This window comes from Amblyomma maculatum, chromosome 10 (genome assembly GCF_055883805.1).
Source record: "Amblyomma maculatum isolate TAMU_Amacu chromosome 10, ASM5588380v1, whole genome shotgun sequence".
In the NCBI taxonomy this organism is placed as follows: Eukaryota; Metazoa; Arthropoda; class Arachnida; order Ixodida; family Ixodidae; genus Amblyomma; species Amblyomma maculatum.
The window spans coordinates 82,721,050-82,864,596 of record NC_139353.1 but is presented as its reverse complement, the minus strand read 5'-3'; the positions used below and the strand labels follow the sequence as shown (position 1 = coordinate 82,864,596).

At 45.9% G+C, this 143,547-nt stretch overlaps 5 protein-coding genes across 7 annotated transcripts in view; 3 read left to right on the top strand and 2 right to left on the bottom strand.

Annotated features, from left to right (window-relative positions):
* The window catches only part of LOC146176885 (maleylacetoacetate isomerase-like), a 13,880-nt gene extending 9,961 nt beyond the window's left edge, over positions 1–3,919 (top strand). Inside the window, exon 7 of the mRNA XM_084581053.1 lies at positions 3,543–3,919. Within this exon, the coding sequence (XP_084437179.1) occupies positions 3,543–3,778 (236 nt within the window). The 3' untranslated portion in view covers positions 3,779–3,919. The remainder of the gene's footprint in view (positions 1–3,542) is intronic.
* Positions 3,920–25,299: 21,380 nt separating this feature from the next.
* LOC146176884 (endothelin-converting enzyme 1-like) lies at positions 25,300–32,710 on the top strand. Its single transcript, XM_084581416.1, has 2 exons — positions 25,300–25,675; positions 30,837–32,710. Exons 1-2 carry the CDS (start codon positions 25,300–25,302, stop codon positions 32,708–32,710), a joined length of 2,250 nt encoding a protein of 749 aa, XP_084437542.1.
* A 9,572-nt stretch (positions 32,711–42,282) lies between these two features.
* On the bottom strand, positions 42,283–56,750 carry LOC146176883 (maleylacetoacetate isomerase-like). Of its 2 annotated transcripts, none has more exons than XM_084583000.1 (7): positions 56,606–56,750; positions 55,957–56,008; positions 55,754–55,821; positions 48,625–48,705; positions 44,983–45,060; positions 43,834–43,960; positions 42,283–42,674 (listed from the first exon to the last, which is right to left on the bottom strand). In XM_084583000.1, exons 1-7 carry the CDS (start codon positions 56,618–56,620, stop codon positions 42,439–42,441), a joined length of 657 nt encoding a protein of 218 aa, XP_084439126.1. In that variant the 5' UTR covers positions 56,621–56,750; the 3' UTR covers positions 42,283–42,438. The 2 variants fall into 2 exon arrangements, with proteins under 2 accessions (XP_084439126.1, XP_084439127.1); XM_084583001.1 differs by lacking the exon at positions 56,606–56,750 and adding an exon at positions 56,149–56,536.
* Positions 56,751–56,986: 236 nt separating this feature from the next.
* tw (Protein O-mannosyl-transferase 2) lies at positions 56,987–103,106 on the top strand. 2 transcript variants are annotated; one of them, XM_084582998.1, is made up of 20 exons: positions 56,989–57,407; positions 58,019–58,103; positions 59,897–60,001; positions 62,027–62,135; positions 64,566–64,674; positions 65,653–65,718; positions 67,485–67,578; positions 69,452–69,558; positions 72,655–72,737; positions 79,437–79,546; positions 79,688–79,818; positions 83,239–83,317; positions 83,847–83,998; positions 89,527–89,615; positions 89,691–89,767; positions 92,060–92,131; positions 95,818–95,974; positions 99,145–99,285; positions 101,378–101,489; positions 102,904–103,106. In XM_084582998.1, the coding sequence occupies exons 1-20, from the start codon at positions 57,217–57,219 to the stop codon at positions 103,007–103,009; spliced, it is 2,175 nt and encodes a 724-aa protein (XP_084439124.1). In that variant the 5' UTR covers positions 56,989–57,216; the 3' UTR covers positions 103,010–103,106. The 2 variants fall into 2 exon arrangements, with proteins under 2 accessions (XP_084439125.1, XP_084439124.1); XM_084582999.1 differs by lacking the exon at positions 99,145–99,285 and having other exon boundaries at positions 56,987–57,407.
* Positions 103,107–106,881: 3,775 nt separating this feature from the next.
* LOC146176881 (neprilysin-like) lies at positions 106,882–124,414 on the bottom strand. The gene is made up of 4 exons (XM_084581415.1): positions 124,307–124,414; positions 122,108–122,236; positions 108,766–108,954; positions 106,882–108,297 (listed from the first exon to the last, which is right to left on the bottom strand). Exons 1-4 carry the CDS (start codon positions 124,412–124,414, stop codon positions 106,882–106,884), a joined length of 1,842 nt encoding a protein of 613 aa, XP_084437541.1.
* Positions 124,415–143,547: the final 19,133 nt, after the last annotated feature.

Sequence of the window (143,547 nt, the reverse complement as noted above, 5' to 3'; positions counted from 1 at the left end):
TAACCGCAGATCCGGACCACGAAAAGGAAATAACAAGAAGAATACGATTGGGATGGAGCGCATTACAGTTGCATCTTGCCTGTACTCACCTATGGGGTTGAAACGTGGAGGCTAACCAAGAGAGTTCTACTTAAGTTTAGGACAACCCAGAGGGCTATGGAACGAAAAATGGTAGGGGTTACATTAAGAGATAGAAAGCGTGCAGAGTGGGTCAGAGAAATAACTCAAGTTACCGACATTCTAGCGGAAATTAAGAAGAAGAAATGGACATGGGCAGGAAATGTAGTGCGAAGAGAGGATAACCGATGGTCGCTTAGGGTAACAAACTGGATTCCAAGGGAAGGAAAGCGTAGCAGGGGGCGGCAGAAAGTTAGGTGGGCGCGGATGCGGTTAAAAGGTTCTCAGGGGTCAAGTGGATGCAGCTAGCACAGAATCGGGTTAAGTGGAGAAATATGGGAGATGCCTTCGCCCTGCAGTGGGTATAGTCAGGCTGATGATGATGATTATGATGATGATGATTATGATGATGATGAGCTCAGCTAGAGATGCATAGAAGTACTTGTCCTAACAGTTCAGACATGTCATATTTCATGGCATTAGGTCTTTTTAACCTTCAAAGTTCCACTCTATGTTCTCGTAATTCGTGATTACACAACCTTTCCAAACTTACTTAGTGTTATGGAGTTGCTGCATCAAGGTCACTGTTATCAACTTGGACATACACTAGCAAAATGTAGGTACACTAAATGTGTTCCTTTTATTATTTTAGGACACACTGAAAGCTCATCATTTTCAATAATAAAATTTCGGCTTTTTGATTAATTCGAACAGTACAGCTTGACCTAGCCAAGTGCAATATCAGTGTATGTATAAAAAGCCCGCTAATTCGATCGGGAGTCGGATCCACAATTGGTAACTTGAACTGCGCGCCACCGCCCCTGGGAGGTTTGGTGTCCGGCAGACGTCCAGAGAAACACCCCGCAAATGGCGGCATATTCCACGGGGATCTCTAGCCTCAAAAACAGGGAGAGGTGGTATAAAAATGAAAATATGGATAAAGGAGAAAACTAAACTGGCACAGCGGCCGGGGCAATGGTGACGGCCGCGGAGGCAGCCGCCTGCTCTCTCCCTTGTGATGCCCAGACATAGAACTAAAATCTTAGCAATTCGACCCCTGCTAATTAGAAAATAAGGGTAATTCCCGCCATCGGTGCATTCTCCACCTAGGCCCATGCAAGGCTACGGTGTTGGATGAACGGTACGGATCTTGAACCAAAGGCCGCTTTTCTGTATGCTTGGCACGATAAACAATCATCAAAACAATTCCTCAAACCTGAATGGCATGCCATGCGGTCAGTTGCGCCGCACCTCAGATGTGTGCGCAACCACAAGCGTGACGAAAATCGGATGGCATTGTCTCAAACCGGCCGACTACATAGTTTCGATTTCGCTTTTGTGAGCCAGCGCGGGCCAGCCCGCCGCCTCATATGATGGCTGTCGTCCGCGCATCAGTCATGCAGCCAAGCGATCACCGTGTTTCGGCCGCTTGTTTGAGGCACTGTGCCATGGAGTGACGAAAAATCAGAGGAGGGGTACTTTGTCGCAATTTGTGAAGCAGGAAAGAAGCCCGGCGCCATCTTGTTCTAGTGAGCTCCTTGCTTACTTTTCTCTCAAATAAATCCATCAAGAAATCCCATGTAGAAATACAAAGCCATAAGCGATGTTTCATTTAAGGCCGGTATTCGTGCACAGAAAGCTATAATAACCTAGAAATATTCGTGCGAGACAAAGGCCTTATTTCAGTTGATACACTGAACTGCGTCGCCATCGCTCTCATATATTCAAAAGGTGCAGTCGAGTCTTGGTCATAATTTAGCATCCGCCCATAAGGCACTTGTCGCAACAGCAATTAATTAGGCGCTGGATGGAACCTTCACTTGCGTCTCCTGTGGCAGCTGGCTGTGATGTACGGTGTCCGTCGTTTTGTTGGTATCTGCTTCTAGGAGGCTTTATTTTGCGAAAATTATTGGGGTGCTTGCATCTTGTGTACCGTAGTATTGCGTTCATAGCCAAAGAAATGCTTTTAAAGGTCTGTACAGTATGCAGTGTACAAAACACGAAGACTAAAAAACAAAATACAGAAATTGTTTGGATAATTGAAGCCGAAAAACGTGCTGACTCAATCACAAAAAAACAAAAGGTGCTAGCTGTAACTATCACATGCTAGGATCTCTGGAGCACTGGGAGTACATACAAAGTAGCAGCGAAATGAAACAAAACAAAAACGAAAAGAAAACGCAAGCTGGTACGTGCACACGCACATTTACACATAATAGACGCGCAAACACTAAACATACGCACTAAAAGCTGACCATCGCTCTGCAGCATATGTCGCATTCAGTCATCGTGAATGAAGACCTCAAAGACCTCTGAGTGAACAGCAGCCGTTTCCAGAGCTAGTGGCGCCAAACGATCGTCGTAATAATCATGATCGAAGTCACTGAATGCGTCAAATTTTTGCACAATACACTAAGCTTATAACTGTGACGAATGAAGCAGCTTTGCACTGAACTCTGCCTTGGGAAGGGCCTGAACGTCGGGCATTGAACACAACCAAAGGCCGAGCAGTTTTTGAACCTAAGCATCAGCTACGCTTCTGTTCGCCGCGACCCGATATTACCGCCTGGTCCCTAAACAGTACCTATGATGTCGTTCGAAGCTGGCCCCCGAGCAAGATGGCTTTCCAACAACAACAAAAAAAAAACATATGATTTTAAGAACACTTTCTTGTGCATAGTGCTACATGGAGAAAACCTCTCCTCAGCTCCCCTTCCTCCATCCACTGCGCGTTTCCTTCACGCGCGACGTAGGCTGCTTGGCGGCGTCATCAGTGCTACCGCATTGCACCGAGGAAGTCTTGTCAACTTTAGGCAGTTATGCTTTGATGCTGCCGGCAGCGCCCCCATGTAAATCCGAAGAATAAGAACTGTCGCACTGCTGTCAAAAAGGCAGGCAACCATTGACTAATCTTTTAGGAAATAACTTTACATAATGCAAGAAGTTCTTTACAAATTTTGAACAGCCATTCAACATTTTGATATTTGGATTTTTTTATTCACTCAGAGCTATTATTTCCTCGAATTTAATTTCTAATGCCGTAAAGTTTCAATTAATTTGTTTTACTATATGTGTAATGTGTGCAGTTTTGTTGTTGATGGCGCCTTATATGCAAAAAACTAGCAATCCTTAGCAGAAACTAGGGGAACTTGTGATTGTTTCACTATTGAGGCCTGTGCACACACACGTTTTCTGACAAAGAGTTGTGTGTTTTGGGTAGAGCACAATTTTTGAGCATGCATTTTAAAGAAAGGATTGACTGATCCAGCGTGTGATCTTCATTGTGAAGTGATGCCTGCTTCTTAGCTTAGCTACCTTAGCCTAGCACTTAGTTACCTGCTACCATAAACGACATCATAAAATTCTCCACGGATTGCATAAATTAACTGTTCTAAGCCTCTGCTCCCCATCACATTACTGTGCAGCTCTGGAAGCCACCCTTGCCAAGACAGCTGGAAAGTACTGCATTGGCGACCAAGTAACCATCGCGGACACTTGCCTGGTGCCCCAAGTGTATAAAGCCAACCATTACAAAGTGGACGTGACCCAGTTCCCGACACTGTTGCGTATCAGCACTGCATTGGAAAGCTTGCCTGAATTCAAAGCTGCCCACCCCTCTCGTCAGCCAGACACGCCACCGGAAATAAGGGAGACCAACTGAACACCTTTGCAAAATACCTTTGCGAAATCTTTGTTATTGCTTTTATCTGCCAGCATTTATTGTGCTGTATTTGGGCAGGGTGGCTGTTATTAGGTATTTTGGGTAGCAAGCAGTCTTTATTAAAATAAACGTATATTTTCATATTTGCTCATATATGTCATATTGGCCTGCAAGAGACACCTTGGCTTGTTTGTGCAGTCAATTGTCACCGCAAGTAATTATATTTCTAAACTTAGGAGAACGCTATTTTTTTACAAAAAATTGGCAGAAATGTGAGGGGATGGTTCATAACGCGGGAAAGAGTCGACAAATTTTCTTTTGGGACTGAAAATTTTATACACGTCCGTCCTCCGTCCACCCATCGACCAAGCATCAACGAAAGCAAGCGAAAGGCTTTTCGATTTTCGTAACGCCGTTTTTTTTTTTTTTCATTTGCTGCTATTTCGCGGTCCCACGAGTTTGTGGCAGTGGACGGCAAGTAAAAATAATAATTACCAGGGTTGCACTATTGATTGTACAGTTCTGGCAGCGTACCGAGCTTTATGCTGAGCAAGCCACCACGACACTCCTGTCACTCCTGTCTTGGCAATCTGCCAAGTTCGCCCTGCAATTCATCTGGAGGCGCTCATCCCCCTCACCCTTAACTGGGGGAGCTCACATCAAGGAAGGAAAAGCTTTATTTTTAAATGTATTATTTTGGCGGTTTCGGGGTGTCTTCAGAGGTGTCTCCTTTCTGCCCACAGGAGTCTTCTCCGTCGGCCTCGTCTACTTCTACAAAATAGTCGGTTGCCCTCAGTCCATGGCTCCGCTGGCCACTGCCTCCCGTTGAGCTCGCTGTACCAGACATTGCTGGTCTTCGCAGCGGTCGCTGGATAGCAGCCTTCCACTGCTCCTAACTCGGGTTTAGACTTTTGGGGATCACGTCTATGTTTTGACAGGCCCATGTGATGTGATATAGTGTGGGTTTCTCGTCGCACCACGGACATCTGTCCGCGTATATGGTAGGGTGCATTCTGTTTAGTATGTGTAGATATGGGTAACCTGTCTGTAATTGTCACCAAATTACAGCTTCCTCTGTGTTGAAAAAACTGTGTGGGGGGGGGGGGATATCTCATTCTTCTGCCTCTATAGTTTTCTACAAGGCTGACGACTGGGTGAGTTGGTAACGAATCATTTTTAAACCAGCCAAAAGACGAGACAGAGAAAAGAAGCGAACAAGACAAGGCTGGCACCAAGGCGCCGAGTGTAACTTGGGTGCTGGCAAAAGTTCCGTGGACTCGTCGGATGCTCGCAGTGTAGTGCATACTCGAGCTATCCTGTCGGCCTCTAGGTTCCCTGCCACACCCATGTGCCCACATAACTTTGTACGTGGTTTTTAATTTTGGTCACTCGCTCCATGGAGTATACGGAGGGCGTGACGACCTATCCTACCATTCATGTAATTTCGACAGGCTGTTTCAATGTCCGTATCGTTAGCGACCGCCCGGTTCTATAGCCCTCCGCCACCATATAGCTACTTCCTCGGCCTCTGCTACCGTGCAGTGGCATAGCGGCGCTGGTCACTTCGCGTGGAGACGGATCGACCACCGTGGCTCACGTCAAAAATATTTAGGCGCACTTTGCACAACTAAAGTGCGATGAGGCGAAAGCGTCTGTGGTGAAGTAGTCCGAAGCCTTCCACTACGGCACCTCTTTCTCTCTGTTTTACTGCCGCCTCCCTCTTTTTCCTTACAACTCGGCTAAGGTGTTCGCGGAGAATTGTGACAGATACTGCGCACTCACCTTTTCTTTGCTGTCAACCAATATGAAACGGCGCTGATGCCTGGTGTGTGCTGTGCGATGTCAGCGCACGTTAAAGATCCCCAGGTGGTCGAAATTACTCCGTAGCCCTCCAATACGGCTCCTCTTTCTCTCTTCCCACTTTCACTCCCACCTTCCCTTACGGTGCGGTTGAGGTGTCCACAGAAAAGTGAGACAATTACCACGCTTTTCCCTTCCTGTAAATCAATCAATCAGCTACTACATCTATTTCTATATGCTCTGTGGTGCGGCGTTCGAGAAAGCGCCAAATGAAAGGCGCCGCATGGATGCCTGAATCAAATGCCCGGCGAGGTTGGCTTCGTATATGCGTGACTGATTGATTGATTAAAACTTTTAATTTCCACCAATTTAGGAGGCCCCCTTTCTCCCCGCTCCTGGCACGCAGGCCTGAGGAACGGGGGCTGGAACATCCGCGACTAAGGACTGGCGAATATACATTGGTTATTCGCGGCCTCAGGCGGACGGCTTCTGCTGGTCAGCGGGGACGTCGCTTCGCAGCAGGGTTACCCAGGCTTCTCTACTTTTAATGTTGTCCCTAGCGCCCGGAGACAAGGCATTCCCAAAGTATATGGTCGAGGGTCCCCCTCGCTTCGCAGGCTTTACATTTATCGTTTTTTTTTCTCATCTATCTGGGTGTGAAACAACCAGACAGGGTTCGGGAAATTTCCGGCTTGTAATCGCCGCCAGGCTATGGCCTTTTTTATTATTTAAGCTAGGATCCGGCGGCGGCATTAGACGTCTTCCTAATCTATAATTTTCGATTATTTCTTTATAGGTTTGCAAACGTTCGTCCATCGCCTGGCAGTCGGGCGGCTCCGCGTTTGCCCGGAAGTAGAGATCTCGGGCTAAATCATGGGCCGCCTCGTTGCCGGGGACGGATGTGTGTGCTGGGACCCAAATTAGAGTGATTTTGCGATCAATTTTAGTTGCAGCTTTTAGAATTCGGGCGGCTTCTTGTGAGACCCTGCCTTTTCCGATATTCCATAGAGCAGTTTTACTGTCGCTAAAGATCAATCTAGCCTTCGTTCCGACGCAAGCGAGCGCTATTGCGACCTCTTCAGCCGTGTCTATGTTTCTACTTCGGATGGTGGCGGAGACGACTGGTGCGCCGCTACCATCGACTACCGCGGCGACTGCCGCTCCTGATAGGCCGCTTGCAGCGTCTACGTAGGCAACTTCTTTTACTCTGAATTCTTTTGCACTTTTAACCAGTGCTTCTGCTCTCTTCTCCCGTCTCTCCTTGTGGTATTCTGGGTGCATGTTGCGGGGGAGAGGACGGACAATGATGTTCTCGCGACATTGTGGTGGTAGGAAAACCTTGTCGGATGTGCCCCTATCTATTTTTCGACCCACCCATTCTAAGATGGTTCGACCCGTGCTCGACCTACTTAATCTTTCATGTTGGGCGATTCTCACTGCTTTAGCAAGTTCCGTCCAGCTATTATGCACTCCCATTTCTATCAGGCGTTCCGTAGAAGAGGAGATGGGTAGACCCAGCGCCCTCTTGACGCAACGCCTGATGAGTGCGTCTATCTTTTCTTTTTCATTGGTCCTGATGTTGAGGAACGGTGTGGCATAGCATATTCGACTTATTATGTACGCCTGCATCAGTCTCAAGAGGCTTCTCTCTTTGAGGCCTCTGCCTTTGAATGTAATCCTCCTAAATATTCCTGTTACCTGCGTCGCGTAGGTAGTGAGTTTTTTTATCGTTCCGTCATTATACCCGTCCTCTTGAATAAAAAGTCCGAGGATTCTGATTTGCTGGACTATTGGTACGGTTTTGCCGTCGACCTTTATTTCTACGTTAAAGTCGCCCTTGCACCTCATTGATTTTGGATTATATATGAAAAGTTCGGATTTTTGCGGAGAGCACGAAAGACCCCTTTCGTCTGCGTAGGACACAATGGTGTCTGCCGCCGCCTGTAGGCGTTCCTCTATGCTGCCATCGCTGCCGTTGTTCATCCAGAGATTAACGTCGTCCGCGTAAATGCTGAACTTCAGGTCTTTAATGACTTTAAGGGCGGCAGGAAGGCCTCTCATCACCACGTTAAAAAGGAAGGGGGAGAGCACCGAGCCTTGCGGAGTTCCTTTACTTCCCAGGTGGACAGTGGGGGATTCTAGGTCCTGAAACTTTAGTTTCAATGTCCTGTTTGTCAGGAAATCCATTACGTGAATATATGTCCTCTCGCCGACTCCTAATTCCCGTAGTCCCGCGAGAATTGCCTGGTGTTTTACGTTGTCAAATGCTTTTGTTAGATCTAGTGCTAGAATTACCTTCGAGTCAATTATGTCATGTTGTAATCGGAGCATTACATCCTGTGTGCACAGGCCCGGTCGGAACCCGACCATCTCATGCGGCCACAGGTCGTTTTTCTCCATGAAATTAGTTAGCCTTGTTTGGATTACGCGTTCCATAGGCTTTCCAATGCATGAGGTTAGAGAAATAGGTCTGAGGTTTTCCAATTTCGGGGGCTTGCCAGGTTTTGGAGTTAGCACAACGTTTGCAGTTTTCCACTGCTGGGGAAGACGACCGCTACTCCATACTTCTTGCATGTAGTTGGTCAGTGCCGTTATAGAAACGTCGTCTAGGTTTCGTAGCATTTTATTTGTTATTCCATCGGGGCCGGGAGCTGATCGCGTCTTTAAGCTAAGGATTTCGGCTCTAACTTCCGCTTCTGAGATGGGCGCGTTGAGAGCCTCGTTCGGTGGGCCCGCGTATTGCCTAAAAGGGAGGGATGTTGTATCGCCGACATATGTGTCTACGAGTTTAGTTATTAGTTCCGCGTCAGTCCCCTCGAACGCGTGTCTTGCCTTTGCTATTGTTGTGTTTGACTGTGTTTTCGAACTGTCGGGATTAAGAAGGTATCGTAGCAGGCTCCACGTCTTTGAAAGGCTCATGTTGCCCTCCATTTCATCGCACCTGTTACACCAGTTTTGCTCGCAGAGTTTAATTGCATAATCCTCAATTTCCTTATTGTGCCTGGCTATTTTTCGCCTTAGGTTTCGGTTCCATCTCTGACACCGGAGGCGTCTTTCCATACCTTTTTTTGCTTCCCACATGTGTAGGAGTTTCCTGTCGACTGTTTTCGGTGCATCGTCCACCTCTAGGGTAATGGTAGCGGATTTAACGTGGTGCATGAGGGTTTCTGCTCAATCGTCGATATTTTCAATATTTTGGTCCATGTTGGCAGATTCCCTAATTTGTCTGAATTTCTCCCATTCGATTGCGCTGATGATCTTTTCTCGTCTTACTTTGACTCCCCGTTTAAGCGTTATTTCGAGGACGTAATGATCGCTTCCAAAGTTGAGCTCTGTGTTCTTCCACCTAAGCTCCTCTATGTTTTTGGTAAATGTTAAGTCTGGGGTTGTGTCTCTGCTCACACTGTTTCCCACCCTCGTCGGGCAGCCAGTCTGTCTGCAGGGTGAGGTTTAATTCGTGAAAATCTTCCCATAACTGCCTGCCCTTCGGATCTTGCCTATTATATCCCCACTCTTGGTGGCAGGCGTTGAAGTCTCGTACAATTAGCAGGGGGTTAGCTCCGGCTGCCTTCATTGCTTTGCAAAATAATGTCTTGAACCTAACTTTGCGCTGCTGAGGAGAGCTATATATGTTTAGGACGAAAATACTGGGTTCCTTATTCCTGCCCGTGATGATTTCAACGAAAACCGCCTCAATGTCGCGAGAACTAATTTCATGTTCGATCACCGCTACGTTCCTTTTGACGAATGTAGTAACCCGGGATTTTTCTCCCCGGCCACTAGCAAACGCTTGATATCCTGATAATTTAATTACTCCTTTGCCAGTTTCCTGTAGGGCTACGGCTAGAGGTTTTTCAACTATTTGCTCGAGATGTTGTTGCACTAACGCTCGCTTGCGCGGGAATCCTCGGCAGTTCCACTGCCATACCGTCGAATTAATCTTTGGTTGCGTTTTGCCCATGTTGGAATTGGTCAAGTATCTCTTCTCTGACTGTTTGCCTTTCTGCCATAGCAGCAAGAGCCGCGTTTGTTTGTTTAGATTGTTCCTGAATTCGGTTTAGGGCGCCTATGATATTGGTCATGCCTGTCTCAAGCCGCTCGAGTCTCGCCCCGTATTTGGCGTCTAGTCTACGCTCTATTGCCGCCAGCGGATCCGTTTCCCCGCCTCTTCGTTTCTGCGGGGGAGGTGGCCTGCACTGTTCAGTGATCATAGCGTCCTCCTCCGTGTCTGACGCCGCGGGTGGTGGTAGCACCTTTGGCGTCGCAGGTGGAGGTGTCGGTTTGGCTACTTGTTTTGCGGGGAGAGCCTGTGGAGGAGGGGGAGCCCCGGAATTTGGCTGTGATTTAGATTGGTATTGGTCCTGGGTGAGTTTTATCTCCCTCAGTTCCGCAACTTCCTTTCTTTACTTTCCTATTTCTTTATCTTTTTCTTTGTTTTCCTCACCTTTAGCCTGGGGAACCCCACTGCTGAAACTCACGGTTTTACTGTCCCCGCTCGGGCTTCGCTTTTGGGTGGCCGACGGGTTCCTTGGGTCCCTGGAGTTAGCCGTGACTCTGGATTTGGACACCGACCTGGACTTGGATCCGGACCGCTCCCTGCTGCTGCGGGAGCTTGAACGGTGACGTCGGTTGGCGTCCTCCAACTGCGGGAAGTCCCAGCTCTGCGCCCGGAAGCCTCCGTCCCTGTCTTGAGAATATCCGCGTTGGTGACGGTGGTCTCTTTTGAATTTCGAGCGTCCTCCGCAGCCGCTCTCAGGTGTGGTGTTGGGATATTGGTGCTGCTCGCTGTGCTGCTGCTGCTGCTGCTGTTGCTGCTGCTGTTCGGCAATTTTCTGCTCCCATTGACGTTTTTTGGTCTGGTAGGGAGTCCTGTAGAGTTCTCTGCATTTCTTGTCGCCAAGCGGATGGTCTTTACCGCACAGCTGACATTTTATTTCGCAGGTGTGTCCCTGATCTGGGTGCTCTTCTCTGCATCCTCTGCACTTAGCGTTATTCGGATCTGGGCAGACATCTTCGCGGTGCCCTAGGCGCCCGCATGCGTTGCAAACCTCGTATTTCTTTCTATATAATACACATCTTTGCCATGTAAGTGAGAGTTTCACCCACCTCGGAACCTCTGGTTTTTCAAACAGTATGAGCACGGTGGTTGAGCTCCTGCCCAGGCGCCTGGCTCCTAGCACGGGGGGGTTGCCTTTGATCGTGCGTAGCCGTTGCACTATTTCTTCCTCGGTGATGCGAAGGGGAATGTCGTGTACCGCCCCCTTACCACAGTCTTCGGACATAGCGACGTACGCCGTGATTTCAATTTTCTGGCCCTCGAATTCGAGGACGCGTAGTGCGACGTATTTTCTTTTCCGGTCTTCGCTGTCTGTTGCGATGAGGATATACTGCTGTTTTGTGTTGACCGAGAAGGTGTCTTCCGCGGCCTCCTTGATGTTTATATTTGCGGTGCGAGCGATCAACTCCGCAAGTTCAATGTTGCCCTACTTAAGTAGGCGGCTGACTCCTCCCCGTGGGCGGAGAATTATTTTGTCAGTTCCGTCGGGTATCTTAATCGATTGCCTTTCAACCGACTTTGCTGCCAATCTCTTTCCGGCGAGCTTGGACGCGGCTCGCTCTCTCCCTTGATCATCGGTGACGCTGCGTCCCTCGTTCTCAAGTAGCACCGCCTTTCCTCTTTTCTTGGCAATAAACCACTGGCCAGGTTCTTTCAGCTCCGCAGGGTCTATGCTCGTTCCCTCCACGGTTTCCATCATTTTCGCCGAAATTCTGAACGGCCGGGGGTGCCTTTGTTTGCCTAGGCCTAACTAGGCCTAGTGTCCCCCGTGGCTTGCGAAGTTCTTCAAAGCCTCAAAAATGTGCGAAACAATCGGCCCACCTTGGAGTCTTGATAATCCGCGGTGAGCGCTTCCTGAATAGAGTCGAATCCCAGAAAATTTCCGAAATCCAGTGGCCGAAATAGAGCGCACGCGTTCGTGGTCGATGAAGCCCATCGATTGCACGTCCGCTCTCCAGCTTGGTCGGCGTGGAACTCCCGTATATGCGTGAATCGCCTGGTGACGTCATGACCAGATGCGACGTCGTGATGATGTCACACCTGGTCATGACGTCACCAGGCGATGACGTTCCCATGTGATGGCGTTACTAATTAGAACTAGTTATCAAGCATGCACACAGCTGGCGAAGCGAGCTAAGGCGAGCACAACGATGAGGCAATCGGTGTGACGTCATACCTAACGACGGCGGCGGCTCCGCGGCGAGCGCCGGCGTCCACCAGCTACGCTGGTTGCTAGGCAATGGCTCAGGGTCATTCTGTGCCAAGGGGCTTTATTCTGTGCCTCCTCAAGGCGCCGCCACAGCAAAATCGCAAGTTTATGGCCAGTGTAGCTTTCGTTGCAATATGAATATACATTGCACAGCATTACAACCTGATGTTATCATTGCTCAGAACCTGGCGCGCTGCTAAGATGTGCGCAGTAGACTGCGCTGGCGACGACGCTGAATAGAGGGAAACGCCAACGGCTAGCACTTTTGAACCGACAGCTTCACTACACCATGTGTCAGCCAAGGTCAACCTGTCTGGTCGCTTGATCTTCAAAAAGGCGGTGTGACGTTTACGTAATTAAGGGCAGGTGCCAGACATGCCATGGATTCCACCCAAAAGCACGCAGCTGCTTCATTTCTACAAAAGGTAACTTTAAAGAATGGGGGAAAAAAAAAGAAGGGCTATCACGCTACTCGCATGGCGAAGCCTGAGCTTACACATAATTCAAGCCGTCAGACCACGAATAACCATGGTACGTAAAGGCAGCTTTCGCTTGTGTCTCTAGGTTGAAGTCATCCGTAAATCTCATCTTTTTTTTTTTTAGTTCCCAGCAACCAAAGTAGGAGTAGGGTTCATTACGCGAGTTGAAAAGGGCAAAGTGCACGAGATTATATACACATTTGCAAAGCCCTGTTCTCTGCTATGAACGTAGCCGCTAACCATTAGAAGCTTCACATGATCGTACGGAACAATCTTGGTCACGCTCGTTGTCGCGAGACGTGGCTTTGTCACATCCTTTGTAACGCGAGATGCACTGAGATTTTAACCCGAGAGCGTTGAGGGCCCCGCATTGCCGAAATGTCGGTGTCGTCGTCGGCTGCCGCTGTCCCGCGTCGTCCGGCGTTGGCCGTGAGCGAAAAATCCCAGAAGCATTATTAAATAAAAACGAGTGGGAAAACTCGCCGACCTGAGGAATCGAACGTGGGCCTCCGGGGTGCCGGGGTGCGAGACGAGCATGCTAACCACTCCACCACGCCAGCTTTTTTTTTTTTCTTTATTGCCTGACTTCGGCACAATACACAAAACCACTTACAGGGCACAATGAGCATTCATTAATAGAACAATCAGCCAGGTGGATTGTGGCGTCGTCATGCTAAAATTCTCTTAGGGTCACTAATGGCTCCAATCTTCCGAACCACTCGGGAGCTTCAGGAGCAAGTTTCTGAATTTCAATATATCTATTCATGCCTTCCCGAAAATAGATCCGTGCTGTGTGTGTGTCTCCACCACGCCAGCTACATGGTTTGAAATAGACAGAGGCGCGTCTGTTGGTAGCGGTGTTGTCTCAGCAATGTCCCTTAGAGAAGTGTATTGTGGCGTATAATAATAATTATGAGCATGTAAATTACAGAATTACAGACCACGCAGTTAAGCGAGTGGCAAATTACTGTTCCGCTGTACTTCCTCTTCGCTTGGCGTACACGTAGCGCCATCATGCATGTGGCGCACGGAATAAGACGGGGCATGGCCTCCGAGATCTTCATTGCGCCGGCTCAGATCGGCAACGATGTTGCCGACGAACTACGACTGCAATTTGAGGCCCGCGCGTTTCGGCAAGGTGGCTGGCAGCGCTTCTGCGTCCCGGAAGGATTAATGAATAAAAATGAGCATAGCAAGTTGCTCGATAACGCTAACGCGTTCCATTCTTAAATGCGAAGCTTAAGCGTCCTCCAAATTTTTCTTGGGTGGTCGCTGTGAAGCACAACATAAAGAGAATTTATTGGGTACATACATACGTACAAAAACGCACATTACTCGCAAAACAAAGCACTATACCAAACACTATAGGTTACATATGCATAATAAACTAAAAATAACATAACTCCCCAGAGAGGGCAAAACAGTATAAACGAGGATATTGTTCTAATAAAGGACGACAGGCATTTCAAGTCTGCTGCCTCGTACAACATAGAAGCGCGTGTGCCAGCGCCGCAGAAACCGCGTCTAGCCGTCAGTTTCTAACTGTCCAGACAGATACTTCCAGATGACGAGGCGCAGCCTCTGCAAGGCTGGGTACATTGCTCGGGCGGGAGTTCGGCGCGCCTCAGCGAGGCACCTGCGACGCCACAACACAAACAGAACCACAGTGAACACAAGGTGCTCAAAAGGGTTGTGCCGGCGCCTGACGCATAATTCCATACGTTTACATGTTCCATCGGCCAGTAATCTAGTTGGCTCTGCAACCACATTAAATTGAGCGCTGACAAATGCAACGGGTGTTCGCAGTTCGACATTCCGAAAACAATCTTATTATTGCTGCCGCCGCCAAATCGCTTAGCTCTTTAACGGCAGCACGTCAGCCCACCAAAGAGTTTATTCCACTAAAATCCAAGTCTCTTTGATTGTGCCTAGGGCTTTGTCAATACCATGTCACAATTTGTTGGGAGCCCTGTACTCGTAAAAACGTACCTCCCCGCCGGGGTGGTGCAGTGGTAAGACGTCCGACTACTGTGCCGGAGTTCCCGGGTTCGAACCCGACCGCGGCGGCTGCGTTTCGATGGAGGCGAAACGAAGTGGCGTCCGTGTGCTGTGCAATGTCAGCGCACGTTAAAGATCCCCAGGTGGTCGAAATTACTCAGTAGCCCTCCACTACGGCTCCTCTTTCTCTCTTTCCACTTTCATTCCCACCTTCCTCCCTTCCCTTACGGCGCGGTTCGGGTGTCCACAGTGCAAGTGTGACAGATACTGCGCCTTTCCCTTCCTGTGAACCAATTTAACTTAACAGCACACACATGTACGTTTCTTACAATATAAAAACTTTAGACCTGCCGCGATGAAACAGTGGTTAGCGAGCTCGACTACTGCGTCCAAGGATTAGAGATCGTAACCTGGCAACAGCGGCTGCTTGCCGATGAAGGCAAAAAGCAAGGCGCTCGTTTTCTGTGCGATTTCAGCGCATGTTAAAGGACCCCAGGAGGTCGAAATTTCTAGACCCTTGCACTACAGCACCACTCATAGCTTGAGTCGCTTAAGGACGTTAAAGCCCATAGACCAAAACCTGATAGCTTTCAAAGCCTGCTTCTCATGTATATAGAAATTGTGAGAGCTGTAATGCTATCCTCGACATAATAGGCTTCCTGACCAAATAGAATCCACTGCCAATCATTAAGGTATGACCAAATAATATGAGTGACAGCCAATGCAAAAAAAGGGAAAGCTGATAAAGTCAACCTCCGAGGTTATTCCCTCGTTTATCGTCTTGTATGTTTTTCCTTGTGGTCAAAAGAGTACATCTGCGCAACAAGCAAATGTGATCTGTATTCTCCTCGTGACAATACTTAGTGGCACTATGTAGGACGTCCGCTGTGCTATCGGATGAAATATTCACTCACAATTTTTGGCAGCGACAGTTAACATTTAGAGCTTTCTAAATTTTTACTTTATGTCTGTGCAATTTTCTATCATGTTAAAGACGGTAACTATATGACCACAAGAAACATCGAAAAATGTTTACAGAATTGGCCACTTCTACTTGTCATGTACCTCATAGCTGTCTACGGAGGGGATCCTGATATTCGCTTTACATTTCAACGGACGAATCCTCGGATCACTTTTACTAAATTAAAAATGCTTCTGTACTACATTGAATAGAAGCATAAAAATTAGAGGGTCTCTTAGATGTCTCTTAAGAGAAGAATGGCGAAAGCCTACCCTTCCTGTCCTATAATCTGCCTGCCATCGTTAGCCTCTTGTCGGCATTCGTTGCAGTACTACATATAATTATAATTGGTTTACAGGAAAGGAAAAGCAATATTTATCACACACTCTCCAGCAAGTGGGAGTTTAGACGGTACACCATCGCTCCTGTCGCGTGGCATTCCTGGGCGCGCGTTCAAGTGTGGCATTACAGATGGCAGGGACGCATACCGCCTCGGCCAATCAGAACGCCACAAAGGCGGTACACACTGTCCACGACGGCATGAGCCATTAAATGTTTTCGCCTGAATAAATTGGATCTTAAATTAATGTATTGGAATATTGATTGTAGGCCCAGTATTACTTGGGAGACAAGCTGTTTTTTTTTTTTTTTTTTTTTTTGCCCTTGAGATTCCTCGAAAGCACGGGGATAAACTGTTTTTCACCTGGTAGATTATTGCGCATTTGGCTCAGTAGAAACCACGGCGGTAAACCAGGCATTGCGAAATCAAGGTTTAGAGGAGCCGTACGTAAAAGTACTGGAAGATGTTATAGGCGTTTCACAGCAACCATAGTTCTGCATAAAGAAAGTAGCAAAACTCCCGTAAAGAGAGGTGTTAGACAAGGAGACACAATCTACCAAGCACTATAGGAAGTATTCAGAGACTTGCAATGGGAGGAGTCATAGGAATAAGGGTAGATAGAATGCCTCAGTAATCTGTAATTTTCTGATGACATTTCCTTTTAAGTAACTCTGGGGATGAGCTGCAAAGAATTACTGATGACCTAGACAGGAAAAGTAGAAAAGTAGGCTTGAAAATCAATATGCAGAAGTCTAAAGTAATGTTCAACAGCCTCGGTAAGAAACAGCGGTTTACGTTAGGTAGCGAGTCGCTGGAAGTAGTAGGTGAATATATCTACTTAGGACAGGTAGTAACCGCAGATCCGGACCATAAAAGGGAAGTAACAAGGAGAATAAGATTGGGATGTAGCGCATTTTGCAAGCACTCGCAGATTATAACATAGCAGCTTACCGATAGCGCTCGAAAGGAAAGTATAGAACAGTTGCATCTTACCTGTACTCACCTATGAGGCTGAAACGTGGAGGCTAACGAAAAGGTTGTGGTTTCTGGTTTGTGGGGTTTAACGTCCCAAAGCGACTCAGGCTATGAGAGACGCCGTAGTGGAGGACTCCGGAAATTTCGACCACCTGGGGTTCTTTAACGTGCACTGACATCGCACAGCACACGGGCACCTTGCTTTTCGCCTCCATCGAAAAGCGTCCGCCGAGGCCGGGATGGTTCTACTTAAGTTGAGGACACTCCAGAGGGCTATGGAATGAAACCTTTTTATGGGTAATGTTAGGAGATGGCAAGCGTGCAGAGTGGGTTAGAGAAATAACTCATATATTGACATTCTAGTGGAAATCTAGAAGAAATGAGCATGGGCAGGACATGTAGTGCGGAAAGGATAACCGCTGGTCGCTTAGGGTAGCTAGATTCCATAGGATAGAAAGCGTAGCAGGTGGCCGTTCTACAGTGGGTATTGTCAGGCTGATGACGATTATTATTATTATTATTATTATTATTATTATTATTATTATTATTATTATTATTATTATTATTATTATTATTATTATTATTATTATTATTATTATTATTATATCCCTAATTTGGATATCTATTATCAAAACGCCCGAAGTCTTCGGACTAAGGGATCTGAATTTTTTTCTAGCGTCTTGTCCTCTTGTTATACCGCTGTTGTGGTTACCGAAACCTGGCTGTCAAGTGATATTCCTTCCAATGATTTCTTTCCAAATAATTACTCTGTTTTTCGTAGCGACCGCCCTGAAACAGGTCCCAAATCAAGAGGAGGTGGAGTGCTCATTGCTATTGACAGTTTTGTGAAGTGTGTTCGACGTTCCGATCTGGAAACTGTTGAATAATGTGTGTGGCTCGAGCTCACTTTGAATCGACATGAAAACCTTTTACTTGCAGCTTTCTACATTCCTCCGAATCTTCCTCCTCCTCCAGCCTATGATGATGTTCTGCTCTCAATCGAACATGTTATAACCCGTCATAGCAAACACAAACTTCTTATTTTAGGCGATTTTAATACTCCTGGTATCAACTGGAACTCATTTATTTCTTCGCATAACAATCATTACATATTAAGTAAGTGTAACGCTCTACTTGATTTTATAGCCTTTAACTCTTTGTAGCAACACAATTTCTTTGAAAACTGCTGTGGTAATATTCTTGACATCTGTCTATCGAATTTTGAAAGTGTTCGAGTCTCGAGTTCAGACATACCGCTGACTCGCTGTGACAAATTTCACCCTCCGCTTCTAGTTACTACTGCTGTCTCTGCCTCACCTTCTAATTCAGATCGGGTGAGGAATTCGCCCCGTTTCGCGTATGCACGTGGTGATTATGTCGGTCTTTTCAATTTCTTCTCTTCCGTCGACTGGTCCCTTTTAAATGACATTAATGATTCAGATGGACAAGTCAGTCGCTTTACAGAAATAGTTCTTGATGGTACGCGTCGGTACGTACCTTTGCATACTCCTACGCGTAGGAAGTTCCCTTCCTGGTTTTCAAGGGAACTAATAACGGCGTTAAAACTCAAGGAACGGGCCCATCGTAAAGCGAAACGCCCTGAGTTTCACAATTGGGCAGATGAGTTTCGCCGTGTGCGTTCTCTTTGCAAACGCTTATACAAGCGGGACTACGACTCCTATCTTGAGTCTTTAGAGAGGAGTGCCTTAAATCGTCCTAGTCAGTTCTGGCGTTACGTTCGCAAGCGTTCCATTAAATCAGATTTGAGTATCAGCTTAGTTGACTCTCAGGGTTCGGAAATTCGGGATGTTGCCGACAGTTTTTCCCAACATTTTTCCTCCGTTTACAAAGATCCACATTGTGATTCCGTTTGCCTCCCATCTGGTGCACTATCTAATTCCATTCTCTGTGACAAGGAGTTGATAAATGAGAGTCTTAAGCGTCTGAGACCATCTTTGTCTCCTGGACCTGATGGCATTCCAGCCGCCATAATAAAAGCCTTCAGTTATATCTTTGTACCAGTACTGACTGCCATATTTAATAACTGTTTAAAAAATGCTGCCTTTCCTCGCGTGTGGAAAATGGCACGCGTGTTTCCTGTCTTCAAGTCTGGAAACAAATCTGATGTTTCCAATTATCGCCCGATTTCTCTTCTATGTGCAACCTCTAAGCTTTTCGAATTAGCTTTGCACAACGTACTTTCCTTCCATCTCAAACATATCATAGTACCGAATCAACATGGCTTCATGTCGGGTCGCTCTACTTCTATCAACCTAGTCACGTTTATGACGTATGCCTCTGCAGCAGTCCTTCAGAGGGGTCAGGTTGACACTGTGTACTATGATATGAGCAAAGCTTTCGACGTTGTTACTCACTCACTACTTCTTGAAAAGCTTCTACTCTCTGGCGTCGAAGTCTCACTCGTAGCCCTCCTACGCAACTATCTCCTTGATCGCTTCTGCTTTGTCAGTGTCAATGGACAGACTTCTTTCGTTTACCCTGCAACGAGTGGAGTTCCTCAAGGTTCAGTACTAGGCCCGCTTCTCTTCTCCGTTTTTATTAATGATGTTTCCTCGGCGATAAAGAACTCCTCGTTTCTTCTTTATGCTGATGATATAAAAATATTCAAGGTAATACATTCTTTTCAAGATTGCTTGTTGTTGCACTCGGACATATCTGCTTTTTGTGATTGGTGTGCGAAGAATCGACTAACCCTTAATTCTTCCAAAACTAGGGTTGTGTCCTTTACTCGTAAAACACATAGCTTTCTCTACCACTATTCTGTGAGCTCTGGGCTGTTGGACAGGGTTGATGAAATTAATGACCTTGGTGTACTTTTTGACCGCACCCTCAGCTTCTCCTCTCACACTAAACGCATTGCTCAGCGGGCTGTGCGCACACTCGGATTCGTTTGCAGACTTTCGAGAGAGTTCCATACTCCACTTCCGTTCCTAAAACTGTACCTGTCCATGTGCTTGCCGCTCTTGGAGTATGCGTCGGTTGTTTGGAATGGCACTTGCAAATCGAACTTGGACAAGGTTGACAGAGTACAAAATAAATTTTTACGGATATTTCATTATCGCTTTCCTTGCGCAACTTCCCCCTCTCGCTCCACCAGGAGCGCCCAACTGAATCTTCCTTCTCTTCACTGCCGTCGTATCAGACTTGATATCATGTTTCTGTACAAACTCCTTCATGGCCACATTATGTGCCCTCAGCTCTTAGAGTACATCCTACTGCGCGTTCCGCGAAAGAGCATGAGGAAATTCAGACCATTTCAGGTTTCTCCTCTTCATTCCCACTCCCCTCTGGACAGGATGCAGTGGTTATTGGCCGCAAGCATAGATTTTGCCGTGCCAGCTCCTCGCCACTTCCGCGACATATCATCAACCTTAATTCTACACAACGTATATTTAGACCATTAGGAACAAATGCAAGAATTAAAAAGGCAAAGAGGATCATCCGAGCAGATTTATTGCATCATATTGCATTTCAGCAGATGTGAACATGCAGGTTGTTAGTGATTTTGGGCCCTTTGGTAGCGGCACGTTCCCTTAAATGATGTCATTCTGTACACTCTGTTCTCTTGTGAACCGGCAGGTTGATTGAGAAGCTGTCATGCTGCATGTCACATTGCTTTTCGCGTAGTGTGCTACTGTATCCTAGCTTTACTGCATTGTCCTTAAATAGTAGCAAGATAATGGGGCTCCATCCCATATGTTGTAGTTAAAGGGTACTTTTTCAGTAAACAGAAGCAGACCTGCTGTGTAATACTTCACAGGGTACGTCTAGACGAAAAAAAAAGCAGTCAATCCTATGGGATTGCAAATGGCCGGCGTTGCTATTCAACCTATATGCAGTATCCATTCCATACGGAGCAAAAAAATGAGAAAAAGATGTTTTTTTATTTCATGTACAGAATGATCATTAAAAGATATTCGCATTTTACGTTTCATTATGATAAGAAGTTTTCGGTTCCGGTACTCCCCAAATTTAAAATCGAGTAATAAAATTTGCCGTACTACACACTGCTGGTACGGCAAACTACAAATTGCATGTCCTCTGTTGTAGAGTACTGAGTAAAGTATACCTGTAGTGCACCCAAAATTAGGTTTTACCCATTTTATATGCATAGACTGTGTTATTCTTTCTGTGATGAAGGCATTTAGGAATTAGAAGAATACACTTTACGACCAACAGACGTGGGACAGCAGTTTTGCAGATATATTTAAGACTGCTTAGATGTGGTAATACGAAATTATGAACACAGCCGCACGGACCACAGGGGTGTTTTCGCATTGTACCCTGCAGCACCCACACTGCCGACACTAGCGAGCTTATGCAAGCACTTACACATTAAAATCCACTCAAAAGCTCCTTCGTCGCCTTGTAAAACGCGTTACGTACTGAGACGTACGCTTCAAATCTGACTTCAGCGGTTGCTGTCGCCTTGACGACTAAATCGAGAAGCCTGCCGTGGTGGACAAGCGGTTAGGTCGCTGGACGGCTATGCCCAAGGATGCGGGATCGAATCCCGTTCACCGCGGTTACTTTTCGATGGAGGCGAAAAGCTGGGCGTCCGTGTGCTGTGCGACGCCAGAGCACGTTAAAGAACTGCGGACGCTCGAAATATTCGAAGCACTCCACTACGGGATCTCTCAAAGCCTGAGCCACTTAGAGTCGTTAAATCCCATAAAGCAACCAAACCGACCAAGTTACTCTAAGAATGCACACGTTTCTTCAAAACATCGCACATGCCGATGCGGCATTGCGGCTGTAGGGGCCGCTCCGCCACGTGCGGCAGCGCAAGGGCTGTAGAGAATGTGGGAAAGAGGCCCGCCCATAGGCGAAGTCGATGTGGATGGTCCACCCGATGTGGATGGTCCACCCGATGTGGATGGTCCGCTCTCCACGTGTGTGCGAGTAACGCACAAACACGAGTATAGAAGGTGTCCTTGGCTCCAAGGTCGGACGACGACCTTACAGTCTTGCCTCTACTCCCATTTTTAAACTGGTTTACAGGAAAGGAATTAGGGCGCAGTATGTTTCACAATTCTCAGCTGTCACTTGAAGTGGGCCTTAAGGAGAAAAGTGGGATTGAACAAAAAAATAGGAGCCGTATTGGAGCGCTTCGGAGTTTTAACTGAAAAATTTTATTTTCCACCAGAGAAAACCGATTACTCCCGCCCCCGGCACGCAGGCTTAGGAGACGAGGGCCGCCGCGTTAAAGGCTGGCTGGCAGGCCTTGGCCTACAGCAGCCTCCTCCGCAAGATGGACGGCGTTCCGCAAGAGCTCAGGGTCTGTCCTCCTGCAACAGGGTCTCCCAGTTCTTTCTACTAAGATATTTTGATCCACCCAGGAAGGGTTTGAGCATCATGTATTCGAGGGTCCATCTCGACCCACAGTGAGTACAGCTATCATGCTCTCTCACCCCGCCAGGGTGGCGCAGTGGTTACAGCGCTCGGCTACATGTTCCCAAGGACGCGGGATCGAATCCCAGCCTCGGTGGCCGCTTTTCAATGCAGGCGAAAAGCAAGGTGCCCGTGTGCTGTGCGATGTCAGTGCACGTTAAAGAACCCCAGGTGGTCGAAACTTCCGGAGTCCTCCACTACGGCGTCTCTCATAGCCTGAGTCGCTTGAGTCGCTTTGGGATCTTAAACCCCACAAACCAACCAACCAAGCCCCGCCGGGGTGGCGCAGTGGTAAGACGCCCGACTACTGTGCCGGAGTTCCCGGGTTCGAACCCGACCTCGGCGGCTGCGTTTCGATGGAGGCGAAACGTAGTGGCGTCCGTGTGCTGTGCGATGTCAGCGCACGTTAAAGATCCCCAGGTGGTCGAAATTACTCCGTAGCCCTCCACTACGGCTCCCCTTTCTCTCTTTCCACTTTCACTCCCACCTTCCTCCCTTCCCTTACGGCGCGGTTCAGGTGTCCACAGTGCAAGTGTGACAGATACTGCGCCTTTCCCTTCCTGTGAACCAACCAACCAACCAACCTATCATGCTCTCTCGTCTCGGAGTAGTATGGTACGCCATGGTCGGATTCACATACGTATTCGTTTCCAAGCGCCTTCGTGCAGAAGCTTCTTTGTTATTCAGTTTTGGGTCTGGCGGGGGTACCAGCCTAAGTGCCAATCGATAATGGTTGATTATTTCCCAATAATTTCGCACACGCACTTCCGGTGCGAGTTTTGCCAACAAGATGGAGTGCCTTGACGTAAAAGCGTTCAGTTCTGAGGCTTTGAGTGGAATTGTGCTATCAACCAATCAGAGAGCGTTCCGAACTGACCGCAAACTGAATGTAGTTCTGTAATACCTTGCCCCGGCGAAATCCCGTCGTTTTCAAGTTTTTGAATGGCAGTCTTTCTGTCACTTATGATTAATTTTGCTTTTGTTTCTGCGCAAGCTAAAGCGATCGTCACTTCCTCTGCAGCCTCTATAGGCGCGGTAACTGTCTCACTTGGTTTCTGTGGACACCTCAACCGCGCCGTAAGGGAAGGGAGGAAGGTGGGAGTGATAGTGGAAAGGGAAAGAGGAGCTGTAGTGGGGGCTACGGAGTACGTCACGGCATACGGCATGCCGTGCCGTGTGCCGTGACGTCACAGCCAAAGCCAAATGCGCAGCCCCCTCACCAAGGAATCGAACCTTCATCCCTTGGATCCCCAGCCGAGCTTTACCGCTGTGTCACGCCGCGGGTTGCAAAGCGCTGCTCATAATTCCGCTTGTGTACCGTGAGGATGATAGCGGGATTCCGCGCGTGACATATGCTATTCCCCTCGCAAGTCCCTATCTAAAATCGAACAGACTACGTGGCGCCATTTACAGGCCCACACTTTTCTTTCCCCTGCACGCCTTGCCCTTATTCACCCCGGTGCCTTCTCGCCCCAATACACGCTTTGCAGCTCTCCCCGAGCAGACTATGCTCACATTTTTTACTCTTGTCCGGCGCACTTTCCCCCCGTCTCCTGGCAAATAAACAGCCCGCAGCTGTGAGAGGCTGCTTTGGCCAGCTCGGAGCCGCATATTCAACAGCGGCTTACGACCTGGGCAGCGGAAGTCGCCGCCAGGCGTGACAGGGAGGCCACGACCAGCAGCCGGAAGACCACCCACGGAACGGCGGCAACATAATTTATTTTTTTTTTTTTTTGGCCTTCACTGAATGAAGTTTATACCACCACCTGACAGATGCTGCGATTGGCGCGCAATTTGAAAGTACCAAAGGCTAAAATAGTTGTCGTTCAATTAGAGTGACGTCAAGGATGTGACGTCACCCATTTGCCGTCAGCATGAGGGCCAAGCGGGAACGAGTGCGCTCTAACGCCGCCGGGCGACGCTTCTTGCCTTCCGTGAGTGGCAGCTGTTGCGCCTTTCATTTCCTGTAAACAAATTATAAAACGCCAGTGAACTTAGACGCGCTCTTTTGTTTTTGTACGCAACTTTTTTTCTTTTTTTTTGTACGCAAGCTTGCCATGGGGCATATTATAGAAACTCATGTAAATGGTTTTCCGTGAGGAACCTGAGCAGGCTCCGGCTCTTAGCGTTGTCAGTGAGCCATTTATAAAAGTCCTCTTCCTTTGTTGTGGTTAGTCCCACTTCGCGCAGAATCTGTGTCCTTGATGCCCTTGTCCCTGCACAAGTCCATAGCAGGTGGCGAACATCCACTTCTGCAGCTGGTGTGGAAAACTTCGGGCATGTGGTTGGTCCGATGTCTGCTTGCGATTCCCATCGGCATTTTACCGACGGCGTAAGGGCCACCCCAGCTCTTATCCTTATAAGGGAAACCTCCTCCAATCTCGTTAAGTTACGAGGGAGTGGGAATGTACACGGGGGAATGAAGGCACGTGTACTTTTCCTTAAAGAGGATGCTAAGATGGGAACAGCGTAGCGGGCATCGAAAGAGAGCCTGGGGGGGGGGGGGGGGGGGCGCATTAGTGTTTGGAACTCCGTGTGTGAGTTGGTCAATTTTTCTCTGTTCAGCGTTCTCAGCATCGTCTTGTGTCCAATGTATTTGGATGCTTATCTTTGTTTTTTTATTGAGTGCGTAGATTTCCTAGGTAACACATAGCGTCTTCGTCACTTTCTTCAGTTGTGTTATGGCGGCTAAGGAGTCTGTATAGATGTGGGCTTCTGTTATGGAATCTGTTTTATTTATGGCCTCCATAGAATCGCGGATTGCATAGAGTTTCATCAAAAGCGGGTCCGGGTATTCTGAAATATATTCTTTATGTACCTTTAGTTCGCTGTGTGTTGGACTAGTAGCTACTGTTCTACCGCCATTTTCTATAATTGACGCGTCCGTATATGCAATGCAGGTACCTGGAAGTGCATAAACTAGAGGTCGAGATGCCAGCTCTTCTTTGCGACGAAGCCGAGTGGTCTTGTTTGCCGTAATAGTCGTGTATTCCCACGGAGGGTGGTCAGCCATTAGTGGTGTTTGAACTGCCACTTCGTTGTACAAGGATGCTATACTTACTTTCGCTTCATATCTTGTTGCCTCTCGTTGTTCAAATAATTCTGTCAACGTATTTATCTGTGCAAACTCTTGGAGAATAGGGATAGGGGTAAGTTTTGGTAAGGCCGTGATAGTGCGCATTGCGTTTGTATTTATTGTTTCCAACTGCTTTTCGCTACGTATATCCAGGCATAGCACAGCTCTAAGTCATGTTTAATTTTTTAACAATCCAATAGACAGCACGGAAAGCATGCTGCACGTAGCCCCGTCACGAGCTCGCGAGGAGTTCCATTCTTGGTTGAAGCAGAAGAAGAATGAACGGAGCGATGAGCGGAAGCAACAGCGCACCCGTGGGCCCTGCCCTCCTGTCGCCAAGCAGCCGCGACTTGCCGCCTCCTTGGGATGCTGTCCCGGGCAGGCCGAAGAAGACCAGCTGGAACCAGTCGCCGTCGCGGTGGTCTGCAGCGAGCGCCAGTGGCACCCCGACCATGACCCCGACCCTTCCGGCAGCCAGGTCCTTACGGCAAAGTCCCCCGGAAGGCAGTCCATCGAGAGGCAGCCCCTTGCCTCAAAGAAGCCGGATGCTGAGCAAGAGCGAGCAGGCCATACGAGGCCTCGAGAGCATTGTAAGCATTCAGTCGGAGGTTGTTGCAGCTGACAGAGCTTCTTAATGGCTCTTTAGCTCCAGCGCAGAAAAAAAAAAAAGCGAAGACATCGGCCTGATAATAGACGAGGTGATGCATGCAGGCGGTTACTGAAGCGCAGTGTTACCGAACCAGGAGCCCTCGCTGACAGTGCCTTTCATAGATCAGAACCTATACCGTCATCCGAGGCGACTCGCAAATGATTTCTACCAGTTTTTCAAGATATGTATTTTGTTGTTATCAGCAAAGAATTGGCTAACCCATAACTTAACCTTAGAGCAGTGTAATGAGATACCTAGCGCTGAATGTCTTAGTGGCTGTACTCTGCAAAAAAATTAAGATGTCCTTCGTAATGACATTTACGCTGGCACCAGGCACCAATCTTGGCGATACCTGGCGTTCACGCGATGTGACGTAATGCATGTTGTCATTGACCTAGCCGAACAAACGTGTCCGGGTAGTCCAAAGGGCAGTGTGTCCGACTCACAGCCAAGAAGTCAGAGGTTCAGTTCGCGCTTGGCGAGATAAACTTTATTAAATACCTACTTTATTTAATTCTCATATGACATGGTAATTGTCCCGACTCGCTTGACCAGTGAGAATTCACTCACGCCGGTCACCCGCGGATTTTCACGATATCGGGTCCTCTAACCCCAGTCTACCATCAGCAGCTATTAAATGTTTGATATTTTCTTTGAAAGCGCAAACATTCCTAGCAAACCACACACTCTCAGCGACATCTCATTTGAGTTTAAACGTCTACTCGTCTATAGGCTTAATCATAAAGATGTCAGTGTTGCCGTCCTTCTTGAGAGAAAAGCTAAAAACGCACTCATGACGTTACGCGTAATCTACCTTGGAAGATCACGACATTTCTAGCAAAAACAGCTGGCGAACGTAGGAATTCAAATTTTTTAAGTAATTATATTTGCAGGCAAAAGCTGAGATTTCTTCAAATGGCGACAGATTAGGCGTATTGTGCAGCACACTAAGTAACGTCGTATAGATGTCTAAAATGGAAGAACGCATTTGAGTGGGATAGCTATGCACACAAAGAGGCAGTTCCTGCGTGATTCTGTAAATCCATTCAATAAACTTTACCAAGCAAAACGCAGTTCGTAGCATTCGTAGCAGTATTAGTAAGGGGTGTATACGAGCTGTTAGAATGCGACAAGATAAGAGAAGTACTTGAGTTAATATTGGGGTTACATATAAATATATTACTTTGCAAGACATTTACGGTGTCTGATGAAGGAGTCTGTACTGTAAAAGAAATTTTATTTAGACAAAATTATAAACAACATATAAAAGCGTGAGGGATTTTCTGCAGCACTGGGTACTTTTGCTCTACTTCCGATGTTTTAAGGCCCGATCAGCAGCGATCTTTATAGTTGTTGTTGCATACTCCGCTTCCGTGCCTAGCCCACGCAAAATAGACAATGCGCTCGAATTTATTCAGATCAGAGCCAGGATTGCAGCAGCTTTTTTTTTCTTTCCCTTCTGCTGGCGCCGGCTGCGCCGAGTCCGCCCAGTAAAACGGGGATTTCGACTTGTTTTTTTTTTCTCTTCGCTTACTGGCGTCGCGAAAACGTGACTGCAGTTGCGCTTTCCTCCTAGGAAACGGGAACATCTTTTTAGCAAATGCACCCTGCAATACGGCTTGCATGGTGGTCCACTGCTGCGTGGCTGACGCAGTGACGCAACAGTTGGTGCAGCCGCTAACACTTTCCGGAAACGTAAACGCGACCTGACCTAACCGAGTTTCTCGCTCGCGACGCGCCCACAATCAATACTATCAACCATAGTGTGCACCGTACTAACTTCCGCGGGTAGTAAAACACGGTAACGTATTGCAGATGATGCGATCCAAACTATCGGAAGCATTCCTCTATCAGCCGTTACATATCACACAAAGTTTAGAACTACAAAAAAAAAAAAAATCAATGCTGAAAGAGCTTTTCATGGCCTTTAATATTGTGCCGGTTTACTTTTCAGTGTATTTTCCTTGGCCTTGCCGACTGTTGGCTTCTTTCCTTCATGTATTATAACGAGCACCCTCATTTCCCCTTCATTTATCTGCTTGTAGCTTACGGGGGTCTCGGTTCTGGCAGTCTTGAAGCCATAGGTAGCGTAAGAGGGTTCTAGCACAGCTTTCGCCCTCGCTCCTGATCACGTTCTACGTGACGCTGGCGGTAACAAAGGACGTTCCACATCCGCCGCTATAGTTGAGGGTGGTGCTGGTGAACACTCTCAAGGTTCGTATACAGACAACATTAATGCCCAAGGAAGTAGCAGGGGGGACAGCGGCCGATGTAGCTCAGTTGGAAGAGCACCGGACGCGATATTCGGAGGTCGTGGGTTCGGTTCCCACCATCGCCTCGTTCTTTTTCCTTCTACTTTGTGTTTATTTATCTTTCCCCTAAACACATTGCGTTACTAAATCATGTGATTATCAAGTAATAATTTAAAAAAAAAGACAAAGTACAATCCCCAATGCTTTCCTTGGCCTCGCCGACTGTTGGCTTCTTTCCTTCATGTATTATAACGAGCACCCTCATTTCCCCTTCATTTATCTGCTTGTGCGAGTAAAGTTACATGAATCAGCTAATTTAACTCACGAAAGTCACCCAATGGGTACAGGCAAGCGTGGAAGTACCAAGATGGCGCTACATCAGTGTAGCACAACTTCCTGTTCGTAGTTTACCCCTTACAAGAGGAACGCGAAAGAGAACGGGTTGAGAGAGTTGAAAAGGTGCGAGTGGAGAGAGCGTAAGGCGTAAGTTAAGGATTTCGGTCCGAGATTATTACTAACCCACTGGGGATGTGGCTTCTTATTCAGCGGGATTAACTGGCTGCTTAGTTTTGGGGCGGATCATGTGAAGCCATCGCTCTCATGTCTTTGTCTTGGCATGACCGGTCCAGTCGAGCACAACTGGCAATTCCGTGCTCGGCACGTAAGATTTTATTTGCGTGAGGTAAGCAGTGCTCTCTTCTTGACAGTTTATGCGCAGGATATGCACCCTTTTGTTAGGGCGGTGGCAGTTCTGTTTCTCTCCACCAGTGTAACCTCAATTTTCTCCTGTATATAATCTATAAATATATCTAGGCTCTTCGTCCTCATCAATACATGAATGACTTGTCATCTTTCTCAATTGTGCCGAGTCATCCTTCCGAGTTCTGCACAACTTTTGAAAGAAAACAGCTAACATCACTGGTGTACCCAACTGCAACTGCGATTTCTTCTCTTTGTATGACGTAGATTGAATCGCATTGATTTCGCACATAAATAAAAAGTTCACGGAGGCTATTGTATATCCATTGTGCTACAAATCTCGCATGCACCTAGCTGGAATATCTCCACAGCTTACACACCGCGAAATGGACACCAAGTTTAGCGTTGTGGGTAAATAGGAGAAATGTTTAGTTTAAATATATCTTATGGTCGTCCATCATAGGTTTAGGGATTATGGATGCCAGAGTTGTACGTGTGGCGCTGAAATTAGATATACTGTGCAGGGCGATTTGTGAGACTGACAGACGTCCACAGTGCATTTAAGGACTATAGATACCTAATTTTTAGGTCCGATTTTCATTCTCTGTAATGAAGTGTAAGACATTGCGGTACTCGAAACACCACGAGATATTTTAAGGCGGAAGCCTCTAATGCCTCATCGTTGTAAGCAGTTGTTGTCGACAGAAATGTCACGCTTTTCAGTTGGTCGAAATGGTCATGACGTCACAGGGCGCGAATTTTAAATGAGGCAAATTGTACTTTGGCTAGTAATCATGCAACCAATTAAAGGGATGGTATACTGATGCCCCCTTTAAGTGGACTGAGTTTATTTATATACTAATTAGCCTCATTAAAAGTTAATTAATCACTATTTCCCTAAACGTTGACCTTGTCAAGCGAGGGTGTACTTACAATTCAGCGAAGTGATAATCAATTGTAATAATTAGCTAATTAGCATAGTAGCGCTAATTAGGAAATTAGCGCAAGTTTGCGCTTGCTGAACAGGAACAAAGGTTTACTGATAAGTATGCCTTGTACTGGTAGTTGAAGTACAATACACTCATTAGGTAATTAGTGTGCTTGTGCGATCTAGGCAATTGGTTATAGGCAATTAGTGAAAGTTTACGCTTGCAGAATTGGGACTTTGGGTTGCCGGTAATTACGTCTCACTGCGAACGGCACCCATCTTTAATTACGGCTTTCGCCTTGAAGCACTTTGGTGAGCCAAAGTGTCACCTTAAGTTTCTTCTACGAACGCTGAAAAATTTATAACCGAATTTCTTCTCATCTGCCTCGGATTCGGTTTCAACAACCAGCGATGACTGGGACTTAGCAATCAAGTCTAAGTCACGTGAGGGATGAAAAAACACCGATATAATCGTTCCTCCGGCATTTGAAGTCCCTACGAAGCTGAAGCCAACGTGCCTCAAGAACAGCAGTCATAGCAAATGAAGTCAGCGACTACATCGCTGTTTACGCGATGATCTGATTGGAGGAGCGTCTTATGCATTATTAGAAAGAAGAAAAATGGCAGCAAAATTTTTTTGTCTATGCTCCTTTAGAACGTAACGATATACTGAAATAATCGTTTATGATTATCGCCTACCATACAATGGAAACCATTTCTCATAAAAAGAACTTCGGACGTAATAAACGTTCCATTGTCACCTGTCACTTGCAAAACATATGCAGGATGCCCCCACTAAATGTAACAAAGATTTCGTTTATGGGGTTCACTCTCCCAAAGCGACTCAGGCTGTGAGGAGCACCCTAGTGGAAGGCTCCGGAAATTTCGAATACCTGGGGTTCTTTAACGTGCGCTGGTATCGAACAGTACACGAGTGCCTTGTTTTTTCGAGTCCATCGAAAAGTGGCCGCTGCGACCGGGATTTTATCCCGCGATCTACTGTTATCAGTGAAGTGTCGTAACAGAGCTACCATAGTGGAGCAGCAATAGAAGTACTTCATTGCAAAACAAAACTTAAGCCAGCCTACCGCTTCAGTTCTCTCACTCATTATAGCTGCATGTTCCCCCGCAGGCTTCACAAGACCTCAGTCCACCGCCTTCTGTCAAAAGAAGAGGCCTTACAATGATCGCCTGTGTCGTATCCTTTGCGCTGGTCCTTGTAGGGGCAGCCATCTTATTCTTCATCATCAAGCTAGCACTGCGCAGTGACATTCGCATTAGTAACCGGACAGTCTGCGACTCAGAGGACTGTCAGAAGCACGCTTACGACGTGGTTAGCGGTCTGGACCCGCACCTTGAGCCCTGCAAGGACTTCGGCGGCTACGTGTGCTCGGCATGGAGGACCAAGGACGAGGCATCGGCTAGTGTGCTGATGGATGTCGAGTACGCTTACTCCAGGGACCTGCTGGTCAGGTCATCGCAAATGCCGCTGGTTCCGGAAGCTGTGAGCGCGATGAAGATGATTCGGCGTTGTGTGGACCGCTCACAAGAGAACGCGACGGACAGCTTGCGCGCGTTCCGCCAGTTCCTCGATTCGGACGAGGCTAAGGCGAAGGATGCCCTTGACAAACTCATCGGCCTGGCAGTCAACTGGCAGTTGCCGATTCTGTTCAATGTGGCGTTGCTGCCAGAGAAAGAAAAAAGCAAGCGCTTCATTTACATATTCGCCTCTGAATATCTAGAAGTGGTGTTCTCCCTGCAGAAGGCGGTTGTGGCGTTCGGCCTTTACGATATCGCGTGGCAAAACATGCCTGCAGTCACCGGGGTGCATTTTAACCACACCAAGGAAGAAATTCTTCAAGTAGTTATGAGCGTGTTACCTGACTTCTTGGTGACCACCGATGTCAGCCACGAAGAGCCGGTAATTGTATCTGTCAAGGATTTGCCACAGCTATCGTCGACCGAAGGCTGGCTGCCGTCGTTCCGTAAAGTGTTCGATGTAACTCCGGCGATAAATGAGACCGACCGGGTTGTTGCATCTCACCAAAGTCTCCTCGACGCCCTCGTTCGAGCTTTCAACACCAAGGAGGGAGTCCTCTCTGAAGCGCTTCTCTGGATGATCAGCGAGTACACATGCTTCCTCGCTTGCACGGGACTGATTAGGGCCTTGCCGGCTTTCAAGACGGCTCCGGTAGCGCACGCACTGCTGTGCGCCGTAGAGGTCGAGGCCACCCATGGTCTTCTACTCAGCGCCGACACGAACCGGCGCCTCAGAAACGAGGATCGCTCCAAAATTGCGCGCCAGTTTGAAGACCTCCAGAAGTTGGTGATCGCGAAGATTGGTTCTGCCACAGTTCTGAGCCGGAAAGCGAAGCGCAGTGCTATCGAGCACGTCAAAAGTATTGGGCTTCGCTTCGGCTCTGAAGGCGTCCCAGGCACGAAGGAGCTGTTCGAACTCTTCGAGGCCGGTCCTGAAATTGCAACTGCGTTCTTTCGATCATGGCTCGCCACACGAGAGTTGCTTCAGTCCTCCAACTCAACCTTGCGCTATCAGCTTGCCGCAGTCATCCGCAGGACGTTGGCGGGCACCATGGTCTACTACGACCCGCTGACCCACTCTGTAGTCGTGGCGCCAGCGTCGCTCGTGCCACCGCTCTTCTACAAGGGCGGCACGAAGATCATGGCGCTGGGGGGCCTCGGCTTTCTCATGACCACTCAGCTGGTTCGCTCGCTGGCCTACGGAGTGAGTATGGGGTCAGATTCTACGCCGCTTGACTTTCACAGCGAGATTAGACAGAGAAGACACTGCGGCGCCGAAGAGGAGCGACCCTGGTTTCCCGCCGCAGTGGCTATGGACCTACTTGTTGACAGCCTCCGGGATGTTGGCCATACTGTTCCCATTAAGGGAATGGAGCGTTTTTCGACGAGCCAGGTCTTCTACCTCACTGTTTGTCACATCACCTGCCGACGCGATGGAGACATTTTGTATTCAAAAGTGTGCAACGCGTCCGTCATAAACTTGATGTCGTTTGCCGAAGCCTTCCAGTGCCAGTTGGGCTCTGCGATGAACGCCAAAAAGAAGTGCGTCCTATTTTGACGTGTGCGGAATTTTGCCTTGACGAGTGACAGTACGCAATAGGAAAATGGCCTTTTTGTAATTCCATCTATTGTTTACATAGAGAAAATACTTCTCGTTAAAGACGCTTTATTTTCTGTCACTGAAAATTTCGTTTGTTCTGTTGTATGCGGGCCACAAGTATTGTAGTGCTTCTTGAAAGAGGCAAACTACCTGTTTCTATCATTCCATGATTTTCATGGCTGCGATGAATAATTACCACATTAGCATATATTTCTATGCTGGTCGTAGGCATTGTGACTCTCTTCTATATTTGCCCAAATACTGAAGTTGAGTTAGAAAGCTCATTTAAAGCAACTATTGAAAAATGAAAAATGGCACAAAAAATGTGCGAAAAAAAAATTTGTCACGCATGGCCTCTATCCTTAGCAACATCTTTCCAGCCAAGGTCCACAGAGTCAAAAGCAGGTTGGTTGATTTTAAAGCTATGTAGATATGTTGACTGCTTCGTGTTGTCTTCCGAACTGAACCAGCAACTAACTGTCGTCAACGTACTCAACGTGTGAGCATGGCCTTAATTTCACTGTCGAAATACCGCGAGAGGGAAAGCTCCGGTTTTCTTTAGATTTTCGCCCGAGACATGTATGTTGGGCTTAGCGGCCCAGGGCCAAAAAGGCGCTGCTCGATTTCCCATCCGGCCATTCCAAAGTCAAAGAATGGGATAGTCACTTCCAGTCTTAAAACGGCCATCTCCAAATTCCGCCCACACGCACGCAGTGTTGCGTACCAGTGTTTCGAAAGGTTTGGTTTGGTTTGTGGGGCTTAACGTCCCAAAGCGACTCAGGCTATGAGAGACACCGTAGTGGAGGACTCCGGAAATTTCGACCACATGGGGTTCTTTAACGTGAACTGACATTGCACAGCACACGGGCGCCGTGCTTTTCGCCTCCATCGAAAAGCGGTCGCCGAGGCCGGGATTCGATCCCGCGTCCATGGGAACAGTAGCCGAGCGCCGTAACCACTGCGCCACCCCGGCGGGGTCAGTTCTGAAAGGGAGTGGGCACCCACAGCTTATAATCGTGGAATCTTGTGGGAGGCTGGCGAGACGAATCAAGGCAGGGCCGCGACCTAAGCGTTGGGAAGCATAACTTCGAAGTGTAGCCGTTATACCTTACGTCCACAGATTGGCACATGAACTAGGGCGTTAAAACGCTCCGGCGGTGTTCTCTGCCCCTAGAAAATGTGCAGCAATAAGTTCGCACGCGCAGAACCCCACGAAAAATGGCGGCAAAAGAAAAGGACGAAGAAATGAGTGTGGTATCAAGCACACAGCCCCGTTTCGTTCCTTGTTCTGGCATGGTGCTTGTACGAGAGCTGGCCTTGTTGGGTTCAAAACGTTCGTAATCTCCCATTTTTTCCGCATCTTTTTTCAGTTTATGATTATTTCTCTCTTAGGTCAGCGCATGCGCTACTTTTGCTCAGGTTCCGTTTGACATGGTTGTTTTTGTCCTCGTTGTCGGTCGGAAGTTAGCGCCTTTGTTGTGGTTCGTGTTCTCTCCCCTTTTGTCCGCCGTCTTGGTGTTGCGCTTCTGGTATGGTATGGATCGATAAGGCAATAATTATTTAGGCACAGACATCTTACCTGTACTCACCTGTGGGGCTAACCAAGAGGGTTCTACTTAAGTTGAGGACAACTAAGAGAGCTATGGAACGCAAAATTGTAGGGGTAACATTTAGAGATAGGAACCGTGCAGAGTGGGTCAGAGAAATAACTCAAGTTACTGACATTCTAGTGGAAATTAAGAAGAAATGGACATGGGCAGGACATGTAGTGCGAAGAGAGGATAACCGATGGTCGCTTAGGGTAACAAACTGGATTCCTAGGGAAGGAAAGCGTAGCAGGGGCGGCAGAAAGTTAGGTGGGCGGATGAGGTTAAGAAGTTCGCAGGGGTCAAGTGGACCCAGCTAGCACAGAACCGGGTTAACTGGAGAAATATGTAAGAGGCCCTCGCCCTGCAGTGTGTATAGTCTGGCTGATGATGATAACGATGATAATGATTTAGGCACAGGGATCAACTCGTTCGCGAGATTACGGAAGTATTTCATATTCGTATCATTGGAGCTAGGTACGTAATTCAGATATTCGTCCGCTTCTCTGATAAGGAATTTCGGTTCCTAGCCAACTCACTGAGATATCCGGGGTAGCACGCGATCTTCTTATCAGCCTTGCTTTGTTTTAGTTGGTAGCGCTCTTTCTGTTTTTTTTCTTTTGTGTACGTGCATACTTATCAGTATACATTTCAACCAACCCGCACAACTTTCTGCTCTCTTAAGAATTTCTAGTAGGAATGGTTGACACGTTTTCGTAAGCTTTAGAAAGAAGAATAAAAGTAGACAATACGTAAAGGCTGGAATAAAAAGAGAAATCCACACCGGAGTCAGCCCGCAGCTGACCTCTGAGCTCTAAGGCCATCCGCTACCAACTCCTATCCGCCGCCGTCAGATGGCACCACATTTCCGCGTACGCTCGGGTTCCATGCACGACTAAGACGGGAACCAACAGAATGAGGACAATGCAGCGCAATGCACCAAAGTGCACTGAGAGGTGAGAGGTGAGGCGGGGTTGCAGTTCCTGGCCCTATGGGCGGTAGATCAACGCTACTTGCGGCGGGGACTAGCCAGCCACCCAATTTTCATCTGTTGCAGGCCGTCACTGCACCCACCACCGCTTAGGTGGTGGACGACAGCTGTTGCGGCTCGCGTCGTTCTCTCCCTGCTCTTTTTCTTTTTTCTATACTTTGTCTCTTGTCTGCACGAGGCAGCGGAGGTGGCTCAGCTACAGAGCCAGTAGCAGACCCGTGCATTTTCTTTTCCTTCTTCCTACATCCACAACAACTCTAAAACGGGCTTTACGGGCTTCCCTCAAGAGTTAACCAAAGTTAAACCACCAGCTAATTTTTTTCTTCTTGTTCTTGCTGGAGCGTTCACGTGATCCTTCGCGCGGCGTGTCAGGCGTTGGTTGTGTCGAGACTACCCGTGGCACGTTTTCCGGTTCTGCGCGCCAGTGGAGCGCTGAGCAGCACATCAGCACGTTTTCCACTACCGCACAAAGGAGCCGTAGTGGAGGGCTACGGAGTAATTTGGACCACCTTAGGATCTTTAACGTGCGCTGACATCGCACAGCACACGGACGCCTCTTCGTTTCGCCTCCGTCGAAACGCAGCCGCCGAGGTCGGGCTCGAACCCGGGTACTTCGGCACAGTAGTCGGGCGTCTTACCACTGCACCACCCCGGTAGGGCAGGAAAATGCATCGCATTAATGCACCAGTCACGGCTGGATTGAGAGGGGCAAGTCGATTTTCCCGTGCACATAAACCCACTCGCACCGCCGGGCAAGATATGGCAGCGTCCGGCGAAGCGGTGGCCGCTCGCCTCCCCACAAAATCGTCGTTACTGTAACTTCACTGTGTCACGCATTCGCTCCAAAAGAATGGTAAACGCTCTTTATTCATCTGAAGATGACCGCACCACACAATTCTGGCCACAAAACACCTAATATTTTAAGATAGCTTCTGGAATCGGACAGGTGATAGGTAATCCCGACCGTAGGCGGCTGCGTTTTGATGGTGGCGAAACGAAGAGGCGTCCGTGTGCTGTCCGATGTCAGCGCACATCAAAGATCCCCAGATGGTCGAAATTACACCGTAGCCCTCCACTAAGCCACACCTTTCTCTCTGTCCACTTTCATTTCTTCCCTCCTGCTTTCTCTTACGACGCGGTTCAGGTGTCCACAGAAACAAGTGTGAGCTACCGCGCCTTCCTGTGAACCAATTAAAAAATTAGAAACCTGGGAACTCCGACTCAGTAAACTATAAGTGCCTTAACCATTGAGCCAATGACTTTTATTTGACCTTCAGTAAATTGACATACTGCGCCTTTCCTTCTCACAAACCAATGTAAATTTGAAGCGACAGGTTCACATTTAAGTGGAACTGACGTCATCATGACGTCACGTTCAGTCATGACCGATGACATCTCCAGGCGATTCACGCATATAGGGAGCTTGCATGAAGCGATGCATGCTGGGTATTCCGCCATGATGATGTCGACAGCAGACGGCGGGTAGCGCAGCTAGTGGCTAGAATACTGTAGCACAGCTACCAAAGCGCCGCCAGGCTGAGTTGACCGAGTGCCTTGTCGTTTCCAAGTCCACCGAGCAGACACGCGGCTGCATGTTCGTGAGCTGCCCTTACCTGAGTGCAGGATGTCGGCACATTCCTGAAGAGCGTATGCATCGATGTTGTACAACAAAGATCGGGCACCTTATGAAGAAATGCAAAGCAGTGCGGCGCAGATATGGTCAAGCTATGCGCGGACGACTTACTGCACTAGCGGCTGGACCTGTGGTCGCCCGTCAACATCGCCGTCATTCATGATTTCTTGTTTTGGCGACTAGTTTGATACCTGCCCGGATTGGCGCGACCTCGCGTCTGTTGGCCCGTGCGAGCCATTCGCGTCGTCTTCGCTATAGAGGGATCATTTGCCTTCTCGCACTCGTGCAGAAGTATTTTATTGCGAAAGCAATACTACTTTCACTTTCCAGCCTTTCGCGTAGCGAGGCTGTAGCTACCATTTACCTTTAGCGTGACCTTCGGCGCGCCGCCAAGCACAGCTGCGCAACAACAGTCGGAGTGACGTCATCCGATCTGCCGCAAAAAACAGGAACCCCAACTCGCACCGTCAATTTGCGAGGCGGTAGCTACCAACCACGGACTAACTCCCGCTCCTTCCACGAGGGGCGCTACAACCGGCTTGACGTCATTCCATCTGCGACAAAAACGGGCCCCAACTCGCGCCGTCAGCTCGTGAGGCAGTAGCTACTAACCGCGGCCTAACTCCCGCTCTCTCTTCGTGGGGGAGAGCCGCGGTCGGGGGTGACATCATACAGTAGGATAAATTCGGGCCCCGGCTCGCGGTATCAACCAGATGTTGCGATGTCGCCTACGGCCAAGGCAGTTAGTCAGAATGCAGAGGAAGGAACAGCGAGATATCGAGGTGGAAGATGAACGAGAAGAGCGACTTTCAAGCGGCCTTCAAACTATGCAGCTCGCCGCCGACGTAAAATCCCTTCTTCTACTACGGAACCAACAACCGAAGAGTTGGATTTGATGCGTCTGCTCAAAAACAAGGAAGACGAGACCCAAGACGATGCAGTTATCTCTTTGTAGTGCTACCACTGTAGAACTTTGGAACGCGAGCAAACGGTAACGATGTGCCCAAGAAACCCCGGAACAGCGACAGCAGCGGGTCGACAAGGAATATGCGTTTCGAGACCGGGAAAATGAAAACCTAAGAAAACGGCGTGCCGAAGATTTTAATGCCATCGAGATGTCTGCCCAAGAAGCTGCCTGGATGCTGCTCCAGTTTGACATGAGCGAAGCTAGCACGGACGTAGTCTTTGTCAACACCGTCTGTGAGTGACGTCATCCCATCTGCCGCAAAAACAGGGGCCTCAACTCGTGCCGTCGGCGCGCGAGGCGGTAGCTACTGACCGCGGCCTAACTCCCGCTCCTTCCACGAGGGGCGCTACAGCCGGAGTGACGTCATCCCATCTGCGGCGGAACCAACGCAGTCTCCAGGGGTGCTTTCATTTCTGCTAGCGTAAAGAATGCCGGTGCCGTTGTACATTCTTCCTTAACCTCACCCACAACCAAGTATATCGTTGCAGCCACGGCACTCCTTGCCTCGCTACTAGTTATACACAAAATAACCAGGTAGCTCCCTGCAATAAACAATAGTTGAACCATATGCCGTGGCCAGAATGCATCACTGCATATCCATAAGCATAACCACAAGCACCACAACCAGCTACACCACCGGCTGAACCTAGGCGTAGCCATAGCTATGGCTTTCGCAATTACCATGCTTAACCAAGCTAAGCCACTGCCAATTTTTTGGAATCGCGAAGAACCCGCAGCTGGCCTGTCCGATCGCGCCAGCATCGTCTATGCGCATACGTAACCATGCAGATGAGGCTGTGTGGCAGTGCCATGCTGCGTCTGCTGCCGACAACATGGCGGATGACCCCGCCGGGCTTTCGTGCTGCGCCTTTCCTTTGGCGCTTTCTGGAACGCACCACATACTTACAGGAGTAGGCAGAGTAAAACAGGAATCAACGGCGTTTAAAAGATTCGCTTCATCGCACTTTCGCGGTCCGAAGTGCCACAGACATTCTTTAGCGTATCTAGAAGCTGAGGTACACTGGGCTAGGTTTGCGCACTTCGCCGGTGCTAACGTAGACCGATGCCTCCAAAAGGCCGCTACTGCACATGCGCATTACTATGGCAACCGGTTCAGCCGGAGCCAAGCGCGACGGCTGCTTTCTCCTTTGCCACTGCCACGGCCAAGAGGAGCGTCGAGGTAATGAAGGGTAGCTGTTCCTGGCCCAAGTTGGGACGGTAGGTCAACGCCGCTTGCGGCGGAGGCTAGCCAGCCACCAAATTTTTATTTGTTGTAGGCCGTCATTGCACCCGCCAACGCTTAGGTGGTGGACGACGGCTGTTGCGGCGCGCGTCTCCCTCTTCTTTTTCCTCTTTCTTCCTTCTGTCTGCACGAGGCAGCTGATAGGCCCGCCGGGGTGGTGCAGTGGTAAGACGCCCAACTACTGTGCCGAAGTACCCGGTTTCGAACCCGACCTCGGCGGATGCGCTTCGATGGAGGCGAAACGAAGAGGCGTCCGTGTGCTGTGCGATGTCAGCGCACGTTAAAGATCCCCAGGTGGTCAAAATTACTCCATAGCCCTCCACTACGGCTCCTCTTTCTCTCTTTCCTCCCTTCCCTTACGGCACTGGTGGACAGTTACCGCGCCTTTCCCTTCCTATAAATCAATCAATCAGGCAGCAGTTGTGGCTCAGCTACTGCCCCGCCGGCATATTTGGGTTTGCTCGGTACGGTGGCTCCGCAAGGGAGGAAACGACAGAAGAGACGAAAAAAGCGGGCTATTCCGACTAGCGTCTACCGCCCCCAGGAGCCGAGCGGCCTAGCGATTCGCGGCGCATGCTTTTTCAATGGGCGTCGTTGGCCGCGGCACTACCTTGAGAGAGCCTTTAATAATAATAACTTTTTACTGTATTTCCGATACTGTTGGTCGGTGAAGACCGTCACAGGGTGGGAGGCAGATAATACACTTTGTAACAACAAAACTTAAATATCTGTAGAAAAAAGAACAACGCAACATACAATAGAAACATAATAATAATAATATTATTATTATTATTATTAATAACATATAAATAAGGGTAATAATATTAAATAATGATAATAATAAATTATTATTAATTGGTTCACAGGAAGGGAAAGGCGCGGCATGAAATACAATAAAAAGTTATTATTATTAAAGGCTCTCTCAAGGTAGTGCCGCGGCCAGCATGGCGCCCATTGAAAAAGCATGCGCCGCTAATCGCTAGGCTGCTCGGCTCCTGGGGGCGGTAGACGCTAGTCGGAATAGCCCGCTTTCTTTGTCTCTTCTCTCATTTCCTCCCTTGCGGAGCCACCGTACCAAGCAAACCCAAATACGCGCCCCGCCGGGGTGGTGCAGTGGTAAGACGCTCGACTACTGTGCTGGAGCACCCGGTTTCGAACCCGACCTCGGTGGCTGCGTTTCAATGGAGGCGAGACGAAGATTCATCAATGTGCTGTGAGATGTCAGCGCACGTTAAAGATCCTCAGGTGGTCGAAATTACTCCATAGCCCTCCACTACAGCTCCTTTCTCTTTTTTACTTTCCCTCCCACCTTCCTCCCTTCCCTAATTAAGGCGCGGTTGAGGTGTCCACAGAAAACAAGTGATACAGTTACCATGCCTTTCCCTTCCTATCAGCTACAGAGCCAGTAGCAGGCCCGTGCATTTTCCTTCTTCCTACAGCCACAACAAGAGGCGCGTGATGTGCTGTGCGCTCACTAGAGAGGGGGGGGGGGGATGATAGCCGCAGCCCATCATATGCACGCACACGTGAAGTAAGCAGAGCAGAAAGGACGTCCCCCTGCAGGCTCCTTCTCCTTTGGAGGCCCCCTAGGGTCTTCCTGAGGGAGCGGAGGGGCCTCTACCTTGACGGCAATAAAGTTATCTTGAACATGAGCGTCCGTCGGCATCGCATGCGCAGGGCATAAAAATGGATTCTGCCTACAATGGAGTAATTTCGACCACCTGGGGATCTCAAACATGCACTGACATCACACAGCACATGGGAACCTCTACATTTTGCCTCGATCCATCGAAGCACAGTTGCGAGCAGTCAGCTTCGTATCCGGTTACTCTGGTTCCACAGCCACTTTTGTTCCACATTCGGTTCAGCAGCGTTGAACCCCTTTAATTTTTTTTACATTCTGAGATGCAAAAGTGGGGGGTGGGTTCATTATTCGATGGGTCCATTACGCAAGTAAACCTGGTAAATTTTCCATAATGCAGAAAGTTCGAGTTGTTTTTCAAGGCATTAGATAATTCAAACTTTTTCCCGCTCCCCTGAAGTTCGAATTAAGGAGCTTTTCCTGTATTATAATGACCATGCAACTTAATTCAAACTTTTTCCCGCTCCCCTGAAGTTCGAATTAAGGAGCTTTTCCTGTATTATAATGACCATGCAACTTATGCTAGTTACATTAAAATAAAATTCAGTTATGAAATCAGCAAAGTTTCAAGCAGTAAATTTGGCTACATATTGTGCATAATCAAAATGAAAATAGCATTAAGGTTGGGAGACTTGGCTTTGTCAAAAAAGTCAATTGAAGTATTTTGTATCATTAGCCTTCAGAAAACATAATATGTGGTCAGTTTCTTGGCATCTAGTGGAAACACAGAATTCAGAAGCTCTTCGTGCACTTCTTTGTAAAAAAAGTTATTTTCAGATTTTACAACCTCCTAGCTTTTATAAAGTATATTAAACTTCAGTATCACCAACCTCAGAAGTGTTTTTTTTTTTAACCTTTTAGTGATCATGACGATCAAGATTGGAAGTTTCTGAGCCTCCATTACATTACTTCTACATTTCTAAAAACATTTCTGGAGGTTTTATACATTTGTCAAAATGTTCAAAGAAACAGTTTTTCACAGCTGGGAATCAATGCTTTTAAATAAGTAGTACCAGAACCAATAGCCTAAATCCAATTGTTTTTTTTTTACCAAACTAGTCATTCATGAATGGCAATTGCAATGCACCAAGATAGAAAAGAGATTACAATAAACCACATCTCTATACTAAGCACATTTCGGTGCCAAGCAGTGAGCAAATTATAATATAAAGGTACGCTAGCAAAAAAATGAAAAATATATTAGGCAAGCTTTCAGTCCAGTTTCTAGCTCCAATGCAATCTGATCTGTTCAGCAGACTGCTAGAAAGTTTTATTAGCCATAGCTTTTCTTGCAATTGCTCGATAGCCAACCTTAGAAAACTGTTTCAGTTTTAACACATCTTAATTGCTGCATCACCCTTCAACTAGGGCTAACATAATGTGGCTTCTGCAAACTCTAAACTTTAGGAACACTATTACTTGGAGTGACCAATTACTGCACAATCAAGTCAACTTGTGCAAGCCAATATAATAAATAGCAACAAATATGAAAATCATTTATTTATAAAAAAATTGCTTGTTACCCAGAATTCTTGATAATAGCCAGGACGCCCAAGTACAGCACAATAAATGCTGGCGCATAAAAGCAGTGACAAGGTGGTTGCAAAGGCATTTTAAAAGGTATTCAGTTCGTTTCCCTGAGTTCTGGTGGTGTGTCTGGCTGACGAGAGGGGTGGGCAGCTTTGAAAGCAGGCAAGCTTTCCAATGCGACGCTGACACGTGACAGCGTCGGGAACTGGGTCATGTCCACCTTGAATCGGTTGGCATTGTACACTTGGGGAATTAGACAAGTGTCTGCGATGGTCACTTCGTCTCCAACGCAGTACTTTCCAGCTGTCTTGGCAACTGTGGCTTCGAGAGCTGTGCAATAACAAGATTCAAAGCAGAGGATTACAGCAGTGAACGCAATCAGAGAATTTTGTGGTAATGTCAATGGCAGCAAATAGCTAGATGCTTAAGAAGCATGCATCCTTTCACAATGAAGTTTGCATGCTGGATCTGCCACTTCTTTCCTTAATGTACGCTCAAAAAAAAAAAAGGTAGCACACGTTTAGAGCTTGCTCTTTTCTTTTTTCTCCGTCACCATCATCACTTGTATCTGCGAGAATCAGCCGATTGATGATATCTTCGTCAGTCAATTCAGGAGTCGTCAGGAAAGACGAAGTCCTAAAATGGAACCTTAGCGCCACCTGATGCAGTTACAAGGCTAACACACTTCTAATAGTTCTTCACGGTGCCTTGGAGTCTGTCTACAATCGGCCCTTCAATATTCTGCTTGTATTCAAGATTGTCCACACGCTGGATGCAGCAACACGCACTTTTTGTGCCTGCTCTCCAGCCTGGCCTTCCTAAACGACGCGTTGCAAGCGAAACTACTTCGCGCTTCTGCATTGCCATTTTGTCCGATGAAGCCAACGGACTAGCGGAGTGCAGCGGCACAGGCCAGTTGAAGTTGCAGAGGCATGGCAGGGGCTCGCGGCATAACAAGGCAATGGTGATCGCATGCCTGTCAGCCGTTACATGGCTGGACTCAAGCGGCGCTGCTGCCGCTGCTCAATTCTGGCCATGGCCGTTAACGGCCTCCGAGATCACTATGCGCAAGATGGTGATCTCAGCGGCCATGAGCCGTTGGTCTTAGGTTTTGTTGGTGCCGCTAGATGGCGCGGCACGCAAACTCGCGAGCCATTTAACATGCTTTTGCCGCAAGTTTTTGCTAGCTACTTCACGCATTTTTGCAGTTTGAATGCATAAAAAAAACTGCTTCGTTATAATCGATGGAGCATCAGATTTTAAATTTTTTTTTGTTTCATTATACAGAAAGACCCCTCATAGAAATAAACCATAGACCAATCAAACTTAGATTTTAGTTAGTTTAATCCAATAATTCGCAATATCCATGTTTGCTATAGCGAGGCTTGGCTGTACTTTGACAGCAACAATGCTTTCTACCTAACAACCTGTGAATGCTACTATGTAAACCAGCTTAGCAGAATGACAAGTGTTGCAAACATCACCTCACCTTTGAAACCTTTTGTAATGAAGTGGACTGCCCATTCGTTCCTCTTGGACTCGTCTAGACGCTGAAGTACGTTCAGATTCTGCAACGGCTGGATGCCCGAGGCAATCAGTTCTGCCACAGCTCGTGCCTAAGGGAGTGAGAAATGAATGCACACTGCGGAGATAAGCCAAGATGAAACAGTTACCTGCAGCCAACTGAAAATTATATCAAAGCTGGGTAAGCAAAGTGACGATCACATCTGACTCCTTCGCAGTCGCCCAATAACTGTCACATGCAGCAAAGTGAACCCCACTGAACTAGCAGGTTTAGATACTCATGCAATACGACTACTTTTGAGGACTGCTGCTGTATGATCAAAGATGAAGCAGTAATCACGCAAGACAAACACAAAGAATGGACATGACACACTGCTCCTTAGCATCTTCGTTACATACAATGCACGAGTGTGCCTTGATACCATGAAAAGGCTTTTGAACTGAGAGTTCTTTGCTCACAATCCCATTAACGTTCCTAGTTACTTGATGACAATCTCATCACCTGACAGTCTTCAAAAATGGTTAGTGACTGCAATCACTTATTTCTGTCTTAGGATATCTGGCTAGATAAAATTCTGTCGAACTTTTGACTATATACACTGTCGGATGCGCCTTAGATAAATAGCTGCTCCGCAGGAAAACTGAAACGAGCTAAATGGAAAAGGTTCTATAATGCTTGATACTGTGTGTCTTGAGAGCACAATGGCCAGAATGTTAACGCGGCTTATAAGACCAGTTGGTAAGGTTGCAAGCTTGTGAGGCATTGGTACAAAAAGCAAAAGGTTCGAGCGCCAGAAAACACTTTGCTGCTCTTTCAAGTCCAATGTCCTCACGCAATCTCTCGGAGCTCTGGCACTAGTGACAGGCCACCAAAGTCTTCCCTGAATACTAAATGCCATTGAAATGTAACATTAGCAAACTTAGTTAATTGCTTCCTACGAAGAATTTCACTTCAGAATGTAGACATTTACCATAACTTAAGTCAATCCTCACAGGTTTTAGCCGAGGGAGGTCAGAAAGCTTAACACAACTTGCATCATCATACTACCAGCAATGCCAGTACACGAAAACAGAATAGCTCTTGCAAGTAGCATGTGAAAAAAAGTGTACATACCTTTGCCCGCTGGGCTGGCTCTTTTGGCAATAATCTGGGCTCAGGGAATTTCTCTTCCAGATACTCAATGATAGCGAGCTGCAGTGTAAAGCAACAGATTAGAATAGAAAGATGTACACTGCAACCTTCACACAGAAGAATATGCTGTTAGCCTCGCCATATGGGACATGCTGTTATTAGGCATGCTTTCAGTTAAGGTTTCATGAATTGTGAGCCATTCTGATTCACTTAACAAATGTTTGCATGTCATCTTCTTTCAGCTTCAAGTGCTAAGTATGAGTTTTAAAAAGCATATGAGATGCCAAAACGCAAGGCAAAGTAACAGGGGTCAAATGGCTAGGAGCTCTGCTACCAGCAATGGCTCTGCACATACGTAGGCACACCTAGCAGCAGCCGTGCAGTGTTTACCCTCATCCTTCGTTCCATGACTTACCAGTGCTCAATGCTTCAACTATAACCATAAAGTAGTATAAAAGACAAATATGCAAATAACAAGAGTGTCAGCATAAGCAGAACAAACATTACAAATATCAGATCAAGGAAGAAGCTTGAGTAAGGCCTAAACTTTAACTTGCTGGTTTTCATTTTCACACAGCAGTAGTGCATCAGGAGAAATAAGTGAAGAGGGTGTGTGTCTATGTCTTACCTTCACCCCTAATCTAGTGATGTGCTGAGGCTTTGCATGTAAGCTTGAACAACCTAGCATATATGCTGGTCATCGCAATCAATGCAAGCAGTTTGTAATCAAAATGAGTTATTAACTTATGCTTCCCAACATCCTTCCAACTTCCCTTCCAATTTCAACTGATCATGTGTAACCAGGTTTGACTTCATATTTCATGCACACTTCTTTTGACAGGTGCTACGAAAAAGAATTCATGATTATAAGCAGCGAAAATAAGTTATTCCACCTCGAACCATAGAGATGTACGTATGGTGAAATCAGTACTTGTGGCATAATGAGTGCTATGCAGCACCTAAAAATGATGAAGCCCTTTAAATGTTACAGCGCCATTAATGGTGCCATCCATGTTGTCAAGGTAGCCTACCTGCAGACCACTATTGGCTTAAATTTAAGCACGTGTGTTGAAAGGCACCTAATGTCAGGACATGCTGGTTTTCAAAGTGACAAATGCAGCTGATTTTTCGTGATGCAGGTGCAGAGTAAGCTACATGGGGACTAGGCATGTATGTGATATGTCACAAGAGAGCGCAAGTTTTCACTACAACTAGGTTCGAGCAACAGCGTTTTACGTTTCAGGTTTGCAAGTACTCTTTATGCAGAGCTACAGAGGCCAATGCAAGAGCTAGTCAAATTTCAAGTATATTATACTGAAGATTAGCCACTTGGGCAGGGTGCGATGTGTCCACATGCCACGGAATAGGCGCCATGCTGCTGATGCAAGACTAGCAAACAGCTGCTGGAAGATATGACACACTCTTTCTGCTGCAGGCACAATTGTGTCCAGCAAATTGTTGTTTAACTGCAGCGATTTAGGATGCTTTATATTATTTTTAGTTTGACTGTTTGAACCACAGCTTTGCACAGTGCTAGTCTGGCTGTGTGAACCAAAGGCAAGTCTATAATTCACAGCTTTGCACAGTGCCTTAACAACATCTATTTCTCTAACACCTGCTGTGACTATGGTGTTTTACTCAGTTTATCGAAGCCTTTAGAGATTGCAACTACTAATTTAAGAAGGAGCCCCACTTATGTGAGGTACACTACGCATATTTCATACTTGAGCACATCCAGCCGCTTTTTAGTCTCCTTAGACTTTGCACAGCATTTTGTGCTTAAAAAGCTATGAAAAAGTTCTTACGTGTGTGTGAAAAACTGAGGGAATTCACATTACTACTCATAATAGATCAGGGGAAGCAATGCTGCATCTGTTAATGACTTGCTGCCAACAAAATGAGCACCACAAATTTTTGAACATTTTAGAAGTCAAGCGATTCCCTCCATCAGCCCACAGGAATGAAGAGTTCATCATTAGCACCTATAACTGAGCCTAGCCGAGCCTTTATGACATATCTGTCACAATCCGTTTCCATTCTTTTCTTGTTTTGTGCTTTCTTCGTCGTGTCCTCAACCCTAGAGATAGTATCGTGTAACAGTTGTAAACACTATGCTGACTCACTTCTGCTTCGGCCTTTACAACCTGCATTATTGCGTAGATAAACAAATACCGCACTTACTCAAATGTAACGCGATAGCAAATGTAACACGAGGGGCGGCTTTGCATACTGTCCAATGGGAAAAAATAAATCCATGAATGTAGCACGAGATAAATGCTTGAAAAAGTACCTTTAATAGACATTATGGCTCTTGCAGTTTCATCAAAAATGCTCATTCATCGACGTCGTCAAAACCCGAGCATTACTTTTCGTTCTTGTCCTCCCAGACAATGTCGTCGGAAGCCTTTGTGGTCAGGCTTACATTTAAAAATCACCCCACGCTTCATCCGCCACCCATGTATGGTGGATTAATTAACATCTAGAATTTCCGATTTCTTCTGCTATCAGAATAGCTTTTCTGAGGAGAGTGTCATACTGGCACGGCACACTGCCATCGTGCGAAATGCGATAACAACAAAAGTAACCGCGCTAATCCACTGAGAAAGATGCGACAAGTGCATGATAAAGGTGGCAGAATGATTCTGAGCCTACAAGCAAAAAGCACAATGCTTTGACTTTGGATGGATTGGGATTTGGCTGACTTGGCTGCCCTGGTACCCATGTTGCCAACATAACATCATAAAACTGGGGAAAGCAAAACTGAATGGTGGCGGGTTGAATATGGCTGTACCCTGGTGCTGCGTTAGCCAACCGAATCACAGTATTCGATTATAACGCGAGGTTAGCCTTTGAGAGCCCAAAATGAAACAAACTCATACTACATTCGAGTAAATACGGTATAGGAACAAATATTCTAAAAATGCCGGTGACTAGCCGTTTTGTGGACCTGGACCACCTGATCATACAGCAATATACCGCTGCAGTTGGAATCATTACTGTGCTGAGAAGGTGAAGGCATAGTTCCAGGCAGACCACTGCAACATTTGCGTGCACATTTAACATCGCAATATCGCTAATGTGAGACATTTCAAAGACTTGGCACAGAAGAAAAAGAAGTCTGCAATCAATGCCAAATAGCTTGAAGATATCAATGTACTAGCAATGCAAGCACTAAAAACGAGGCTAACAATGCACACACTGCTTTCACTACTGGACGGGAGGCCTTCAAGACACCGTTGCAGGCAGTGCACTGTGGCACTAATGCCTTTCTGCAGGTTTTCAATACACTAAGCACGGATTTATGATTACCATTGAAGGGTGCAGTCCCATTTGAGTCACAGATTTTTCACTCTTCTTCACCGAAAAAAAAGAAAAAAATTGGATTCAGCATGGTTTTCTCCTGCAAATATTCTCGCTTGGAGAAGGGGCGACAAGCTCCATTCCCCCTCCCTCCCCTCTTCCCATAAATGCGCCTCTGCAATACAATGCTTGAAATCTGGTTGAGCACATCAGAGACAGCTACTACACAGGGCATCAAAAACTGATGTTGTAGGCCTGTTCATAAAGAGAGAGAAAAATAGACAATATTAAAAAAAGGGAGCAAATAGAGCAAAACACACTTACAGACTGTGTGAATGTCTCTCCATTGTGCACCAGAGCTGGCACCTGTTCCATTGGGTTCACCTTAATAAACTCTGCAGAGTGCTGCAGGGCGTAACACAAAGGAAAGCAGCGAGTCAGTGTGTGTGAAAGAATAGTCACAAGGAACAGCAGCTCAGCCTAGCCCTATCTAAAAGAGGCGTTCAGAGATGAAAAGAGCTGTTAAAGCTTTGGTTTAGCCGCTTAGCCCATCAATTTGGTGCGTAACCTACATCTCACCCATGGCTATCAGGGGTGCCTATCTTCCGCCAAAGACACCTGTCTGGTTGTTCCCATGGCAACCACTCTCAGGTTTTACATTCCACTACCACATTAGAACCTTTTCCTATATAAGTGTTCTTCTGAGTTCTGGTGGATAGGATTTTCCCCCTCTCCAGTTTGCCATCTTCTAGCAGACAGCCTGCATTTATCTATACTTGAAGCTGATTAAATGTACATATCAATTCAAGCTAATTGGTTCCACTGACTTAAATTAATGAATTTATTCAATTTATTTGCAATTAGGGCCAAACACCTGATGTAGATTCAAGGCTAGAATGTAGAGCTACATGGCTATATCCTATAACAACTTTTGCTCACATTTGTATGACAGCAGATGACGCTCTTACGGCTGAGAAAATCGAATGTAAAGGCTTTCCTGTAAGCTGATTCAATCTGCTGACTTTCTAACCAAAACAGTTGGGTTTCCACTGCCTTCAAGAGGGTGACGGTGGTGCATAACCTCTGCGGTCTGCCCCCAGGCGATAGTGCGACCATTATTTCACTTTTGGTGTTTTCTTGTATATTAACTACAGTTCTTGCTTAGTGACCAAAATGTGGCGTCCTGTCAATGCAAGCCAACTCGTACATCCTCTGTGACCCTTTGGTAGGAACTACTGGCAAAACAACCAACTTTCCAAAATAAAAATCAAGCAGACTGTTAGCATGCAACCTAAGCTTGATTTAAATAAACACTGAAAGTCTTGATTGAGTGCATGGCTAAACCACAAATGAGGTGCACTTCACAAATAGCTATACTGTTCAATGCTATCTCAACTACATAATATCTCAAACCTTAAGAAATGCTGATCAACTCTCTTCAACATTGGATTGACATTCCTTTCTTAGAAGAGAGTACATAAAGAAATGCCTAATTTTAATACATCACAAAGAAAGCAGACTTAATTTCTTGTCAAATTACATAACTGTGATCATTCCTTAATACTGAACTGCAAAACTCCATATCTACAGCACGATAAACGAGACAAGAGAGAAAACATATAACGACAAACACAGCGCTGACTGACAACTGATTTTTTATTGCTTGTCCAGCTGGTATATATATGCCACTGGAAGGCAGAGATAGAAATTAAGGCACACAGAACATGAGTACACATAATATTCACACTACTACAGGGACGTGTCAACATTTGCATTCAAGATAGGCTGTTTTTTTTTTTTTTTTGACAATGCCACAGATGGTGCACTTATACTCTCTTCTGAGAGCCTTGCTATCATTTAGGCTTCCACCACCTCCCTTGTTAGCCACAACCACGGCCGCTCGATGGAAGCGCACTAGGTGCGGCCTGCTACGTCGCCCGAAACTGGTGGGAGGCGCCTACTTCCCGTCGCCACCGTCGCGGCACCACCATTCGGGGACAGCCGCGGGCGGAGAGCTGCGCCTGGCTGCGCTTTGAGGGAGGCATCGGCGTGGTAGAAGCCTTTTATTTTAAGGATATAAGAGCTCCGCTTCACACAATTTGGCAACACGAATTAGTATATATTGTCATGTCAAGTGTGACCATGTCAGCACTTAGGAGTGTACCCCGAAAAACCTAATGTGACGGTGGTTCAAGGCCACTCGATTGGAAAGCTCGCATTATCGTGATGTTGCATTCGTATCAAGTTGTTTGTCATATGAAAATGTCACCCGACTATGAACAATTCGAAGCTGTTCAGCTGCCATGGTAGCCTAATGCATAACCACTTAACTATGTCGCTAATTCCGTGTGTCATTTTCATACCATTTACGCATTCCTGCATACAGCTTTTATACACAAATTGATGTCAACCTGTTCTAAGCTACCAGCGCTATCCAATAAAAAAATGTTCTACTATGAGCAACCTCTGTGAAAATGCGACATGTAACCAACCTTTCTATCTCATTCTGACAAATGTTATGGTGGAAATATGAAGATGTTTATTAGGTTAAATCTAGATGATAATCTGGGATCTTCGACTCAGTTGGAGACCTTAAACTTTGTACACTGGAACGCTATCCGTCATGGCTTCCCGCATTTTGCATGACCGGACAAACTAAGCACGCTTCATAGAGCCGGTCTGCCTCAAGGTGCTACGTATATGCGCCGCAAGTTTTTATTACTATTTTTATTGGCTGCTCGCAAACCAATACAATTTCGCTGGTTTGCAATTTTCAATGGAAGAACACGCATTGAGTGTTTCTGCTGTGAAACTCTTAGCTGAGATCACAAGAATGTCACGCTTCAGAGCGCAACTGCAGCTGAGATTCAGCGAGCAGCCGAGTGCGCTAATTAAATGGCCACACAAAAAAGGAAGAAAAATACCAATCGCAGACGGAAAACCTTTCTTGAGAGAGGTTTATGCCATAGCCATAAACATTGCTCCACTGTTGAGTTGACATTTCCAGCACAGCTCACTATCTGTGGGTGCAGCAACTTAACGATATCTTGCATAGCGCCTCAGCATGGGCACGATAATTGTTTTCATAGATTAGTGGCAGGTACTGTGTACAGTGAAAAAACAATGATGAAATCAAAAGTTTACATAGCTTGCTGCTTCGCCGGAAGTCTTCAGACTTCATCATCCTGTTAATGAAGGTGCTCGTAAACTGACAAAGCTTGATTACTTCCTTTGCGGGGTAAATCAAGCCTCCTTTGTCCTTGGTTTTCATTAACCTGTAACTGGTCCAGTTGACTCATATTTCCTGAAGCAGACTCTTGCACGACTGACATGTCGCCTCAAAACCACTACTAAATATCGCATAAATTAAGCAACAGCCTGGTAGTGATTAACAAAACTTGGGGTTCTTAAGTGTCCTTGCAGAGCCTCGTTAGAGTACCCGCACTTTGCTACCTGCTTATTCACAGTATCCCGCAATTGCTGCCTCTGTCGCATGTCATTAGAATGCAGCCTTAAGCCACCGCAATATATGAAATAGCACCCCAAACATAGCTATATAAAGCCCCTCTTTACCGAAGCCGTACGAACGTGCCCTATAGGAGTATAGCGCGCCTGACTTGAGATCTAAGGGTCCTACCGTTTTAATAATTCCCATTTTACCCTTACATCTTATTGACTCTCTCTAGTTTGGCAGCTCCTGCCACATTAAACATGTCATGTGTTCTCATTGCGCCAAAGGTGTCTGGTCATATCATCAACTAAAGTGCCTCTTACCAGAGAGGTATTTTTCCGACTTTCCGCCGGCAGAGCGGGCGCCGGATTTTCTGTGGAACGTTGCTTTTTATTTTATCGCATCGGCTCAAACAGTCTTAAGAGTATAAACAAATGTTGTATGCACAGGCTCCTTTGCTTGCAAGGCCGCTCAGACTAGCGCGGCAAAATTTAGAACAAATTGTACACTTATATAAAAAAAAAAAAACCTTCGTACCTTATTCTGACATGTCCTCGCAACATATCCGGCGAGAAAAGCTTTTGATGCTACCTCATCATGTTCATCTGCTTCCAACACATCGATAAAAATCCTAGTTCACTGGCCAGCTCCCTTATAACTAAATAAGTTAGACAACGTGACGGAATCACAGGAAGAGAGGACGACACAACTAGCGCGGTTGTGCCGTCTTCTTTTCCTGTGTTCCCGTCACATTGTTTGCACTGTTAACCTATAATTAATCACCAACAAGTCCAATCTGCTGTCCCTTGTAGCAAATTCAATGGCAGCTGATAGGGCATTATGCTTCAGCATCTGGACTTTTTAACCTCAGTGCCGCTTTCATTTCAGAGAAAGCGAGTGCATTTCCACTCCTCGCTGCTGCCTTAGCGTGCTCAGCAGATAACATTAGAGGGTCTCTTAGATGTCTCTTAAGTGGAGGACGGCGAAAACCTACCCTTCTCCTATCATTTGCCTCTCATCGTTTGCCACAGTTCATTTCAAGTCGTCGTTTGATATATTGGTCGTTTCCCAGTCATGATGAGTCTGCCTGCGTAGTCATTGTATCCCTTACAACTCATAACTAAGAAGGGGATTTAGAATCAGCAGTGGTCATTACATGTCGTCGTTTCACACATTGGTCATATCATAGTCATTAGCAGTAATGATGAGTCATGCTATTATAGTCATTACCACAGATCGCTAAGCACTTTTACTCATTTCTAATCAATTGCAGTCATTGCCTGTCGTATTTTGACATACTGGTCATTACAAATCATTTTAGTCATTATTAACCATCATTAGTCATTAGCATTAGTCATTACCTCTATCCATGTCTAGTTATAACTTTTATTGATTACCTATCACCATCAATCATTTTCATTCTTAATCTCCCTCCTTGTACGTCCGCTTTTGCGTCTGACACACCAGTGCACAGATGCGACGCACAGATTACAGGCACAGCTTCTGCACAAAGATTTTCACTCCATGAGCCTACAACAGCTTTTGCCTTAAAAAACAAACGCATCCCGTCTCATGGTTAACGTGCTTGCACACGCGCACACAAAAAAGTTTGCGTTTACCACGCGGACGCGAGGCGAATGCGTCTAAAAAGGAAGCAAACCGCGCTCTCAGAGCTGGCGACCGCGGTGGCGAAGTGTCCCCGAACAGTGGCGCCCTCAGCAGAAATAGCAGGCGCAACTGTAAACTCCCCAAGGACGCGCTTGCCCATTGACGGCGGCGCGAAGCAGCAGGCCGCACCCAGTGCGCTTCCATCGAGCGGCCGTGCCACAACGTTAGCCACTTTGTACAATGAGTGTATAATACTAGGAAGTCATCGTGATCAGTTGACAAGGGAGGTGGCGGAAGCCCAAATGACAGCAAAGTTCTCGGAAGAGAGTATAAGTGCGCCATCTGCAGCATTGTCAAAAAAAGAAACAGCTTATCTCGAATGCAAATGTTGACATGTCCCTGTAGGAGTGTAAATATTATGTGTACTCATGTACTGTGTGCCTTGATTTCTATCTCTGCCTTCCAGTGGGGTGTATAAACCGGCTGGACACACAATAAAAAATCAGTTGTCAGTCAGCGCTGCGTTTGTCATTTTGTTTTCTCTCTTGTCTCGTTTATCGCACTGTAGATATGGAACATCATCACCAAGTCGACCCAACAACTGACCTTGTTGAGCTGCAATACCTTTCCGGTAACTTTACAAGTAATGTTCAGGAACAACACTGTGAGCTTGAATTTGTAACAGCAGCTATGAGTTGGGACTTGCAGCTAATTTTAAACATTCTTGACAGGTGTCAATCCATTACTAGGCCTTGGAACTGCCAACAAACAAAACACCTCCTTTCCATGGATATGCACAATAAACTGCATGATTTGCAGCTACTACTTGAGAATTAGTCACAGACCTCAAAGGAAAGACTCCTCGCATACTTGGGCATCGGATCTTAACAATATCGAGCAAAATCCTGCATGTTTTTGCAGTGTGCAATAAGAATAATGTAAGTCAAGAGTAACTGGACAAGCTGGCTTGCAATGAAAGTACCAAGTGCAAACAAGCAAGCAAGGTTGTCCATGGCAAGTACCTCAATGCCAGAATTGGTACACATTTCTCAAAAGCTGGACTAAAATATGGTGGCTAATAAGCATAAGGTATTGCTTAACCCTGCACTTAACACATTTCCACAAAGATAGAGCATAGAGATTAATGCAAGAGTACTGTAAATACTTGCCCCGTGCCCTTATTTTTTGGCAGCTTATATAATTTATTACTCAGGGAAAATACCAATCAGCTACTAGTCAGGACTACTAGCTTAATACATGAGTCCTGTTAACGATCTACACCAGAATATTCATATAAAATATGCCTGAAAGACACAAAATTTTAAAGAGACACAAACAACCCTAATAATTCTAAGCAATTGCAGAATCTGGTTAAACACTATTTAGCAGAGGGAAGACTAGATGCAGTGCTAGCTGCTGGCAAGTACAACACACGTTATATAACCACATATTATTTTATTTATAACAGCCTTACGGTAATGGTTTGGTTTGTGGGGTTTAACATCCCAAAGCGACTCGGGCTATAAGAGATGCCATAGGGGAGGGAGGGCTCTGGAAATTTCGAACACCTGAGATTCTTTAACGTGCACAGCACACGGGCGCTTTAATTTTCACCTCCATCAAAAAGTCACTGTCGCGGCCAGGATTCCATCTCGCACCCTTGGGCACAGTAGTCGAGCGCCCTAACCACTGCACCACCACAAGAAAGAAGGTGAGAGGTGGGGCTCTTAAGGCAATGGAATGAATTCCAAAAAGAGCAAGCGTAGAAAGTGGTGTCACGGTGTCAACTGGGAGGATGAACTCATGAAATTTGCGGAGATTGTTTTGTTAGGTTGATGATGAGGATGGCAAGCTAATCTTCAGTGGAAAAGAGGTGGGGACAAGAGATAAGAATTCTTACACTTTGCAAACAATATGCCATATATAAAGGGCCACAAACCAGCTGTCACACACCTATCAGAACCATACACCCCTGCGAAACGTACAGAAGACTATTTGTTCAGAGCAGAATTCTTGTTTTTAGAAGAGGATGAGCACAGAAAGTCTTAAGCATACAACAGTGGGATGCTCTGCAAGCCGGCTGAAGCCCATGGGTATGATATGACAGCACAGCTTTACTGTACGCAGATAGCTACAAAAACTACAGTAAGAAGCAACTGGGGCATCTGATTGCGTAAATGCGTGTCTACACGAAGTTCATCTACAAATGTCTTGCTAGTAAATTCCCTGCACTACTGAGTCCTGACAAAAGTGCATGCAGTTTAGTTAGAGCACCTGAATCAATTTCTAGAAAGAAGCAAATGAACGGGGCCACCTGGAGCGCTTTCTGCCCGATAGAGCCATGGCAGAACAGAGTGAGGCTAACGACTGATACTGAGCTGAGACAGCACTCACCTGTTCTCCTCCATCCTTGATAAGGTTTACAGCTTTGTACTCATAGTCGACGTTTTTCCAGGAAAGGGCTGGAAAAGCAAAGTTCATGTAAATGGCGCGTGGCAAGCACTTTGACAGTATGAAATATATATATGAGGGAAGCAACGATCAAGAGCAAACTGCTGAGAAGAAAAGCTCTATAATAAGAATGGGTATTCACTCACCAATGCGGACCCTGTAGGCGCAGGAACTCCGAAAATAGGAATACAACACAGGCTGCAAAGATAAGAAAATTGTCGCAAGCATATAGATTACACACATAGCAATGCAAGTTCAAATGCTCCTCCAGTCCTTTTCAGGGTCCTTTTGCATGAAAAGATGCTCGCTCGAGACATGAACTGATGATCGCTACAAACCTTGGATGCCATCGCTGCGTATGCACGATCAGTGCGGGCGCGCGTACGCAAGTGTCTGATTGAAAGAGCGCGACTGCACCGACGTGGACCTTCCCAGTGAAAGCGCTAATCAGCACCGAAAAATGATCTACCCGGCGGGACGAGCAGCCTTGACTCTACTCTTCTTTCGCTGAACAGCACGCCAGAAAAAGCAGTCAAACGGCTCTCCCGCGCTCTCTCGCCAAACAGTTGCCGGAGGCGCTGGGAGGAGATACGATGTCTGGCATTCTTTCCGGCCTTTTCTGTCGAGCATGCAAACTTTACTTCTGCAGACTTCATCAGTTATCTTAACAAAACAAACGTTTGTAAAGCCTTGAAAAGTGCGCCTCTGGCTAAACAACAAACTTGTCGCTTAGCGTGACCGATTGTTCAAAAAAATACACGCGCGTCTACCAAAGAAACACAACATGCAGCACACCTTTAACGAACCCATGCTGGTAGTTTATGACGTCGTATGATTTGAAACTTCCTTTAGGCCCCTTTATGTTTTTTTGGAGTATCTTACAATCAGCTGTTACTTTTCCATGACCGCTGAGATAGCTCCAAGGCCGGAACATGGCCTCCGAGATCACCCTCACGCCCGCGACGGTAATCTCAGAGGCCATAGCCAAAACGATTGGTTTCGTTTTCATTCAATCTGCGACACCAACAATCCGTCACAATTTTCCAATTTTCAACAATTTCCCACAGTAACAAAGCAATAAGCCACTGTTTTTTTCCTTTACAAGAAAGAAATCGTTTTTAAAAAGTCGACATCATCACTATCATCAATTAACAACATGGCGGCGCCCACAAATCCAAACTAGACACCCTACCCAAACTATTTCTCTCGCCACTTCGCTTACCTTGCGCACCCGGGCGCTCCGTCATGGAACCGGTCCGCTTCGGCGGTGCCACTGTTACTGATTTCATGGTTTTCGTTCTTGCTTCCGCTGTTTCTTTTTTTCCGGGTGGGACGAGTGTGCGCCGCGTCGAGGAGGGGATCGTCATGACCTAGAGTTGCCGGTGCATCGTGCCCACGTCCGCACGATGACGGCGAAAGCGGCTAAGCGCAGGCCCGACGCCTCTTTTGCCGAACCCAGCGGCGTTGGAGCTCGCTCTGCAACCGCCGGTTACTTCGACGATTTCGGGCGCAGCCATCTCCGGACTGTCTTTCTCGTGGTCGTTTGCCTTTCCCTAGCAACGCGGTTGTACAAGATCACCGAGCCCGATCATGTTTGGTGAGCCCCACCGATGATTTCACTCGACGTAGTAGACCATGTTGTTCGCTGACACCGCCTTTTCAAAGTATCCTGCCGGCATCAGTATCTTGAGTAGTTTCATCACGCCGTCAGCGATGCGAAAGTCGGAGTTGGCGCGCGTGCGATGGCTGTCAAGGAAGCTGACACGTGCTCGCAACCTGTCACTCAAAGGAAGGCGGCGCCCAATCAAATCGACTCGTTTCGTACGTCGGCGCTCTGAATAGCGCTTCGAAGTGAAAATAAGAAAAACAGAACGACGGTTGTCCCCGTCGGTAGCCTTTGCGATTGTGTGTGTTTGTTGCCCGCTATTAAAAACTGGCATGCTTTCAATGGTTATCTCTTTACAACTTGGCTCACGTCCTCTTACATAAGCTGAAAAATTATGGACAACTGGTCCGGTTTGACCAGATACAACTATGTTCAAATGAAAGCTCATGGTGAATATATCCTCCTAGTCAACATCGTGCAAAGCAATCCTGTCATGCTTGTCTACACATGGAGAAGCCTGCATGATGCGAATTTCAACAGATCGATATTCAGGAACACCTAATAGCTTGTGACTTAGGAATTTATTTTTCCACTTGTTACAGCTGGGACGAAACCCACTTTGGCAAGATGGGCAGCTGGTACATTAACCGAACATTCTTCTTCGATGTTCACCCTCCCTTGGGCAAGGTGGGATTACAATTTTGTTTGCATTGTATCAGAGATGTCTCAGTCTGCCGTGATCACTGCAAAACATTTTTCTTACCACTGGTATCACTGTCTTCCTTTTGATGTCTGTATATCGTTTCCCTTTTTTCCAGTCCTAAACAGACATTCAAATCACCAAGTAATTGCTATTACCATCCAACTCAGCGAATTCATATGGGTACCATTGAATTTAAAGCAACATTTTCTGAAACAGCTGAGTACCTATAGATGATGGAATGTAATATTAAAGTTGATTTGTCAGCAATTTTTAGGTTTTTTATTTTGGAAAATGCCACTTTCATTGTTACAGACTGCTTCAGGTGTTGCGCCATTTTAGTTGCCGTACAAAATATTTCGCAAAGCTTTGGGGACATGCAGTTTTCTTGTGGTCACGAAATCATTGCAGACCTAGATGGCTTGTTCGATTTTCCTGTTGCTTCATACTGGTTGCAAATAACCTCTTAGGTGATTGAAGTAAATGAGTGAAGGAGCTGTTAACTGTAATAAGGACAGCAAGAGCACTTTAATATAATGTTATGCTTTAAAAAATACACAGAAACCTTCTTCTGAAGCTTTTGTATGATGGTATTTAAACTAATGAGCTTTTAAGTGGAGGGCATACAGCTCGTTTGCTAGCCATAGCCCAGTTAATTGGTTTATAGGAAAGTTGCAGTATAGTCATACTCCTTTGTGGACGCCTTTAAGGCACAGGAAAGGAAAGTAGGAGGGAAAGTGGAAAATTTTAGGAGTTTGTTAGGAAAAGTGGAAGCCAGGCTGTTTGGAAAAGAAGTGCGTCCATGCTGCGCCATGTCAGTGCTGTTGTTGTGGCTGTAGGAAGATAGAAAACAAAATGCACAGGCCCGCTACTGTCTCTGTAGCTGAGCCACCTCCGCTGCCTCGTTGCAGACAGAAGAGAAAATAGAGAAGGAAGAAAAAAGCGGTGGTGATCTACCTGTCCCAGCCCCATCAGGGGAGTACCATGACAGTGCATGTTAAACACCCCCAGGTGGTAGAAATTACTAAGGAGCCCTCCACTGCACACCCCTTTCTCTCTCTTTCTGCTTTTAATCCCACCTTCTTCCCTTCCCTTATGGTGTGATTCAGGTGTCCATAGAACAAGTTTGGCAGATACTGCGCCTTTCCTTTCCTGTGAACCAATTATTATTATTATTATTATGTTCAGGTGTCCACTGGGAACTGTAGCAGATATTGCACCTTTACATTCCTCTATTTGTTTTCTTGCTCCTTTTCATTTTGCTTTCAATCCATGTCCTTCCCTTTCCTTATAGAAAGGGTCAGTATCCACACAAGTGTGACAGTTACTGCACCTTTCTTATAATCCAATTTACAGATTACTTGTTGGCGCCCACTGAAAAGTCGGATATAATGTTACTTTCTTTCCCTAAAAACCTGCTTAAATAAAACCTTGGAAAGCAACAGCAGTGTTAAAGGCACTATCATGTCTATTATTAAGGGGAAGTTTGAGTAGCTCCCACATTTGTTTTAACTTAGTGCTCTGGACACCATCACTTCAGGTGTTCTGGTTTGTAATTGTTTAAGTACCACAGTATTCTTTCTTCAGTGCCAACATTATTGGCTTGTAACTTGTATAGTAGAGAAGTGTGTGGTAATGTAAAGAGATTTTGACGACTATGCATGAATAAACTATGAAAATAACTGAGCATGTGTCCAAACATAATGAAGCTCTAAGTTCTAGACATAAATATGTGTGAACAAATTACAACTAGACATTTACGCCACATGTAACCTTTCAGATGCTCATTGCCCTTGCCGGCAAGTTGACTGGATACAATGGAACATTCCCATTTGGGAAGCCTGGTGACAAGTACGAGGACCACAACTATGCCGGAATGCGCATTGTGAGTGGCTATCAAACCAGCTTCCTACATTTCCACTGGTGGTCCATCCTGATTCCGCCCACTAACGCAAAGTAGCACGTAGACCGTTTCAGGAGCACTGGTAGTATTTGCTTTGTATAGCTTTTAGCAAGCTGTCTCTTAATGACCGTAGGCTCTACTGAGTTGGTGACGTCTTTTCTAATACAGAGTAAGGGTGCACTTTTGAGAACATTCCGTTCCGTTTGTTGCTCTGTTGTGGAAACTTCAAAGAATGGCATGAAAATGAGTGAATGGAACAGATGAGAAACGAAAATGCATATACACAGTGCAGACATCGAACCCTTTCATTAGCGAACACTGCAAGATAGTTACCAGCTCAGAAACCACCTAGCATACTAGCAACATAGACACCGATTTCAGGCAGTATCACACCAGAACTGGAACAGGGCTTAGCTCATCATAACATCTTGCATATCCGTCGGTTGACAAACCAGGCAGTGGATAGCAAATGAAGCTTGAAAAACTCTTCACAAATAGTTGTGGTAGATTTTGGCACTCAGAGTTGTCACATTGCGCATCATCCTTTTACAACGTGGTCAACATGTCATTTGCAGAATTGCATGAACTGTAGATAGGTTACTCATATCAAACACCTGTGAAAGTTTTTGTTTATCTATTTATTTGTACATACTGCAGTCTCAATGAGACCTAGCAGGTAGGCGTATTTCTACAAACATTCAGTTTCTATACTACAATAATGCACATGCTCTTGGGCTAGACATATCAAACAAAGAAGCAAAAAATAACTTAAAAAGAAATGGAAGGAAGTTGTTATCATCCACATCACACACATGAAGGACAGTCAGCGAACTTGCTTTATTCGATGTAAAGACGCCGACAAGCAACAAAACCTGGGAAAGCAACAAAAATCTTTCTTTGAGCGACATGATCCCTTCGGTTTTGCCATGCTCACTCATATCAGGGAGACTGTAGATGTTCCTTACAAGTTATTTTATTTTTCAACGTCTCTTGAATGCTTTTCTTTTTCCTGTTAGACTACTCTGCTTCTTGTTCAAAATGCATTGTACAGACAGATCGGTTGTACATTTTGTCCGCTTATGTCATGATACTGTGCAAGTGTGCATCTGGTGTTAATTTCTTTGTTATGCGCATAGTACCAAGGATGACTTGAAGCAGCTCGTTCAGCTAGTTGACTTGTAATTTGATAAAAGAGTATTGGCACGCAAACACAATGTGAACCCTGTATAAGTTCTTGGTGTGTTTGTTTTTGTGCCAATGTCCATTTGTTGTACCAAGGACATATTCACTCCTTTTCCTAAGCCTGATATAAGTGTTATTCATTGGCTTTGTTGCTTTAATATTGTAATTTTCTTGCATTTACAGTGTTGTCTTTCATGATCGAAGTGGGTGATTTAAAATTCTGAATTCAAGGAAAAGGTAGATGCAGATCATTTTTAAGCAGTGTTTGGCCTTAAGCAAGTGTGTGATAATAAGCATCTAAATAATGTAAATGTGACCAACGTCTGCTATGTAACCAAATGGCACAGTCACAGAATGGCTCTCACAATGAAATAAGAAATATTGAAGCTTGCAGATTTCTCATTCATAATGTCTGGTACTGTTTTCTCTGCTGTTGAATTGATGTGGTTACTGTTAGGATACCGAAGTGTAGATTATATATGCCCAAATGTACCCTGAATTGGTGACTAATTTAAATCACAAGTTTCTGAATTTCTGGCACTGTGTTCTGTCTGGTAATAGCACTCACATTTTTATATGAATTGGAACATCAGCGATAGTATGGATGAAATGACAACTTAGTGAACTGATAACAGGGGTATGGGTAATGCATTATGGACAGACAGTCTTGTATGCAAAGAAACTGTTTCCTTTTTTTACAGTCTCATGTATAAATTTTTTACAGTTAGTGTAAACGCTTCCATAGATGTATGAAAGAGCACAAATCATGGGTGAAATTGAATCGGAATTGAACTATGGTTGTGCCATGCATGTTTTGTGATGCAGTTTTGTGCCCTGTTGGGGAGCATGGTGCCTCCGTTCTGCTTTGTCATTGTCTGGGAGCTTTCCCATTCCCTGCCTGCAGCTGTCCTGGCATCCATGTTGGTGATCTTTGGTGAGTGTACTCTGGTGTACTTTATGGTCGCCCTTTCTCTATTGTAGTGCACTTTTCTAGATGGGCATTAGCCGCCTAAGCACAAAATGCAAAGGCTGGCCATGTCACCTTTTATAATACTGGGACTACTGATGCTTGTAGGGTGACATGTAATTAAAGTGTGGTGGAGGTTAAAGTTGTGGAGAAATGAAGGTTATTCCACTCTCCTGTGTGTTTTGTTATTACTACTAACAGTTACTGTTATACTAGATTTATACAAAGCACAAAGGGTATTTGTTCCCTCATTGGAATTCGCCATGTAACAGATGTACTCTTTTTATACCATTGCCTGTAGTATGTACAGTCTGTCAATGATATACAGCCCATGGCGCTTGCTTGCAAGCCCTGTTACGCAGCTCTCTGAACATCTCCAGTGTTTGCAATCTCAAAAGTGCAGCGAAAGAGTTGGTGCCATTTGCGGAAATGCATCGTTATAGTCATGAACATTCTTGGCGTAGCCTGCAACTCACTTTGCCGCTTTCCTTTTTTGTGAATTGTGAAAGGAAAACTCAAATTCATTAAACCCTTTGAATAACCTGCACAGTGCAAGATGCACAGTGATTTGGGCATGCACTCATGCACAGTGCCAGTCTGCAAGGACCTGCAGTGGCACCATGTGAAGTGCATAATGACATTAGAGGCAATTCTTACCTAACCAAGGGCATCAACACATTTAGCATAATGCAGTGGGTGTTCCACTGTTATGATCTGCCTACTGGAATCCCTGCTGCTTAGGCGAACTGGCAGGTATGTGCCGACACCGGGTCCTTCGCTTCGGGACCATCTGTAAATGATCGGATAGCTCTCTGCCGAAGTGAATTGCAGATCGTGCTATGCCAGTATGCTAATAAACTCCACAAATATTGATTATTGCAGGCAAATAGGCAAACTGATGCCCTTATTGAAAAATCAATGATATTAATGTACTTTCAGTTTGTAAAAGCTTGGTTGAATTGAAGCTTTGCTTTGACGAACCTTCATTATGGGTGGAAATTGAACTTTTTCCATGTTTACTCATTAGAATTAAAACCTCGCTTGAACGAAAGCTCATTATTGGGGAAATTGCATTTCTTTGCTTGTTTATTCATTAGGCATCACAAAAACTTTGCTGTAGTGGAAATTTCATTGTAGCATGATTAGAGCCATTTCATTTTGCAGGCCTTGCTGTGCAGTGGTGAAAATGGCTTTTTTTTTTCTTTTATCAGGCTTAGTTTGACGTCACTGTCAGTCCTCTATCCAAACAGGCTTTTGGTACTGCTCAGTCGCACTGTTAGAATTATTTCATTCTGACATAATTTTCAAATCTACAGGCCCTCGTGTGTACAAAATTTGATAAACCGTCAGTCTTATGTGGTGCAGTTTAACTGTGTGGAAGTCGGCACATATGCAGTCAACTCGGCTTTGTTAAGAGTCATGATGAGCTATGATTTCGCATATGCCACATAATTGGGGCTCAGCATCCCAAAGAAAACTCTGTCATTGAGAGGCCTGCTAATCGAGGACTCAGGATAATTTCAACAACCTGGGTTTCTTTAATGGGCAATAGCTTTGCGCTGTTACTTTACTGAAAAGGCAACCTATGTGGGTTGGGTTTATTTGTCATTTGAAGCACTAGACCCTGTGAACCAGGTCATTCATTACCTTGACGTTACCTAGTATTGCAGCTTCTTTTGTTCCTTTTTCTTATTTGTCAAAGTCAGGATAGCAGAATTTAGTGTTTGGTAGAGTTCTCTTCGTCATCTCTTTGCAGTGTTCCCTCACCATGATACAAATGCACGTTTCAGCCAACTCACTTTGTGTGTATTTTGCTCTCTGTACTCATGTGAGGGGGTTATACTTGATAACTTAGCCAGCACTTCCTTTGGTTGCCTGCGGTACTTTGTTTTGTTCTGAATATTTTTCTCACTCCTAAATTGCATATGCAAAGGAACATCTTTTCTTAATTCAGGTGCAACTACCTCTCACTAAAGCAGAGGAAGCATGTTTACCTAGAAGGCTCCATTGTTTATGTGGCTACTTCCATGATATGTTTTTATGCCAAGCTCCCATTTTTGTCAATGCCTCCTTATACAGGACATTTTATATATATACCTATTATCGCTGTGAATTGGTTGTCAGCGCATTATTTTTCTCTTTTGATTGCTTTAGAAACTGAAAAGTAGCCTTTATTTGGGTTTGGGATGCTTATTGGGATAGTTCTTAGTTCGTTGTTAATTGGCTTTTACTCAACCTAGGGCTTAGTAAAGAACAGTTGAGTTCTTTTGTGTGTCGTTTATGGAAGAATTATTGTGCCCTTGCAGAAGGAGGCTTTGTTTTAGCCAAAGGTCTTAGCTGCTTTCTTGACTGCCGGTTTAAAGTTTTTGTTGTTTTCTTTTGCTTGCCTTTTGACAGATGTTGGGCTGGTCACACTATCACAATACATATTGCTGGACCCCATCCTCATGTTCTTCATCGTGGGTGCTTTCATGAGTATCGTTGTCTTCAAAGCTCAGGAGGACAGGTCAGTTTTCTCTTCATTGCTACTCACTCTCCATCCTGAATTTGTCATTGATAGATTGTTGGTGGATTGATGATCACGGTTTAGTATTTGTGGTCAGGGTGTGGTCAGATTGTTCCCACCTAAGCTTGCTCTTAAAATTTTTATAAAGCATTTTTAAAATTTTGGGCAAGGGCCCAAAGTAGTCTGAGACACTCGTTAGGAGTGGTAAGCAGAAGAAATGTGCATCAGGTGCTAATGAGGTTAATTCATTGAAAGGATTCGTGTGTGTCAGCTGTGACTTTCCTTTCTAAACTTTCATTTCCTTTCACGTCGTAGCTGTAATCATGCATTGCAGACTGTTTCGCTCTTCAATCAGTCATTAAATTAAATTTTGGCACTTTTTGAGGTGCAGTATGTCTCCGTGGTTCGTTTTAACATGCTATGAGGTAGCTTAGTTCTGCAGCTCCGCTTACAAGCTTTCGATTAGCAGTGTTCACATCTCAGTTTAACTTATGTATTTCCACATTGTAGAAATGAGTGTGAAGAAACTCTCAGTTTATTTTAGCATTGGTGGTTGTGTGATTCTGATGAACTGCATATAGTGGACATGGGAATGGGGCCTCTTGTAATAGGGGGCATGTTCGACGAGGATGCGGTCATCATTTGACTAAAGTGTGCCTCAATATCAATTACTTGCTTAGTTGCATCATGCTCTGCCTACAGTCAATGGTAACCACGAGCAGCTGTGCCACAAACTTCAGGAAACCTCTTTGGAGGAACAGTTGGCATAAAAGTCAGAATTTGATAAATACACTTCGTGTAAAAAGTGACCGCTTTCCGTCGGGCTAATGTGAAGCATAACGTTAGCAAAAATGCTGCTTGCTAGAAATGTCACATGGTTATATGGAGTATTATTATGGATCTTAACCAAACCAGCCCTACAATGGGCTTTGTTGCCGCGACACTCGAACAGGGCCAATACCGCATGCTTTTTTTCAGGCCATTTTCACGGGCTTGGTGGACATGGCTCATCATCTCGGGGGTATTTCTGTCTTGTGCGATCAGGTCAGTGTACCATCATCCTTGTGATTTTTTTCACGATGTACAGTTTAGTCCAGTTCACGTCCTTCTCTCTGATTGCAGTGCTGAAATTTTGATAGAAAACTCTTTATTTAATCAGAAGAAAGAGGTCTTGGCTTGATTGAATTACTAAGTCAGTTAAAAGCACCCCAGCTGGTTTAAATATTTGGAGCCCTTCATTGTGATACTTGTAGTTGATGTTGCTTTTGGACGTTACACCCCGTATGAAAATCTTGAGCAAAGCACTATACTGCCAGATGTGGAAGCAGAGACCAGATGTGGTGCGATGCACGCACAAGATCTCCCACAGCTTTCAAGAAGGTGGTGAATCCGACAAAAGTTTTAATGGATTTACAGCCCTTAAGAAGCTTGGTCAGCTGAGTGCATAGTTGTATTGCTTATGATAACAGAAAGCAATGCTGTAAGAATTACAAGAAGCATTTTTATTGACTGTGACACCATGTCTGTGTCTCTGACTACATCTATGAGATACCCTGTCCTGGGGCATATGGGATGATGTGTTAATGATCGACTCAGGGAGCACGCAAAAGATCTTGCTGATAACTAACAGATGCAGCTAGGTAACCATTGTGTTGCTTATGTCGATCGCACACAGTGTCTTCATTGTGTAAGAATCCTAGGCAGAACTAGGCCAAAAATAAGGTTTGCCAAACATCGGAGGCTTTTTTTTTTTACCTGAAAAGCAAAACAAAACTATGTCACTGGCAATTCCCTTGCTCTTCATGAAGAGGGGTTAAAATTCCTTGCGCAGCTCATCTGTTAACTTCTTGCATGCTTGTTTCCAAGATTCCTTGTAAGGTGGCGCTTTGCGACTCCTGTGAGCATATACACGCTGTGGTTTTTGCTTGAATAAACCAGTTGTTAGTAATGCCGTGTTTCGTCCCGTGTGTGTTTCTTTTGCCTAGTGGGCATCCTGCACTAAATGAGATTATTGTAATGGCTGAAAACCAACTAGCGCATCAGTTAACTCTTCTAACACTGTGCTGGTTAGTGTTGTGCTAGTGTAATCTTGATACAATAACAATGTAAATAATTCTTTGATATTGTATCGTGACACGCACATCATAATTCTCCTTCTACCGTGAGGATGGTAGTAGCGATAACAGTGACGCTGAAATTAGTGATAATGACATTGATGACATTAGCAATGATAATGACGGTGCATTTAGTTGATAATCATAATGAGAGCAAACGTGATGCACCGTGTACACCAGCAACGCTTAGGCTTCCGCGTTTCTGCAGTGTAGATTCGACAGTGCTTGCAGAATTTTGACTTTTCTGATGGACTTCAGGTGTCCACAGAAATGTGTGACAGATACTTCACGAACCAAATATACAACACTTTCCTGTAAACCAATTATGTAACGGTGTGGTGAACTTTGATGTGTTCAACGGAACGCTGGTTGTGTTCGACAAGGGGCACGCTATGTATTATGTACAGCAGCAGCGCTCAGGCTTTTGCATTTCGCCATTTCAGATTCTGCAGTGCACTCAGAACTTTTATTACTATTAATATTATTGTAAAGTTTTTTATGGTGGTTGGTTGTTTGAGGCATTAACGTTTAGGCATAGCACTTGCTCAGCACTCCATATTCTACATTCAAAAACAGTTCAGCTTTGTAATGCGTTGTTGCTAAGAAAGCAGAGGGCAGCAGGGCCACCTTTGCTGGTGGGGTAAAATTGTGTGTTTATTCCATCCATCTTCCCCTCTTTTCTTGTGACCATTCCAGTGTCAAATTTGTGGGCCTCTTTGTGGTGCTCCTTGTTGGCCTGTACACGGTTCACGACCTGTGGACACTCCTCGGAGACTTGGAAAAGCCTCTGGTGAGCCTCCTCAGCTCTCTGCTTGGCTGAAGAATTATTTTGTGCTGCTTTGCTTATCGTCTACTTCATTATCTTCTAGTCTGTATATTTTTTTTTTTACTTAGCCCTAATTTTGCTTACGAAACTAATTTGTTCAGTTGTGCATTGCTTTTTAAAGTGTGTTCAAAACTTCGGCCTGCCTTGGTTTCTGTGCTGTGGATATCTGCTCCGATGCTGCTCAGTCTAGCCAAACCAGTGTTTTCTTTACTGGCCTCCGATTATTAAAAAAGAAAATTGCCGCTAAACCAAGTGTTGGCTTAACCATGCGTTTTGTTCAGTAGAGCAGAAGGTGAGTAAGCAAACCTTCTGTTTTGCATGACTCAGATGTGCCTCCTGGTAAAACCAGTTTTAGAAGATCCAGATGCCACAGATTGTTTTCACTGCGACCTATGTGAGTTATGCACATACTGGGCTCTCATTTGATGTTCAGAGTCGCTTGCCTTCTACTGGTGGTCAGTCTCGTATGTCAGGATTTACCCCGCCTTGGCGGCACAGTGGTTAAGGTACTCACAGTCCTGGGCCCAAGGATGTGGGATCGAATCCTGACTGCGGCAGTCACTTTTTGATGGAGGCGAAAAGTAAGGTGCCCGCGTGCTGTGCGGTGTCAGTGTATGTTAAAGAATCCTAGGTGGTCGATATTTCCGAAGCCCTCCACTGTGGCATCTCTCATAGCCTGAGCCACTTCGGGACATTAAACCCCACAAACCGAACCAAACATGCAGGATTCTGGCTGTAGCAATTATGTGAGCACTAATGTTTTTACTCCTTCTTCCGATGTTGCTGCTGTTGTTGTGTGTTCTTTCATTTCTCCTCGTTTCTCTCCTTTTTGTATTTCGTTTCACCTAGCTTTGCTTCTTTCATGTTCTTTTCTCCATCACTCCATCATTCTTCTCTTCTTCCTTTTCCATTTCTCCTCTCTCTCGTGGCTAGACTTTGCCTTTGTCTTCTTCCCTTGTACAGTGGCAGCTCACCGTAACACCATATCGTTTGCGCATGGTGTTTGCACTCTTTACTGGAGGGGTTAAGGTATACACTGCAGCTTCTTGCGGGAGGCTTCTGTACACCATCACTATAGGTGGAGGTCGATAGAAGGTGGCCTTATCTGCACTAGTGATATGTTGCAGATACCATCAGAAAAACAGCATTGCTTGCAAAAGGGCTTGGTCAACAGAGGCATAGCATACTGAATCTATGCGTCTGATTAACTGTCAGTTGCAAACTATGCCGGTTAGCTTTATGCTTACATTGGGCTGTGCTGTGCATGCATCAGGAACTTGAGACGAGTCTTTTGTGTTATGAGTTTATGTGGATGAAATGGTAATTAAAAGATACTTTGTTTTTGTGTGGTCAGTCAAATTTAGCATTTTTGGTAATCAGCCTCTTTGTAGTTTAGGCTCAAAATGTAGTTAGGCTCCTTTGTGATTAGAATGGCTGCTGATGCAGGGAGGTCCTCATTGAGGAGTATTTTGTAATTTTGTCTCTTACTGCAAAAGGTGCGAGTGTGAATTGGTACATAAAAAGGAGCTCTGCATTCTATTAATTAGTATGTACTGTGATATGGGCCATGAAACTGTCTGTACCTCTCAATTTAGTCTATTAAATTGAGGACACTTTGAAATGACCCTGTATTCAGCACTTGCGATGACAGTGAATATGAGAGGTTGACACATTAGGCCTGGAGATTGTCTTACAGAATAAAACAAGGTTTGGAGCAAAGTTATTCCGTGGATTTGTCGGGCTTGCATGCGTGGCACTTTTTTAGTGGCTTGGGGATTTTAATCCTGTGTGTGCTGTTTTTCTTTTTTTGCCCTTTTTCCTCGTCATTTGCTCGCAGCTGTTGGTGGGAAAGCACTTTGTGAGCCGGGCCCTGTGCCTGATTGTGCTTCCTGTCTGCCTGTACATGCTCTACTTCTACATACACCTGCAGGTCCTGTACAAGAGGTGAGCACTCTAATGCAACGGGCGCCATTTTGCTACGCAGGGGCATTCCTGCCCCATATCACAATAGGAAAGCTTGTCCGCAAGGTTTTAAATTAAGGGTGTGCGAATAGTATTCAAATTTTAGACCGCAAATGTGGAGAAAAATAATGCCTTCGAATATCGAATATCCAATCAGAGAAAAAAAAAAAAATAAAGGAAACATTGTTTGTCTTGTTTATTTCTGAAATGCGTATGGTATTTGCAAAAAACAAAAACAAAATTATACTTGAATTGCACAGAAGTGTAAACCCTACTAAAAATTTGTGTTGTAATTTCTAGTAGGGTAAGTCCTGTTTCTCCTGACCTGTTTTTAGGGCACAATGTGACAGCATTAATAATAAGAGTCCCTTGCGGACTCTTGTATTCATACGTGCACTTTGGTACTTGTATATCACAAATTTAACAACTTGTGCCTCTATTATCCCACATGTACTAATCACATGCAGTTGTAAGCTACCAGATTATATGAACGACAATGTGACGTAGATATAAAGCCCCACTTTAACCAAGCCCTACAAGTGTGCCTGCGTGGCATAGGAGCAGCATGTGTTAACACATGATCCAGGGATGTTGGAAGGCTGCACATTGATGTCACCCTCCCATCTCAATGTCAGATGGGCCAAGTCATGGGTGCCCGTGACGTCACAAAACCAGCAAGCGCGCGGCCTTGTCACCGGCTAGCTACCACCTGCCAGAAGAATGCCTGCAATTTTTCCCTCGCTGTGCCAACAACAGCATTGCCGCATTTTCTGTGGATTGGGGCCTTTAATGGCATTTCGCTAAAAATGCAGCGTGAATTTAATGCAGGATTTGGTCCTCCAATATCACTGTGCAGGGTTGACCTGCATGAAACTGAGTGGAGCTGTCGTATTGCTGCCTAATACAATAAACTTTCACTAATTGTGCTTCAGGAAACCGGAAAGATGTTTCGATTATCGAATGAACCTGAAGAAAACTGCCGAAAGCTGTTTGTATCACAATAATTGTTACCTGTTTCACGAACCCTTGTATAATGGTGTCCACATTTGAGATGATATCCTAATGGAAGTGACGTTATTTTTCATCTTTCATTAAATGCTTCACTTTGCGCACACCTTTAAGAGCTTCAAAGAATTTTAGTCAAATCGTTAAGGCCTCAGCTACCCTTTTTGGAGTGTTATGCACTAGCTGTGGTCCCTCTTCACAAGACGGCCCCATTGCATTTTGAGGATGCTGCACTGCAGAGTCAGTGCAACCAAAGCATTGTGGAGAAGCGTGCAATGCGGTGAAACTTCACGTTACGAGTGCGCTTTTACAATGCACCAGAAGAAGCTTGTGTATGCTTGCAAGGGATGTGTAAGCGTTACAACTGCACAACGTCATCCCAGAGCAAAAACACTGAGGCTCCAAGTGCTGCCCGAAACGGCACGACTGACTGATGCTCACACCTGATCGCAGTCGCGGGGATACGTGAAGTTAAGTTCTGATTGTGGGTGCCTGCCATAGCCCATGTCCGAACTAACCAGTGTCCGATGCTTTATACTTGCCTGGACGTTGGTGGTACTGAGCTCCTAGTTTCTAATCTTTAGAATTAACGGGAGTCGAAATAACATCTTAGTGTATCCGAAGACTACAATATTCGGTAGTGTTTGGATATTCGGATATTCTCAGTGTATTTGGTGTTTTCAAATGTTTGGGAAAACTCTAAATGAATATCAGTTTTTCGAGCAGAATACAAATCGAATAACGAATATTGGATTCGTATTCTAAATTTTGAATATTTGCGCACGCCTATTTGGAAATAGATGACATTAAAAAATGTGCAGCACTTGCAGCACTTGTTACTCGTCATGATGTGCAGTTTTATACAGCATGGCTGCATGAATAGAAGAGTGTCATAGTTGTGTTTGCTGCAGTCCGATGTGGTTTGCATTTTATGTGTGTTCTCCCTTGGCAGCAGAGGTTTCTAGTAAAGCCTGTGCTTGATGCATAGGGGCGTGCATTGAAGATTGACCAGGAAAGTGCTCTGATCCACTTTGGTCTACTGCTGAGGAGACTTCATGCGAATGTCATCAATTTTTGAGTGGAAAAAAGACTTCACTGCGAAATAATTGAACAACAGGGCAGAAGAGAGGTGCGAGGGGAAGGCGGATCAGTTGTTGACAGCCTGACTTTAGTAATGTGGAAACTAGAGAGACGAGAGGAGCAGGAGAGAGTGCTACTATGGTGAAAGTAAAATGGAATGTGCCTTTTCACAGTCGTTAGTGCTCGTGCGGCCAAATTTTTGTTTGTTTAGCATCGAAAACACTGCTCAGCTCAAAACCAACAAACAGATTTTGCTGATTGCGTATACTGGTTTAAGTGACGCAGCACTTGTGCAGAAATTAGTGGGGGTTTTAGATAAGTTGCGCGGTTGTATGGAGTCTGGATTAAGTCTTGCTCCTTGTATATGTTGCTTAGGGAACACTTTGAAGACAAAATTTTTGGTAAGTTGTGCTCAGAACTGTGAGTGGAACACTTTATTTCTAGTATTCTGCTCCTTTTAGTGCCTTTTGAATTAGATCTCTAGAGGGGACTCTCTGGAGGAGGCGAGGAGAGGGGGAGGGAAGGAGGGTGATGGTAGGTTTTCTTTTTTTCTGTGCCATCAAGGCAAGCAGCATGTGGTTTTTATATGTTACAGGAACTTTTTACCGTTCTTTGCAGTGGTAGCAGTACAGTCTTTTACATCGGCATGGTTATATGCCTTATATATAAGCATTATGTTATAGATTAAAGAATTGTTGTGCTGGTTTTTGATGCCTGTTTTTCATAAAGTAGAATGTAAAAGGAGGCCTCCTTCAATACTAGTCCTCTGCAGATGAATAATCACGACACTGCTTCCTCTCTGGTCTTTCAATAACTGTGAGTAGTTCTTGGGTTGCATGGAGGCACCAAAGGCAGTACTGTTGTTCATATTGACTGGTGAGCTTTAGCACTTTTTGGTGGTGTGCACAAGAAGGTCTCGATAGCAGCATGTGAGGCTTATAGTGGAAAAATAAAGATGCGGCAGGAATTCACCCTTTTTCTCGTGCACTGCAGTGGCAGTGGAGATGGCTTCTTCAGCTCAGAGTTCCAGTCTCGGCTCAAGGGCAACTCCCTCTACATGGCCAGCATGCCGAGAGGTGAGTGTGGCTGGACTGGTTGTTGGTTAGGGTTGCACGAAGGTAAGCTGTCCGTTACGAGATTTCTTATTTTTTTGACTACCTGCGATTGTATCGAGGGTGCGTGCCCATTCACTCCGCCTATACACCCCGTTCCATTCCATGGCAAGAAAATGAACAATTTGAGCTAACTTGCACGCTGAGTTAATAAAAGGTTTTGATATAAGCCTTTTATTAATGAGAAACAAGCAGTTTTAGTCATTTGACTACTTTATGTAGTACAGTGTACTGTGCATTAATTGCTATTTTGCCTCAAGAAACAAGCAGTTTTAGTCATTTGACTGCTTTATGTAGTGCAGTGTACTGTGCATTAATTGCTATTTTGCCTGTGCTGGAACAGCAATTCTTGCATTATATCCTGGCTTGCATTTGAAAAACTGAAATCTTCTCTCGGATTTGATAGAGACGCAAGTGCAATATCCTCTTTCTTTTCAATTTTCTGCCTTGTTTTCATTTTCTTGTCTGACTGCATAGTTGTCATTACAAGAGACACGTCATGTTTCTGACGTTCCTTGCACTCACGGAGATTGTGCTTAGATGGGCAAAGACTTTAGTCTGCAGTGACTATGCATCCCCTGTTTAATGATGCAATATTTTCACTTAAAATATACTTGTGCGCGCCGGCGGCCGCCATCATCAGTAAGCTTCAGCTTCAAGACCGCGGCAACACTATCCGCATCAAGTGATTCCCGGCGCACTCGGAAGATTGTGCATCCTCACCGAATCACAACGAGACGGCCCATTCGGCGGCGCGAGCGCTTACCTTCCGCGCTCCCGAAAAGGACCGTTCCGAATGGTGGTTCGAAACAAAAGACCGAATTACCAGTTACGAGTAAGTGACTAAAGTTTTACCGCCTAGCTCGATGGACAATGCCGCCGCCTCACCCGGCACTTAGTCGGGAGGAGGCGGTCATCCTAAGGGAAATGCAAACCGGGTCACTCCTAGCCCCGGCAGTGCTACACGTCCTCCACTCAGACATCTACACGAGTGATATGTGCAGTGTATGTCAAGTGGGTCCGGCGGACCAATGGCACATCATGTGGGACTGTGCCAGGTTCCCGACCAAAGCTGCATCTAGGACATACCCGCCGGAACTTCAAAGTGCTGTGCAGAATACAGACAAGGACATGCAACTATGGGCCGTCCAGCAGGCCCGAGGTGCGCTCGAAAAGCACAAGCCTCACAACCTACCACAAACGGGCCAAATGAGGTAGTGCAGAGTAGGGCTAAACCCCGGGTAGACGCTTGGCCAGCGTCACGACGCTTTAACCCGTCGTTTGCCGGCTCTAATAAAGTTATACATACATACATACATACATACATACATACATACATACATACATACATGCGTGCATGCGTACATACATACATACATACATACATACATACATGCATACATGCATACATACATACATACATACATACATACATACATACATACATACTTGTGCATTATATTGTCACGTAGTGGTGACGAGGTCGACGACACAAATGAAGGGTCGATGATTGCACTAAAGAAACTCTTTATTTGGGCTGACTTGCGCCCGCAAAAGAACTAAGCAACTCGGCGGCGGCGATAGCAACAAACGCGCTCGTCGGTCGTCGAACAAAGAATGCTCGTCACACTCGGCAACGCTCAATTTAAAGGCTGCACAGAACAATCTAGATAACGTCGCAAACAGCTACCAGCACGGGCTGGAACATTGTGGAAAGACACCCGAGTGGCCGGAACCTTCCAGACAGATCTCGGTGCGTCTTGCGCTACGACAAAACTGATAAAGGTGTGACTCGCGACATCGAGCAGTAACAAACAAAGATTACAGAACTGATACGCGGTCCAGAATCAGAGTGATAAGCCTGTATGCCGGCGGCTGTTAAAAAACAACAAATACTGTTTTGCAGGTTTCGCGGCATTACTCCCCCCTTAAAAAAACATCGCCTCGATGTTTCAAAACAAAGAAACTTAAACCTAAACACTGCAAAGTATAAACACCACAGATTCTTTAACGCGCGTAATATGGCTTCAGTCGTACAACATGTACAATTTCTGGGCGTGCGCGTCGCCGTTGTGATGCTGATGTTCCGTCGGGAATGACTTCATAGTCCAGGGGTCCGACGCGGCGAAGGATTTTATATGGCCCAAAGTATCGACGCAACAACTTTTCACTTAATCCGCGACGGCGAATTGGTGTCCAAACCCACACTTGGTCTCCTGGATTGTACTCTGCGTGGCGTCGTCGTAAATTGTATCGTCGGCTGTCGGTGCGCTGTTGGTCTTTAATACGCAGCCGTGCGAGTCGTCGGGCTTCCTCTGCACGCTGCAGGTAGGCGGCGACGTCAAGGTTGTCCTCGCTGGTTACGTGCGGCAGCATTGCGTCGAGCGTCGTCGTGGGCTCCCTGCCGTACACAAGCTTAAACGGGGTCGCTCTGGTCGTCTCCTGGACTGCCGTGTTATACGCGAAGATCACGTACGGCAAGATGGCGTCCCAGGTCTTGTGTTCAGCGTCGACGTACATAGCGATCATGTCCGCGATCGTTTTGTTCAGGCGCTCCGTGAGGCCATTGGTCTGGGGATGGTACGCAGTTGTTCGTCGATGGCTTGTGTGACTGTATTCCAGGATGGCTTGCGTCAACTCTGCCGTAAACGCCGTTCCCTTGTCCGTGATGAGCACTTCTGGGGCGCCGTGTCGCAAGAGTATTTGTTCGACAAAAAATTTGGCGACTTCTGCCGCGGTACCATTTGGTAGTGCTCTTGCTTCGGCTAACGGGTAAGGTAGTCAGTGGCCACGATGATCCACTTGTTACCCATAGACGAAGATGGAAAGGGGCCGAGGAGATCCATCCCAATTTGCTGAAAGGGCAGGATTGGGGGCGGAATCGGGTTTAGTAGTCCTGCTGGCCTGATCGGTGGCGTCTTGCGTCGTTGGCACTCACGACACGTCTTCACGTAGTGGGCAACTTCGGCAGGCAGTCGCGGCCAGTAATACTTCTCTTGGATTCGACGCAACGTGCGCGCAAATCCGAGGTGGCCTGCTGTGGGCTCATCGTGCAACGCCTGCAGAATTTCTTGCCGAAGGGTTTTAGGCACTACGAGAAGCTGCGCGGTCTTGTTAGGTGCGAAGTTCTTCTTCACAAGGAGGCCATTGCTTAACGTGAAGGATGATAAATGTCGCCTGAACACACCAGGAGGGGAAGCGGTCTTTCCTTCCAAGTAATCGGCTAGCGCTTTCAGCTCAGGGTCTGATCGCTGTTGTTCTGCGAAACTGCTGGCGCTTACCGGTCCCAAAAAGGCGTCATCGTCATCGTCCTTCGGGGGAGAATCGACGGGAGCGCGGGATAAGCAGTCTGCGTCGGAATGCTTCCTGCCCGACTTATAGACTACAGTCATGTCAAATTCTTGAAGTCGTAGGCTCCATCTGGCAAGGCGGCCGGAAGGATCTTTCAAATTAGCCAGCCAGCAGAGCGCGTGATGGTCGCTTACCACCTTGAATGGTCGGCCGTATAGGTATGGACGAAACTTAGAAGTAGCCCAGATGATCGCAAGGCACTCCTTCTCGGTCGTCGAGTGATTGACTTCGGCTTTTGTGAGAGACCTGCTAGCGTAGGCGATTACTTTTTCCTGTCCGGCAGTCTTCTGGACGAGAATGGCTCCTAGGCCTACACTGCTCGCGTCGGTGTGAATTTCGGTCTCGGCGTTTTCATCAAAGTGGCCAAGTACAGGAGGGCATTGCAGGCGGCGCTTAAGTTCGTTGAAGGCTTCTCCTTGCGGCGCTTCCCATTTAAAAGGTACGTCAGCCTTTGTAAGCTGCGTCAACGGTTCGGCGATCCGCGAAAAGTTTCTGACAAATCGTCGATAATAAGCGCACAGCCCAAGGAATCGGCGCACAGCTTTCTTGTCGGCAGGCGGTGGGAATTGTGCGATTGCAGCTGTTTTCTCCGGGTCTGGGCGAATACCGTCCTTGCATTGCACGTGGGCCTTAGTGTCCGATCTCGGCTTCGTCGTTTCTTCAGGTCATGGCCGGGGCATACCGTTGTTACTTCGCTGGGCGGCGGTGTCTGCTTGCACTCTGGTCGTGTTGTCGGCGATGTCGTCGTGTGGAGCGGCGATGAAATGGTTGCGTCATCGTTAGTGGTCGTCGGCGGCGGAGGATCTTCTTCTTTTCGCCGTTGAGCAACCTTACCTCCAAAGGTTGCTGCCTTTAGTTTCCCCTACGGGGGCTTGGGGACCTTCCGCGCACACTACCATCATAGTTACGTCCTGGCGACGCAAAGCGGGCCCTGTACGGCGATGGAGACCTGAATCGACGGCTTGGTGGCGCAATCTCACCGCTACGCAGATAGTTGTCGATTTCTTGCGGTCGTTCACCTGGGCGTGGTCGTGGAGTGTCGACTGCAAATCCGCGGAGACCGATTCGTCGGTACGGGCAGTGCCGCAGAATGTGGCCGGCCTCACCGCAGTGGAAGCATAATGGGCGGTTGTTCGCTGTCCTCCATGCGTCGCACTTCCTGGGGCTTGTTGGTCGTTGGTAGGCTTGGCGGGCGGGAGCCAAAGGAGGGTTTTCAGGAACAGGCCGGTAGCGGCGAGGGCTCGGAAAGTCATCACGTCGGGACGGAGGGCGACGTAATGCACCAGCGTAGTTCATCGCTGTTGCCTCTTGTGCTGGAAAAGTCGCAGCCGTCGCTTCAGGAACGCCCAGCGCCTGCTGGACTTCTTCACGGACGACGTCCGCGAGTGTCGCCACCTGGGGTTGTTGCGATGATGGCTGCATTCTGCGGAGCTCTTCTCGCACGATCTCCCGGATGATGTCCCGAAGGTTCTCTCCGCTTGCAGATGCGCTGGGGTAGTGGCATGAGTAGTCTGGTTGAAGTGGTCGCTCGTAGTGGCGCATCCGGGTGTACAACGTCTTCTCGATGGCAGACGCTTCCGTTTCAAATTCTGCCACTGTTTTTGGTGGATTTCGGACAAGATTTGCAAAAAGCGATTCTTTGACGCCTCGCATTAAAAATTTGACTTTCTCAGCTTCAGTCATGTTAGGGTTAGCGCGGCGAAAGAGGCGCTTCATCTCTTCAACGTACGCCAGCACAGGCTCGTTAGGAAGTTGAAGTCTTGACTGAAGGAGGTCCTGGGCTCTTTCTTTTCGGACGACGCTTGAAAAGGCAGTCAAAAACGCTTCCTTGAAAATGTCCCAATCCTTCATAGCTGCCTCATGATTTTCGAACCAAACTCGGGCATGTCCTTGAAGAACGAAGTAGACTTGCCTGAGTTTCGTGGCGTCGTTCCAGCCATTGAATTCTGCCACACGGTCGAAAAGGTCCACCCAGTCTTCTGCATCTTCATCCGGTCGTCCATGGAAGCAGGGGGGCTCACGGGGTTGAACAAAAACAACCGGTGCTGTAAGCTGGGCCATTGTGAGCGTCGATGTCTTCCGAGATCGAGTGGGGTCAGGCAGCAGACCGTGTTCGGGTTGTAGGCCTTGAAGTCGGCGGCTGGCTCGGTGACCTGTAGGATGGTCTTCCAGGGCGACAGGAACACGGCTTGGGTCTTCGCTTGAAGGATCAAAGGCAGCACCTCCACCAGATGTCACGTAGTAGTGACGAGGTCGACGACACAAATGAAGGATCGAGGATTGCACTAAAGAAACTCTTTATTTGGGCTGACTTGCGCCCGCAAAAGAACTAAGCAACTCGGCGGCGGCGATAGCAACAAACGCGCTCGTCGGTCGTCGAACAAAGAATGCTCGTCACACTCGGCAACGCTCAATTTAAAGGCTGCACAGAACAATCTAGATAACGTCGCAAACAGCTACCAGCACGGGCTGGAACATTGTGGAAAGACACCCGAGTGGCCGGAACCTTCCAGACAGATCTCGGTGCGTCTTGCGCTACGACAAAACTGATAAAGGTGTGACTCGCGACATCGAGCAGTAACAAACAAAGATTACAGAACTGATACGCGGTCCAGAATCAGAGTGATAAGCCTGTATGCCGGCGGCTGTTAAAAAACAACAAATACTGTTTTGCAGGTTTCGCGGCAATATTTTTGCTACATGTTTCTTTCCTTTTTTTTTTTTATTAGTGGGTTAAACTAAAGAATAGTAGCTTTAGCAGAAGAATGTAGTTGAATATTAGTGCAGAAAGCATGATTTACCACTGTTCTGTGTGCTGCTTTAAATCTCCTTTCTCCCTCTTCTATCCTGGGCTGCTTCCGCTGTGAGAGTGCCCCATGGTAATGACAACAGTCATCAACTGGAAGGGAGTAAAAACAGACCTGCAGGTAGCCAACAAAACCTTGTCAGCAGCAAAGCACAAAGCACAGTTAGTGGTCATTGCACCAAGACATTTGGCTGGCCCCTAGTTTTAAACATCATCATGCATTTAAGAGCTTCCAATGAGGATCGGAGCATCCTGATGAAAGGCTTGTAGTGGTGGGATGCATCAACAACCTGACGTTGTGACCATAACTTGAACAGGAACAGAAGCAATGATAGCATTGTTTTGTGGTGTGCATGAAAAAAACGTTGCATACACTTCTGGTTTGGGCCCGAGAGTTTCAGCGGATTCAGCCAGCTATGGATTCGTGACTTCCAAAAAGAAATATAGAGGGGCTATGTTGTTGAGTGCAACATTTGATCTCATCCGGTGCCTGTTGCTGCTTGCAGAGGTGGCCTACGGTGCTCAGATCACCCTGAAGAACCACCGTACAGGGGGCGCCTACCTCCACTCTCACTGGCACCTCTACCCTGAAGGGCTGGGAGCACGGCAGCAGCAAGTAAGGAAGAGAAAGTGCATGTGATGCATATCTGATTTACTTGAAATTGGGAGATTCAAATTACTTATATTTGGCACGTGTTCAATTGAAATTGGAGGTGCATGAGTGTTTTTTCTTGCGTTTTTTTTTTTATTTTACCAGGTGACAACCTATTCACACAAAGATGACAACAACAACTGGATCATCAAGAAGTACGACCAGGAGCCAAACCTCAAGAACAAAACGGTGGAGCTGGTTCGGAACGGTGACATGGTCCGCCTTGAACACGTTGTGTAAGTCCAGCTCTGGCACGGAGTCTTTGTACTCTGCTGTTTTGCTTTGTCATGCTGTAATCTTTTACATAGTTGGCAAAATTCGAGTTTTTGTACAGGGTTCTCTACTGTGTTTAAATTTCCTAGGTGATGAGGGGCTGTTTTCTCACGCTGTAACTGGATGAAGTCAAAGCAACTACTGTTTTTTTTTTCTTTGTGTTAGAAATGGCATGCTTCATCAGGTTGGGCAGTAGGATATGTATTTGTCATATTATTAGCCCTTTTTTTTGCTCATCATGTGTTGACGGTACAGAGCTGGTATGCTTCAAACACATTCATTGTAGCAGTGATATTCATAGCCGATCCCTGTGTATAATTGCAGCTCATTGTTGGGCCACTCCTAAATATTATAAATATGTAAGCTGCTGTGTGATGTCACATTCACTGCCACACACATGTATATGGGATATGTCTCACAATGGAGCCGGCATGGTAATTTACATTCACATCGGAATTTTTTGTGCATTCGTTAGCTTCTGACCTCTTTACTCTAACAAGATATAATTAGAGATGTATAAATAACAAAGTTCTGGGTGTAAAAAGAATACAGATATTAAAAACTGAGTGTGAATTGAGTGTGAATTGCAAGTTAAATCTCCTACTAACCACAGCGTATCTATTAGAGGTACCCGAATAACAAAGTTTCTAGTGCAAGCTGAAAGCTGGAACTAATGAAAATTGGTGGAAAACAGAGCATCAAAATAGTTTTAAAGGTTAGTACCGATAATTGAAAATAAGGAGAAACATTTTTTTCACAAAGCGCGGGCATGGAAACAGATTGTCTTGGTTTACATGATCATACTGCCGCAAACCATTCAAATGTGTATTTGTTTTTTTGGCAGCCACCGGCATGCAGCCTTATCACTCTATTCGAACACACTGGGCAATTCTGTATGCTTTGCTTGTTGATGTTCGTTGTCGCAAGACACGGCTTTATCGTTTCCTCTGTCGCGGCAGATGATCCGAGATGATTCCAGCTACGCACGTGTGCTTCTACAATGTTCTAGGGTATGCTAGTTACTGTTCATGACTTTATCTAGATCTTTCTTCGACGCCTTTAAATTGAGCGCTGACGAGTGAAACATTCGTACAACGATGACCGCCAAGCACGATTGTTGCTATCGATGCCACCGAGTTGTTCAGTTCTTTTGCGGGCGCAAGTCAGCCCAATAAAGAGTCGATTCACGTGAAGATTAAGTCTCCTCATTTGTTGCCGACGGGATTGTCACCACCACGTGACAGTATGCACGCGCGTTGAAGTGATTTGGCTTATGCAGGACACCGTAAGGGGCATGTGCCGCTATAGTTGTTTTGTGGTAACTTCTTTGACAGCACTCTATTTTCGTCAAAATGTAAAGAAAAAAAATTTACATTAGATTAGCCTGAAATTCATAATTCCTTAACGGGTAGGAGGTTCACAAACCACACTTTCACTGTTCAAACTATTCCTGAATAGATTAAATAGTGAAAGTGGAGTGCGAATTGAATCGAATAGCAAGGACTATTAAGCAACTATTTGAAGTTTTGAATATTTGGGCACCCCTGAATGTAATAGTAGCAGGAAACGAAGAAATGAAAATGGTTCTTGCAATCTTGGTGCACAAAAATGAATGCAAGGAGTGCCTTTTGTCAGAGTCACCAGCGGGAAGGACAGGAAGCTCACAAAAGGGCTAACGTCGACACACTCACTGTTTGCCATCACTGAGCAAGGGTCCCTTCAGTGCATATCAAGTTAAAGAGCGACTATTTCGTGTGTCCTGGTGCTCAAGAACAGCCAGACTTTATGCCCATGGAATTCCTAAGTCCTAATGAACACTGCCAAACAAACACTTGTTTTGGAACTGGTGGTTGCAGTTGCTGTTACAGTGAGAAGAAGACTGGCGCAGCAAAAGTGCAAGTGGTTGAAATGTTGCTTAGACCATTGTCAAAAATTTTATTTTCGCGGCTTTTCTGATCACAATACAGTTGAACCCCTTTATAAGAGACATGCACTGGGGAGCAGTTTTTGTCTCTTATATAAGAGGTTCCTTATAAGCAGGGTACCACATTTACATCTTCTAATCATACCTTGTTCTTCCATAGGCATACTACTGTTAAAATATGCAAAAAAGAAGGGTACACCATGTTGCAAAAGCGTTGCTATGGGTTCCATTTACTTATTTCATTTCCTTGGTGGACCACCACACTGACCACACCTTGTAACTTTCGTATATTTATTTACTGCTGAAATAGTTGTAAATCTTGGTCTTCTTCATGGCTGCATTGAAAGCTGTTCAACACAGCCTCTCCCAGCTTGAAAATCAGGCCAAGAGCCTCATGACCAATGTGTCAAATCTATACGTGTTGGCAAACTATGTTCGCAGATTCGCAACTAAGTTATGTGTCTGGTAACACTACTAGAATTCAAGTAAAAAAAGCGCCACGAAATCGTAAAAGTAACCAGTTTACCACAGAGGTGCTAGAAGCGGCCAAAACTATTAAACACCACTCACAAAAATATCCCTCAGAAATTTATGCTTGTTTGACAAAGGGTAACAGTGGCTTTGATTAGCAAGTCTGTGAATGTCGCTACTCAGACGAAAAATAAATGAAAAGCAAACGAGGCCTTTCTGAGTGGAGTTGAAACTGGTTGAATAGCAAGCAGAGCAGTTTATCTGTCCTCGCCAGAGCAGAACCAATTCTGTTTTTATGCCATTTGTTTTGGTCTTGGCTTGGTTATGTCTCGCTTTTTAGGCACACTTGTTTATGTCAGCGGTACCACCTGAGCACTTTCTTTGCATTTACATGATAAATTGTGTTGTTCATACTGCATTGTAACATAATAAACAATTTTCGCTATATTCTTCACACTAGTGGACACAACAGCTATGGTAATTCGTGATAGGAAGCTCCGCTAATTGGAGAACCCAACGTGCATGCTCTCAATATGCTTGCTCAGATGCTTGCATATGCAGTCGCACTTGAGCTCTTCGTGGCAAGCCTGGAGACCTTATCTACATTGCATTCCCACTGCAGCGGCTTCTTTTAGTCATTCCATAGCTGACTGACCTGCTCTTTGTTAGCTGAAGTTATAATTAATAATGATGACACAGATGTGTCTCTCTTGTTTTCACTGTAGCTGGTACTGAAGCTGGCGGTGGATGGTTCAGCATCTAATGTTAAAATATCTGTTACAAGCAAGACTGAGTACCAAATTTCAAGGCTAATTTGTCCTTTATAGCCAGTTGTCTTCTACATCCAATGTCTGTTAAAAAAGAGGCTCAATTAATGAAAGTCATAGGGTGGCCAACCATTTGGGTGAATGGTGTCTCTTATACCCGATTGTCTGTTACATCAGTGTCTCTTATAACGGGGTTCAAATTTTTTTTCTTTACATCACAGGACGACACGTAACCTTCATTCGCATAAAGAGCCAGCACCTGTCACGAAGCGCCACTACCAGGTCACCTGCTACGGAGAGGTGAGGAAGCGTCACTTGCCAAAACCACGAAAAATGTTTCAGAGGAGATGATCAATCCGCGTTGTTTCCGTTCAGTGACAGTCGGCAGCAGTTTTCTTGGGCTAGTTATTACCATGTGTCATACAGACGAGTAATTCTTAATGCAGCACTGACAGGATAGGAAGCCAGGCAAAGCATTGGGAGAGCAATAAGCTCACTCGAAAGCTGTACCTAATTTATGACTAAAAAGCTTAACGATTCACTGATTACTGATATATTGGTTGCTGTTGTCCAGTAGGAACGACTGCATATACAAATTGTTTACGTTATGCTTGTGTGGCACTGTATGAAAGTTTTTGTTAGCCAAGTGCATTAGCTTAGCAGAACTTCATTCTTTTTTACGTGGTGTTAAAAATTAACTTTTATTGTGAACAGGCCACCTTGTCAGAGGTAGGAACTTGCCGCATTGACAAAACGGAATAAAGCATGGATAAGCTGATCTGTTTACAGTTAAGAATAACTTGCTACTATTTCTTTTGCAACATTCAAGAACGGCACTGGTGATGCCAACGATGTGTGGAAGGTTGAGGTGGTGGGTGGCTCACCTGGTGAGGTGGTGCAGACGGTCACCAGCAAGCTGAAGCTCATCCACTACCTAACCGGCTGCGCTTTGCACTCCCACAACAAGCAGCTGCCCAAGTGGTGAGTTTTGGTGTCCATAGTGTGGGTGATTGGAGTGGGGGAGGAATGGCTTTGTTACCAGCCTGTGAAAAAGGGCTTTCTAGAAGTAGCTGGAAATAAGCAGATATATCTCTTCCCTTTAGGTTTCAACTTTCAAATGAATACTGGCATCAGGCTTTCAGCTCTTGTCTGCTTGGAGTAGTAGTAATCTTAATATTCGTTATATAGGGCAGTATCAAATTTTTGATTATGTCATAGTACTACGTAATTCTTATGCTCGTTTTTACAAGACTCCTTCAGTTTTCCAAAGCATTCATGTGTCAAACTTTCTGGGGAAACGGCATTGGCGTCTATTTTAGTTTTATTCAAGGAAATAGTTTAAAGTACCACATTACAAAAATCGAGCCCCTAAACGACCCCTCAAGAGCTGCCCACATATCTGCTCAATGCCAATGCAGAGAAATAGTTATTTAAAGAAGCTCATTCACTTAAATTCCTCAAATAATTCAGTCAGCTTAGTAAAATTCAGTTATGTTCATAGTCACTAATAAGGGCTGCTATGTATATTTAGTAAAAATTTTAATAATTATAATAATAATTGGTTCACAGGAAGAGAAAGGTGCAGTATCTGTCACACTTGTTTCTATGTACACCTGAGCCATATAGTAAGGGAAGGGAGGAAGGTGGGATTGAAAGTGGAAAAAGAGAAAGGGGAGCCGTAGTGGAGGGCTGCGGAGTAAATTTGACCACCTGGGGAGCTTTAAAGGGACCCTAAAGACAGCCAAAGATGGTATGAAAATCTAATAAACTACATTTGGTGACACTGTAGCCGCATATCCGGCAGCGAAAAATCGAATAATTGCTGAGATATTACGATAAAAAGTTGAGGTTTTTTTCTTGTTCCCGCCGGTCGAATTCAAACTGTGGCCTCCAACTACGTAGTTGGAGTTGAGTGACGCACACTATGACGTAAGCGGAGACTCCGTGATAGCTAGCGAGCCGGCGCGGCCCGCGGCGTCGCATCCCTCAAGGGCCAACTTGGCAACAGCGTACTCGCAATGACAACCTCAGCCGAAATAAATAAAACGATGAAGAGAGTAATTTACCGAGCGATGGGCCCATAAAGGAAGAAAAAAAAAACATAGAGCGCTTGTAATGCACAATACTTTACATGTTTCTCAAGCTTTTGCCCTCCTTGCACTGTGTATAAACAAACCGAGCCCTCGGTCATCGCAACGCTTCCTTACATGTTTACATACAAATAAGATTTAGTTACCAGCAAAATAGTGTCCTCGCTGCTGCGCTTGTCAGTTTTGAAGCTTCGTCGCACTTTTTTCCTTCAAGGTTTGTGCTACAACTCCGTGTTCAGCGAAAATTACGTCCACGGTAGCAGAACATGATCGAAGTGCCGGCGCCACTACATTTGCCAGCGCTGTGAGATTCCACATGTTAAAATGGATCCAGTGCACAATATAGTGCTCATAGGCATCCAGAACATTAGTTGCAAGACGTGAGAGCAGGCATCATGCGTCGATGATCAAGAAGTTGTAATTTTTAGACCGGCAGCAGAAACACTTTATTGTAAATGGGGCCATGACATAAAAACTAGAAATAATTCCAAGGTTCTTGTGGCACGGCGTAGCCGAGCGGTTAGCGCCGAACGTTACGGAGGAAGCAGTAGCGAAATCGAGTCTTAACGCTTCTAACGTTTTTTTTTTTTCTTTTTTTTTTTACAAATTGATTTTTTTAACCTTTTTGTAATGTATTTCTGGTGCTTCGTTATTTTTAGTTTTTACGTTTTACCCGAGGCCCTTTTTTCTGCCGGGCGACGAGCGCAATATATCGACGCTCTCCTTGGTATGAGCGCAAGCGGCAAGTATGCCCCTTTTGTTTACGACGCCTGCAAATAGCACGTTGAAGGTCTTGTTGACGCAGTATATGTTGGTCAGATGTGCCATGATTTAGTGAACAATTGAATGATAATGCATTTTTCCTTCGGTACTTAGCATATGTATGCTTTTCATGGCGTACGTAGCTGCAGTCAAGCGGTCAGGTCGCAGTCGAAGCGGCAACGGCGGCGATTTGTTGGCGCAGAAGTGTGAACGAAGGAGTGTGTTGGCGGTAGCGGATTTCGCTCGCTCGTGCCTCCGAATGCTCAAATGGGAACCATCAAGGTGCATTTGCTGCTCCAAGCTCGTAACTCAGGCGCTGCAGGTTCAAACAAACTATCCGAGTGCGCACGAAATGCCTGAGCCGAAACATAACCAAAACTGAAGTGGGCACCTGTGGCGCCTTCAAGTATATTTTTGTATTTGCCTTGCAACGTTTACGTTGTCTTTTCGCCGTCGTTTACGTATGATAAAAGCGTGTTATCATGTTTGAGAAAAAACTTACTACCGCATTCAAACATGCAACGTAATTCACATTTGTCAGCCTCCGGGATCCCTAGCGCGTCACGTGATTTGTAGTTGCGAGCCTTGGCCGTTTGGCTGTGGTGGCGATACCTGTATTTCTGTTATTCTCCTTTACTACCTTATAACAGCTCTGTTTTCAGTAAGAGTGGTCTTTTTGTAATCAGGAACTGGCATTCTATCGATGCAAACCCACTTCCTTTCTCTCTTTAGTGTCCCTTTAACTTGCACTGACATCGCACAGCACACTAACGCCTCTTTATTTCGCCTCCATCGAAACACAGCTGCCGTAGTCGGGATCGAACCCCGGTACTCTAGCTCAGTAGTCTGGCGTGTCACTACTGCACCACCTCGTCTGGGGCTTAAAAATTTTAGACTTGTACATTTTTTATTTAAGTATTGTCAGTGGGTATATAACTTTGATACGAATGGTATAGGATATTTTATTGCATAGTGTAAAATAAATAATTTATCCCTGCTTCCCAGTTTCCCTTTATGCTTTAACAATGGAGTAGGTGTAGTGTGTGCATCGCTATTTTGTTGCTATCCCCAGTTATGTTCATGCAAACGGGATTGATGCCCTGTACAGGGTTGGTCAAATATTTCTAGACTACAGGGTCTACTTTTGAGCGGTATAATTGGGCACCTGTGGCAAACTGGGAGACTAACATGGCTTTCAGTAGTGAAGATAAGCTTTCTCCTCACTCATCACAAATTTTGAGCTTCAAAGGTGCCATAAAGGGTCCACCACATTGCTATAGTAGTATATACTGAATATTGTGCCTGGGCTAGGTTTTGACCAAGCCTGTACACATGACATGTGCCAATGCAGAGCAGCCATGAGCGTTCGTAGGCTAATAATTTACCTGCAGGACTGAAGGCTATGGCATTTCAAGATTACATTTTTAGGTTTTATGAAATTGGAGGCTCTTTGCTATGTAGAACTGCTGTAGAGAAGAGCATGGTCATGGTTTTGATCTTGAGGATTTTTTCTTAATGCAATGACATTTGAAGCTTGATTGGGAAAAACATGCATTGTCTGTCATGAAATCCTGTCGTTGGCTGGCAGGAAGTGACATCACCGGACTAGTTGGGGACAACTCTGTTTTGAAGTGAAAGCTTACTACCGCAGTTAGATTGATTCATCGGGTATGCACGCTTTTCGCCTTGAGGGAGATTTAGAGGTCAAGCTTCTGTGTTAAGCCTGGTGGTCGCCATGTGACTTCAGGGCAGACACATAGGCCACCAAGTATTCTGTGACCTTTGTCAAGGTCTAGCCCATGACCTCTGTCAAGGTCAAGGTCAAGGTCATGGGACCTGCCATCGGGAGGATATTTAGAGGTTCAACTTCTCTGTTAAGTCTGGTGGTTGCCATGTGACTTTAGGGCATAGTCGCGTAGGCCAGCAAGGCCGTGGTCGTATTGCGTCATGGTCACAGGAGCGAGGCAATTAATCGGGTTCTCTGGCAAATAGAATAGACTCCAACCTGAACGCGTGGTGGAGGGGACTTTTGTCAGCTCCTTTCAGGCCACAACACACGACTGCCTTTGTATTTCATCTCCATATAAACGCGAAATTCAAAGGCGTCCGTGTGCTTTTGGATATAAAGTCACATATGGTAGGTAAATCGTTAGTCTTAGATGTGTGCATGGTTTGATTTTGATCTGATTTCAAAGCCACTTAGTGGGAGCCGGATGAAACATTATTGTAAATATAGTAGAAGTTTTGCTCTAAAATAAAATTCATATGAAATTTTGGGTACCTGAAAAGTGCCGGCAGGAAACATCAGTTTCTTTTAACTTTTTATCAGCGCTAGAGAGCTTTAGTTGGTTATGTGCCAATGAAAATAATCATTATTTTTCCCACCCTGCTCTATATATTTACAAAATCTGCTGTCTCTGTTGTCAGACATAGCAGACCGATTACTATATGAATTTTCAGCTGATTTTACATAATTGAACAGGAAAGAAAACTCAGTGGAGTAAAAAAATACACCCAAAGTTTTTTTTTTCTGAACCCGTTAGAACCTGTTTGGTCCACTTCGGGCAAGGTGGAACCGGTTTGAACCGGAACCGAATGTGTCTCCGGAGCCGAACCCAAACTAAAAAGGCGTGAGCCTGAACCAAACCCGAAAAAATTCTGGTTAGACACCCTGGTCTGTACAATGCTTGTCTGCATTTGAAGTGAAACCGAAGTGAGAATGACGTTTTCCGGTTTTGTCTATACTCCATTTCATACATCAGGTGCAACGCAGCGAAAGATACGCAATAGTCTGCAAGAAAAAAAAAGGAGATGTATCACTACACGCTCGTTTCGTGGCCGGGTGGTTTCTGCGGAAACGAACTCTATTCCGAGCATACACATTTGCGATAACTTCGTAGTGCAGATCTTACAGAAAAAATCCGCTCCGAAGAGGCAGTCGAGGTCATTGCGTTGCACAGTGCGGAGGGCACCACTGGCAGAGTTGCGGGGCAGCGAAAACACGACGCGAACGAAAACGACAAACAAAGCATACAAATTTACCGAATCCGATCTTTTCTCCCCAAAAAAGGTGCTTTTTATCGAGTTGATGGCAAATGCAAGATGTATTTACCTTGCAGACAAAGAAACTCTTATTTCCTCTCGTCAAGAGCAGGCACTATTTTTCATCGAGGATGCGGGGAGCACAATCAAAAGCTCTAGCTTTGGCAGTGTTGCACTTGATGTATGAAACTGAGTATAGTGCTTCACTCAGCGCTCACTGTCGGGAAGGTCCCCTTCTCAAGAGGGGAGTTGCCTCTTCACAAAATACCTCTTCGCATTTCAGGATGCTTCACTGCACAGTACATGCTGTCAGATAGTTCTGCAGCCAAGCACACAGTGCGATAAAACTGTGGTGAAGTTGAAAATTTTCAGTGTATTCGGTGATTTTCGAATGTTAGAAAATTCAAGATATCAATTCCTCGAATATGAGTACGAATATAATGGCAAACACATTTTATTCATATTCAAAATTTTGAATAATAGTGCACCGCTTTGTAGCACACGTTTGTATTCCGAGAGCATTGCAAGCGATCCTTGTCTACCTTGTTTACATCCCTGTGAATTAAAGCAGCAAAATACCTTTTCTGGTGTTTTGGCTTTCTCCTTAAACCCTAGGGGCTATGAACAAATGGAGGTCACGTGCAACCCAAATCTGAGGGACAAGAACACCCTGTGGAATGTCGAGGACAACCACTACCCGCACTGTGAGTGAATCTACTGGAAGTTCAGCTTCGCTCTCGTTGCAAACATGTCTGCTATCTAATGCTTTTTTACTGCAGTACCAAATGTAAGCTTTGAGGCGTATGCCCCCGGTTTCCTGAAGATGTTCCTGGAGTCCCATGCAGTCATGCTTCAGGTGACTATCAGGTTTCAGTCAAGAACTTGTTTGTTGAATTTTCTGCCTCTGGCATTGGGGAGGGAGGGTGCTTTCTTTAGTACAGCATGCGTTCCAGCAAATACAGTAGAATTGCAGTTATGCGTCTCTCCTTCATTCAACGACCCACATTTTATGACAAATTGGTGCGGGCCTAGCAAATATAGGAATAATGCATAGAAACCCTGCTTACACGACGACAATTTATACACACCCCGCTTCGTACGACAGCCGGCGGGAACTGCTTGACCTAAAAGATGATGATGCTGCCAGTCGCATTAAGACTGGGACAAGTGCGTGCAATGAAGCGATTCAGCATACGGCAGCCTTTAGCGACAGTTCTGCCGCCAGCTCAGACTCCGTGCTTGCGACTCACGACCGTTGGTGCATTGCGGGTTTCTGCACCTAGGCCGCTTTTACATGCGCATCACTTTTACAGAATTCAAGATTTATGTTTGTAAAATTAGGCAACAGAAATCAGCAGTGGCTAGTTTGAAAGCAACCACTTCTGTTGCTGCGTCGCGTTACGGCGCCACATTACAGCAGCCACCCGGCGGCCCACATGTATCGCTGCAGGAAGCATGCCGCCAATGTGAATGCACTCACGCCGCAGACAAACAATAAGATTGATTGCGTTTCTCTTTTATTTTTTTTTCCCCTCAGAATGATGCAACTCCCCAGTACAGACATTGCTGCCATGAGGTGGCTACGGTTCTAAACGGAGTCTGAGCAGAAACAAATATTGCTTGCATGGCTGTACGCCCGTGCTGCACGTCGTAAAACATCTTCGAACAGCCGAAAAAGACATATATATAGTGCTTTGTCCAACCTATCGTTTCAAGATGCATGTGACGCCTAATTAACGTCCAGCAACGTGAATGCACTTGAGGCTAGTCAAAAGGGTTCTTTTTGACTCAGAATGTCTGGCTGCGCAGTCTTTGCACTACCGTATCTACTTGTGCAATTCGCAAACCTATAATGCATTTTCTACTTGCTGTTTTACACTTCCTGCTGCACCAAGCCACCAGAATGCGCATAGATGCGTGCAAGGCAGGCTTAGGATGTTTGGCACACAGCTGCATCATGAAAGGCTGTGAAAGGTGTCAGTTGTGAGCGGACACTATCACGCCAACTACAATGCTCGTTAATTTGTATGTTGGTGCTGGTTAAAAAGTAATAAAGTTAGAACTGTGTGCCGTTCACCCAGTGCTGATTGGCAGTTGCTTTACTGGGCAGGTAGGCGTGGCATCAAACTCATGGTAAGCAATGACGCTGCTTTAACCGGGATCTAAAACTACTGATACCAGTTCGGTTTGTCACTCGGTTTTCTAATGAGGGCTTGTTATTATATCGCCTTTTATCTCCATTTACCTCTGACTGCTAGCTTTGCTATTGTATCGTTGTGCCTTGATTGCTCTGAGCTGCAACTATGCCTTCATTCTACAAGAAGGGTGTGGTGGCGGAGCAGGAGGTATGCGTCAGCAGTGACTTATAATTTCAGAGCAAACTTTTTTTGTTTTGCCAATCACCAATACTAGATCAAGAAGAGGGGGGGGGGGGGGGGGGGGGACGTTTTTGCAGAAATGTATGTGGTATGTATTGCACGCTTTGACACTTTTATATAGCCCTTAGACTGAGCTCGCAAATTTGAGTAATTTGCAATCCCTCCTTTGCAACCTTAGTTTGAAGGAAGTAAGGAAGTACGTCTGTACATCACCTTCTCTGTATTTTCTTGTATTTCAAAATTGACATTCCTCTCAGCACTTTGCTGCATTAGTGGTACCTTTTTGGCGATGAGTTGCTCATGCTGCCCCCTTGTGCTCGTTTAATTGGAATACTTGCTTGATCATTGCTCTGCTGGAAATTGTGTTTTACTCAGCCAGTAATATAATTAAAACGAGAAATGATGAACAGACACCTCATTCCAGCTTTGGTGTTCTGGTCAGTTCCAAAAATGTTCTTGTGCTGAACTGTGTTATGCTTAGGAGAACTTCCAATTGGAAGAACGAGTTGGTTACGGTGCATTCTTAAGGTGAATTATGCATTAGTGTGTCTTCACCTACTTGGTGCGTTACTGTCGTTAAGATTCCCTTCCTGCAATGCTACCTGCAGGTTGCACCCACCTTCAGACCTTGTTTGTGTACCTTGACTGCTTGTGATTACAAAACTTGAAGTTCTTGCTTTTCTCACTACTGCGTGAATTTCATTTTACACCGGAGCTTGTGTGAATAGTCTGGGCTATTCTTGACACTGCTCCGTTTTTTTCTTCTCCAGGGTAATGCAGGGCTCAAACCCAAGGAAGGCGAAGTGACTTCGCGGCCTTGGCAGTGGCCAATTAACTACAAGGTATTTGAAGGAATGGCATTATTTTTTGCGCATCACTGTTTTGCTGTATCTGTTATCCCATAATGCCATTTCGTTCTTGTGGCTTCAGATCTTGAGATGGAGTACAGTTATGGACATTCACGCAGTTGGCTAACAATCAAATTTTGTTTTTTTAGATTTTCTTAGAGTTACAGAACTGTACCTCGTGCTGCTTTCCATGCCTATCTTGAACATAGCAATGAAGAGAGCTGTAGTACTATAGGCCGGTAGAGGGCATAAAGTAATGTCCTCATATTATTCTCTTAGAAACAGTGTTCGTGAAGAGCGCAGCGTGCTTATGTGCAGTTGTCGGCCGATTTACGGACTTGGTGGGACCCAGAAAGATGGCTATCATAGCTGAACAGTATGAATAATTTGTGAGCTTTATAGAACACTTGGCTGTGAAAACAGGCATGTAGAATCTCGAGTTTCTCATGTTTAGCTTCCGTGTTGTAATATTAGCTTGCTTCATTCTGAGTGATGTTGTCGTCTTGTTTGTGCCAGCCGTCACGTCATCATTATCGAGGTGTATATGAAGCTTCAGCATGTCATGCCTCAAACCATGTACCCAGCCAGTTCTGTACTAGTGTCCCACCGTACACGCTACTTGCATGCCACACAACACAAGGAAAATATCTGTAGGCCGCCCTCATGAGAATGAAAAGTATGCACGTGGCTGGAATTAGCCGTTAGCCTGAATTGCGAAAATCTGGCACAAAAAACAGCCAAAACTAGCCAGGTGTGTTTCAGATCAAGGTAGCACATTTTGCAGTAGCGACTAGTCGTATCTGCTTGTGACACAGTCACTCACTCGTCTCCATGTTTGGTTGAAAAAGTGGATTTTTGAACTCCACACAGTCTTGCTGCTGTCTATTTTTGTTCAGGAAAAACAATTTTTCATTTGCACTCAATCCTAAACATTGGGCACTAACGTATGTACATTTTATGAGATGTAGGATGGTTTTTTTGTAAGTCAACAATATTGGGCCAGTCATAATTATTTTAGATCTAATAATCGGTCAGCTACATGTAACAATGGTAACAGGCTGAAGCTGAGAGCGTGGCCTGGCTTTGACTTTTTTTAATGCACATGCATGGTTTTGTAATTGGTTAGGGGAAACCAAACAATCATTAAAGCAGAGCCTCAGTCCACAATTTAATGTTGCAGCAAGGGGATTTGTCTTCGTGTAGGCCCCAGAAAGGTGCTCTGGATTGCTGTTTGGATTATTTTGTAAGCATTAACAGGCTGAGGAAGTTACAAACACAGAAACTAAATATGAGTGCCAAACAATGAAGTACTCATAAAGAGCACAAGTTGAGTACCATATTTGCTCGCATAATGCTCGCACTTTTTTTTTTTTCACAAAAAATTGATGCGAAGTTAGCGAGTGCGATAATTATGCGAGGAAAATTTTAGAGCAAATGTTTTGGAATGCTAAAAGCAAATTTAGGCAGGTGTGAATCGGGATTCTCAGGCCAGCTGTTGTAGATATAACAAGAACATTACTTTCAAGCAGAACTTGCCTTTGTTATAAAAGTACAAGGTTGCTAAAGGCACGAATTGCTAAAGCTTTTTATTTGCCGCACGCAGCCTCATGATCGCCCTGCTTTTTGTGTTTGTTATAATGCTCACAGCAGACCATACAGTTCTATTCTTGATCGGAGTCCATGTCGACACTGCAGTCGCCGTCTCCAGTAATGTACACAGAACTCATTGACACAGAAGTGCCTGCTGGCAGCGCGGTTGCCATGCTTTAGCACATACTCGAAAAGCTTGCTTACCACCCCATCGCAATGTGGCATCAAAAAGAGGTTAGACAGCGGAACAAAACAAGCAACTCAGATGGAACAAAGAAAAAATTACGAGACATGGAGACACCTCACAAAACGGCAGAAAAACAACAACACAACTCAACGAGCATAGCCTATGATGATGATGTAATTGAGCACACTATTGCCGCCTGGTAGCGAACACACACAACTAGGCCAGCTAGTTTCAGTAGCGCTGCAAAGATGGCGCTTTCTAATACTAGCAGATGGCTCCCATGGCAGTAATTTTGGTCGTGGAATGATTATGCGAGGGAAAAAAACAAACTTTTTGACAGCCAATAGGCAGTGCGAGCATTACACTAGTGCGAGCATTATACTTGTAAATACTGAACTGGTTTGGTTTGGTTTGCGAGGTTTAACATCCCAAAGCAACTCAGGCTATGAGAGTCACCGTAATGGAGGACTCCGGAAATTTCGACCACCTTGGGTTCTTTAACGTGCACTGACATCGCACAGCACACGGGCACCTTGCTTTTCACCTCCACCGTAAAGCGGCCGCCGAAGCCAGGATTCGATCCCGCATCCTTGGGAACACTAATCGAGCGCCATAACCACTGCGCCACTCCGGCGGGGCAGTAAATACTCAACTGTTTACATTTGTAGCAGCTCTGTATAGTGTCCAATTTCCTTGGAAGTTACAGTTAAAGCTCGCTGACGCAGAAATCTGGATAATCTTAACTGCCACCATGTCTCAACCAATATCCATTCAAGTCGATGCTATAAAACGCTTGCCAATACAAATGCTACAGTTCTAATACTAGTTAATTCAAATGAGCTCGTGAAATGAGGCCTTGTTAAGGTATGGTTGGCACAACAAATGATCCAACATAGTGAAGAGTCGCTCGTGCACATCTGATTTGCATTCAGCAGCTGACTCGACAATGAGTGGACGACCCAGTTCCAAAAAATAGTCCGACCCACTTCACTTCAGTTTCGCTTTTCTCAGCTTCATGCCAGCTTGCAGTGATGGCAGGTAGGGGCCATGCACCAGTCAGCCAGCTAATATCCCAGCTGCACGCCATTTTGGATGTTGGTCGGTGCATCCCTGGTCTTTTTGTTCTTTTTTTGTCACTTCTTTCCACTGCTGTATGCTTTCCTTGCTTGTGTCTTTGTGTTGCTTCCATTCTTTTAATGTGTGATTGCTTGTGTCTTTGTGTTGCTTCCATTCTTTTATATGTGTGAAAACTATGTGCACGTCATGTGCTGTCCACTGGTTGTGTGGTGAAGCCTTCTCAGACTCAACTCTGCTGCTTGTGACAGGGCAGGCTCCAATGCTGTCGCGGTGCACCATAATGTCATGGGTTCCTTTACCATTTTGTAGCAGTTCTGGTCTTCTTCCAAAAGTGTGCTAGCAATAAATCATTAGTGGAACTGTAAATAATAATCATTGTGTCAAAGACTTGCTGTACTTGCAACATGTTTTCAGTGCACAGAAAACGAGCAGACAAAGAGAAAGTGGACACCACAGACCATCCTGCCATTCGTGTTGTCCACTCTGCCTTTGTCACTGTGTGTCTATGCGTTGGAAAGATGCTTCATAATGCTATTTATAATCGAATACCCCAGTTTAGCTATCTGCTGTGCTAGTGTTGCATCATAGCAGTATCATTACACCACATCTCAGCAGTTAGTGGGTGTAGCCAAGACCACATTTTTATGGAGGGAGCCATGCCCATCATTTGCACTGCTGCATCATTTCATATTTGACTTCTTGACTGTTGAAGTCTTAGCAGCACCTAGACTGTGACTTCCCTTGCATAGCTTCAGGGACATAGGCCGCAACTTTACGAATATGCAAACCGAGCTTGAGTGGACAGTGTCGTTTTGTGTGCTTCCAGGGCCAGTTCTTCTCGGGCGTCCAGTACCGCATCTACCTGCTGGGTAACCCGATAATCTGGTGGGGCAACCTGGTCTGCATGGCACTCTATGCCGTCATGCAGGTATGTGTGCTGGTGAGGCACAAGCGAGGCTACCTGGGCAACTTGGAAGAGCAAGGTCTGTCATGGAACACTCGTGCTTCACTTCTTTTGTAGTAAAGCATGAATGTCTTTTTTTTTTTTCTTTTGCTTGGTCCCGCCATGATGGTGCAGTGGTTAGGGCACTTGTCTACTGTGCCCAAGGATGCGGGATTGAATCCCGGCCACAGCTGCCACTTTTCGATGAAGGCAAAAAGCCAAGCGCCCATGTGCTGTGTGATATCGGTGCACGTTAAAGAACCCAAGGTGGACAAGATTTCCGGAGCCCTGCACTACGTTTCTGTCATAGCTCGAGTTTCTTTGGGATGTTAAATCCCACGAACCAAACCAAACCACTTCTTTTGTAGCGAGATGCATTGCGGGCTCTCCTGAGGAAACCAGTGAGGCCCTGAGGCAAGGAAAAGGTGATGATACAGAGACTGCCGTGGCTACTCTCACAGCTTTCGCTCGTATTACTAGGTTTAAGTGATAAGTCTCCATAACACTCGCCGGCACGTGATCTTATGTTCTTCGCATGTGCAACGGTATAGGGTGTCAACTTTCGGTTCTCTGCCTGGAACAATCACTGGATGAAACCTAAATCAAAGGAACAGAAATGGCACATCTCATTGTGCTCTTATCTATTCGCACAAATTGTCTTGTATTTCCATGCATTATCAGAACGGAAGGCCGTGTTCCAGCGAATATCTGGATTGAACTGCTGAGGCACTGAAGGCACCCTGCTGTTGTCACAATGTGACGTTACACATCATATGATAGGCGTATAAACAGAGATTTAGTATATACCGTGATGCGCAGTCCGTCACTGTCGACCCTCGGCCGCGCACAAGTTAATTGGTTCCTACTCGGGAGGTCTACGTGCCGACATCCAGTACCATACTTTTTGGTTTACTAGTCGCAGCTTTGTATAAGATGCACCCCTCACATTTAGAGGTTTTCAGCAAAATAATTGGCATGTAAGATGCATCCTTGTATGAGACGCACCTTAATTTATTCAAGTTAGGGCAATAGGACTTGACTGTCGCGTGCTATGTGCGTGAAAGAAAATTTGTTACGTGTGCGTGCGAATGATAGAAACAAAAATGATGCAACACTTATGTACGAAAAACCTCTCGTTCAGTGAGAGCAGAAACACCAATACTTTCTTATTACTCAAAGCCTTGAAAGGCTTCGTTTTGGTACGCGGTCACCGATTTCTCATGACAGCACTCAGGCGCCCTCTTTGCTCTCATAATCACGGCGTTCATCGTTGCTGGGCGCGGGCGCTCTGACGCACGCGGCAAAAAACTTGCAGGAAGGAGGAAAAACACATGCAGTGGCCACCAAACGGTGTTGTAAATCGTAGCTGGAAAAGAGAGTCTGCTTGATCTGGCTTGTCTTTGCAGCCTAAAAAGGGCGAGCAGCATGGACGTTGCCACCTTTTGCCATTCTGGAAGTGAGACAGCTGTACAATTCTAGAACACTATAACGACTGTAAATATTATAATCGCAGGCATCGCTATTATTATCGTTTCAGAATAAAGTTCAGCAATGTACATTGAGCAAAACGAAAAAAAAAATGCACATAAGATGCACTACCGAAAATTTTGTAAAAGAAACGCGTCTTACACACCGGAAGAGATGGTATGTGGCGCAATCTATCAGCGGCAAGGGAATCTCGGCATACGCAGTGGAACGCGTGGTGGCGAATCACGGTAGCGGATCACGGTAAACTAAATCTCTCTAATAAATATAACACATATAGTCAAATCCTGATAGGGCAAATCCCGTGGGACCCCAAAAAATTGTTCGTTTTGAAATATTGTTTTAATGAAAAATCTGCAATAATAAGCCAGTGGTCAAACCTAGGTATGAAAATGATGTACCTTGGCAGTAGGCATGTGTGTAGACAAGCAAAGCCTCAAATGAAACTGTTGCACAAACTCCAAAGCCGATTTATATAAAGAAATCAATTATTTTTCTTCTGCCGTGTGCAGCAAACTACCACACACTACAATACACCACTAGAGCACATACACCTTCCACTTAGCGAAACACCTCTTCGGGTGCGTAATTGCACCGAGCGATTAAAGTACGGGCTAGTCGTTGTGCAAAACAACGTCAAAGTTCAATATGACCTCATCTTCAGTGCTTTCTGAAGTTTGAAAATCATGTCTCGGTCTTTCAAAATGATTGCAGCAGTCAATGAGGCAATGCTAGCTGTCTGCAGAGGCAGATTCGCTTTTTCCCTGCGTAGATTTCGTGTAGTGAAAGCTACGTTCCTATCTTGGTACTTCGCTGGCTGGAGTCATTGCCACATCTCACACAAACTTCGCAATAAGATCATTAAAAAAAAAAAAACTTTCTGCACGCACAAATAGCATGAACGAACGATTGGTGAATGACACAATCAAGCAAAAACATGGAATGACAATTTAAGCTATGGAAAAACAGGGCTTACCATGCTGGCTTATGGCAGTTTAAATTTGTCCTTCTCAATGAGAGCTAGCAGGAAGTGGGTGGTTAGTGTGGAATTGCCACAGAGATTTTCAGCTTCAAAGCTGCCAGTGGCTACTGTCGATTGGGTGGTGGAGGTTTTGATGAAGGTGGAGAAATGCGTAACCCGCGGGTGGTTGTCATAGGTACAACCCGGCCGGTGACCACCATGGAGAGTTGACATGGAGGCACCCATGGAAGTTTTTGAAACACGGAACTCAAAATGAAGCCTAATCGCTGGCAGTGCTAGCATGTGGCCGAAAACTGATGGCTCTACTTCATACTTTCATGAGTGACCTGCACAATCCACTTTCAGATACCTGCTCGTGCATTTAAGGGGCAATAAAATTAAGGTTTGTTTATTTTTTCTTTTTTGAGATTTCAAAACTCCAAAACCTTTTGTGGGCACACATACTTCACAATGATGATGATGAGGAAGAAGGGAAGGTGTACAATCTGATTTCGACAGATTTTAGTGACTACACAGCTCTAGTCTTCCAGTGCATGTGCATCACTAAATGGCAAAACAAATCGTATACCTTTCACTTCATATATTTTTTGCACAATAAAATTTTCTGCCTTTACACACCCCTAGCTATATTATATAGTGATCAGGAGTAGGAATGTTTGACTCTGATGAATGGAGTTTTTATTTACAACATACATTCTTGCTGGGCTATGTGAATTGTTCGCTACCTAATTATCTTCTCACAGAGCGGGATTGTCGCCTGACCCAATCTTCGGCATGGCTGGTCGTGGGCTGGGCTCTGCACTACCTTCCCTTCTATGGAATGGGCCGGGTGCTCTATTTCCACCACTACTTCCCCGCCCTCATCTTTAGCTCCATGCTCTCAGGTGAGCTCAAGGTCACACATATTAGTCACGCTTGTTGTACACTGCATGCACTTTTGCCAGTTATACTGTGTGCTATTTGTTGCTTTAGCATATCTCACCTAGGCCTGTTAGCCACTTTTTTTTCTTGAAGCAAAAACTTCACTATGCCAGCTTTTGAGCCATCAGCATCACAGAGGTTTTCACCTTCAAGTGACCTTAACAGAGGTTTTCACCTTGACCTTAACAGATGCTGCGCCTTTCCTTTCTTAGAAACCCATTTACAATGGAAGCAAAAGAAATGGAAACTAAAGCTTCACTATAGCAGGGCTTCCTGTTGCACTAAACTTGCCCTTCGGGTGACCTTGACCTAATTAAGTGTAGGTGTCCACGGTTTTGTGGTGTTCACCCAAATGTTGGTTGGTTGGTTTGTGTGGTTTAACGTCCCAAAGCAACTCAGGCTATGAGAGACGCCGTAGTGGAGGACTCCGGAAATTTCGACCACCTGGGGTTCTTTAACGTGCACTGACATCGCACAGCACACGGGCACCTTGCTTTTCGCCTCCATCGAAAAGCGACCGCCGAGGCCGGGATTTGATCCCGCGTCCTTGGGAACAGCAGTCGAGCGCCGTAACCACTGCGCCACCCCGGCGGGGCGTTCACCTAAATGTATACTACAGCTTACTTTTCCCAAAGTCTAACCTAAACCATAAGGCAGCCCTGGGTTGTGTGATGCCCACCCATGTTAAAGGCCCAGAGATGGCTAAATTGCTCTTTCTGTTTCCACTCCCACCTTCCTTCTCTCAAGTCTTGCAGTACAGCACCTTTCTTTTCTTATAAACTAATGTACAGTATACAAGAAAAAAATATGAAATGGTGATCTTGACTTGGTTGGGTATAGGTGCCCACAATTGCATGGTGTCCACTCAAGTATAAGGCTTCTTTCTTTCCCCAAAATCTAATTATGAAACCTAAATATTTGAAAAAACATTATTGACACAAGACGCCCTACTACTGTGACTACTGTGCCATAGTAGCCGGGTTCCCACTCCTTTCTTTCCCCTGGGAGACCCTTCTGCGGAGCTCAGACCCAAGAGCCCAAAGAGAAATAGTTCGACTGGCCGAAGATGCCGCCGGAGTCCAAGAACTACCGGCCTGCAACTAAGGCTACTATCCCACCTTCCGGGTCTAACCCCCGAAGAGCGGGATAGTCACTCTGTTGGACGAATAAAAGTTCTCTCTCTCTTCTTTCCCCTGCTGCTGCTGCAGTGGTGCAGTAGTAAGAGGAGTACCTGGGATGTACCGGGATCAGCTGCGGCTGGATTTTGATGGAGGGGAAATGAAGTGGTGTCCATGTGCTGTGCGATGTCAGTGTCAGTGCAGGTTATAGATCCCCAGGTGGTGGAAATTACTCTGGAGCTCTCCACTATAGCGCCCCCTCTCTCTTTCCCCTTTCATTCTCACCTTCCTCTCTTCTCCTACGGTGTGGTGTCCATGGTTGGACAGATACTGCACCTTTCCTGTGAACCAATTATTATTATTATTATTATTATTATTATTATTATTATTATTATTATTATTATTATTATGAAAAAACCAAAGCGGGCTGCAATCTCTCCGTCACTAGGTTCAAGCCATGCTTAAACCGCCACAACATTTTTTTTTTTACTTTCCGAATGTTCCTGCATTGAATTTTTTACCCAACTTTGTATCACGTATATGCATATTTTACTGGCAAGTACACATGTTGCTCCTTCAAACTGCACCTTAAAGTATACTAGAAATCTTGTGTAGAATGTACACCTCTCGTATAGTGCCCATGCTTTCTGTTAGCTCTATCACCGATTTGTAAGCCAAGTTTAAGTGCATAAGTATGCCACCAAGTATAGATGTGTGCCATATGTTGTGAGATCTGAGGGCCGCGTTCCTCATCGGAATGCCAATTGGCCTTTTGGCTCTGGCCTTCACGAGCCATGATGTTGAATCCAGGATGGGGTTAAGGTTTTTCTCCAGTTTTCATTTTGTCCAAAATGCCTCTGGTGTCCCAGCTTCCATTCCAGTTGCCAGGAGTTCTTGCAGACGTAAGCAGCGATAAGTCTCACATGTACCCTTGCAGGTGTTGTGCTGGACTACATTCTTCGCATGGTGCCAGGTTTCCTGCCTGCAAACATAAGGCTGTCAGCCCACCACTGGATCATAGGCACCTACCTGGCAGGCATTGTGTACAGGTTAGCACGCTTACTCTAGTTCCGTCATCAGCAGGAGTAATCACCGTCTCTCTTTTTTGCGCTAGGTGTGAGCGTTCGATATAAGCATTTCAACACTAAAGAAGTTTTGAGAAGCTCTAATAACTGCCTGTAATGTGCTCTTAGTCCCAAAGTCCCAAATGGTTAACCTAATGTGTCGAAGAAAAATAAATTAGGGATCATGAGGCTTCCCTTTTCGGCAGAGTTAACATCTGTGGTTTGTTACGGCTCATGCTTCTGTCTTCATGTTTTAATTTGCTTCAAGACAGTTATTTCTAATACAAGTGCAATAACAAGCCCGGCGACGCTCTTGTCAGGGTTTTAGAAGCCATCCTGAAAGAAAGCTAATATTATAAGAACAACGACAAATACTATATTTTCCAATGTATAACCTGCATTTTTTTTCTCTCTTTAGCGCAGGTTATACAGTGGAACCTGGATATATCAACCTGAAATTTTGGGATCATGAGATAGATTTATATATTGATAATTTGATAAAATGTGCCAATAGATAGCCTTCTTTGTGATCCAGAAGTGTGAATACGATGCATCCATTTTAGCAGTTTTGCTGAGCTTTTGTCTTAGATAACGAAGGGATCATCATCTATTTTGATGGTGTTTAGAAAATAACAAGTGCATCTTGTACAGCAGTGCAGCTTACACTTGAATTTTTTGGTAATCTATGTAGTGCAATCTAGTGGAGATTTTGTTTTGTTTTTTTTGTACAAACAGAAAGTTGTATTCAGCATCCTGAGTATGTAGCATGACATTAAGGTACCGTTTAGCAGGAGCAGATCACAGGTCAGTTTTGACCAACCTGCAATACTTGAACGTGCGCTGATGTTGAACAGACCATGCGGGGCGCTTTCACCTTTCTTTTTCTACTGAAATGTGGCCAACCTGGCTGGGTTCGATTCCATGACTGCGGATCAAAAGCTCAATGTCTCAATCAGGGGCACACCTTGGGAGGTATTTTCTCGAGCGAAGTGCACAGCATGGGCTTTGAATAACGGATGTGTTTCAGTCAATCAATCGATTGAAGGTCGACAGAACAGAAGGTTGATCAAGCTTTTGGTGCCCATTATGAGTAACCTCCAGTAAGCCCAGGATACCTTTACAGGATGTACTTCTTAGGTAATTTGATTATGTGTGCTTTTGTGGTACACTTTTTACACTTTTTGAACCTTTTATATAAACAGGTCATGTTATGTTGCATTGTTTTTTTGGTGCATAAGTGACTAAGTCCATAATGTGTCAAGCAGAAATTTTGTACATATGGATGATCCCTCATTAAAAAACAGTTTAAAATTATCTGAAGCCCTAATTGGCCATGCTTAAAATTTTTAGGCTTGTGTCAGAGACATCATTATTCACATTTTCTCTTTTCTGCTTGCAGCTTCTACCTGTTTGCACCTCTTGCCTATGGCATGGATGGATCCATATCAGTCCATGAAAACAGCACAATGCACGGACTGCGGTGGCTTGACACGTGGGAATTCTAAGCATAGGTTGTTCTGGCACTTGTCAGTTCGCTAAGAGCTCTAGTGCTCATGTATTATAAGTCAATAATAAAACGATCAAATACGCAATTATATATAATCGTGCTTGTGAGAGGTGGTGTTTTTGACTCATTCGAAGGTCATATGAAATCATTTTGAAATCGGCTATGGAATGCTTGCATAATCCTAGTAAAGGGTAATGAACATTCAAGGTTCTTTTAAATCCTCAAAAGTGGGCTGGTAATGTAAAAGTAATTTTTAAATGTTTTTATTCCTGCTTACCACACCTATTGCTTAAGCAATAGCTGTGGGAAGCCTCCAGAAATGCCTCCACACAGTGCTGTGTCACCTGCTTGATGTCATTTATTCACAATGCGCTCTCACTGGCTTATCGCAAACTGCTGCGACATTCGTATGCAAAAGAGGCAAGACATGATCGACGTTGAAATGGCCTTGGGGGAGTAAGCATCCAAGTAAACAACAAAATGGGTTGCGTACCCACATGTGGAGTATTAACGCAGTAGTGTTAAGGGCCCCGTGCCGTGCCACGTCCTTCGGCGTTGGCCGTGAGTGAAAAATCTCAGAAGCATTAATAAATAAAAACGAGTAGGAAAAATCGCCGACCTGAGGAATCGAACGTGGGCCTCCGGGGTGCGAGACAAGCACGTTAACCATTCGGCCACGCCAGCTAGATGGTTTGAAATGGGCAAAGGCGCGTCTATTGATTTCAGTGTTGTCTCAGAAATGCCCCGTAGAGAAGTGTAATGTGGCATAGAATAATAATTATGAGCATGTAAATTACAGAATTACAAAACACGCAGTTAAGCGAGTGGCAAATTACTTTTCCGCTGTACATCCTCTTCGCTTGGCGTGCGCGTAGCGCCAACATGCATGTGGTGCACGGAATAAGATAGACGGGGCATGGCCTCCAAGATCTTCATCGCGCCGGCTCGAATCGGCAACGATTTTGCCAACGAACTACGACTGCAACTTGAGGCCAGCGCGTTTCGGCAAGGTGGCTGGCAGCACTTCTACGTCCCAGAATCACGTTTCAGAAGAAGTAATTACCAAACAGTCATGCTTTAGACAAGTTAACGAGGGTTGTATCATGTGAACTAAGTCTTTGTGTCACTGAAAAGCGCGACAAGAAATTGAGTAGACTGTGCGATCGGGGCGCGATAGCGCTATCGCATTCCATTCTTAAAGGCAAAGCTTAAGCGTCCTCCAAATTTTTGTTCCTACCTATAATAGTAGATGAAAAATAACTTTGCCACTAGCAAAGGAATTTACATCCCAGTGATATCTTGCAGATATCCCACTTAACTGAACACATATCTCGATGAAGAGCAAAATTTGTACTGAAAATGTACAAAACATTATGGCTGGCCGCTTGATGAATGACCCAGACAGATGCCCTCCTTTGTCATGCAGGGGACTCACATGGCTCTCTTGGGAACACACTGTTGAGCCTGGGTATATGCAACCCAATGGATATCACGAATATAGTTTGATCTGTAGATAATTCAGATTAGGAAATGGCATTAGATATTATCTGTAACTTAGTTGCAAGAATACATTTAAGCCATGCTAGTGACATGGTTCTTGCAGTGTCTGACACCACCGTGAGCTGGCTGCATACCACTCAATCCGTTGCTGGGCCTTGCTTTGCACTACAACCATTGCGGTCTGTGCTTTGGAACTAGCCACTGCCTGTCATAAGATCTCTAATGCTTTACTAGCACACTTTGAGCAAAGAATAATCTGTCTTTAAAATTACGATGCAGTTGGTTTCTTTACCATTTTTGTCAGGAGCACACACCATGAGCACTCTTTGCGAGGGTCCTTGGGAGGCTTCGTTTGGGTTGTACGTGGCGACAAAAATGATTAAAGTACCCTAAGCGGCCACCTGCAAGCCCATCCTACAGTTCGTCAAGCCGCCCTACAGTGCTAACACTGCTGGCAGGTCACCAATGTTGCTGAAGCAACCAGTTTCGGTTCATGAAAAGTGACAGAGGAGTGAAACATTAGATATCTAATCGATAGCTAATCATGAGCAAAAGTATGGGAAGCAGGGACAATGTATACCCTTTTTTCATGTACCGGTCTTCCTGCAACAATAACCTGCGTCTTGTGCTCGCCAACATATCCATTGGACAGAAAACATGCAGTGAGTTGAAAGCTGCTACGGTACAATTTCAGGCGAGAAATGCTTTTAGTTTTCTTTGTTGGTGACATATAACCCATGGTTGTTAAGGGCGGGAGACCGCAATCAGGAGAGAGACACGCTTACAAATGGGCGGTATACGGTAAACAGGGCTGCTTTAATTGGTGGAATATTGAAAAGGCTGCCGTGGGTGTAGTGAGGGTGCACAATAGGCTGACATCCAGCATTTTGTGGCTAACCGTTCTGCTCAAACTTTTATCAGCGTCAGCGCGTCCTGGATCGCAGTTTTCTGTATTCTCATTAAACTGAATAGGGCTGGGAGCATGGGTACGTGGTATATCCACGAGAATCGAAATAATTTTTTATCGACACATAAATCGCTCCCTGCAACTTCACTTCTTTTGGACATAGTTATACCACTGAATAAATATTATGCCTAAAACAATAACTTATCTAACAAAGAGAAAATAAATACTAAATTAAGCACACGTGCTCTTTATTGAGTATACAAACTAAATCACGAAACGTGTCTAGTAGCGAAAAAGGCTCGTAAACGAGGTGCTGGTGTCCATGATTTCGTTTGGCGCATGAACGCATTTATATATTGCTGCATTAGCAGTCCTAGTGTTGGACCTTGCTACGAGTCATGTGCGTATAAGCATCCTTTGCCAGACCGTCAGAGGACAACAAGACTACCACAATATTGAAAGGAAATAACCACTATAATACTCAAGCTTTTCCACTTATCATTGTTCTGTATTTTTCTATTCACCTTTGGTCGCACTTGGCAATCGACACATTGCTCGCAAACCTATCAGCTTTCAACACTATGGAACGGCAAAAGCGACTATGCATGGTCAAAACAAGCTTGGGAGTCATTAAATGCAAATCGACTTTTGCCTAATTCCCACAGTTCAATGTGTGCATGGAACAAGCTATTAACACAACCTAGACACACTACAGAATAAATCATAAAATAAAACGTGAGCACTGAAACTAGCACATGTCCTTCGCAGTAACAAAGCTGCTCAATATTTAGTCGTGGTTATGCATAAGTCTGGCGACCATCATTACGAGACAGTAATGTAAGCGAAACAGATTGTCAAATGATTTTACATTCCAAGTGTAGTGAACTACACGAGGATATACGAAGACGAGGATTAAGTAGGTGAGAATATCACGAAGACGAGGATAAGGACGACGAAGTGCCGCTGCGCTGCTCGTGCTCGCTTGTGGAGACTGAGACTGGCTGTGTTCTTGTGTGGCTCGCCGTGAAACTTCGACAGGGCTATTATCCCTGTTAAAGCACAGTAAAAACCCCCTTTCACAAGGCTCTGAGGTAATCTTTCAGCGGAATCAGAATTTTCTCAATGAACAACTAGCCGATCGGCCAAAGACAATGCTTCACGACACTCAGATGAATGCAGAAATATCATATACAGATCTTGTAGAAAAATGGGAGGAAAAGCAGAAAAATCTAGAGAGCGCTAAGTGAACGTTAAAAACAAGGCAGCGTCAAAAATGACCACGATTGAACTCTTATCAGCAGTCCCTTCATCTCCAGCGCGGAATAAAATGCCCCCTGTAAAATCACAATCGGCAAGGTAAGGGCTGACCTTCGTTCGATAACGTATGTACATGATGATCAGTTTCACCAGGTGATAGGCGTGGCGTACAAACTGAATAATGATTAAATTGATCAATGCGTAGCTTAAGTGAAGAATGAACACTTCCTCTCTGGGTTCATCTTGGCTCCTTTCGGACAGCTGTATACCTGTGCAAATGTTCCAGAATTTCGCACAACCTTGTTGCAGTCTGCCTCGATGGGGCTTTGGTAGCCGGGACGAGAGCACATCAGGTAGCAGAGGGTCATGAAAAAGACTTTGTCTTCCGGCAGCTGCTCGTCCAGCAGCAGAGGCTCGTCCAACATTCCGCGATGCGATTTCTTGAGGGCAGTGTAGGCCACCTCCACGGCAGGAACCTCAGGAAAGATGCTCTCGTTTTTCTCGCCATGCTGGCACATGGTCATGGCGCTATATCTTCCCATTACATCTGCTGACATGAGGAAGTCATCGTTCACGGTCTCATTGTATGTCCACCTTACGCTTGTGTAATCTATAGCATTGACCATCTGCATGGCCATGACGAAGAAGAGGCCGCCATACAGCATCGCATTGGTACCATTGCTGTAGAATGCTGGAGGGGAAGCAACGGCCATCGCCAGCTCTATGTAGTTGGTGAAGTCATCATATCCGGCGTAGTGAGGAAAGTAATTGTCCAAAAGCATCAAAGCCTCGTTGTAATCCGGCGTTCTGTTCACCCTGAGTAAAGCAGTGTGTGCACTGACCCAGAAATGCGCAAAGGACGATTCTTTCATAGGAAAATCGGCGAAAAGCCTTTGCAGCTCGTTGTTATTAAGGAGAGATTCTTGAGGCCAAAACGACATATTAAGGGATGACAGCTTCCTAATAGCTTGTAGCTTGGCCTCCTCAGTCATCCAACTAGAGCTGTTTACTTTATCCACGGCTGCCAGGACAAGGCTCCTGAAACCGTTGTCGATGGTCTCTCGGTCTTGTGGCGTAAAGCGTGAGAAATAGGCGAGAGCGGATATAAGGACCTTGAAGGAACCTTCTACGTGAAAACCACAGAACGCCGGAAGGAATTGTTCGGCTGTCTCCTTGCTGCCGGTGTATCCCACGAGGAAGGAGTAGTCAGCACAAAGAGCAAACTGCTGCACAACCATCCACGCTATATGTGCGTTGAGTTGTCGCTTGCTGTACTTTTCCATGAGATTGCAGACTGCTTCGAGGTGTATGACGTCACTGGTAAGAATCCAGTCCTCAACGGTGAGTTGTGGTCTAAGTAGCGTGCCGTACTGAAAATCTCTGACCCATTCGGTCACAGACGCATTGAGTACGTGCCTACCGATCTCGCTGAAGGAGAATGCTGCCGGAGTTTTGTCTGCGGACTTGCTCGCGTCATTCAGAGTACTTAGCACGTCTGCTTCAATGTCGCGAATCTCGTTGATGTCTTCTTCTTTTACGTTTGGTCGAGTTGCACTGTCTGGATAGAAGAGGGTAAGGAACTGTTTCCAGTAGCTGATGTAGTATGGATAGACCGACCGATGCTGATTCCACATAATGGGCAAAGCCATGCCTTTTCTCACCAAAAGACGATGCCTTCCCATGCGAGTTGGTTTCATCATATTCACCGTGATCCAGAATGGCCAGTTCAAATAGTAACTAAGTCTCACGAGCAAGCCAAGCGGTGGCTGCAAATCCTCGCGTGGTTCTGGCCATCCTAGCCGAGACGCATCCAAAAGCGCGCGCAATAACCTTATCTGTGGTTTGTTATAAGGGTAGTTATTGCGGCACATATCGTACATAGCTAGCGGCTTGTTTCCGGCAGATAACTTGACTGAACCCTTCTGAAGGGTGTCCCAAAACTTCTCGTACCACGCGAACCGTAGGTCGTCTATGACGGAGGCAATCATGTCGCCATACTGTTTCGAGGGTTCCCATGCGGAGCATACGAATGCCTGAAAATCATCGCAAGGATCTAGCGTCCAGTTGATGCTTTCAGTGAGAAGAGTTACATGACGGTAGCAGTCGGAAGTGTCGCAGATTCTGTAGAGTTTCTTGTAGGTGTTATGGGCCGTGAAGAGAAGGTACGCGAAGGAAAGGAACAGGTAGACGCCTAAGCCCGTGACGAACACTGCGGCTTTCCTTGGGCTAATTCTTGTGTTTTTCATCGAGTCGTCGCTAACCGGAGGCTGTGTTCTCACCTGGGGAGAAAAAACAGACATTGTGCTACTGTTAAAAACGGACTCGAATGGAGATATTCGCAAGAAACAAAAGCGGCCTACTAAGAGAATGAAACAGTGCGCAATAATTGTCTTCTTAACAGTAAGCCGGGTTATTAAGGTTTTCATCTATAATTTTTATCTTTTGTCAATTTAAGTAGAGAGATCAGGACTTCACCATCACCACAATATGTATGATAAGAAAATATAATTAATAATAGGGAGTATTGGCTACCGCGAAATAAAAAACGAAACATGTTTGGCAAACGTGAAACTGGATTCAGGGAATGAAAGCAGGAAAGATACGTAAAATTATCCTTTTGACAATATGCCAAATAGGGGCGTTCAAAAGTTTTTGCGTCATTTTTCCTACTTGTTTCTGCTTTTCAGTTCTCAATGTTCTCTGTGATGTTTAGACAGATTCCTTCCCACGTCCTGCACACTTGCTCTTTTAGGTATGCATTGTCTTTAATTCTAATTGTGTTGTAGGTTCGTCTTAGCAGTTTTAATTTGGTGACTTTTGCTGCAACCTTTTCGATGGCCTGCAGTCCCTTCTATGTTCTCTTCGAATGTGATGTGCTAACAATACATGTGCTGTCTAGAAGACATTTAACGGCTGTGTTGTCTTCGGTTCACTGTGTTGTTCGGCGTCACTGCACCCGATGAAGAATCCTAGCCTCCCGCGTTGCAGCAACATGCATAACTTCGAGGGGCACCGAAATTATATTGTTATTTTTATGATCAGTGCAGTATATTTTCTGTCATGTTCATTTAGCTGTAACTAGCTTCAGTCATCTAGTTTTTTTTTGTCGCGTTTTTCGAAGCTTTCCTGTAACTATTCTCTTCCTTTTGTGCTAGCCCATAAGATTTAAATAACGATCAAAGTCTGGTGCTTCGCTACGGGGTTTACATTTCGTCCTCTCTCTTGTGATAACTAATCACTCTAAATGAAATGAAAATCCTCCGTCCACTAAAGAGTAGCGATACATGGTTCCTGTATGGTAAATACCCCTGCAGGTGTTTAATGCTCCTAATATAATGAAATTCAATTGTATTTTTCTGTCTTTCTAAAAGGTGTTATTCAGTTTAGGTTCTCTTTTGTACTCAATTCTCAAAATTGTCTTGTACATCGTTAGCTTTGATTCCTTTCCTACGTCTGGCTCAACCTTTGCTAGCTATTTTGCTGTTAAATCCTGGTAGTTCCAGTATCCCTTGAAAAAGGAAACACAATTGGTACTGTAGCGGCGTTTACAGTTTCGTTTTACCAGGTAAATGTGAGGGTTCGTATCTGTCGGATTCGTTACAATTTAATGTTCGCGCTGGCAGGCTGATTTGAAAATTTGTTCATTTTATTATTGCTAAACATACATTTATTTGTGGCTAATTAACTGAATAATTCGACAATTTGCATTGTTTATCTTCGATTATTTCACGCTTTATATTCATAACCATCAGGACTCTGTCCCGACTGTAAGGAATGCAATAAATATCAACATAAAATGAGTGTGTGCGGGGAACTGTGTATAAGAAGTTTGTACATACAGTCGTCCCATATGTTAAGGTAGTTCTTAGATTATCCCCTTTGTCGCATATCTCTCCTTCGGTATAAGCGATGTCGTCAGAGTTGGCCTCGCACTGGTAGGTCATTCTGTGACAGCCTCTACACGCTGTTCTCATACTGCCTACACTACTGAAAAAATTGTATGAGGCAATAACCTCACATTTTCCCATGCACTCTCACACAATTCACATAAGAAATCACGTACAAGTAGCATATAATTGCATAAGATCTATAGTTTCTTGCACATTATCATAAAATATGGGATATATTTTGTGATAATGATGTGCACCATATGAGAGTCTATGCGATTTGATGAGATTGTGTGAGGTTTTCTTGTTGCTTTGCTGCTAGAGTTGATTCTGATGTTTCTGTCCGACAAGGTGACTCAAGCATGTCTTATTTCCTAAGAGCCACTATTTCTTCTGTGTTGTTCTTCACATTTTGAATATCTGTGTTCTCTGTTTTTGAGCCTGCTATGGTATAGAGCTAATTAAAAGGGTTCTTTGCAAATTTTATGCGAAAGTTGTTTCATTTCCTCTCTGCCACCACCTTGTTGGGACGTCATATTTATCCTGTCTCAATCATTGCCTTTTTGGCACGTACCGTACAGACGGGATTCTATTGCTCCGTATTTATAATTCATAGTTGCACAATGTGAAAACTGACGTTTTCTGAGTCTTCTTCTGCTATTTCATTGTCTACATCGCCTGTACATTTACGTACATTAACTCGATGACATCATCTATAACTTCAACTGTACATAAACCATGCTTTATCGTAACCAATATTCCTTGTCTAGTTACTCCATGGTTGCTTCTTTAGCCTTGATTGTTACTATGTTTCTTTTGAGGACATTTCTTTTTATTTCTTCCTTTATATACCATACTGTTTTTAAAGGCCGGTTTAATTTCTTTTTGTTGGTATAGTGTTAGGTTTATGAATCTTAGTTATTGCATTCTATACCTAGCCGTCTATTGGTTTCCTACACTTTATTCTGTATTTAAGATACAGAATAAAGCATAGGAAACGCTAAATTTAGCGTTGATGCCTTTCCAGATTAGAATATGCACTGTTTCAATTGTTATTATCTGATCTATTCTTTTCACCGTTGAGGGCATAGCTTCGCTGCGAAATCGCTGCAAGTAAAAAAAAAAGCACGCAAGATGCAGGGCTGCGTATGTCATAAAACAATCATTTATCCTCGAAATGGAACATTCCTATATAGTTTCCAGCGCGGTAACATTTTATGCTTCGTTGCTATTCCTTTCAAGCATTAAATGGGTGGCTGCAATCTACAGGTTTCTAGGGATAGCCACAGGAACACATTTGGCCACCTAGGTGAAGTGAGGGCATCAACATGACAAATTTGATATTCATGCTTTCAATATGGAGTGCAAAAACGTAAATTATTGGTCTTTGTGCGAGTCATAGTTATACACTCTGAAATACGAGAGAAAAACGCAGTTCAGAGCTTACAATTGCCTAGGACACGTGAATGTCGTTACGTACCCATGAAATTTGGGCAAGCGTATCTTTAACAGCAAGTTTCCTACAAGTGCAATTCTCTTGCATATCGTAACATTAGACAGCCACAATATATATGTCAGGAAATCTCAATGCTAGCATTATTATGGTCTATTGAAAAAAAACCTCCCCTACTGAAAAACCAAAAGCTTTACGGGGCAGTAACCTCATAAAATTTCATCTAATCGCATAGACTCTCTTACGGTGCACATCATTATCATAAAATATCTTACATAATTTATGATAATGTACAAGAAACTATGAGACTTTATGCAATTATATGCTACTTGTATGTGATTTTTTACGTGAACTGAGTGAGATTGTGAGCCCAATCGCCTTTTACAGCAGTCATAGCTACCCGATGTGAACGCAGGACAGACTTCAAAAGCAATATCGTAATGGACATTTCACAATTGTCTCCAGAAAAGCTCTATTTGAAGAACATTGAGGCAGTCAGCACGTGTATGCCTTTGCCTTGAGCCTTTATTGAAATGCCCAAGTCTGTTTGCACGCGGATACAACCAGGAAGTATGCACTGGACAGCAGTATGCGAGATGATATACGAGTGAGTGCTAACTGATGCATTTGTGCAAGTCCACTCAGCCTTATTGAACGGCGACGAGAGTTGGCAGTAAAGGCGTTTTGACATTTCTTCCCTGCGTCGCTGACAACGCTTGTACTCTCATGATGGACAACGTAATCTTGTTCATAATGTGGCGATCGAACTCAAGAAATTATGGTAACCTCAACGCGTGGAGAGTCAACCGTTATTGGGAGCACCAAGTAATCATTGGAAGCCCCACAAAATTACATGACTCTTACTTATAACTTATGCACTAATCACCACTAACGCTTTCACTTTTGTACCTTATATCCGTTACCCCGTCTATGTCTCCAGTTCATTTGTGCAGAAACCAACAAGCGCCAGTGGAGGTCTTGCTGATGGGGAAAAAGACTGCAGCACTTCGCGCCAGCCTCGTGCAGGGTAGTTGAGTTTAACAAGATTCTTTAAGTTTGGTTGTGCAGTTGAACGCCCGCACATGCGCAGTATTTAGAATTTTGCTTGCTACAGTCGAAAGTCTCACTGCTTGAAATGCAGCATATAATTTTTCTGCTGCTTAGAAAGTCGGCGAGGGTTCCGTTTTCTCAAACCATTTACGTTCATGTGTGAGGTTTAACCAAGATAATTCTCCTTTTAAAATGTTAAGTCGGTTACTCTCAACTTCCTTGATGTCATCATCACGCGCACTTAGTGTACGTTGTTTTAAGGTCAGAAGCTCCTATTGTGCGTTTGTACAATGGTGAGTGATTTCTCGTGAACTTTGCTTGCTATTCTTAGGCAAGGACCAAATATTCTATAGGGCTTATGCCTGTATTTCAGTTTCTAGAATTTATAAATATCAGAAAGAGTGAAAAATTACTGAGCTCATCTAGCACTCTGATATTCAATGTCGTACAGGAAGTCGAAATTTCACTGGAGCCCTTCATTTCGGCATCACTCATAGCCAACAGTGCTATCTCGACAGGCAGAAATCAACATACTAATACGGCTGAATAGAAGATCGTGATCAGAATTTTTGATCATCGTTAGTCTTCTAGTGCGTCAGGTTCGAGCTATAATTTGTCCGCAATGACGCCATCTTTTGCGCTCGTTATTCCTAACACTCGCTTTGACATTTACATACTGTAAAATGAGGTTACTTTGTGACTGCAGTGGTAACCTTGTGACACGCGCTCGGTTTTCTGTATTTTACATCTCGCGCCACGACCAGGCGCCGCCGAAAAGCTACGAGCCACTCAACAAGCTTGCCTAGAGTTACTGTATATGCTACCTTTGGTAGCATACACAGTAACTCTAAGCTCGCCTAAAACCCCTTGATACTTTGAAAGTTACGCCAACGATTGAACTTTGCCGCCGCCGCGCTACCTCCTCGCCTCCTCCTCGCCCCTTGCGCGCCCCTTCGCTGAAGGCCGGTTCTCCGCCCGATTTCCTGAGCGACGATTGGTCTCCCTGCCGTTGCCCTTGGAAACCGACGCGCGTCCGGCGTTTTCCTTGTGTGTTCTTTTTCCATCGCGCCATTTTTCCCCTAGTCTCGGCGAGCGAATATTGCGCGCTGTGCTATGGTGGCTAGATAGCTGTGCTTTTATTGCAGCGTGCAAGCTCTATGCCGTGCTGTTGCGCGTACAACTGCAGCAAGCGGCCTAAAGATGGTTGTGCGGTATTTATGATATCTCAAGGCAAGCGTGACGGCTTGCGCACGAGTCAATGGAGTCACAAGATTAGTCGAAATACGTTTATTCCTAGAAAGAACAGAGTTGTTTGCGACGTCGGGTGCCTTTCTCACTCCCCGTAATAACGCGTCACCTGACGCTGCGTTTTTTATTCCTGCTTGCTCCTCAATACTTTTGCGGCGGCAGCATGTTCATTGTATAAAAATAAGGTTGTCCTCTGCAGCATCCTGATTATTCTGCGAGGCTCCAAGGCTCCATCATTTAACACGCTTCGACTTCTGTACAGTCAGAAACAGGGCGCTATAATCTGCTTTTTGCTGTCAGAGATAACTGGAAAATTACAGTCTCTCGATTGCATTTGTCGCGATTATGTTAGGATCCCTGGCCTCGTTCACTAAAAATCAAAATTCGGGATTGTAGAGGAGCTAGCCTTTCCAGCTTGTACTTGTAGTGTGCGTCGGTTACTCGGGAGCAATGAATGCTGGCCCTGAAAAACTCTCTGGCAAGTAAACCCGAGGTATTGCGGGTAATTTGCACTAGTTAGGTCGTACGACATTTTTTTTTTTTTTTTTTTTTTCAATTCTTGAATGTGTTGCCACGCTTCGACGCACGCGTGGGTTAAAAAATATGCGTTCGTTTTATCAGGGATACGGCCAATGTGCAGGAGGTGTTCATATGATCACACACGCTTCACTTTGACCATGACTACTAGGCGTTGGCAGGTTACCTTCGCTTTGAAAGCTGGAGCTCTAAAACCGCGATTCCGCGTATTCATTTATTGCGAGAAAAGTTATTCCATCGATGTCAAATCAGCCGGAATCATTGCATCAATTTTCTGTATTCACGAAACTTAAACAATCAATAATGATTATAGTTATGATGTAAAAATAAAGGAACATTTTGCGAGCAATAATTCTTAACACTGTAACATATATCATTTCAACTGTATGCAAGAAGATTTTTTTTTCACCTAGCCTGAGTGATTAACTCATCGCTCTATGTTCTAGCTAAATTTCACTGAAGACCAGTTTGAGCCGCCAATATTACACGAACTCGAAAAAAAAAGCAGGCCAAACGCAGTTCCATCAATTTTCTCTCACCGACCTGTCCTGAAGTAAAGGAAGCCTCCTCGACAGAGACATGAACCTCGCTCTAATAGTAGTCAGTTATTTCTGTGGCTTGCTCTTTTCCCACCTCCATTTATGAGAAAACAAGAACGTATAAAAATTAAAAGTCAATGTACAGTTGTCTCGTCAGATATCATGAGATAACCGAGATATGACTGACAACGTAAGTCAATGAAAATTGAAGTATATCAATGGGTCATGGGGCGGCATCAGATTAAATAGTGATGGTTATGAATAGTGATAGGTAATGATGGTGACTGTTACGGATAATAATAGTAAATTATAGTAATAGGCCCGGATAGTGAGGTGATAGTGCTCGTTGCGGATAGTGACAGTTACGATAGGTCTCTGGCATTAGTAGATATAGTGATAGATAGGATAGCGATAGTTAATGAATTGGCAGTTATATGCTTTCTCATTTCTGCACGTTGAAGACCTATGTGCACCTTGTCATTTTTTTATTTGATTGTTGCGTTCAATGAAATCAAGCTCTTTTACGTAGCGCATGAGACCACAGCATGCTTGCCCCAGAACTTCAGTGTGTCGGCAATAGGGCCCCCCACTTCTCCCAGTGTACCCTGCTGTCTTTTAACCACACGCGAAGTCAGTGAGGGGCCGCGTACTCATAAAATTATTTAATTTCTCCATCAGCATCATATGAAGACTGCTGTGGCAAACCTGTTCCTTGCCTCGAAGCAGCAAGGAACAGCTCAAAATTTGGTTTTATACAAAATTAACTAATTAACGCAGATTATCGCGGATCGCTAACTAGCACAGTGCCATTACACTTGGCCTAAGCTTTCTAGCGGTATTCGGTTCGATGTTGCAGCTAAAATTTAGATTTTAATTGCAGTTTACTAAATATCAATTAATTTGGCTCAGTAATTGATCGAAATACATGTGCAATTAACCAGTAATCCAATCTCATGGTTGATCACTTGACATATACTATGCTTAGAGGGATAGCTTGACAGCAGCGAAGTAGACTAAGTCCTGCTTTGACCTTCTCTGATCTTGAAGTTCAAAGCACTAGCCTGGATCGTTTTCCGAAGTTTTACCGCGGTGACTGATTTCACGCTCTAAAAAAAACAAACACAAAGTCAGAGGCAGTACTAGATTAAGTGCACAAAGTAAAACCTTATCATGAGACTTAAAAAGTGTCTGTAGCACAGAACTCGCCTGAAAGCTTTATCAGTATTCCCCATTCAAACAGTTCTAAGAAGAAACCAATCAATTCATGAACTTTACTTTCGGCATTCTCAATGCTTTTCTCGCAATTTTTCAAAAAATTGGTGCACTCCTGAAGCGCAGACCTGGCCCAAAAGCTCGCGCTTCACTCACTGCTGCGGCCGGCCGGCGGGCGTCAAGGGGAAAAAGCGTGTCGTGCGCAGCGCTCGCCGCCGCCGAGCGAGGAGAATCGAGGAGGAAAGCGCGGCGCGGGGGAGAGTGTCGCTACTTTCAAATTCTCAAGGGACATGCCGTGCCACCTACCGGCAGCCGGTCGAAGTCGGAAGTTCCCGCGCTCCGGAGCCACCCAGACGCCGACAGGTTGAATCGTGTTTTAGCGCCCATCTGTTGAAGCACCGTAAACTTTGTGTGCTCGACCCGTCCGCATGAGGAAACCAGTGAAAACAGCTATGTACTTCTGATTGCTAATATCTAGGCTAAAATAAACTGTAATATAAATTTAATCAAGTCACGTTTGTATAAGGTTGTGGAAAGGAAACTGAAATGTTGATACTTCACGGGGTAACTTTGTGACACGCCAACAAAGAAGCCAACAGGACGGGAAAAGCGACAACCGGAAAGAAGGGCAGCTCTTCCTCCGGTATCAGAGCTAGACGACCTAGAAAGAGGTCTTCTCTTGAGGACGACCGCGCAGAAGAAAGCAGTGACAGCGAATCGTCTTCAGATCGTCAGCATGAAGACAACAAAAAGTGGTCGGAAGGAGCTGCAAGTGATTCCGAGGTACTCTCAGGAAGTTTTGACAACCTATCGGAAACGGACACTCCTACCACTTCCATAGAGTTTCTTACTCTTACCTAGAGGGAAAGCTGTGCTGCCGTCTATGGGAGTTTACATGGAATTTCCAGACGGCCAGTTCAGCCACCATGGGCGCTCAAAGCATCATGGGCCGGAGAGCTACCGAGTGCAGAACTACAACTTTTGGCCAAAACTAATGCAAAGATAAACGTTGTTCTACAGTAAATAATGTCCTAAGATTGAATATTGTGACTATAAATTACAAAGAGAGAGAGAAACAGCATGTCAGTGTGAGATTTATCCAATATAAGCGATGGCTCTTTCTCCTATTGGCTTAGCTTTGAGCAGCACAAATACCAATATTTCGTACTTATAGGCAAACTTTGAAATAAAAAAAAAATGTTTTGAAAATATTTATCGTTGTGCAATCACTTAAGGAAGTTTTTAGTGGCATTTCGGGAAACAGAAACCATTTATTGGCGACGTATGCTTTTGCGCCTTCGCTACTACGGTTTTCGCGGTATATGTACGCACCTTCAGATGATGATGATGACGAAAAAGAAACATCGCAGAAACGCCACTCCACGTACCCGAGAAAATCGACTGTCCCGCAACAAGTAGCACACGGGCCCATGATTCTTACCGCGCCCATGGTGGCTCAAGTGCAGCGCCCTCAGCTTTCCCTCTAGGTAGTGTAAGGAACTCTATGACCACTTCCGTGGTTCCAAATACTAGCAACGTCCCGAGGGTCCGCGGTACTGTTTCCGGAGAAAGCACCTTCAAGGGGGACGATTTTGTCGTAGTAAACTTCGAAGGACAACTTTTCCCGGGAAGAGTGACGGAAGTCAAACCTGAGGGGTACATCGTCAGCACTATGGAGTGGACCAAAAAGAATTGGAGATTGCCGGACCACGAAGACGCTATTTTGTACTCAAAATAAGAAATTTTGTACACAATTGAATCCCCTAGGTCAGTAGGCAAGCGAGGCATCTTTGAAGTAAAAGATCTTGATTGAGGATCGGACATGTATCAATCATGTGTAATACAATTGTAACGATGCCGGAGCAGAAACCAATTGTAGACAACGCAAATAAACTTTTGATGTGGTAACTTTATGGTTTAAAAGAACTTTTAGGCGGGCTAGATCGATGGTTTTCAGCTTCAGACTTAGCGCAAAAAAAAAACACACGCACACTTTATGTCAGCCCTTTTTTTCCCAATCATATTCAGCCAAAACCAACGTTGTCACAAAGTTGCCCCACACGGCGGGGCAACTTTGTGACAGCTTTTAACCTGAATTAGGGTCCCTAGAAATATTGCTAGTCTGTCGTCCGCCGGCCGCGGCGGGGGCTGCCGCTGAATGATCGCCGCGGTGGCGCTGCGGTGAACCGGAGTGCGCCACTGCTGACGGAGCAGACGACGCGCGCGCCCGTGCGCTTCGAAATGCATTCGCTGCATGCTCATTGTCAGGTGCCTTGTATGTATACATGCGATGCCGCTCTTTAGTCTTTGATTTCAGTTTAGTCGTAATATTGAATTCGCAGCCGAGTTGTTGGCATAACCACGGATGCGACTTTTTTTTTTTTTTTTTCGTGAGCGAAGTTTTGCGCGCATGCCCCTCAGCCGATGTAGAAACGAAGCTGCTTTTTATACCCTATTATCCTGCTGAAGCTACCGCCATGCCGTATTGTAATGAAGGCTTCTGAGGATTTTGTGCAAACAATTGCGCTTGCATGGAAAACTATACTAGACGCACATTCTAGGCTCCAAGGGCCATGTGTGCGAGCAACAAAGCGCTGTCGCCGGCGTTTTCATTCACGCTATAGTTTCATCTTAACTTCTTCGGACGTTTAGCTAAGCTATAACACGTATGTAGAACTAGAAACTTTCGGATGCATGCACAATTAAAGCACGCAAGATGGGAACCCGAGCCCTTCAAATCGCACCGCGCTTCAGGCAAACTGCTGATGGGCATTCTTTGGTACTTAGGAAGCCTAGTAGCCACTCATCAGAATATGCCATCACTTTTGTTGACTTCCGTTTTGCAACCTCTAAAACATATTTTAACGGCCAGCTGTTAGTTGAGAGGAAGGGCACTAACACTTCTTTCAAATTCTGTCCTTGAAGGTGTTCATTTTCATTTTTCATTTCACCGAGAGCTTTTACCGGCTTTGCCACCTTGTCCTTCGTACGACAAACTGCTTGAGACATAGAAGTCTGTTTCTTAATTTTTTCTTCTTCTTGACAGGGTGTTCTGAGTTAACTTTCGCAAGTATTTGCAGGCTATATGCATGTTGCATCAGAAATAATGGTACAGTTCGTCGCAAATTAAGCAACGCCCATTGTAGGTGGGAAAGGTCTTGGTAATAGGCTTCAATCCGCTGCCAGGACACAAGCTGAGTTTCGCAATGTCCTGAATAAGATTAATTACCTCTTCTGTCGGCTTTACAGCTATCTCCTTGACTTTGTTTCCTCGAATGCACAGAGCAGCATTCATGGCAGCTTCACCACTGCGATGGAACAGAACTCGCCGATGGCAATTGCCTCCGGAGATTCGTCCTCGCTTGAGTGGCACTATGCGAATGTTCAGTGTTCAACATCAGAAAGATCGACATTTGTCCCCAGTGGCGGTGGCATGCAGCTTTCTGCATTCCTGGAGCAGGCTCACGTCACACGATCCACCACGCTGTATTCTTCAACTGGCTCCACTGATGCTTCAGGATCAGTGCACTTTTTTTCTTTCTCTGCAGGTCTCCCTGCTGACTGTTTTTGCTCGTACAAGTTGCGCTCCTTTCTCTTGAGAGGCAGGGGTTTCAACAAGTATTTTGGAGTGTCAGGAAACAGCGTTGAGATGGCATCCTTCGTGAGTTGCGTAACATCCCGTGGAATCTCAATTACCTTTACCTGTCTTAAAACTTCGCTCAATAAAGCAGGGTTTGAAGTGTCGCTCACAAACGTCGACACTATGTTACAGTAATGTGAGGGCAACCCCTATCCGGATCATCCGATATTTATATATACCGATATTTATAACAACGTCCAGGATTTCCTGTCTGCAACTCACAAAATAATGAGGAAGATATTCACCACTTGTGGGTTTGCCCGCAACTGAAGCCGACAATATCGGCACCTGACGGCAGTGGGCCTTTCACCGAGCAACCCATCTTCGTACATTGCTTGCAGGCAAAGGCCTTATCATCGTTCTCTCTTGAATTTTATTAGAACACAGCCAGTCTATTTTCTTTCATTTATTACGCCTTTTAATTTTCGTTTTGCATATTCCTTTATGCCCTAGCTGAGACAATAAACAATGTTATTGCCTTTGCAGCCGCGCTTGATGTTGCGCTCCCACTCTTGCCTCTTCCCTGCGTCTTTCGGTGTCCTGAAGTGAGAACATTTCACCTTGCACGAGCGCTATCCGGTCTTGCATCCGGGCAAGAAACACGTGCTATCACGCTTACCCCGTTTTCTGGACATGACGCGATCACATATCCATAAAAAAGGCACACTTGCACACATGCTAGCTAATTTGCGCGCATTCCGGCTCGCGAGCGAAAAAAAGTGCACATGGTGCACGAGCCTTGTCACGGCACCAACCGATCAGCGCGGCGCAGATTCGCAGTACGGCACAACCGCCACAGCACCACGTACACAACGCGACCACGCTCCGAATGCGTACAGCGCCCCCTGCGCTTTCATCCGGGAAGCGGCCAACCGGTTCCATAGGGAACCCCGCTCGGACGGCAGACTAGCAAATACTTCTAGGGACTCTACCTGAATATTGCCGTTTGTATTAAAGATGCGGATTTGTAGAACATACCGTCGTGTGAGGGAAGGCTTTAGCAGCGTTATGCCACTATTAGTTCGTCTTTATGTTGATAATTGTTCAGCGAGAGAATGAAAACGTATGAAATCTGTCACAAAGTAACCCCATTTTACGGTATCCTAAACGTCTGTACCGCGGCCAGTAGGGTTACCATAACCGCTCGAACGCATGGCGTCGAGCGGTACTGAGCGTTGGCCGATGGCTCCGACATCATGTTAAGGTGTCTGCTAGGCGCGCTATCACCACCGGCCTTGTACTCATCGTGTAGAACTTTCTCGGACCCAGCGACAAGCGCTAGGCCGAGAAAAGTCCTCGGCCAGAGCGTTCGCGATTAAGTGAGCTCACCGCTACACCATTAGGATCTGCGGCGCCTGCGGTGTGCTCTGACCCATTTCATTATTGGGGTCATTGTGGCTGACATGATAAATTAGCGATCGCTGACATGATAAACATTCGGCGCCGACTTTCTCGGGCGGACGCTCTCCGTCAACTGAACTGCGAGCATGACAACTTTCTTCTTTTTGCCCCGCTGCGGTGATGCAGCGGTAAGACGCCCGACTACTATGCCGGAGTACCCAGGTTCGATCTCCACCGCTGGCGGCTGCGTTTCGATGGAGGCGAAACGAAGCGGCGTCCGTGTGCTGTGCGATGTCAGCGCACGTTGAAGATCCCCAAGTGGTCGACATAATACCATAGCCCTTCACTACGGCTCCTCTTTCTCTTTTTCCACATGCGCTCCCAACTTCCTTCCTTTTTTCCGCGCGGTTCAGGTGTCCACAGAAACAAGTGTTACAGATAGTGCGTCTTTCCCTTCCTGTGAACCAATTGTGATTACTTATTAGTTCTCTTTCACTGCAGCAGCAAGTGACTGATCCTACTCACAATCTCGAGGTTTGCCAATGATTGGAAAACGTCCGAAGGAGATTTCTGCTTCTTGGCATCTAGCAGCAGTTCCTTTCCGGGGCCGAGATAGGGGGACTGCTTTTCGTTCTGTGAAGGAGAGTTGTCGTTCTGTGAAGGAGAGTTGAAAAGCGTCAGTGAGTACGTGTCTCATATGCGCCATCCGCACAGCTATGATTTGGGAGCTTAAAATAAACTTTTACACGCTCTAAACGAGATGCGAGCAACATGGTACAGAAAATCCTTAAAGTCGTAGCAACGAAGGAATTTATTGATGGCTCCATCCCGCTGCAAAAACGTGGATCAACGAGAAAAATGAACAACAGGCCTAATGTGGTCCTTACGTCCCCATTTGACTCGAGTGACTTAGCGGAGACGATTTGTGCTCACATAGATTTTTTTTTTCAAATATAAATTATGCAAATTATATGATGCCAATGTGTGTGTGTGTGTGTGTGTGTGTGCGCGCGCGCGCGCGCGAAGTGTATAATGACTCGTAAAAGTGAATATCCAGGCCCAGTTATCCACAAAGCTCGCCAAAAACTGCCACAACAGCTTTTATATCTTTATCCCATCACTTTTTCTTCTTTTTATGGCGCCATTGATAGGTTTTCATCATCAGTACGTCATTTCGTGTTGGCTTGTGCAATATATACTGCTGTTCATCCATTCTCAGTGGTCACAACTGGAGCCATGGCGCGCTCTACGAAAGGCCAGTACGGTGCATATAGGCGAAGCAACAGCGCCCTAAGCTTCTGCGGGTACCTCCTGTGATGTACGGCCCTGACGCTTGCGCGGCCAAAGTATCCGTATTCACCTGAAGTGTGGAAGACCTTGTACTACCATCTGTAAATGGAAAGTACTCCCTCTACCAAATTTTTTAACCTTGTCGCTTTTGCATGAAGGTACCATCTGATTGTGCCCTCTTATATCGCGACCAGGACCAGGAGTGCATCCTCAAAAGGTACTCGCATACAGCGAGGAATGCTCAGGCCCCTGCTACAGTGAAGTTTGTCAGAAAGTCCCCCTAAGTTTTCTAAGAGCTGCATCCCTCCGCTCCTTCGTTCGACCTTCACCCAATTTTATTTTGATCATCGACTGCGAAACATGTTTCTGGGTACGGCACTGGTTCACGGAGGGATGGATTTAACCGAAAACGAAGGTTTTTTTTTTACACTGATCATGCGTCGTCGCCACATTGAGCTGTACGAACAATCTCACTTTTCTCTTAAATAATGTCCACGGCCGCTTTGAGACAGGGTGTTTGAGCCAAGTTATTCACCTTTTGACCACCTCTTATCCCTAAGGTTGTAAGACAGCGAAAGTTGAGCAAAATTGCATGCTGGGCCCATTGATTATACACAGGATAGTCCATCCTGAAAGAAAGAAAACTTAGTGTTCTAACCACTCAGCTGGATGGTTGTACAGCAGGGGTCAAAATTAAAGAAATAACTGGGGAAGTCAGTGTAGGGATCGCAGCTGCTTCATTGTCATCGTGACAGGTGCCTGCCAAGCTGTGTGATGGCAGCGTGTATGGCTATAAACTATGGGAAGCATTAATGCGCGGTGCTGCGAGAGCCCTAAAATAACGTCTTCAAAAGTGCCATCTCAGTGTGTTCATGCTTGTACATGCTTCAATATGCTTATTTTTATGGTCTCTATTTTTCGGGCTCGCTTTCATTTATCCTGCAGTACCGCACTATAATTTAAACGATAAGAAATGCTCATACGATAAGAAATCGTATAAGAAATCACGCAACTATAAGAGGAGGTTTTCCAGATGTCCAGTATTGATTGTTCGAAGACACCTGAGGAAGAATTTCCACACTAAATCATCAAGGGTAGAACGTAGCACGGGTTACATCTTTATTTAGACCTTTGTTTTGGCGTGCGGAAATAATGCGCCAATAAAATCAACGTGCGAGGTTTAACGTTGAAGCCACAAAACGCAGACTGTTAGCAATAGCAGCTTCACCAAGCCGCACTTAGTAGTCGCTTATGTGATGGAAATAAACGCTAGTAAAAGCTAACCTTCGACGGCGAATGCTCATTTGAGACTGCCGTGGAAGTTGGATGACTTATCGCTGATGGTAGAGCTGTGCACAGCTTGAATGGCTCCCCGGTATCGCTCCGCCCATTACGCTCGCCTCTTGTTGACGTCCTAGCGGCCGGTGATGCTACAGGTTCATCGGGGGTCTTGCCAGCGCCATTTTCCAGGCCTGTGTCTTTACGGACGTTTTCAGTGGTGTTGGTCGCCGTGGGCTTGACATCCGCCGCCTTGGAGGTCATGGTATGCGATGATGTGCGTACCGGCAAGCCGGATTTATGCTTAGCGTCCTTCGCTCGGGTTCCACGATGGGGTTTGCTGTCATGACCGTGCCTGGCCATAGTTTTAGACATGATGGCCTGGGCACACATATTAAAAGATATCAGACACATTGTAAACCTTCCTTTACGTCCAGATATATGTTGGCGCCAAATGAAGAATATTACCATTTCTCAAGCCATTTTCTGGCAAACCTTGCAGACAACGAAGTTATCATATTTGCAGAGAGCATGGCCCAATTAACGAGTTTGAGAAGGTTATATATTCTTTCTTTCTTATTAAATTTGGGCCTAGCATTAGAGCGCCCTCTCCGCATTCGGGATTTTTGGTGTTCGATAACTAGCGACGTCTGTTAGCCAGTGTTTAATGGGGCCTGGCTCCTTTCAGCAGTGAATGTAAAAAGCTAAGAAACGGTCATAAATTGCAGCTCTACAGTCTCATATTGTGCTTGTATCACGTGCTGAAAGCAATTCAGCGCTAACCTATGTTTTCCTTAAGAGTTGCATCGTAGCATTCCTCAGCGAAAGGCCCTCTGTTCACGTACCCTCCGGCCGAAAATATTTTCTTCCCCGGTGACTGTGAGACTTCACCCTCGGAATGCAAGGCCGCAAACTGTTTTTGAAAAGAGTAACTAATAACGCAGTTATAGCCACCGCAATCACCCAATTCTGTCATGCTTCTCTCCTTCCGTTCTCTCGCAAAGGTTTTTTTACTCTCCTGCTCGGTCGTCTAGCCTTCGCAAGACAAATTTCCCTTCCTCCTCCGCGTTTGGCGCAGAGGGGGGGGGGGGGGGGGGGGGGGGGCGTGGCACTCCGCGTGCGCGAAAAAAAAAAAGAAAAAACGAGCGAGGGAGCGCGCGCCGCTGGATTCAGTCTGGCCGTGGCGAGGGAAAAGCGCGCAGCGAGCGGTAGACACCATCCTTCACCCTCAGATAGCGAGACGGACCAATGGACGTCGTTTTCAACAAATACGTCATAGCTGGCTCGACGGGCCAGTGCAGGGAACGGGAAAACTGGTTTCCCGAAGGAGGGCATGAGAGAGCTTTGATTTGTATTTTCGTTGCTTTGCGGCGCGTGTGTCATTGTAGCATTTTGCACAGACTATCTCCGGTACCTGATCGACACACTGGGTTCCGTCGCTTAAAAGGTCCTTCCTTGGACAGTGGCCCTTTAGCGACGTAGAGGTAGCCTATAAAGTTCTCTTTAAAACGAAATTAATTTCCTCTCTCTCTATTAGGATGTCCTCGTTTCGGCGTCGACGAATTTTCCGCCGAGCTAAGGCGCTTTAACGGAGGCTTCCAACATCGCTCTCTGATCCTCGTTGAAATAAAATATTATCAAAGCGATCATAACGAGGTCTAAAGCGTACCAAAAAATTATGAATAAAATAATGGTCTTGGAACAGCGGATATGAAATGCATTTTTCTACCCTGCACTTCGCACTCTGCAGTAGCCAGAGCAGCGTAGTAACGCAGACGCCCAGCCTGCAGGCGACGTTGCTGCGCTTATATGATCTTCGCTGCAACATGGTTACACCAATGATAGCATATCAGTGAAAACACTATGCACACACTATGCGAACGGGGATGCCTAAAAGACCAGGGAGCGTTCCGCCATGCCGGCATTGCATTAGGCCTACACACTGGTCACGTCAGCCATTTCAAGAAACTAGAATGAAGGCAGATTTCCAAGAAATTGCCGACGCTTGTCTCAACCTGTGTTCACGTAGAACTGCCAGCGACAAGCTAGAGGGAATATGGCGTACGTACCCCTTGTGAAGGATGATGGCGGCAGTATCAGGACGACTGCTGTTGTCTCGGTGGCTTCCCTGTTCTTCTTCTTCTTCTTCTTCTTCTTCTTCTTGTTCTTCCCCAGGAGGCCGAAGCACGGGTTGTCTTCGTTTCCCTTTCAACTGAATGGCCTATGCCAGAAAAGCGGACTGGCCACGGACTGGCTACTCAGCTTCTAATTCTTCCGGACTGTCTCGAGCAACATTTTTAGATTATGGTCTTCACAGTTGCTGCTGTCGCATTTTAACGATAGCATGAATTTAAAGGTAGACCGGCGCTGCAGATGAAGTTATGTGATGTTAGGAAGATAGTGAGAGACCGGAAAGCGTAGCGTACATGGTCCTTAGGGTCACGAAGAGTCGGGCACGACTGAATGACTGAACTGAACTGAACTGAACTAAAAGGTAGACCGGAGGCTAATACTAGGGTTTTGAAAAATACAAGGGACAGAAAAATTTGCGCTAGCATATAATGTGCGCACGAATAATTGTTCAGGTACCAGGTAAATTATGTGGATGAGAGTATGACGTGGCAGCGATAGAAGCTGAGAAAACGAAGACACGAACAAAATGGTTAGACCAGGGAAAAAAGGGAAAAATTGATAACCCAAATATCTCGGTTTCTATATTATAACAACGAAAAAAGACAAATCAGCTTTAGGGCATGTCCTGTGGCGTCCGGTATCCGGAGGGAGTGAACGAACAGGAGCTGACGACATCTCAAGACTGTGTGTTCGAGAAAACAGGGAGAGAATATGCTGATAAGGATAGCGCAGGCCGTAGGGACACGAAACTGAAACTTCTGTAGGACACATTGCCGGCCGCCTAAAAAAACACGAAACATAATTAAGAACGCAGTATTCACGAGAGCCGACACAGTAAAGTCAGTATTCTGATGCTTGGCGTTTGTTTCACTGACGTAAAGTTCTCCAGGTCAAGCCGAAATTTTTTTACACAACAGATGCCTTGCTAAACCGGCCCCTTTTCGAAACACAAGCTGAATGTTCATACTACTAGCTTTTTGAACCAGTTGCTGTTTCACACACATAATGGTCTCCCAGGCTTTAAACCGCAGGAGAACCTTACCCGTATTAGCAACAATATACCGCACTGAGTCTCATGCTCTATAAATACTCTTGTGTTTTCCCTCGGAGAGTGCACATATAGCAACACTGCGCAGCCGCATAAGTTGAATCTGTTGCGTGGCTTTTTTTTCCACAGTTCATAAGGTGACAGAGCGAATATATTTTGTATAGAACTCTTGTATAGCCTTCGGCAACGGACTTATGCCTCAACCTTTACCTCCTGCATGAATGCTTCTATTTGTATAAAATAGCTTACGGGGGCAAAAGTCTTTAGTTTTGCGCAACGTCCGCTAGGCGGCTTTATACGCAGCCACTTTGGTAAATCATTGAATTTGAATTTTGTTCAGCCTGACGTACCTGTGCGGTCTGCCTTCAGCCCACTTTCCCGCAGAGCGAATGTCTGAACTACGCTGTCTTCAGAGGTGATATTGGCGCTCGACTCCTCAGCCATAGAACCAGGTATCAATTCCGGCAGCGGCGACCATATCTCTGTGGAGGTGGGGCGTACGGCGCCCATGTGCTATCAGATCTTAATGCGTGTAATGAATCGCACGTAATCAAAAGTATTCGGAGCACCTACTACGGCATCCGACAAATAGTCGGGATAGCTGATGTAGATTTGGGTCCTTAAACATCATAAATAAAAACATGTGATGGCAGCTTTTCGCTACTCTTCTGTTGAAGCCACCTATAGTGATTTTCAAATAAACACAAACAAAAACAAAGCTGAAAACAGGAAGTCACAATATCTCTATTTTACCTCTTTCCTCCGCTGAAAATGCAAAACGAAGGAAAGCACTTCTTTAAGCTTTCCATGTTTTTTTCCTGGCTTTTAAGTTTACTTGTGACCGCAGCTGCTTCCGACAGCTTCTCACCCGACCTAAGTTGCGGAGTGAAATAACCAGACAAGATTCGAGGGCACTCAAGCGTAGAATTGGCGCCAACTACCGTGTCGTTATCATTTTTATTCACTAGCGGGCATGTCACATTTTCCCCTCAGCATAACATAACTGAGACGTAATTTCATCATGTGTATTTTAGCGAAAAAGGTTACTGTATTTCGTGCACAGCAAGGGCGACTCTCTTTGGAGGACCAACCAGCATCCATGAGCTTTGCAGTTATGGCGACACTTCGCTACATGTGCCTACTTGTATGTTTGTTGGCCAGCTGGACTCTGCTCAGACGGAGTTTCAGTGCCCGCAGATTTTGAGTGGTGCCGACCAGTGCTCATCTGCTGCTGACCGCTAGGGGCGACGTAGTTGGCCCGAAAGCCCTTGCAAGTCCCGTAGGTGACTACATAGGTTCCTCTGCACGGAACGTTTTAGAGCGCAGCTCTTTGGCATCCGTTCCTGGGTTTCGCCTCGGCGTGTGCCTCGTAACCAGCTCCGCCCCCATTTCATCCCCCAGCGCTAGCAGCGACTGACTGATACCGCTGGATGCCGCTGACGCCGCTAGAGAGTCAAGATAACGTGACTGCATAGAACACCGTCGCCGCCATGCAGAAAGAGGAGGGGAGGGTCCCCCCCCCCCCCCCCCCTGTTCCTGTGTGGCGGATAGGGTGCTCTTCAGTTGCCGACGCGCCGGTTATTTCACGTAGGCCCCGGCACGTCGACGAATACGTGACCACCTTCCCACGGCTAGACCTGGTTCTTGGCGCTGCGGAAGCGAGGGTATCATATTGTTTGCGTCGGCATCGGTGGCGTTGTCCCTGAAACCAATTCCGCAGCTGGGGTTGACTCACTATCGACGTCAGCAGCATCAGTCAGTCGCTGCTATCTCTTCCCTCCTCCCTTTATCGCGTTGTCCGCTTGCTGCGCGCGCTTCTGCCCCCATCGTTTGCCGCTGGGTGTACACGCCGCCCCCCTCCCCCCTCTTCCTGCGAGTCTCCGGTTGTCAAAGCGCCGGCTCGAACTTAATTCCTTTCTTCGCTCCTCCTCCAATGCAACCCCTGTGCGGTGGCAATCAGAGAGCCAGGTCGGTGGCTGCGGATCTGTATATGTGCACCGCCCGAGCCGAAATTGCCGCTGCCGTTCGCCACTGCGAAATTATCTGCCAGTTCTTTCTGAGCCATGAGCGAGACGACCGGTGGAAGTCCTCCGTCTGCTGCTGCTGCTGCTGCTGCTAAACGAGCTTCCAGAGCAGAGGCCCAGCGCCGTCGCCGCCAGAATCCAGAGCAGTAAGCGAGGCTGAAGCAGAAGCTCATCGCCGCCGTCGAGAAGACCCTGCCGTTCGCACCGCCGAAGCGGAGGCTCATCGCCACCGTCGAGAGCAACCAGGTGTAAGCGAGGCTGAAGCAGAAGCTCATCGCCGCTGCCGAGAAGGGAGTCTTTGTTAAAGGAATACGTGTGAAAAATAAAAAAAAAAATTCTGTGATAGCGCATACATGTGTTGCTCGATTTCTTTGCCTCAATCTATCGAAAAGGTGAAACAGCTTATTTGCTGCGCTCAAATTTCGCATTAGGAAGTAACGTAATCGTCGGTAATTTTTGCTAAGGTAGGCAGCGGAGGGCTTTCGGCAGCTGCGTAGCTTTCCTAGAACTCGTTCTTTGCATAAGCGTTGGTTATAGAAATGGTTGGAAAGGTGCTGGTGGTAGTTGGATAGGCTGGTCCACTTGGAAATGCCGCGTCCGTGCTAACGGACAAAGTGATTTCGGGCGCTTCATTGCTTGCAATGGTCTTCGCTTCCCTGCCATTTGAGAACACCTTTGCGGCAGCGTTGGTGGCCGAAAAGCCACAAGGGCCTTCGTAATGCACGCTAGAAATTGCGTAAGGTACTCCGGAAGAAGAATGTTCCCCAGGATGAGAGGGCAAAAGGTTTCGAGGATTTGATGCCGGATGCTATCAGAGTAGTGCCACCAGGATCACACTTTACGCTAACGTAAACGGTTGAAATTTCGTTGCGTTTCGGTGCTTGTCGAGCGCCTAGTGGACGCAATTAGAATGCTGCAATGTTGTGGACTGAGTGGGAGCACAGGTTCGGGGTGGCCTCTTTCTCTGTGTCTGCGCTGAACGCTGCTTTTTGGTCGTACATTGGCAAATGCAGTTATCGAAATGTAAGAGTTCTAGATATTTTCTTATAGAATGAAACCTCTCTCGAAGGCAGCACGTTGTCTGAAGCTACATTTTAACCTCTCCTTTACTCACCTAGAATCTTTTCTCCAAAAGGGAACTCCTTCGAGCAACTCACCAACACTTGATTGCGGCAGAGCTAAGGTATAAAACGGAGCACTCCCCATGTGTGAATCCTTAACAGTTTAGAGAACACTTAAGACCCGTCTTTAAATATATGACGCAGTTGCCATAGTGACTCCTATCTACGATTCTATTCGCTGGTCTTCGTTTGCAAACGCGCACTTTACGGGTCGCTTTTTCACTAAGCTCTTTATTATTGCTTAAGCATTGTATGACTATGTAGGCGGGTTTCGCATGGGCGTGACTTTGTCGAAGATATAAAAGAGGAAATGATTGGTATATGGAAAAAATAATAATCTCAGATAGAGCATCAAGAAAAGGTGTGCAAGTGACAAAATAGTTAATCTGGGTTGATCAGGTAGTTAATTAGAGCCAATGAAGTGTGTAATTGGGAGCAAAGATGGTCACCAGACAACTTGTGGTTTCGGTTTTCAATTCCGGTCTTGACCGTCAGCCAATTTCCGGTCTCGGTTGTCAGCTTCCGGTCACATGTCTCAGTGCAGAAATGCGAACACCTGAGCGTTCCTGCAGCACACGGTACATCGCGCGCCAGAACAATGGCAAGAACGCTGCCACAATCACCAAGCTCACTGTTATCATTCAGCAAACAGTCAGCTTAATTATACTAATCGCTAATAAACACTATGGAATGCGGGAACACGACCCCCGTCGCCTGATCCAGGCTTTCGTCCTTTCGTCCTTAATCGAGTAGTCTATTAAATGCCCTATCTCTTCCTCTCTCGAGTAGAGGAGAACAAGGTAAACTGCTTTATCCATCAGGCGCACGAGACGATCCTCAATCTTCCCCGTCACACGTCGAATGAACGCCTTCTTAAGATTGGTGTACACAATACCTTCTCCGAGCTCATCGAGGCTCATCGATCTGCCCAACTTGATCGGCTTTCCTCCACCCTAGCTGGCCGTCACATTCTTGATGCTATTGGCCTACATCCCCCTGGATATTATTGCCACACCTTCTCCCTCCCACGCCGCACACGAGTTCTTCTCATCATTCACCCCCTCCCCAAGAACATGCACCTCGAACATCACGCGGCTCGTCGTGCTAGGCTTGCAGCCCTACACAAACGCTATGGCTCACAGCCGGAGACCGTCTACGTTGATGCTGCCTCTTACACCTCTTCTTCCGCCTTTGCCTTGGCGGTAGTGTCAAGCTCCTCCACCCCTATCACAGCAGGTACTGTCATCGCTTCCACTTCCGCGAAAGCGGAGGAGGCAGCAGTAGCCTTAGGAATCGCTACTACATCGGCAACCCTCATTTTCACTGATTCAAAGACAGTGGTACAAAACTTTGCGAAAGGCCGTATCTCCGAACCCGCGTTACGGCTTCTTAGCAGGTCTCCCGTCCCTATTCGACCTATTCAGTTTCTCCGGGTTCCTGCCTACGCCGGCCACCCAGGTATCGAGGCGGCTCATTCTTTAGCTCGAGGTTTCGTCAGCCAAGCAGGAGCTGCCGACACCTGGGGAGGCGCTCGAGATCGTATGGCGCTTACCACGAGATCATTATGCACTACCGTGAACAACGTCTTGGCTATCCCCTCCGCACAAGTCTCTCACTAAATTGCAGCAGGTGACGTGGACTCTCCCCTGCCTACTTAGCCCTTCTTCACCCGGAACTATTCACTCCGGAATGCATCTTCTGTGGTGCTCCCAAAGAAGATTTTGCTCACATTCTTTATTTTTGCTCTGAGCATCTTCCACCAGCCGAATGAAAACTCACAGACCTCGAGTGATGAGAGGCTGCAGTGTCCAGTTCTGACCCGGCTGTCCCACGGCAGCTGATGGACTGGGCTTTGGAAGTCCCCGGGAAGCATCACCTGCCGGCCACGACACGCATCCAAGAGCAATATCCCATCACTAGGATGTTACAGCCTAGACTCACCATAACAAAGGTTGTTAGCACCACCCCTTGTCGAACGCAACCGCGTTCCGCTGAACGCTTCAAAGTTCGCCGGCGTTCTACAATCGATTCACATGGGATGATAGGCGCAGCATCTGCCACTCGCGGAATCCCGCTGACACATCTCGCGGGCAACACAGCAGTCCTTAGGCTTACGCATTCCTCCAGTGCAGATTGTATGGTGATCTCGGAAAATTTTGTTTTGCCTCTATTACGTCACACGTACTCATTACCACATATAGTCGTGAGCTAGCGCATCATGTGGAAGACCGTCCGAAATCGATATAGAGCCCCGCTTTACACAGCCATTCGAGCGTGTCTGGTGGGCCCTGCAGTGGCATGTCTTACTCTGTATACAACGTTAATTCCAACTGTGGGAGGGGATGGTGCAGTCCGGTCACCTACACACTGGCTCCATTCTCACTAGATATCTTTCGCCACAATTAGTTTCAATTCAGCCAAATTGCACCCGCGACCCGCAGGTTACACGTGTTAGGATGGATGACCAAAATAAATAAAAGTTAAGCTGCTATGAGGAAGAGTCTGCTCATCTGGCGCCACTTCATGCTCACGACCAGCAGCGGTAAGTGCGTACGGCACCGGGCTCAGAGGGTGAAGGTGGCGGCCTCCCTGACGGAAAATGCAACTGTGCGCGCACACGTTTAACCGTCGGAAGACGCCGAGGGAGTTGCGACAGACGCGCTTCTCGCCTCGCACCGGGAAGAGGAGGGGTCCCGAGTAGCAATGCTGGAATGATGGCTAGTTGGTTTTCCATCATCAGGTAGGCGCGCTAAACTTTAACACAAGGACGTTTCACTAAAACAAGAGAAGACTGGTACGTGCGCGAACTTTCAAGTGTTTATTACATGTACTTCTCTCCTTATATACACACATACAAAGAAAACATGTACAAACATGAGTCAGATACAAGTTTATAAATGCAATTCATCAAAGCGTAACCCATGAAACACCACTTTCCATCACGCTGCCTGTTAACTGGATGTCTGCGCGTCAGCGCTATCGACGGATCGCTTACGCATTCCGTGGAACCGGCCCATGCCATTTCGTATGCTTCAAAGTTTATTCTTTCGCGTCGGTCTGTAAAATGTAAGGTTATAGCAGTTTCTTCGAATCTTGGGGTGCATTTTTGACAGCTATTAACGTGCTTGGCGAGGTTGCCCGGGTCGTTATTTTTGCCGCAGGTCCTTCGATGTTTACCTAATCTTATGTTTACACATCTTTCGGTCTGACCTACGTATCTCCTTCCACAAGACAGAGGAATACTGTACACAACACTCTTATCCCAGTTTATGATGCTCTTTTGATGGTCGATTCCGCATGTTGTACTAACCCTCTGCTGTGCTAACCCTGGGGAAGAGACAGAAACCCACGCGGTGTCGCTACAGGAGACTGGGAAGCGGTGGGAGGTGGCCAGTGTGCCCTCTCTCCCACCAACCTCCCTAACAGCGCGCGCAACTCACGTGATAATTGCGCGCGGTCGTTAATGGGGGCAGGGGAGATTGGACAAAACTCAAGTGATGTTTGCTAATTTTGGGAACGTAACAGCGCAATGGCAGGAAAACCCAATCACGAAGATAACATGAGGTGACACAAGTACTGGGCCATCTCGTGTTGTAATATAGGTCTAATTGTTGCAAGTACAAAATTACGTCCATACAGTAACATGAAGCTTTGGAGTGAGAACAGTCTGATATCTATTTTAGGGCTCATTGTTTCTGTTGTGTGTGAAAATAATTTGGAAATAAAAATAAATTGCGTGTTTGCGCACTCAAGTGCTCGGAGTGCTACAACTCGCACAAGGTGTAAGAGAAAAAAATTGACCAAGGAACACCAGCATGTCACGCATCAAAAGTAATAGTCGAAACTTTTGGCTTTGAACTGTGATTTGGCACTAACGGTGTAGAACTATTTTCTGACGCTGGTAAAACGGTGTGCCCTGCTTGACTGAAACGCCTGGAGTGTGGCGTCCTTCAAGCTCTCCCGCTGCTGAGCTCCATGCGGTAGATGAGGCCACATATTCGTTCTGGACGTTCTGGTGCTGGCCAGCGCCCTCTTCATACCCTACATCTTTCCGGGAGTTGGCGGCGTCGGTCGTCGCAGGATTGACAAGAGCCGCGAAGACGACCGCCATGGAAAGACGGACTGTGAGGTAGCGTCCTTCGCATGAGTGTTTAGCCGGTGCATCCTGGCGTGATTTGATTTGTAGATTTTGTGGAGACTGCTTTTGATGCATGACAGATGAGGGAGCCGAATCTAATATGTTACAATGTATCAAGTGCAATTTGGGCGACATACTTGCAGAGGGCCTGGTATAATGACTTTGTGGAGTACTGTATTTTTGTGGAGTACTGTATTCTTTCCTCTCAGCAAATAGCTAGCGTGAACTGGTTTCAGCATCAGTAATTTCGAAATAAAGGAGTTTTAATTGCACTGAATTGGTGAAAACATTGCGCCGAACCAAGCAGACCGCAAGAAAGAAGACGAGACACAGGCGCTGCTCAGAACTAAACTTTATTGAAACCAGGAGCATCTTTCAAAGATGAAGTTTCTATGGAAAAAGATGGGTGGAGTGGAAGAGAGATTGAACAAAAAACGACCATTAGGAATAAAGAGGCAAGAAAAAACCCAGAAAAACACAAAGAAAAAAATATTGGTTAGCAGATAGCAGCATTCAAAAACTTCAAGTCGCCGGGCGTAACGTTATAGTTCTTTTCATTATGTGATTTGGAAAGAGAAGCAGGTGTTGCACTTCCCGTCCAACGATAAGAGGGCAGTACGATGGAACTTTAAAAGCCTCTAGACGCATTGATGAGAATAGTATTAGTGAATAGTATTTCCTCCTTTTTCAACGAAGGCACAAGTATCTCGTCAAAGGTTCCCAAGCTGCCACACCTGTTATTATTGCACTTGGTAAGCGAACCTCTTTTGTATCATACGTGTTGGTTGTCACTGTGAAATAATGAATGTGAGAAAATGTAATGGGCTTTCCTCATTCAGTAAGAGATTTGTTACTTGGAAAGCTAGTGTGGGAGGCAAAATAAATAGTGTTGTGTCACAAATTTGCATAAAATCACTATCGATTATTCTAGTGCCTAAGCTTGTACAGCTTCGCGGTTTGCAACTTAATGTGGAGGTCTTTCTGATACTCAACCTTCGTGCAATATGACAGCAAGTCCAGATCAATGTTATTGCGAACGTTCCAGGAGAGCACCAGTAGCTGATACATGCAAAAATATTCACATTGATAGTAAATTTCACTGATTAAACATGCGCAGGAGGCTGAAATATTGTGCTACTATTTCATGGACATGCTGTAACATATTTAAAGTTGCGAAACCTTTTGCTATTCCTGTTCTGGAAGCCTATAAGTAATCACTAATGTCTTTTATGTGCTGTCAGTTTGTTACAGGAAGCATTCGCCACAAGCAGTGTTGTGTATGTTGTGAGAAAGTGTTGGCTGCCTCGCCTACCGACTTCGGCGAGGCTTCTCACTTGATATTTTGACACACTTCGTGTTTAACATTGAGCATGCTTTTGGGGCGGCAACAACGTTGAAAGTTCGTTAGGGGTGAGCTGTCTTGCAAGTAGAACATGCAACCAGCTTTGTCTTCGCTTTGATTTATTTAGCATATGATTATATACACTGCCTCACAATTTCAAGGTTTAGATATAGGAATCCGGTTTCCCTCCTCTTCTTTATATTGAAAGCAGCCAGAAGCAGACTTTAGCCCCACCGGGGTGGTGCAGTGGTAAGACGGCCGACTACTGTGCCGGAGTACCCGGTTTCGAACCCGACCTCGGCGGCTGCGTTTCGATGGAGGCGGAACGAAGAGGCGTCCGTGTGCTGTCCGATGTCAGCGCACGTTAAAATCCCTAGGTGGTCGAAATTATTTCTTAGCCCTCCACTACGGCTCCTCTCTCTCTCTCTCTCTCTCTCTCTTTCCACCTTCACTCCCATCTTCCTCCATTCCCTTACGGCGCGGTTGAGGTGTCCACAAAAAAACAAGTGAGACAGTTACCGCGCATTTCCTTTCCTATAAATCAGTCAGTATAAATCAATCAAGCAGACTTTAATTACTTTCTGGGTGCAGTTTCGGCTGTTAGCTTACTACTAGTAATAGCAATTGCTCCTGGATTTACGCTTTTTCAAGTATTCTGTCATGAATTTAAGGTAATATAATGATAGCGGTTTCATTCGCTCATGCATGCAGTTATTTAACAGTGGCGTAACCAGTGGAGGTTTTGTGTAGCACAGAACGTCTTGCAGTATTCTGAAGCTGTTTTTGCGGAATAAGCTCTCTGTGAAATAGTGAAGCTGCCATCATCTTTGAGGCAAAACCATGCAGCAGCCCTGCTTATGAAGGCCCATCAATAGCTGCGGACACTTTTAATGCTTATATACTCAGAACCTGCATTTATGCAACTATTTATATGCTTATTGATGCCTTTGTCTCTATGCATCCAAAGTAAGCTTGTAACTAACTTTCCATTTAAGGATGACAAAAGAAAACTTTTCTGGAAACAAAATTACAAATTCGCTGAATAAAAACAAACTCAAACAATTTATGTTTAACAAATGGTAAGCTGCATGGCGACTACACTAACTATATGTATGAGAGAATGCCATGAAGAAATGCCCTTTCATAGTATACATTGCCTTATTTTTACAGGCAGATCTTTCTATTGAACTCCGGTTAAGGAAGAAGTGGTGAGCAGGCCAGTGGCTGTGGATCACTGTTCGTGCAGAACTGATGAAGCTTGAGCAGAAGTTGCTGACTATTGCTCATTCTAATTGAGTGCGCCACTTTGCAATGCAATGTTAATTTTGTTTTGCTTTCATATGTCACCATAAACTTCTTTCAGGAGCGTCTGCTGTGCAGAAAGTGAAAGATACTTCTGAATGTAAATTTTGCACGTAAGCATTAATTTGATGGTTAATAACAAAATTGTTAGAATGTGGTGGCAAATTATATTGAAGGTATTCACTGAAGCAACGCTCCGGCGTCATCGTGGCCAGAACTTTAGGGTAGTTTCATGCCACCTGATGCCGTGTCACGTTCGCCGTGAGGTACCCAGCCGACATCGTTACCAAATCATAAATTCTGCACGCCCAATTTGATTTTTTGTAAGTCTCTCTGCGCATCAGTGTTTTTAAATTATTCTGTGCAGTGGCGTAACTAGGTTTCCCGTTAAAAGGCCACAGGCACAAAATAATTATTATTTGCGTCTTTTCGTATTTCAAGCAGTGCGTTAGACATAGTATAAATGAAACACTCCGTGCTATTTGCTTGCGAGCGCTAAATAATGTGTTGTAATAGGGCGTTTATTGACGCTCAGATGGAGAGCTGTGAGGACAGGACCTTGCAACGGCGAGCCCAGCGTACTTCTTCTTCGTCGCACAACGCACAGGTGCATGTCGATGGCGATGACTATCACAGTACATTTTCCCCCCGGGTAAAAAAAGGAGCCATCCTGGCGACTTATGGCGCGGAAAGCACAGCGGGGTCATAGAATGGCTTCAATCGGTTCACGTGAACTGTTTCACGACCACGGCGACGCAAGTCCGCAGAGGGCGTGACAGGCTCAACTACGTAGTTGACTGCAGATGTTTGCTGGAGGACCCTATATGGCCCGTGGTAGCGAGCAAGAAACTTCTTTGAAAGGCCAGGGGTTGTGGAGGGCACCCAGAGCCACACCAGTGTGTCCGGGAGATATGGCGAAGCTTCGCCGGTATCACGGAGGTATTTTTGTTGCCACTGATTTTCTGTTGTGAGAGAGCGGGCGAGCTGACGGCATTCTTCTGCGTACGTGACGGCATCGGATAGCGGGGAAGATTCGGAAATGTCAGGGCGGTAGGGAAAAAGTGTGTCCATAGTACAGGGTGGCTCGCGCCCGTAAAGGAGAAAGAATGGAGAGAATCCAGTAGTGGCCTGTGTCGCGGTGTTATATGCGTAAGTAACAAACGGTAGAACTTGGTCCCAATTGGAATGGTCGGTGTTCACGTACATAGCCAGCATGTCACCGAGAGTGCGGTTAAAACGTTCTGTCAGTCCATTCGTCTGAGGGTGGTACGAGGTAGCGGTGCGGTGTATGATGCGGCATTCTTTCAGGAGAGCCTCAAGAGCGTCTGATAAGAAAACGCGTCCGCGGTCACTGAGCAGTTCGCGAGGGGCACCATGGCGAAGAACCAGGTTTTTCAGAATAAAGGCAGCCACGTCGCGTGCGGAAGCAGAGGGCAATGATGATGTCTCAGTGTAGCGGGTTAGATGATCTACTGCCACGATAATCCAGCGGTTGCCAGCTGAAGTTGTAGGAAGGGGACCGTATAGATCTATGCCGACACGATCAAACGGACGGGCAGGACAGGGCAACGGCTGCAACGAAGCAGAGGACTTGAGAGGAGTTTTTCGGCGTTGGCAAGACTGGCAGGAGCGGACAAAATGGCGGACAAAGCGGTACATTCCACGCCAGAAGAAGCGTAGACGCAAGCGCGTGTAGGTTTTCAACACTCCGCCGTGGGCGCACTGGGGATCAGTATGGAAAGCAGCACAAATTTCGGCGCGGAGATGACGGGGGATGACTAAAAGCCACTTCCTTCCGTCGTGAAGATAATTGCGGCGATAGAGCAGCCCGTCACGAATTGAAAAATGGTGAGCTTGGCGGGCGAGCGCCCGAGACAGACGACCTGGAGAGTGACTTGAAAGAAAGTCCAGAAGTGTAGATATCCACGGGTCGCGCCGCTGTTCCGTGGCCATGTCAATAGTGGCAAGCGAAGACAAATCGTAGGCGCAGATCTCATCAGGCAACGAAGAGGGAGGCAGCGGTGAGCGCGAAAGAGCGTCCGCGTCAGTATGCTTGAGGCCTGAGCGATATATGACACGAATGTCATACTCTTGGAGGCGAAGAGCCCAGCGAGCAAGGCGGCCGGACGGGTCCTTGAGGGACGCCAGCCAGCACAGAGCGTGATGATCAGTGACCACATAAAATGGTCGGCCATAGACATACGGACGGAATTTGCCGATGGCCCAAATAATGGCCAAGCATTCTCTTTCCGTAACAGAATAATTGGACTCTGCCTTGGTCAAGGTGCGGCTTGCGTACGCCACCACATAGTCTCGGATACCAGGTTTGCGTTGGGTGAGAACGGCGCCTATCCCAATACCGCTAGCGTCAGTGTGAATCTCAGTTGGCGCATTCGGGTCGAAGTGGCGGAGGATGGGAGGCGAAACCAAAAGACGGCGTAAAGTGTTGAAGGCGTCATCACAAGCAGGTGTCCATGCGGAGAGGTCGGAGCTACCGGAGAGGAGCTGGATGAGAGGAGCAATAATAGAGGCGAAATTTAAGATGAAGCGGCGAAAGTAGGAGCATAGGCCAATGAAACTTCGTAGCTGCTTCAGTGATTTTGGGCGTGGGAATTCGGCAACTGCACGAAGTTTGGTGGGATCGGGAAGAATGCCATCCTTAGAAACGACATGACCTAGAATTGTTAGTCGGCGAGCAGCAAAGCGGCACTTCTTCAGATTCAGTTGGAGGCCGGCGGTAGCGAGACAAGTGAGAACGTCCTTCAGTCGGAGCAGGTGGGATTGAAAATCGGTAGAAAAGACTACGATATCATCGAGATAGCAAAGACAGGTTCGCCACTTGAATCCACGAAGCACAGTGTCCATGAGGCGTTCAAATGTGGCCGGTGCGTTGCAAAGCCCAAAGGGCATGACGTTGAATTCATATAATCCATCTGGTGTGATGAAGGCAGTTTTAGAGCGGTCAGCGTCAGCCATTGGCACCTGCCAGTAGCCAGATCGTAAATCCAACGAGGAGAAAAACTCGGCGCCCTGCAAGCAGTCTAGTGCGTCATCGATGCGTGGCAGAGGATAGACGTCCTTGCGCGTGATCTTGTTGAGCCGGCGGTAGTCGACACAAAACCGGAAGGAGCCATCTTTCTTAGGTACCAACACAACTGGAGACGCCCAGGGACTGTGGGATGGCCGAATGACACCCCGACGGAGCATGTCGTCCACATGATCAGCAATTACTTGGCGCTCCGAAGCCGACACGCGATAGGGGCGCTGGCGCAAAGGTGCAGTTTTACCGGTGTCGATGGTGTGCTCTACGACAGACGTGCGGCCCAAGTCAGTTTGAGGAAAGTCGAATGAAGAAGCGAAGTTCTGCAAGAGGGCGACAAGTTGATCACGTTGCGCAAGTGGAAGATCAGCATCAATAGCATGTTGGAAAACGTCGGAGGGCGTCGAAGCGGTCGCAACATCGCAAGAGCACAGACTAACGTCGAAGGAGGGGGTTGAGTCAGCAAGAGTGGTGATATGACTGGGATCAAGCTCTTCAAGACGTCCAATGCATTCGCCACGGAGCAGGACTGCTGGGCAAGAAAATGGGTTCGAGGCGTAAAGTGCACTCTTGCCGTCTTGAATTTCGAGAACAGCGAACGGAAAAAGGAGGCAGGGATGACGGGAGGTGGCTTCGGAAGGTGTAAAAATCGCAGTCAAAGGAGTTACCCACTCACAAGACAGTGGTACGAGGGCAGCAGAGAACGGAGGAATGTCGGTGTCATGGGCGACGAGAAGTTTTGCAGTGCGGGGAGGGGTATCACAGAAGGGGGCATCACAGAGGGGGGCGAAGGCAATTTGTGCACGAGCACAGTCAATAACGGCTTGATGAGTCGATAGAAAATCGTATCCGAGGATGATATCATGCGAGCAGTTCGGCAGAACAATAAACTCGATGGGGTACAAGACGTCTTGAATGAGCACACGGGCTGTGCAAGATGCGGAGGGGTGAATGTGCTGTGATGAGGCGGTGCGGAGCGAAAAGTCGGAAATCGGAGTGGTCACTTTGCGAATTCGACGGCAGAGCGCTTCACTGATGACGGAGACGGCTGCACCGGTATCGACGAGAGCGAGAACTGTGGCGCCTTCTACAGAAACTTTGATAACATTAGCGGGACGGCATGGAGGACTTGAGGAATTCGAAACAAGCGCAGTTCTTGCCCCCGGAACTGCGACTGTTAGTTTCCCTCAACGGTGCTGGTAGAACGTCGCAGCATTGGAGAAAGCGATCGACGCCGAGGAGAATGTGATCGACGAGTGGTATAGGTTTGGCGATCTTGTGGGACAAATTGAGAACCGGGCGGAATCATTTGCGAGCGTGAGTCGGTATCGTACGGGTAAAATCGAATGTCAGGCTGTGAAGGTTGGAGGCGCTGGCGACAAAGGCGCGCAACATGGCCCGGCCGACCGCAGGCATAGCAAATCGGAAGGTTGTCCGTAGTACGCCAAGGTTTCATAGGATGTGGGCGGAACCTTGAGGGTGGGGCTTGAAACGAAGGCTCAGCATGCGGCGGTGAACGGTAGGCAGGGACCTGCACATAGGAGCCAGACGTGGGCGAAGGTGGTGGCCTAGCCGTTACTTGGGCATACGTGAGAGGTGCCGTCACAGGCGGCACCACGGGGTTGGACGGCAAGGCATCAGCGACGTGTTCTTGCACGACACGGCGTATAGCAGGGGCCAAAGATGGAGCCAGTTCAGGAACGAGGCGGCCCGAGTCTTGAAAATGGGTTAGGAGTGAGATTTGACGTGCGACCTCTTCACGAATAAAATCTTTGATCTTTTGATTCAGCGGGCTCCCTTCAGAAGTTGGCGAACCACCCAGGGCTAATGCGGATACGCCTTCGTCGCACACACTGGAGCGGCGCCTAGAAGCGCGCCGCTTGCGGAGCTCGTCGTAGCTCTGGCAAAGCTTCACGAGTTCACTAACGCTGGTGGGATCTTTCGCTACCAGCATCTGGAAGGCGTCCTCAGAAATGCCCTCGAGGATGTAGCGGATTTTGTTTGCTTCCGGCATGACCGGGTCGACTCGTTTGCAGAGATCAACGACGTCTTCTATGTAGCTGGTAAAGGTCTCATCAGCGCGCTGAACACGATCGTGTAAACGTTGTTCGGCACGAAGCTTACGCACTGCCGGGCGGCCGAACACTTCCGCGAAATTCTTTTTAAATGTCGACCAAGATGACAGGTCAGCCTCATGGTTGCGAAACCAGAGGTTCGCCACGTCCGTCAGATAGAATATGACGTTACTGAGCTTGTATGAGTCATCCCACTTGTTGTAGTTGCTTACTCTTTCATAGGATGACAGCCAGTCGTCGACATCTTGATCGGCCGTGCCGCTGAACAGGCAAGGGTCACGCTGGCGCACGACGCCAGCACACATGATCGTGGGTGGAACGGCCGGCTGCGTCGAAGTGTCTTGCATGGCGGTCGTAGAGGGTAGTGTACGGCTTCGCAGTTCCAGTTTGGGTGGGATCGTTTCCGGCACCTCCACCAATTGTAATAGGGCGTTTATTGACGCTCAGATGGAGAGCTGTGAGGACAGGACCTTGCAACGGCGAGCCCAGCGTACTTCTTCTTCGTCGCACAACGCACAGGTGCATGTCGATGGCGATGACTATCACAGTACAGTGTAATTAAATTTCTGCTTGGCATTATTACGTTTTAAAAGATGGCTGTGATGTGTAGTTTAGGTAATCTAGGGCGCGAAAAATTGCAATGTAACTACTTGCACGTCGTTTGTTGTAACTCTAGCTCTTGAAGTAGGCTGGTTTATTTGTAGGAGTTAAAACTATGCATCAGAGTTGATATGAATGGCTGTGACTGCAAGTCACAGTCATTCTTCGGTGCAAAACTGGCTGTACAGCATGCAGGAAAGTAAACGATTTGCAGGTCTTCTTATTAGTTGGTATCTGTCTGCTGTTCTTGCAGGACATAGTGAATAAACTGAGCAAAATTAACTGCTAAAGATTTGAACCTGGTGGCACGAAGTCTTATTGCCAGCAGCTGGCGGTGTTTCAGCTGACAGGCAAAACATAAAAAGTTGCCTTATATAATAATGTCACAAAGCAGTCAATAAAATGCTGTCATGCACTCTCAGCACGAACAGCTGAACTAATGAAAATATTTTGCAGTTTTTATTCATAGCATTGCTTCAAGTCTACTTTACCTAGATTCGAGGTTTGTAGCAACGCAATAGGATACAATTCCGCTGTTTTAATTATGATATGTCACTTTCAGTGCACAGAGATG

Excerpts from the sequence above, each read along its gene's own strand:
- LOC146176884 (XM_084581416.1), top strand. The coding sequence starts at position 25,300 with ATGCTGCACGTAGCCCCGTCACGAGCTCGCGAGGAGTTCCATTCTTGG. Across the intron at positions 25,676-30,836 it reads TACGAGGCCTCGAGAGCATT|GGGCAGCCATCTTATTCTTC; the intron begins GTAAGCATTCAG and ends TGGTCCTTGTAG.
- tw (XM_084582998.1), top strand. The coding sequence starts at position 57,217 with ATGACGGCGAAAGCGGCTAAGCGCAGGCCCGACGCCTCTTTTGCCGAA. Across the intron at positions 69,559-72,654 it reads CTGCAGGTCCTGTACAAGAG|TGGCAGTGGAGATGGCTTCT; the intron begins GTGAGCACTCTA and ends CGTGCACTGCAG. Across the intron at positions 101,490-102,903 it reads CTGGCAGGCATTGTGTACAG|CTTCTACCTGTTTGCACCTC; the intron begins GTTAGCACGCTT and ends TTCTGCTTGCAG.
- LOC146176881 (XM_084581415.1), bottom strand. The coding sequence starts at position 124,414 with ATGACCTCCAAGGCGGCGGATGTCAAGCCCACGGCGACCAACACCACT. Across the intron at positions 108,955-122,107 it reads CATTGGCAAACCTCGAGATT|GTGAGAACACAGCCTCCGGT; the intron begins GTGAGTAGGATC and ends TTTTCTCCCCAG. Across the intron at positions 108,298-108,765 it reads CTTCCGACTGCTACCGTCAT|CATCGGTCGGTCTATCCATA; the intron begins GTAACTCTTCTC and ends ATGTGGAATCAG.
- LOC146176883 (XM_084583000.1), bottom strand. Across the intron at positions 55,822-55,956 it reads CGCCTACAGGGTCCGCATTG|CCCTTTCCTGGAAAAACGTC; the intron begins GTGAGTGAATAC and ends TTGCTTTTCCAG. Across the intron at positions 45,061-48,624 it reads GAGAGACATTCACACAGTCT|CTCGCTATCATTGAGTATCT; the intron begins GTAAGTGTGTTT and ends TTTACACTGCAG.